The sequence below is a fragment of the Dermacentor variabilis genome, chromosome 8 (assembly GCF_050947875.1).
Source record: "Dermacentor variabilis isolate Ectoservices chromosome 8, ASM5094787v1, whole genome shotgun sequence".
NCBI lineage: Eukaryota > Metazoa > Arthropoda > Arachnida > Ixodida > Ixodidae > Dermacentor > Dermacentor variabilis.
This window is the reverse complement of record NC_134575.1, coordinates 32744110-32877041: the sequence shown is the minus strand read 5'-3', so window position 1 is coordinate 32877041 and position 132932 is coordinate 32744110. Positions and strand designations below refer to the sequence as shown.

At 48.0% G+C, this 132932-nt stretch overlaps 3 protein-coding genes across 6 annotated transcripts; 2 read left to right on the top strand and 1 right to left on the bottom strand.

Annotated features, from left to right (window-relative positions):
- Positions 1-6409: 6409 nt before the first annotated feature.
- LOC142589945 (uncharacterized) lies at positions 6410-15737 on the top strand. 3 transcript variants are annotated; one of them, XM_075701675.1, is made up of 2 exons: positions 6410-6697; positions 12433-15736. In XM_075701675.1, exon 2 carries the CDS (start codon positions 12493-12495, stop codon positions 14782-14784), a length of 2292 nt encoding a protein of 763 aa, XP_075557790.1. In that variant the 5' UTR covers positions 6410-6697; positions 12433-12492; the 3' UTR covers positions 14785-15736. The 3 variants fall into 3 exon arrangements, with proteins under 3 accessions (XP_075557790.1, XP_075557788.1, XP_075557787.1); XM_075701673.1 differs by lacking the exon at positions 6410-6697 and adding an exon at positions 10984-11080; XM_075701672.1 differs by lacking the exon at positions 6410-6697 and adding an exon at positions 12109-12248 and having other exon boundaries at positions 12433-15737.
- A 3946-nt stretch (positions 15738-19683) lies between these two features.
- On the bottom strand, positions 19684-60580 carry LOC142589944 (dehydrogenase/reductase SDR family member 4-like). Its single transcript, XM_075701671.1, has 9 exons — positions 60221-60580; positions 32615-32792; positions 28962-29039; positions 28000-28023; positions 26579-26649; positions 26433-26484; positions 25864-25998; positions 24193-24248; positions 19684-21532 (listed from the first exon to the last, which is right to left on the bottom strand). Exons 1-9 carry the CDS (start codon positions 60397-60399, stop codon positions 21418-21420), a joined length of 888 nt encoding a protein of 295 aa, XP_075557786.1. The 5' UTR covers positions 60400-60580; the 3' UTR covers positions 19684-21417.
- On the top strand, positions 57470-109850 carry LOC142589943 (salivary peroxidase/catechol oxidase-like). 2 transcript variants are annotated; one of them, XM_075701669.1, is made up of 13 exons: positions 57470-57656; positions 78924-79168; positions 83000-83120; positions 85573-85802; positions 88421-88777; positions 90311-90412; positions 91553-91666; positions 98133-98260; positions 98724-98973; positions 99691-100018; positions 105112-105281; positions 107742-107850; positions 109457-109850. In XM_075701669.1, the coding sequence occupies exons 1-13, from the start codon at positions 57511-57513 to the stop codon at positions 109515-109517; spliced, it is 2361 nt and encodes a 786-aa protein (XP_075557784.1). In that variant the 5' UTR covers positions 57470-57510; the 3' UTR covers positions 109518-109850. The 2 variants fall into 2 exon arrangements, with proteins under 2 accessions (XP_075557784.1, XP_075557785.1); XM_075701670.1 differs by lacking the exon at positions 57470-57656 and adding an exon at positions 75809-76015.
- Positions 109851-132932: the final 23082 nt, after the last annotated feature.

Below are 132932 nucleotides of genomic sequence, written 5' to 3'. Positions count from 1 at the left end.
CTTGTTACTGTCACAAGCACACTATACAACCCCTGATTTGCAGAAGGCATCGCTTGTCAAACGCTGTCGATCGCTGTTCGAGCCCCCATCCTCTCTCTTCGTCCTGACTTCTCTCACTTTCTCCTTCCACCGAAGGTTAGGCCTAACGCGCCAGCTCGCTTATTAAGCCTAACGCGCCAGCCCGCAGCTGCGCACATCGAATTAAATGATTCCATGCGCTGCCATGTGTTGCTGCAGTGACCGCTCCGAAGTGAAACGAGATAAGTTAAAGAAGAAGCAGCGGAAATGTGGTATTTAGAATTGCTAAGGTTGATCGAATCCCGGCCACGGCGGCCGCATTTCGATGGGGGCGAAATGCGAAAACACCCGTGTGCTTAGATCTAGGTGCACGTTAAAGAACCCCAGGTGGTCAAAATTTCCGGAGTCCTCCACTACGGCGTGCCTCATAATCAGAAGGTGGTTTTGGCACGTAAAAACCCAAATATTATTATTATTATTAGAATTGCTAAGGGTGTGCGCACGAGAATGCGATGAGGCCGGTTGGGAGAGGGCGGGATGTGAACTTTTCGAATTAGCGACGACACGATGGATCTCGCGCATATGTAAATAGGCGCGGGCTCGCTGTGAATCCTGACAAATATGCAGGGGACTGTTTTTCTTTTTTTTTTTTTACGGCGCTTTCTTATCAGGTACGTTGACCATCGGTGATTTGACTATAAGAATTTGTCGCGTGCGAACGTGTCGGATATCGCGGTTTCACTGCGGCTTTTTGGGGCACGGTGAAGGACGCGCCCAATTGGAATCTATAGCTGACACGAAGTCGACGTAAGCGTCGCTTCTATATATAGCTCGCATGCGTCGCTGCGCAGTCTTTCAATTTAGAAATGCAGCATATGAACGAGGCTCAATGATATACTATAATGTGTTCTTGTTTCACAAGCGAGAATAATAAGGGAATCTGAAGGGCTCGTTCTTTTTCTCTCTTTTTTTTTTAAGAGAATGCCTTACGCCGCTTTTGCGTCAGGGGTGCCGTCTGTTCCTAATTCTATAGGCTCTTTCGCGGGCCGCGGAGAAAGTGCAATCAAGAGACGTGGGCTGATCCCGACGGTGGTACAACTTAAATTCCGACGCTGTTCCGACATATATGCCTCTGGCGCAGGGGGGGTGGGGGGTAAAGGGGGTAATGACGCGGGAGAGTGCCGTGCGCAGTGGCTCTTCCAGCTCGAGGAGCAGAGCCACATCGAGTGTACCCAGTCGTTGTGGTGTGAACCTCTATTCTTGTTCTTTGCGTTTTGTGACTGTTTTTTTTTCCTTTAACTATGTACCAACTGGGCCCGGATTTCAACCCTTCTGCAAAGCCACATCGAGCTATAGCGCCAGCTGGAAATTTCGTTACTGTCAGGGGAGACGAGCATGGAATGTGATCGGCGCTCGCCTTCGCATTTTCCAGGCCGCGCTCAGAACAAACTGTTGACTTCGTATTACGTACATATCGCTGGGTAAGCAGCGACGCATAAGAAGGGCGCGGGCACGGAGTAAGATATTTAGGAGGTGAAACTCCCGTCAGCGCGAGCGAGCGCGGGCGACCAGATAAGGTCACAATTGTTGTATGCGCCGACGGGGCCGTATACAGTGGCGGCGCCATGCGGCGCGTCGTAGAAGCCGCAGCGAAGAAAAAAAAAATGCAGCGCCCGGGCAGGCGGCTCCGGTGCGCTGTCAACGGCGGTAATTTCTTTCCAGGCCGCCAGGCGCCGCCAGCACGATAACAGCTCCGCGGGCTTGTGACCTTTTCTGGTCGCCGCAAACAGCGGAGTTTCCACTATGTTTCTTGCTCCGTGGACACGGGCCAGCTTCCAACTTTAGGAAGCGACCGACGCCTTGTGTTGTCGTGCGTTCTTCTTGTGTCGGTGTTTATCATCCTGCGCTACACAATGCTGGCATCGTGTAGCAACAACGAGCCCGAATTTCCACCGCAATAACATTGTTGACCGAAGTGGACTTCGACGAGCGAATGAAGAAACACGCCGAGGGTACAAAACGTCCCTATGCGCACACTCAAAAAAATAAGAAAGAGGTCGGCGGTTCAACCTGTATATGCAGGGCGTCCCAAGTAAATCGTGTACGAGCATTTGAAAATATGCAAATGCCACGTGGCTTGAGAGAACCAAGGTAATGTTGTTGGCCGTCACTTGGAGATACTCAGGTTATTTTTTGCATTCTTCCCAATTAGATAGTTGGTCTTAATCAACTTCTCAAATATTATAATTAGATGAAAAGTCTGAATGAGAAAATTGTAGAACGACATGAAAAACTCTCGATACAGCTTTCTCTTGCTGAATAAGTGCTACATAAAAATATTTTTTCCGGGCGTGAAAGCCTGCGAATGCATGCAAAGTGCCTCGAGCGGCCTGTAGTGCGGCAATTTCCCCTGTATACGTGTACAGACCTACAAGTCAGACATGCGCTAGTCAAGCACAATTAAAGCTGAGATTAGGCTCGTTCTGCTGTCGTCTATTATAGTGTTGTGAATGGTTGCGTATATGTTTGACTGGATAATTGCTTTGTATAGCATACAGTTCGGCGCCCGACCTCACGGTAACGTTTTTCGTTTGAAAAATTCACCGACAATCACGATACTCCCTAATTCGAAATTTGAGCGCAGATCTACATGTGTGTTTTCGTTTCGCGATATATATTGCCTGGCGCAAACAATACGTCTCATGCGGCGCGTTGCAAACGAAGTGAAACGCTTTCCTCCTCACGCTCTCTTCGTTATAGCTACGTCTTTCACGCAAGTTCTACCGCAGCAGAGTTAGCAGGACTCCACCTTGCTGTGGACCTACTTGCAGAGGAGCTACCAGCGACCCCGGCAGCCATCTTCTGCGACTCCAAGGCGGCGATGTTTTGCCTGCAGAACCCTGACAGGGCTAGGCTTGGGGTAGCGCTGCTCTCTTCAAGACTGACGGCCCTTCAGGACGCAGGATGCTCAGTATCTCTGCATTGGCTACCGGCACACGTGGGGATCCCGGGCAATGAAGAGCCGGACACTCTGGCAAAAAGTGCCCACCACTCAAGCGTCCCCCTCAGCCCTGCTGTACCGGCCCCAGACTTCTCGAGACACAGGCTGCGCCGGCACATCGTCGCCTGCCACCCGGACAAACGGGTATCCCTGGGCCGGCCTCCACGGCCTCTTCCACAGCACGGCCTACTACGAAGGGATGCCTCCATGCTGCTCCGACTGCGAGTTGGCTGCTACTGGACGGCAGCCCGCCGGCATCGCCTTGGGAAAGCCACCTCGCCAGCCTGTGCCACCTGTGGTGAACCGGAGACTCTGGAGCACCTCCTGCTGGCCTGCCCTGCTCACCTGCAGCACCGCCGTCGACTTCTGCAAGAGTTCCACCGCCTGGGGCTCCCATGTTCACGACAGGAAGATATCCTCTTCCCCTGTCGTAATCAGCTACCAGCCTTCCTAAGTGTCGTCGAGTACCTCGACTCGTCGGGGCTCTCGGCGAGACTATAGGACATTTCTACAAAGACGGATGGCCTAACGGCCATCCCACCACCTCGGCCTTCCTGATCGGCCACTACTTCGCTTCCATCTCTACGACCTTCTACCTTTCTCCCTCCTACCCTCTCTCTCTTTTAATCCCATCCGCCCCAACCTGCTGGCGCTGAGCCGTGCTCCCGCATGGGTTGCAGAAAATAGCGCTAGCCTTTTCTCCTTCCCCACAAGAACCACTTCTCTCATTCGTCGCTGCAGGGCTCGTTCGCTCGGTTACACCGAGGGACGCCGCCGCTAAACGCAGGAACGGGCGCTTTTAAGAGCTGTGCCCTAAATTGTCTACCTTTGGTGGTATCATCGCGTAGCGAGCTGAATTTCCCAGAAGCATGCTTTGAACCGTTTGAGCTGTTTGTGACGCTTCTTTTCGTTTTCTGTTCAACACAAACACGGTGCAACACACAAAAACTCTAAACGGTGTCAGATTGTCAGAGGTGTGCCGACTGACCACCGCATACGTCTTGAGATCGTATCTAGCGCGGTGTTTTTTTTTTACATTATTTATTCTCGTTGCACAGCTTGGCTAACATTAGCATGAGACACCCTATCTATACCGCTTGGAACGAGGTTAACTTCATGCCTCGAAGTCTTCGTCATAAAGAGGGGTTCGCCTTTTCTTGGATGAAATTTTGAGTTCATGACGCCATCTTAGCAGGTGCTCGTCCGAACGCGGCTCCCTTATTTGAACTTGGGGTGTGGGAATAGTGGCTTTTGAGTCCGAATCGAATACGGTCGAATAATGCCGGAAGCGAATAAAATCTAATCGAATAACGAACGATTTTTTTTTTCGTATGGCTTTCGAATAATGAAGCAGCCGATGTCACAATTAATGTAAAGCGATGTTCGCACTCAAGTATTCTTAATGTCAGCAAGTTTGTGTCATTACACACTACGTTTATGACAGCGCTGTTTATTAAAAGCACAAATGGGGCGCCAGAAGCAAACAAGCCCTTTATTCGCACTCACTGGGCTCTTCCAAGAGTGCAAATGATAGCTGTACAGCCTGTAAAGTACGGCTACCTAAGTGACGTAGCCTGCTCCACTACGCAAGTTCTCCTGGTTTTTTTTTGTTTTGTTTTTTTTTTTTTTTTGTCTATACTGTGGCCACGAGGGTGAAGCATTACCGTGATTTTCCTCCAATTTTATGCCTATTTGAGCGCAGTCGTCGTTCTGAAATATTCGAAACGTACTCGAAAAACATTCGCATTTACGAGTGTATAGGACTATTCCATTCCAAGACCGAATGGAATTGGACACTATTCGACACGTTAGTCGAAGGTTTCGGATATTCGCACACCCTTATTTATCTCGCAGTGGATTCGCTGTCCTCTTTAATCGGGAAGCCATCAACCGAGAGTCAACCGCCAACTTGCCCTGCTTTCTTTTCTTTCTTTCAATTCTTCCGCCCATGCTAAAGATGGTCGCAATATACGCCAAAGTGAAAACTCGCCCATAACTTCAGCGATTATCCCGAGACGGCCGATACGATACCCCCGATAGCTCCAGCCACGTACATACTGATAATTTGTTCCTATATCCCGCAACCGCGGCGGTCGCATTTCAATGGGGAGGGGGGGGGTGAAGAAGCGTTTGTGTACCGTGCATTGGGAGTACTTTAAAGAACCCCAGGTGGTCAAAATTTAATCCGGAGTGCCCCCCCCCCCCTATACGACGTGCCTCGCAATCGTATCGTGTTTCTGGCACGTATAAGAAAGCCAAAATTTATTTAAGTTAAATATGTGTTCCTCCAAACATCTCGCCGTTCAATCTGCCCATCCTGTAAGGCGTGACTCTTTTTTTCTTTTTTAACTATTGTTAGACGTGACATGGCTGGACTGGTGCCACACGTCAACGGCACGCACACGTACAATTAGTAAAGTTATCGGGTTTTACGAGCAGAGTCCGCGTGATTACCAGGCACGCCTCTAGAAGGGGACCGCGGATTAATTTTGATCACCCGTGGTCCCTTAGAGGGCAGCCGCATCGAAGCATACACGAGCGTTTCCTTTTTTTTTTTTGCATTCCTCGCCCGAGCCAAGGAGGCAGCCCAAGCCAGAGGGTTCTTGGAATAAGGAATCCTCGATCCCACCTAGGATAACCGGATTCTGACTGGGATTACTGTCTCAGAAAATAAAATTTCAGTTTTCTTTCTTTCTCCTCGACCGAAATGCGGCCACCTGCGGTCGGGGTCAAACCAGCGACCTTAGCAGTTCAACGCCATAGCTACTCAGCTAGCGCTGCGGACGTACACGCAGAAGCAACAGGCTGGGCGCTTATCTCGCTGATAATTGTGTAGGAAATGACAGTGCCGCCCATTTCTGATAACCCACGTATAATGTAGCTCGGTTTCACTGCAGGCCCTAACAGACCAGCCTCCGAGGCATTTCAGCATTTATTCAGCGCCAAAAAGGAAAGTGATAACTGCTTCCGCTAGTATGTACGCATCGTGAAGATAGAGGTGGAGTGTCCTAGTCAGAGGATGAGCGGTGCGCATGCGCAGTAGCAATGCCGCTTGTTAAAAAGATTTCCTGCCTATATAGTGCAGACCTGCCCTTTCAGCGAGTCTCAGTTGTATTCTGCAGCATCTTGTCGCGTCTGTTTCTTTTGTGTCCCGCTTGATTGTACGCCAGTGACCAATCTTTCTTTCTCTCTCAGCATAGTGGAGCTAAGCGGGGGGGGGGGGGGTGGAAGGGGTGCAAAGTTAGTGGTGAGAGTGGGGTATCATCGCCATTTCTGGCTATAAGATATATAATTGGCGCGAGAAACACTGTGAGTCAGAAGAGCCTTGGAAAGAGCCCCGGTGGCGAAGTGGTGGAGGGCGAGGCAGGAGGAGAACAATCGACAGCCAATCGCGAGAAGGTTGGCCGCATCGATAACAAGCAGAACTGTTGCCCTTGTTTGCAGGCGCAGACCGTACCAACAGATACCAGTGCATGTACTCGCTTTTTTGGCGTTTGTTTGTGGCTGCGTTAAGGCTAATAGGGGGTGCTCGGCGTGAATTCGAATGTTCACGGGCAGGCAATGAAGGCTGCGATCCCCCACGACTGACTGACTGATCAGAAAGACTTTCAACCGTTCCTCGCGGTGACGGGCGCAGACGGCTTGCGTACACCTCGGGGACTTGCCCACCTATAACAAGTAAGTCTAGCAGCGTACCTTCCACCAAATGCTCGTGTGTCGGGTTTTGCTTCGATCGTGATGTCATTTCGTGTCGCCTTTCTGACAGACCGCGTTCGTGTACATAGGCTTTAGTCGGTGAGCGTGCATTTAGAGCATATATACATGGCGTATGCTCGAGAGATGACAACGAAAAGCATTTAGAGGGTGTCCCGGCTAACGATGGCCAATCTGTTCGACGAAAAAAAATATGATAAAATACACGGTGCAAGGCACAATTTTAATAAAAGTATGATGCTCGGCCATCATATCTCTGAAGACTGAACACCGTAGCTATCTGTATAGATCGTGTGTACACATGACAGGTGCGCCACAGAGATAAAAGGCAACGCGAGAAACCCGTTGGAACTTTGCCCCACGGATGGATGGATGGATGGATGGATGTTATGAGCGTCCCCTTTGGAACGGGGCGGGGGGTTGCGCCACCAAGGTCGTCCTATTATACTGCCTAATGTCCTACTTAGGTTAAACAATAATAAAAAGCACGATGGAACTCCCACAACCAAATTTTCTGATCCCCTATTGCGAACTGGGCTTTTGTGTGTCTCCGTTTTTTGTAGTTTCCCTACTTTTCTTCCACCAATCCTCTAATCGCCTCTTACTAATCCCTATTGCGGACATGTTTACTTTTCCACTGCTCTTGCTGAACCCAAGGGCTTCAAGAAGGCCAATGGTGCCTAAATCGACCTCTGGGTAGACGTCTTCACCTTCTAATAAGACATGCTCCATAGTTTCCCTAGCTTTACCGCAGAAGGCACCACGTCAAATGTGCACAATGCCCCCTGGAGCTCCCTGGGCGTCGCCACATTATCCTCTTGAAAGCCGTCATTACCCGTGACTCCCCGCAAAAGCATTACAGAAATTATAGCGCTTACCTTCCTACTAATGTAGGAAGGAAACTAATGTAATGTAGTTCCTACTAACTAATGTTCCTACTAATGTAATGTAGGAAAGGGAAGCTAGATAGAGTTGTAGAGATGACGGGGGAGAGGTGGCAGAGAATGGGTAGAACCGACGCAGTCGCCAGACGAGTGAATAACAGCCTTGCCACTCTTCACTTGCAGTCTCCACAGAGGGGGAGAGGGGGTGAAGGGGTGGAGAGAGAAAAGGCGAAGTGAGAAGGCAAGGAACAATGGTTGCGGGCCAACAGGATAAATCTAAATACACAATATGGTATGGTACGTTTCAGCTATTTCTGAAACATAAGGGACAAAGATTTAGGGACACGTTAAAGAACACCACGGTGTCATTCAAAACTATTCCGGAGTGCACCCCTGCGCCATGCCTCGTTATCGAAATGTGGTTTTGTCACGTGCGGCCCCGCAATTCAAATTAAAGTTTACTACTTCGGCCATGATGCGATGTGCCATGTGAAGCAATGAGTATGCTCATTCTTCTCGGAGGTTATGAAGTGTGGCGTATACAACAGTGCCTCAAGCGAACGCCTCCAATATGTATGTTCTGTGTACTACGCAGACAAACAGCAGTGATGCACGAAATGTAAGATGTTGGACTAAACGTTGAAGTTAGACATTCGCGGTCAATATCACCGCTAATTATCTTTGATCAAAGCAAATAGCACAAAGAGGTTCGCTTATATACATTCCCAGTATCAGTGCGTGGGATCCGCATACTTTTGAATCTTTTTTTTTTCTTTTAACAGCATGGCTAACGCTAGCTGGGGCACATGGTATACCTGTTGTGCTCGTCACCCTGGCAGCCTATGGCACATCATGCCAGCAGTGGAAGAGTGAGCAGGAAGAATACTGGTTAATATCGAGTCTATCGCTTTGTCGTTATGCAGGCTTGGTAGCTTGCGGCGAAATATCTGGTCAGGTTATACGAACGAGAAAAGGGACTGAAGGGCTTGACTTATTGTTAGTGCCAACGATTGTGATACTATACCACTGAAACAAAGGAAAGAGTGAATTAACTGCTTTTTTTTTTTTTTCAGGCGCTGCGTGCTCGGGAAAGGCGGCTTTCAAGCTGCGTTTGGAAGGTATACGCGCGAGGAAAGTGTGATGGCGCGGCTGATTCGTGATGCGTAATGAAACGGGCTTCTTTAGTCCCCCAATGAAGGTTAAAGAAATGCGTGAGCCTGTATTGGCTCGCGCCGCACATTCATGCCTGCGAGGTTTCGACATGGCGTCTTCGAGCGTCGGTTTCAGATTCAATTGTCAGATTGCTTTATAGCGGGCATAGTGGAGCATATATACATTGCTTTCGATCCATAGTGCGATAGAAATATGCACTGACAGGGCCTTTGACACAAAGATCATTTTACGAGTACAGGGAAGCGCGGTGACCGGCGGACTAGGCTGTGCGTTTAAAAAAGATCAGTGGCGTCGTGTGCAGGTTCAGGCTATGCACGTTTATGCTGCGTGAAGCGATCGCGAAGTGGCCCATTTTAGAAGGGAAATGCGACACTGTGAAACTTGTTTCCCAGCCACCAGATTGCGATTGTCAGTCCGATCCCGCGTTACTGTGCATGCGCGAGTTGGCAGGACGGACCATGTGGTCTGTTTGTAAGGATGCCGCATAATTCACGTAATAAGCTCGCTTGTTAAAGTCTGCCCAAATGTCCGGCGTTTTCGTGACAGAACACACGCACGCACAACAAAAATTACGCACATCCGACGCACTGTGGGAATCGATGTAAGCGAAGCTTTCCGCTTTGATTGACGATAATTAGCGGCGATGTTGACGGCTAAAGCTTAATTTCTTCAACGTTTGGTGTAACGAGAGAGCGGCGAGTTGACGTTAAACGTTACCTTACGGGCTCCACTCCTGCCTCTCGGCGTAGTACACAGAACGCAAAGGGAGAGGCGTTTGCTTGAGGCGTTGTTCAGCGCCATATTTCGTGACCTCTGAGCGGGTTGAGCATCGTCATCGCCTCACATGGCACATCCCAGAGTGGCAGATGTATTAAAGTTGAATTATGGGCCTCTACTTTCCAAAACCACACCCGGATTATGAGGCACGCCGTAGTGGCTGACTCCGGATTCATTTTGACACCGTGGCGTTCTTTAACGTGTCCCAAAATCTAAGTGCACGTGCGTTTTCTATTTCGCCCCCGTCGAAATGCGGCTGTCGCGGTCGGGATCAAATCCACGACCTCTAGCAATGCCATCGCCGCAAAGCTACCGCGGCGGTCACGGAACTGTTGATTTGGCGGTCGACCGCTTCCGTAGTGTCGCTTGGACCCTACGGCACGCTTTAATTAATGCGGCTATCCTTCTGCAGCGTAGTTTGCCCGCTTGATATATTTACCTAGTGTTTATTTTTCAGAAACAGCAGGACCGTACTGGTACCGCACCTTGGACTTAAGCTTATCCAGTTTCTCCGCAAATGCTGTCCTTGCCTTCCTTGCCTACTTCTCAGGGTTTGCTCGCCTCAGGGTTTTTATTTCTCGGAGTTTCCTTGCCTTCTCACATCCCTTGTATGGGAACCGCCTCTGGGGGGGTTTGCGCCAAGCGTGCTGGCTTCGCGTGCAGAACGACCCGCGGCAGAAACCAAGGACACGAAGTTGCAGCAGACTAACAAACTGACCCTGCTCAAGGCCTCAACCGAGCGCCAGTCTGCGGGCAAATGCTACGGGAATCAAGTACACGGAGAGCCGGGTGTCTGGGACATTACGGGGTGTCAATCTATGGGTGATCATTGTTGGGAACATGGCAGTCGCTGTAGCAGGCAACGAGTACACCGCGGGAGCGAAAAAGCACGTGGTACGACCCAATAGGGCTGAGTTCATTTTGGGAACGCCACAAACTGAACCAAGGGCATAACTACATATACCGAACGAACCTGCTCGTATGCCGCACGTGCGTGCACATGTATGGAGCGTCATCTCGACGTTTGCTAGACGTGCAGTATAGCGTTGGCTCGGCGTTATACGTCATTCCGCTCCGCTCAGAGTTGTGTGCCCCCGGGAACTCGCTCACAGCCACTCGGCGACAACGCCACTGCTATCGCAACACTTAATATATGCGGCGGCAACGGAACGCTGTTCTCGTTTGGCTCTTGCGAATCGGTTCGGCGGAGCCGGCCGCTGCGTTCGCTTTGGTTCCTTGAAGTTTTGTATACGGCCAAGATGACTGTGTGTCCCTCCTGCCTCTTGACGACGCACTGGTGTAGGTCTACCGAGGAACTTGGCTCCGTTACCGAGAAAGCGCCATAGTGCGCATGCGCAGAGCTATCGTATACCGGAAGCAGAACGCGCTTCGCTGCCGATCGGGCTGCAGCGGAACGGGGCGGTAAGTTCAGCTTTGTCTAACAGCTCGAGTCCTTGAACAAGGACAGGGCTTGCGGGAACTGCAGGCAAGCGACAAGCGGTCGACTTTGAAAGTGAGTCGCTTGTCCTGTCATTCTTTCTTTAGCTTGTCCTCGTTCGCGAGAAGCGCCGCTATCGTACTTGGAATCATGTGTAGAATCAACTGTAGCCCCAGTCCTTGACCTTATCAAGCTTTGTTGTTGCTGTTTTGCAGTTCAGTCAAGCGCGCACCGCTCGTCTAGCTGGGTCACGCGGGTTATCGACAATGCGATATCGACGCAGTTCTGCGCAGTGCGAGAGCACGTACAGGCGCCCAAATCTTTAACTGGCGTGCGCGAGCGGCGACTTTTCCGTGCGTCAGCGCCGTATGACGGGGCGCGGCTGGAAAGAGTCTGAGGCTAAGCGCATGCGGACAAAGCGCGCTCAGCTGGGCCCATCGTCTACTAGGCTGTTTCCAGCCTCGCCGCGTCATACGGCGCTGACGCCCGGAAAACGCCCGGAAAAGTCGCCGCTCCCGCACACCAGTTAAAGATTTGGGCGACTGTACAGTGGAGCGGAAAACGGTTATCCCATTAGTAAGTGGGAAACATTTATCGGCGAACATTTGGCGCCTTTGACAGCATCTGTCTAGCAGCCTACGTCTTGGTGCTCTCACGGTCGTTTCGTTAACTTCCATGAACCAAAATTCGCATAGCATGACAAGAGCGTATGACGAACATAAACGATAGGTGACGATGAAACGTGTCATGCATAGCTCAAGAAACAGCCGCCTACGTCTCGGTGCTCCCATGGTCGTTTCGTTAACTTGGTATACGCTCCCCGCACACTGCTTCACGTAACATCGGTTCCCACGGGGCGTGAGATCTGCTGGCTTTATTTTCTGGCATTTGCCTGCGCGGTACTTCACATTGGTGATTACATCTCTTCTAAGATTGCAGTAAAAGTGCCGGCCGTTCTGACGAAATCACGCGGTATTTGTCTTACGCCAAAATCGCAGCGTGGGCGCGAGATCTTGAGAAAAAAACGAAATGGCTGGCTGGCTGCCGCACGCGCACGCATGCGCTTGCACGTGCCGCACCTGGCCGATTGCGCGTGACGACAGCCCGGTGCCCCGTCAACCAATGGCTAGAAGCGATCCACGCCGCCAGTGATACCGCCCCTAGTCACATCCATGCAATTCTTTTTTAAACCCCTGGGCCACAACGCAACGCCAGCCCCTCGCGGTAAATGTTGTGCGCTAAGGTCAGTTTCTGTGTAACCTCGCGCGCCACTAAGCGGCTCAAAATTTTTCACTCGTGGTTGAAATGATCCCGGAAGCGTAAACTTGCCGGTCAACTTTATTTCTCGTACTGTGTTAATGTCATTTTTTTTTGGTAAGGCATCGAATTCAATCGGGCGTCCTCTCCCGTTCTCTCGTCTTGTGCAGGTTGTCGTCAACACGTCTTCTGCAGCGTGTCCTACGGTTGGAGACCGCGACTCCAGAGACATGGGAAAAGCGCTCAGCCGGCATTTTTCTTGCGCTAGGCGCGAGCGACCTTCTTCGGTAGAGTCGGCCGACGGCGACTTGGTAGGTCACTGCACGGGCATCGAACCAGACTGCCCCTGCGCCATCTTCAACAAGCTCGACCCGCTCAACAATCTTCTGCGGTCGGTGGGACTCGAACTCGTCGAGATCCTGCCCGGGCAACTGTCGCTCTCGTGGTACGAGTCACCGTGGGAATCCAGCAAGCTCGAGCCCGCCGCGACGTCCCAATACGATGCCCGCAAGACGGCGGCAGACGTACAGGACCCTTCCGCGGGGGGCGACGCCCCGGCCGCAACGAAGACAGAGTATGTAACCCGTGTCCTGACCCTCGTCCAAGAAATCCTCGCGACGCACCGCTGCGTCGTCGCGGTCGACGTCGCTGGCCGCACGTTCGGCGCTCACGAAGACCTCACCCGCGACGCCATCACGCGGGCCGGGTCGTCTCTGAGGGCGCTCAGGATCCGCTCCGTGTACCGCGTAAGTCAACCGCTCGTCGACAGCCTCGGCGACGCCGTGGGTTCCCTGAGCCGACTGCGAGAGCTTGCCTGGACGCACGACAAGCTGCAGAGACCTCTTTCCGGCAAGTTACTAGCCTTCCTGCGGACCACGTCGACGCTGACGTCGCTCGACCTGGTCGAGGTCCACATGCCTCTTCCACACGCCGAGGCGCTCTTTGGAGCCCTCAAGAAGAACACCAGCTTGAGGAGGCTTACGCTCAGCGCTTGCCTCGTGATCCGCGACCCCAACGAGACGAGCGCCCTGCTCCGAGACTACCTAAGCGACGGGCGCTGCGACCAGATCTTGTCTCTAACGGTGCGCAGGAGCTGCACCAGCCACCCGCCCTCGCTAAGCGCCATCGTGGACGGCGTCTGCCAAAACCGGTCGCTGCAGGACCTCAGCGTCGCGGGCTTCTTCCTGGGCAGGTGGAACTTCACCGTCGTCGCCAAGCTTCTCAACGAGAACCGGACGCTGCGGCGTCTCACGCTCATCGGGACCTCCTGGTTCGAGGCGTTCCAGGGGAGCTTTACGTCCCGCGAGCACTGGAAGAGGCGCGAGTCCGAGGCGCCCAACGGATTCCCTCGATGCCTCCTGGCCCTGGCCCGGCACCGGTCGTTGGAGCAGCTCACCGTCGACGTCTCCACGTTCACCGTAAACGAGTGCCTCTCGTTCTGCGAGGCCGTCCGCGCCAACAGGACGCTGAGAGTGGTCACGCTGGCGCGCATTCGCAACGAAGATGTTGGCGCCATCTGCGACATCGTCCGCAAGACCGGCACGATGGACCGCATCCGCCTGGACCACGCCTACGTACTCAAGGACGGGTGTTCCGAAAACGTGGTCGAGTATCCCGCCCTGATAAAGAACGTGGTCCTCGGCCCAGGAAACTTCCGGGACCCGCAGATGGTCGGCGAAGCGCTGCGCCTGCTGCCCCGATTCACCCAGATCGGCTCGCTCTCTCTGACAGTGGTCAACGGTCAGCTGTTCGACGACGACAACGCGCGCGCCGTGGTGGCCAACTTTCTGGAGACGACGACGACGCTCAGGAGGCTGGACCTCAGCCTGCACACTAGCGGACCTCTCGTCTACGGAGGCCGCGAAGGCCTGCTGCGCGCGCTCGCGCGGAACGCGAGTCTCCGGACGCTGCGCATCCACAAGATGCGCTTCACCGACGCCGAAATCCAACAGCTGGCCGCGACGATAGCGGACAGTGCGACCCTGTGCGAGTTCGGCTTCTTCGTCGAAGACAACGACCGCGCCGCGCTGAAGGCGTTCCTCCGCGGGCTGGAACCGCGATTCTCCGGCAACTACTCCATGCTAGAGCTCAGCCACAGTGCCATCGACGGGTGTCCGCAGTACCTAGCGGTCCAGCGAGTCGCGAGGCGCAACCGGGCTCTGGCCATGCGGGCATCGCATTACGTGATGGGCGTCAATCGCAGCAAGCGATGCGCCAGGGCACTGGAAGAGGTGTCCTGTGGTCAAGGCGTGGTCAGCACGGTCGCGGAGTTCGCCTCCATTGACGAGTATACAGCGGCCGGCGTTGTTCAGCAGGCGCTGGAAGAGCTCGCAGACATGGCCACTTTCATGAAGGCAGCGGGCGTCGTGCAAGAGAACGTGATCTGTCACCCGGTGCGCGAAGACAAGCGAGGTGGCCCGCGGTTGCAGCTGGACGGACTGGACGCGGACAGCTGGCGGCAGATTAGGCGGTACATCAGGTTGGCTGACATCGTGGACAGTGATTGTTATCCACGTTTGTAGCTCCTTATTGCACCGAGAGTATAGGCCGTGTTGTTCATCCGGGTATTCATTCTTGGCGGCAAAAGTCTACAACGACTGACAACAAAGATAGGCGGAGACAGAGTGATCTTTCCTCCTTGTTCAGTGTTCCCGTACCCTCTTGTGGCCTGGGATGACAGACTAAACCGGTTATTTATATCCCAAGACCATCCATTTGTACTAAGCTCAACGACATGCTGAAACTTCAGATAATTTGTTGAACGCGTGACCTTCCTTTGTTGCGCATGGGGGGAAGCCAACGTGCATGTCACCAGCATTCATTTTACTACGAAACAGACATGAAGTATTTTTTTTTCAGTGCAGAGCTTTAGCATAACTGACGTACTCGCATATATGTATGCCATACTGAAAGATGTATTTCAGTGGCAGTTTGAGCTAGCAGATACGTGGAACACTGTTACTCACTGCTAGAAATTTCCGGGTTTTCCTTAGACAAGCTGCCATCATAAGTCCACAAACAGCGCTCATTGCTTGTCTTCCAGTATTTTGGCATACATTTACTTAAACCTCTGCTATGCTGTAACGAAACCTTAAATGTGACTGCTGCACGCAAGTGGGAGCACCGGAGCCATAGCTCGAAGCCTCTCTCAAACGTTGCAGTATGTGTACTAACATATTTAGGTAATGCTAATTATATGGAAATGTATGTTGACCTCCCCAGAAATTGTGTACTTTTGCAGAGCATTTCCATAGTTAAGACATTATGATCAAGAATACATAATTTATATATGAAAATCTTCTCAATGATGGCTTATTATTTTTCCCATTTTCATATAAGGAATCCTGTCTATTCACAATGGAACGATTCCCACTGCATTCATGGTAAGCTTGCACGTCGTAAATAAATGCTTCCTTTGAAAACTGTGAAATTGTCTTGTAGAAGATACTGATGCGTATGACCCTTTTGAGCTCACCTTATGACCCTTTTGAGCTTTATACCTTTTGAGCTCACACATCACGACACAGAATGCTGCTTCTGTTGTCACTGCTGGGATAAGCAATGTTTCGCATAACTGTACTTCATTATTATTTGATAATTGCTATATTCTTCCCACGTATCATGCTATATAACCGATCCTGATGCCTTTAGCTTTGTGCGACTGCCTACCAAGATCATTTTAGTTACGGATCTAAAATGTAGCGCCTCCATCCCTGACACCATCCCGCTAACACGCTTTTCAAGCGGTTCGTACGTTCCCGGATAACACGCTATCTCGGAACTAACGTTCAGTGAATTACGAAACTGCGATCGTATGATACGTTTTTCGGTCGCTAGACCCCATATAAACTAGAGAAGGCTCGAGGAGCGCGCGATCAACAACAGTAGTCAACCGCCGCCCGCTCGCGGTTTCCTATTCCGGTACCAGCACATTTCCTCCCGGGTCTTCGCACGTCGCATTCGCAGCTATCGCCGCCAACTCTTATTTCGCTAAGTACTTTCACCTGTCTGACAGCGCGTGGGGCGTCGTGCCGAAGAAATAGCACTACTGCACGCTTCTATAACAGGCGATAAACCGAAACGGGCCGCCATTCCCTGCTGCAGGCGCCGCGAAGTGAGCTTTCGTTTTTTAAAAGCGAAAGCTTTACTACGCCAGCCAGTGAGCCATTTCGGCTCGTCGCGCCTTAAGGCCAGAATACATGGCGCGAACTTTCACGACGAAGTTCGGGCGGCAGAAAATCTGCCGCGGCGCGACGCCGTACGTTCGTCGGGCTGCGCTACATGGAGCGAAGACACGGCGGCCGCCGCCGACGAGTCGCTGCGTTGTTATCAGTGTGGCTAGACGGGGCAAATGCGCTGTAGTGAAACACATGACACAAAAAAAAAAAACGTTAACGACAACTATTACGGCTTTTGAATTGTGGAACACTCTAAAAACGCGTAAAATTTTGTTTAGGAATGATTTCTAGCGTTTTTTATGTGTTTGAGACATTCATGTGCCGATGTAGTTTAACGAAAGCGGCGATGCTATGCCTTGTGGCAACACTGGGCGGGTAAATAACTTTCGGCTCCTCCAACTCCGCGGCTCTGTTCTGTGGCTCAACGCACGCGCGGCACGCTTCTTAACAGCCGAAATTAACTTGTTAAATTCCAGCCGCGCCGCTTTGGAAGCCATGACTACGAAAAGCGGGAGACCGGCGTGAACGATAGAGCGGGATCGGGATACACGGACAAGCGGGGAAGCCTCGTCGGAAGTCGGGGCGGATAGTGAGACCTGATTGGCTCGCTTTGGGGCGCCGCTCGTTTGCCGCTTCCGGTATCGCCGACGCCCGACGAACTTTTCTGCGCCAGCTAGATCGGCGGCGAACGACGTTTTCTCCGCCGCCGCGCATCGCGCGTACGCCGCCGGGCGTCAAACGCCGACTATTCGTCGCATATTCGCTCCATGTATTCTGGCCTTTATGCAGGCAACCGTATGCCGTGGCCGACGAACGACGTTGAGCCGCCGTTGCCTAGCGATGCCCCAGCCCCGCTCCAACAGATGGCGCCGCCGTCGACGCCGCTCGCTCCACTGGGGCAGAGGGAGAGGAGGTGTCGCCTCGCGGGGGGTGTATACATATGCGCTTCGCTTCAGTGTAGTCGTTATAGAGAGCGCGAAAGAGACGCAACGACAGAACGAAGCGAGGAAGAGACAGCGTGCTCAAGAGATGCCAGAAGAACGCACCGCACGACTCGAGAAGCGTCGTAACGAAGATGCGGCTAGAGGTCGTGCCATGTCCCGGAGTGACTCTTCAACTGCGGAAGAGACCGCTTTTTCTCAAGAGCGTCTCAATGAGACCCTGCGTAGACGTTACCTAGTAATTACCTAGCCTAGTCTTTACCTGAACAGTGTGTCTTGTCGTGTCTATATAGAATACAGCTAAATCAAACACTTAACCACAAGCGTAGTCATGCAGCTCTTGTTTGCACAATTCAACTAGGGTTAACCAGAGCTAAACCACAGGCAATTTTTTTTTCAGGTTTGGCTCTTGCGGCACTGTATGTCGTTGTCACCCACCAGCTCGATTTCGTTTGCTTCCCGTCGCTGCCTCAAAACACTACGCAATGGGGAAGCAGCGCTGGAGTTTTCACGACGCCTGCAGCGCCACCCTGGCGGTCGGAACTTGCACAATGCAGCCGCTCCCGCGGACGAAAATTGCTACTGGTAGTGGCTTTGCGTGCGCTGAAAGCCGAGGGAAAACAAAAAGACGCATACAAGTGTCACAACTACGTCGGAATGAGGGAGGATCTATCCGTCTGCGTCTTTCCATCAAAACCATCATCATCCATCAAATCCAAGCAGTCAGGCGAGCGGAGTAAGTTCCCGTCTTCTCGCCCTGTCAAGCGGTGTCAGGCTGGTTTCTAAATCGAATTTGGCGTGTGTGCTTGTTTTATTCGATAGTGAAGACGGTCAGCCAGTACCAAACAGCAGAATCTGCAGTCGGCATTTCGTCAGAAACAAAATGAGCAATAAATAGCATGCACCATCCGGCATATGTATACAACCATTTTTCCTTTGCAATACCGCCTTTAAGCTCCTTTCAATGCCACCATACCAAGCGGACGATACGAAAGGGAAATAGTTTCCATGCATTGCCAAGAATTGTGGCAGGGAAGCTGCTTTGCAACACGAGTTGTCTGCGCATACTGCCGGCGCACGCGCGACTAAACAGCCTGTGTGTTTTTAAAGATGCGCATGCGGATGAGGACGCCGCTGAGATGCATCCGGTAAATTTGTAATTATTGCTAAATGTAGTCAGGGCTGTTACGGATCAAGCAGCGGAGCACTCAAACCTTTGCTTGCTTGAGTCAGCTGATGCGATAAAGCTTTCGTCTACACTGACTGCTGTGGCGAAGTAACATCAAAATTTCTTATGTCTAGCCAGAGAAGTATGGAATGTCTTCAGGCCAACTAATACTTCCGAAAGCATAGCGCAGCAAGATCGGCGCCGTAGCTGCTAGATTTGCGACGCAGGCTGCCGCACAAGCATGGGAACGGCACACGGCGCAACCATTAAACTCACGTGCTCGCCGCGACACACTGAACAACATGTAAAGCTTAAAAAGCTTCTTTCGTCATTTCTTCACTTGATGGCGCTAGCCTCTTTACGAAAAATGTCCACTTGAAGCGGCGCGAAAACAAACGTACTATGAAACGGCCGCGGACGTGTCGTCTGGTCGAGCGGCTGGAATATGCCGCGTTTCGTCGCCAGGGCGGCGTGCAACGCACTCTTTTCGACGCGCCGCCTATCCAGCGCTGGTTCCCCATAGGAAAACAACATGCGTCTCGGGCTCCATTAGCTCGACCCGCGTCGGCATCTGGGGCGACAAACGACTCGCGCTGGGTGGGCACCGTCACAACTTCCCGCCAAAATACCCCGCTCGAAGAAGCTGCTGACACAGGCTGAATTTTGAGCACAAACGTAAAGCTTGACGGACCCGCAAGGACAACACGCGCTTCGGACCCCGCAAGCAATGTCATCTACAGTTGTCAAATTTTATAGTTGCTTCGGATCGTACGTTTTTTCGTTTTTCTCTGAAACGTATGAAACAGGTTTTGCTGTAAGAAAGTTTTGCTTGTAATTCAATATCCTTGTTATGGTGGAGGTAATGTTCCGGCATGTAGATTGTAACCAGGTCATGAACTGGACATCGTCAAGCAGATAACAGGTATAAAGCATCAAGCTGCCATTTAATACTGCCAGTGGTTGGTCAGTACTGACCCTAGTGCTGTGAGGAGACTAAAGGCAGCAAAGTGGCCACTCATTGCAACACTCATGGCCATGGTTATCTGTTTCATGTATCATGAAATTAGGTCATTATACCACGAAAGCATACTAGTTTGTCCTCAGAAAATTGACCAGTAATTACAATCGCAAAACTCGAACAGCAACTGTTTTATTTTCACTCGGCTAACAGGAACATTCACAATGCATTGCTCAAACTTAAACAAGCAAAAAAGATCGTTGGATGGCACACCCTGAAACCATGAATTGTACAGATATATCCTGCTACTTGCCCGTAATGTTCACTGGAAGAACTGCAGCTCCTTTGAAACGGCCGCTGCCAAGAATACACGCAGGAACATTGAAAAAATGCTCGTTATGCCTCAATACGGCTGCCTCCATCCTACTATGTCTGATGCACACACTACGCCATGTGTTGCAAAGTACATGGTGCAAATGCTGAAATGCATGCCACTTGCACACTGTGACTGGATCAACCTTTGGCACCTTCACAGTCACTGGTACTGTAGGAGGTTAGAGCAATACACCTTCATTTCGATTGCAGCACAGGTCCCATAATGCATTTTCAAGCTTTAGCATCTCTAAATTTGTGCCCAGTTCAGATTGTCTGCCCATAGATGCCCTCCACCTGAGCCATAAGCTGCACTGTTAACATCTGCAGTAGGGACAGATCCTTGTAGTGGTGTTTAATACAAGGCTGGCTAAATTGCATTTTTAACTGGCACACATTCTCTCAAAAAAGAACACTTGATTCATGTGGAACAAACATTAACCCTACGTGTTCCCTATTCCCATACTCCTCTCTGCTTAAGTTGAACGACACAACACAGTCAACCACAAATTTGCAGGTCATGCAAGTGATTGCCAAATTCTGGCTCTGTGCCTTTTGCTGTCGACAGCAGTGCTTCAGAAGAAATTTGGCTTTTCATGTTTATAAACGCCATGCAATGTACGATCTGGTGACTGGTGCTACATGCTCCTTGGTGGCATGCCTCTATGCTGATGTTCTGAGCCAGGAACTCGTACTGGCTGCCAAAGTGCACCCGGTGTGACAATGAAGAAAAGGCAGTTAGCAAGAGTTGCTGCTTGACAGCAGCATTTGTACATTTACAAGGCACAGAGATGCAGCTTAACATGTGCTTGTGGTTTTCATTAAAGTTGAGCTGTTGAATGTAAGTAACGGTCTACTCATAAAAGCAAACTCCTAGATCGTAATCAAGTTGGCATAACTCAATACCTTCCCTTTGTCTGAAGAAATTAAATGGCCGACAAGATGCATTACTCTCTTTATGCATTAAGATAGTCTGTGTGCCGTAACCTGGTTCTCATTTGTAGTCAAATACTGAATGGGCACCCTCTTTAACAGAAGGCCATACTAGATGCAGTTGACAGGCTAGCTGGCTTAACACACTGTAACCGCTGGCTGAAAACCGCAAGGAAACATTCATGGCCAGTGGCATACAGACCTAGCTTGACCCATGCCATCTCTGTCAATTCAACTTTTACTCCATAACACTTCACAATATACTTGACCTGCAAGTCAACATAATAGTTGTAGCTCATTATAACGTAGTTGCATTCCATCGTCAAAACATATTTGTTGATAATGCTGATATTGGAGAGATATTTTGGATTTAGTTGGTAACATCGAGGTTTTACTCTATTGTACCACAGTAGACTTTGCCATTCTTTAGTGTTGCAACAGGAACCTAGATGAGTGCCTCAGGCACTGTGTTTGTAACATGTGCACATACTGGCTATATGTGTGGTTGGTAAACTTCTAATGGGAATGTCTTGCGGCATCTTCTGTGCAATGCTTTTGTGCAACTTTCAGAGAGAGGCTTCTCATGTAACCAGCAGACATCGTCCTCAGAGCTTGCAGAAGAAGCCGCCAGCCACGGGAACATTCTCCCCAGTCACATAGCGGGCATCGTCGGAGACTAGGAAGGACACGACGCCAGCACAGTCTTCCGGAGTTCCCAGCCTGCAGCAAATAAGTTGCGACTCTAACGTGAAGAACTATGCTGTGAGAAGCGACGACTGTCAGTAGTTTCCAAGTCGCATGAAAGTATACCATATTTACTCATGCAAGACCCACTTTTTTTTTTTCACTCAGTTGAGTGGGGCTAAAACGATACATCATGCTTGGTGCACAGACTAATGCGAACACTGTCTACACAGTACACATAAGTTTATTTAAAATTCAGCAATACTAATCAAGTTCTGCTGCATTACTCATCACTTCCGCACTCATCACTGAAGTTTGCTACCTCATCGCTACACTTTCAAAGATGGTCTCCTCAGTGCCGTCCATGCTGTTAGTATTCCAGCAACCTTTAGCAACAGTATGAGCGGATAAAAATGTCTGTTCAAAATAATTTTTTTTCTTCGATTTCTTGCCTTGAGTAGGAACGCAGGTCTTACATGAGTAAATACGGTAGCCAACCACAAATGCCAAAGAGTAGCTGCAGCAATGTAAACACACTACTAACTACTAACTAAACTAACTACTAACTAAACTACTTTTGCCCTGTCCATGCGGCTTTGGCACTCTGCAGTGCCAAGCACAGATGCCACCAAGTCTCTGGCGCTCCTCCCAGTTCCACATCACTGGCCTCTATTAGTGGACTTGCATATATTGCCAGTTCTATTGCCAGTTAGTTATTAAGTAATTGAGAAATTCGAGCCCTAACCTTTTTTGGAACCCATTGAATTGTAGGAATACTACTGGACCTCATGAGTTAAGTTGGAGAGCCGAATGTAGAAAATTTGTTGCAAACAAACCAGATGGCGTGTCTTTGGATTCATTCAAGTTTCTTTGTTACATTGAGTGTAGGGATTCCAGTTAAAACAGACGTTCTTGAACTTTGGTTGAATTTAGAAATAAGTGAGTAGTTTAACAGAGGATGGGGCATGTTTAGGCTTGTATTTGAGGAGGCGCAGTTTACAGAAGGCAGAGAAAGATATATCTTGCACACGAAGGTTCTAGGACAGGTTCCTGCAGAGGGTGTCACCTAAATATTTATAGTTCGCAACTATATATATTAAATAATTTTAAATATTTATATAGAATATAAGAAAGGCACAGGAGCCTAGCAAATAAATAAAAGAGAGGTGTTTTCTTGCGGGAAATGGGAAGAAAAACACTTTCTACAACATCCAAGGTTACCCCCATTGAGTGTACCAATGAAAAAATTTTACTGAGGCTATCATTCAAATGTACAACTTCACGATTACCAAGACCTCAACCTTTGCAATTTCATCACAGCTTATGGATTTTGATGTTCCCAAAGAAAGCGCACATGCTGTGGCAAACTTACTCTACTTCAGGAACTCGTCAATAAATTTGCTCAAAGCTGGTATGCCTCTACTGTCGTTTCGTCATCAGAAGACCAATGAACGATACTTTTCCACGAACGCAATGTATATTTTGTGACCCTTGACAGAACGTTTGCAAAATCATAGAACAAGCCCGAATTCGAGGCAAGCTGACGGCTATGCGTTTCCACTAAAAATCGCATACGTCTCACAGAGATGTTGCTGTTAAGTGCGTTCCTAAGTAAGCGTTGTAAGTGTGACGTATAGCACCATGCACAGAACACATTTCACAGTTTTGCTCGTAATGTCGCGCAAGAGTTGACGCAATATGTACAGTGCACTCCAGAGTTCAAAGGAACATGCCAGTGCAGAGCACATGCGAAGATTTCATCTGGCAAGCGTGTAATTGCTCAGCTGATTTATACAATACTGCAGACCCAAATGGGGGTCCAAGCAGCAGGAGGATATATCATAAGAAGCCAACAAAGACACCAAGGTCAACACAGGGGTAATTACTTGTACTTACTAATTGAAATAAAGTATATATATATATATATATATATATATATATATATATATATATATATATATATATATATACACACACACACACACACACACACATGAAAAACACGTTGCAGTTTATGCACTGATCAGAAAAAAATGAAAGCAACGACTAAATGAGATTAGTTGAAAATACAAATTGGAATGCACAGTAAACCTCGCACTGTTTTGAGTGATATCAGAGCACTTATTTGCAGATCCACATAAGCAATTTCCTTTTCAGAAGAAAAAAAGAACAGGCACCCTCTGAAACTGGGATGACAATACGCTGGAAGACAAAGAAGGCGCTGGTCATGGCACCAACCCAATAGAAAAGACGCAAAGCTTAGTGGGCATAAGCTAGTCACAGCAGCTCCCAGGCTGAAGCATTGCCAAGGTGGCCAAGAGGTAAAACCATTGACCGGAAATCTACGGCACCCAAGTTCAGATCAGCACAGGGCACCATTGATTTATTTCTTTATAAGCTTCTTGCAAACCAATTTTGGATTCCTGTGATGGTCATTGGTGGACATCAAAAGAATTAGAATTATGACAGAACTGCCCACACATGTATAGAAATGCGATCACTTAATACAGCAAACAGTGCAAAAAATGACTACAAACTGAGAAACAGCCAACCCAGGTGCCCATGTCATCCGAATATCTGATCCTTAGTCCCATTTCTGCATTCTTCACTCTATTAAGTCGCATAACCAATCAGCCTGGCTAACAGCAGGCTTCACATATTTCATGCAAAGATTGTTCTTTTCTAATGCTGCTCACCTTTTCTGCGGGACTTGTGTCAGGAGGGCGTCTTCTATGGACTGTTCTTTCCATAGCTGCAACATACAAGAAGCAAGAGATAAGCGAAAGAGTTGTAGCTCAGTTTAAAACTTCTATTGAATCAGCACAACATGCAAGTGCTTCATTGTAGCAACGCCACAACATGCTAACACTCCAAAAGAAACGGAATACACATGACACCTCATGGCCTTTAGGAACTCCTTGTCACTGCATGTTGCAAAATGCTTGATAAATCAAATGGTTGCTTCGAGCACATTTTAATGGTAGCCTTCCGAATAGCTCTTGAATGTGTGCCGACATATCCGAATCCTCACAGGGTCAAACTAATAGGGAATATGCGAAATTCCATAAACCGGCTTTCTCACTTGGCTCACTTGCGCTAAGATGGCCATGTTCTAGGTAGAAGCACTGTTAAACCTGAAACACTCGTTTTCAAAGCTTGGATGGTCCAAGGGAGTGAAGGCAGCAGGAATGGTGTCAGCAGCCTGCGTGTTGGCTCCTTAATTATGATTTTAACCCAAGGTCTGTCATCATGGTTAGGTCAAACTAGCAGCCTGCATGTTGGCATCTTAACAATGATTTTAACCCAAGGTCTGCCATCGTGGTTAGGTCAAACTATGTGTGCAGGAAAGCCTGCTTACCGAATTTCACAGATCCCCCATTTTTGTTCCGGTACCAAAGTTTGCATTTACAGGTTTCAAGGGGTTCTGAAATGTGTAAATTCTGCTTTGGGAAACAAGCCAGTTGGGTGGACAGAACTGGGATTCCTTGACTGCTTGCGATGCATAGCATAGCACCACCATCCTTCTACTGAAAAATAGCAAGCTAATAAACCTAAATTTTGTAGGCATGTGAATTCAGGTGTTAGTGCAGCGTGCACACCACCAAATCAGCGTCACCAAGTGGGAACATGTGAAAAACTAATGTTTCTTTGATTCCCAGTTTTAAGGGGCATCGATGCATGTTAAACCTAAAAAAAAGAAAGAAAGGAAGGGTGGAGTGCAACCAGAAAACGGAGATGTTTAGGTCAAGTTAGACAACTCATACGAACGGCGCTCAAATTTTAGGGGGCTTGATTTACAGGAAGCGTTGTTACCAAAACGTTGTCAGTTCCACCTGAAGGCGAAGCACTGAGAGCGACAGCATGGTTTCATGTTGCATTGAAGGAGTCTCAAAAAGCTGACTCGATGAGTGCTGCCAGCAGCATTGCACCTAGGTGGCATACGAGAGCATTGAAGGAAAACCGTGGGCATTTGCCAGCAGCCAAAAATGGATCGCACAGATTTAGCTTGACATTTGCTGTCCATTTCACACTCGGTGTATGCACCATGTTGAGTGGCATGCACACAGCCGGCTTAGCAGAAACACTGCTGTGCTGCGGGCACAATGCTTGTGCCAGCAGCAGAAGCCAGAATGCTACCTTCAAATGGCAGAGCCGACTGAGTGTAGTGTGACAATGTGACCACTTGGCTTTGTTGCTTTTGCAGCCAAATACACTGCATGTCTCTGAGGGCCTTCTAAATCATCACGTGTGGGTTGCTACATGCACCGTTGATAACAGGAAAGCACAACGGCATCGACGGCATGAATGCAGCTTGGTAGCGTTTGTATAAATGCTATCGCAATAAAACAGCAGCGACAGCAGCTCACCGCTTGGCTGAATTTGGTCTTGATGATGCCGGGAGCAATGCAGTTCACACGGATGTTGAGTGGGGCCACCTGCTCTGCCACCGCTCGTGTGAGGCCCAGCAATGCAGTCTTGGACACCGAGTACGCACCAAGGAGCTGCACGTACAGAAATGAAGCAGGGCAAAACAAGCAAATTCCAAACAATAACTGGTATGCAGGGAAAAAGCACTGCAACAATTCAGTTGTTCAATTCAGGCACTAATTAAGGCTTCCCTTGCACAAGCTTACAATGCACCGCACTACCGCCCTCCTCAGTTTTAGCGACTTTGCAGCAAAATGTAGCAAAAATTTAGCTGCTTTTTCGTCTCACTTTAGCGACAGACTTCAAAATTGATGGCAACACTTTGTCTCCTAAATGTTTCAACACCATAGGTTGATACAGGCAGAATGTACTGAGCATATGCTCTTCCCTTCAAGGATATCATTAAGCTGCCATACATACATCAAAATTTATGAATGGTGCAAGGAGACTACAGAAGGTGCCCCTCCTTTTTGTAAAGAAACAAGGTTGAAACATTGGGAAAACTCACGGGGAATGACTGGTAAGCAGCTATGGATGAGACATAGACTATAGAACCTCCCCTGCAAAGTAAAGGAAGTGTGACATGCATGAAGTGACATGACAGGCAACGCAATGCACACAAGCAAACAGAGCTAAAAAGAATGTTTTTCTCACCCTCTCTTCTCTAGGTGAGGCACAACTTCTTTTGTGAGCAGGAAGGCGCTCTTCACGTTGATGTCAAAAATCTTGGGAAGCAAAACATGAATAATACGTGTTACTCAAAGCACCACGTGAGCTACTGAAAGCCCTTCTTAGGATCACATTCAAATTGCACTGATACACTGTTTAAAAGACATGGGGAATGTGTTTGACTTGAAGGGAATCAACTTGTGAATCATCCCCAAAAAAAGCGTTTGAATGCACTGGGCATGAGCACAGCAATCACAAGACACCACTTGTATGCATTTACAAATTTCCATATCCTTATCATCGTTGACAGGACTCTTAAAGCTCCTACAGTGCTTGAGCAACATGGAGAAACAGGGAGAAACAGCATTGCTCCAGCCATCGTTATGCTGAGCTCTGGTATCAGCATGGCCTCTATGATCAGTCAGCTGCACCACCTAATCTCAGAGGCCATAGTATCAGAGCAGCAATAATGTTTTCTACCACCAGATGGTGCCACCACCAAATCCATCACAAGACTTTACTTTAGGAGAGGAGTACTTCGTTGCAACACCTAAATGAGCCTGATTATTAGCCATGATGCTTATCACATTATCAGTGCACTACGTCAAAGGCCAACTGCACTGGAGCATCATTTTGGATAAATTGGCCTTAACATGCTATTAAAATAATATTGGCAAAGCTGTACCACTGGTAATAGCCAAATTTTTTTTCATTAACAGCCTTCAAATAGCCACTTAGTAGATGATGTGGGCACCTGGTGGTCCACGGATATAATATGCAGGATTCAGAACACTGGCTTCGAGATATCCAGTGTGAAACAGGCACTGACTGATCTTAAAGGTTCACGTCAAGAAGCTGCACTGGTTTTCTATCCTGTATGTGTCTAAGTAATTTGAGGTGAACAGTCTTGGTGGCAATACTTTTTTTTGTATACAAATGCCTCTCCTTTGCTAGCTTTCCATGAAATATCCACTCGTACATCAAATGCAAATTTTGCAGTCTGCAGTGTTTAAAACAATGCCTTTTATGTGATCCAAAATTTTATTGCAGTTTGCCTTCAAGCATTCAGAATTGCAAGAGTTTCAAGGAAATGGGAAAAAGTTGTTTGCATAAAATTATAAGCTCCCTATGCATATACTATTGGAGTAGTTGGCCCAGGTACTAATGCAAGGACTAGGGAGGTTTATCTATGATGTTGAAAAACTTGGGGTAAAATGTCTGGCATGCTCGTATAAATGTTGAGAAAGTGTTGCAAGCTCCCTTCCCACTTCAAATACTGTGCTTCCTACACAAGTCTATGTCACATAGTTAATCTTGTAGCTATGATACAACGTGGGACACCACCAAGACTAACATGCAACTGGGCTTTTATCAACTAGACGCAAGAACCACGAAGCGAAACTCACTTTGTCCCAGGCAGCCTCTGGTGTCTGGCCCAAACGTAGGTGCCATGAAAAAGAAAAATGAACTGTGAACATCACAGGCAAAATGAGACAGTCAAAAACAAGGTATTTTCTTTTTCGATTGAAGTTTATGAGACAATTAGGTAATGGGGAGAAGACCGAGTTGCTAGTTGATTGAGTGATGTTCCAAAGCATCAGCTGGGCTGTGGGAAATACCGGAGTGGGCAGGAATTCTTGCACATAAATAAAAAATGCACACTTCTGCACCCCACACCTACCAGTGTGTGGCTTGAAATCAAACCCCCAGCTCCGCAAACGAACATAGCAGCCATTGAACAGCAAGTAAAAAAATGGGGCAAGTGAGGTGAACCTAGCTTTCATGAAGTATATACGAAAAGTAGTTCCAATAAGCCCGCTGGTTGCCATTCCCAAGAAAATTGCACAGACAGGTAGCAGGTGAGCAAACGCACGCAAGCAACTATCAATGGTAGTGCTTGCTGTTGGGCTAGTTGGTGCATGTCAGATAATACAGTAAATATTTTAGTGCCAAAAACACAATTGTACAAAAGGAAGGAAGTGCTTGTCCTGTCTTTGTCTTTCCTGTTGTGTGATCACATTTTTGGTGCTAAAATATTCACTGTACCCATCAATGCACAGAAGTGAATGCCCATTGACACCAGCAATATACTGGCATATGCAAGATATTGAACTCATAGGCGGGTCTGCCTTTTACACTAACTTTTTAACCATATTTTCTTACCGACGCTATATGTTTAACTTTGTTCACGTGACCATAATTTCCCTACCACAGTGTTTAATTACTAATAGACTTTCTCACTGCTTTTCAGTTCTAGTGGCAGTTAAATATTTTTTTTCCTGTACAGCCAGCTACTTCGTCTGTCATGCTCCCGTAACATATATAGTGTGAGTGGCCACAAAGAATTCATATTTCAATGTCTACTCACATCTAGGACAGGTGCCATGACAGGATTCATGCCAGCATTGGACACGAGAATGTCGATGCCTCCGAGCTTCTCGATGACCTGCACATGCACATGAACAGTGAACACAAAGTAAGATCAAACAACGAAATAATTTACTGTCTTGGTAATAGAAACACAGGGAATGCTACATAAAAGAAGATTATAAACTCATATGTATATATTATGAGGAAGCGTTTTATTCCAGCCAAGCTAGAGAAATTACAGTGGAGAAGACATGATGTGCAGTGATGATGATCTATACTGAGCAGAAAGATGAAAGTCACAGTCACATGTTGTGCTTCATATTATATATATATATATATATATATATATATATATATATATATATATATATATATATATATTGCTAAACTTTTCATGAAGCCCAAAAGTTTGTGGTCCAATACAGAAACTAAGATTGTCATGTTGCTTTTAAAGTGTGCTGCACAATGGCATAGTACATTGTTAATACAATATTACTGCACTACAGTGAACTGTTCATAGAATGCACAATTTTATATAACTGTTCCACGAAATTTTGCTGCAGCCAACTAGCTAAGCTATACAGAATTGTGTTCAATGCATTTGCATCATTAGAATCTGCAGCAACTGAAAAAACTTGGGTTGATTAAAATACACAAAAGCCTGTGTTGGGTGACAAATGTTCAGCACACTGCTTATTTAATTGGCAATATAATTTGCATTGTGTCAGTGCAATGCTAAATTCACGAAGCAGACACACAAGTACAGCATTACAACAAGCCGTTTAGTGACAAGATCCGTCAACCCAAATTTTTTCATTAGATGAACGACTAAAATCATTTGGTCTCCAATAAGTACATTACACCTTTGCCAAGTAGACGTTTCTATAAAATGAGTACATTACGAGGTCTTTTCACATTCGTATATTAGTACTTGTTTGCTTTACCATGTTGCTTGTTGGCGCTTTGTTCTGAAAAACATTGATCCTAACCCTTTAAGGAAGAGACAACAAAATACTCAGTTTTTTTTTTTTCACCGAGATGTGCAATACACACTGGCAATATGGATATCAATGAAAAAGGCTATTTTGCGGAAACTTTTTCAGCAGCAGCTGGGCAACACCAAGAAGAACAATGGAAGTGAGCTTCACCCCAAGCAACCTATGGCTTCATGTAGAACATGTACAGACTGCTCTCGTCAGATGTGAAACATAGGTGCATATGTACATTGCATTTGTTCTCATTACCTATGTGATACTACTGCAGCCGAGAATCTTGGATCAGTCCTTCTCTTCAGACTCTGCTTTCAAAAGAAAGCAAGTCACACGCTAAACTGCTTCTTCGTCGTCCTATGTTCCTGCTCAATTTCATCAATTGGCACTTGTAGCCTATGGTTCAGTGTGGGCCGAAAACATTTAGCAAAAGCTCCATACTCAAAAACTATTTTTCTAGCCTGTTGCCTGTAGTCGGCACTTGTCTATAGAGAGTTAGGTAACAGAGAGTGTTTTGTTGCTGCGCCAATGGGGTTGAGACTTCACGGAGATGCTGGCACTGTCCCACCCACATGTGAACTGTGGTGCATGTGTAAGAGTTAAGAAAGTTTGCTGATGTTGAGAACAACGTCAATTAGTTCGAGCAATGACAACTAGTGAATGATGACAAAACAAATCATTACGACAGCCTCAGAATTCCACATTAACTTGAGCAGCAACTGCGACACCTCTTTCCTCATAACCCTTGACCCACAAGCTGCTGCATGAACATAGTCAAACAAGCCAAACATCCTGTACTATAGTCTCCAATCACACAAAAACAATGCTAACAGGACACTTCGGGACAGCGTTTCAAAGTGACTAAAGGTAGCAAGGTGTTTACCTTTCGCAAGCCGGCTATCTGTTGCAAGAATCACAAAGATAAAACAACCACCAGCTGCACAAGAGGAAAAGGGTGCCTTGTCACTTTCCTTGACTATGCAAAGCCTACAGGAAAAAAGACAGCTAGAGCTGCTGCCTTCGTTACAAACAGCCTCAACTATCACCCATACTTTTGTGAGCAAGGTGTGCCACAGTTTGCCTTTCGGTGGTACTACATAGTATGTAACCTGAGAAACTACACTGTCTTTGTGAGCCCTACCCCAACAAATGCAAACTTGCACGAGAAGCAAATGTGTACAGTCGTTCCTGTTCATAAATGATGGAACTAAGCATGTGTGTTTTAATTCATACTAATTTATCATTATTGTCTATTCTGGTGCACACTATGCTTTGATAAGCCCTATGATAATGAGGCAGTCAAATTGATCCTTTAGGACTCTCATTGCATGTCTTAACACATGCACAAGCGTGCCTGCACTCTCACCCAGGATAAAGAGTAGAAACACGCTTGCATGAGAAATAACGAAAGTTTTTTTTTAATCAGTAACAATAAAAAGACTCGCACTAGTGACACATGTGCCCTGTTGCATAGCAGTGAGCAACCATTTATAAAAAAAAATCTGCAGTGCTTAGGTTGTGTTGCTAGATTGGAAAATGACTAGGAATGCATTTTCTGCTTACGCAGGAAGCATTCTGCACACTTTGTTCACATTTTATTCAGTATTTCCCTTGTCTGCTTTAAATAAACTTCAGTTGCGAGTAGCGCTTGTCATATTTTTTTGCCACTCTTCTATCCTTGTGCAAAGAGTGCACTTGTTTAAAGCTGCAAGTATGGATCAAATAGATCAGCAACACATTCTTTTAAGCTGCAGTACTGTCCGATCCCAGTGCCAAATGAAACTTGGCAAGCAAAGTAGGTTTAATTAGTGGCAGCTGAAATCTGGCAGCGACATCTTCTGGATAGTTTACACTGGGCATAGAAACACTGAAGCTACAGTTCTCTCATAAATTAGTAAAGTACGCCTCCTTACTCTTGACCACAACTTCCTTGGCAATAGCCAAATGCCCACTAATTATTCCCTGCCTAGTTTTACTTCTTCAGAAAACCTGATACACATATTTCGTCTAGTGCATAACCCAAGTGTGCAACGTGCGAACACATGACATGTGCTTTGATTTCAAGTCGCAGATCCTGGTCAATCTAAGGCTTATTTAAGTTTACTTAAAAAAACTGGGATTTTTCAACTAAATATGCAGCTTATGTGTACACATGCTGCAAATTCTTCAGTTACAGCAACACTACAATTGTCGGGAAATAATGTAATTTGCATCGACTCTGTACATCTGTACAGGGGCTCTGAGCAGAACCACATGTACAAATCCTGGCCTTCAAGCACTTCCTTACTGCCTCCTCACAACACTCCACAAATACAAGCTAAATAACAGACCGACATTTACGCCATGCACTAAGAGAACAAGGTTGCAATTTTTTTTTGTTTTGTGAATGCTCATAATTTTTTTTTTGTTTCTCAAGAGCTATGCATCCTTCCTCTGTCACTACCTCAGCTGCGAAATTTTTGCTCTCATATCTCTTTTCTTTACGACTATTGCCACAAGCATGCAAAATAACTGCTTCATGCTTGCTGCCTAGTTCACGGGAAGGTAGGGTCAGGCAAGCTGCTGTTGTGCAGCTTTCAACCCGACATCCCCGCCACTTTATACAACAGTATATTTGTGTGGTAAGTAAGCCTCTTATACCTTGTGTGTCATTGCTACTCACCAGTTTGATTAGGTTGGCCCGATCTTCGGCATTTCCAACATGACATGGCGCCCCAATTACGTCCAGACCCTGCGCAGTAAGCCGTGAGGTCGCCTGGTTGACCTTGTCCTCCTTGCGGCTGCTGACAACGACCTTGGCACCGTCTTGCGCCAGACGTTCGGCAATTGCGTAACCAATCCTGGGTAAGAAAGAAAAGGAAGCAAGCCTAGTGAGGACAAATGCCAGAAGTCATTGCCAGACTACTACCCATTGAACACCAACTGCAACAAAATTTCAACTTTGCCTAAATTGGTTATAAAATAACTTGTGTCACAATTAAGAAAAATAAAGGACACCAACCAAAAGGTGTTAGTAAGTAGTAGACGCATCGGCTTCCATGCAGAAGGCTCGTTCATAAACACTAATCGCTCAAAACAATGAGCTTAAGTACGTTTTAGTACCTGAACTTGACACCTTGTGTATGCAGAAGGTTGCCATCGTTGCAATGCAGTGTTTTTTTCTGTACTCTGAATGGCAAGCGATTCGTGATGCTGGTATGAAATCCAGTTTCTTTCGCTGGCGACAATGGAAACCTTGGAGGGCCTACTGTGACTATTTGTATAATGCTCGCGACCCCCAATGGAGAAATGCTAAAATTTCGAAAAAAGTAAGTTCCACTAGGAGTTGGGCATACCTGCCTGCTGGTTAATTTCAGCAAGCCACTACTAGATGTTACTAGTTGCATGCCGAAGACGGCATTATGATCATCACCATAACCTCACTGAGCACCAAACCTCAACTTCGGCCCTCTGAGAAGCGGCGGCACTGGTGAGGTCCAGCCGGTGAGTATAGGTGTGGTGGGCAGCAAGCCGTTGCGGAAAGTTCGCCCTCAAAGTGTTTGCATCAAGAGATCACATCGGCAATCGGGCGCAAGATCGCATGCACACGTGTTGTACCATCAGCAACGTCGTTGCCGACAGCACGGCACCCGTGCACAGTAGCGGTAATTACTGCAGCTGATCACCCGCGGACCGAAACTCCGCTTCTGAAGAGGAGTTTGGGTTCGTGAGCGATCAGCCTGCAACTAATGCGAACGCCTACGAAGCTCGTGGCTCGTGTGTGCACGTAATGGACACAGTGGCGCAAGCTCATATGTGGGCACGATTGCTGGGTTTTAATGGCGCAAGGGCATCTTTGGCCAAAGAGTGTGGGCACATAAAGCCAATAAAGCTCCAAACTGCATTTGCACAATAGTACAGCCTAAGAAATGGCCTGACGATGATGATGACCATGGCGTACAGTCGTCAGCAATATGAAAGGGAACACCAAAACGCCTGCTGGGGCTAAACACATATGCCCTTCATAGACAGGTTGAATGAAACAAAATGCTCAACAGGAAAACTATAATTGCTATATCTATCAATTCCAAATCTTGAACCCATGCCTCACGAGTTATAGCAGTCTTTAAAAAATTTGCTCTTCACTTTCATATTGCTCACAACTGTATGTTTGTCCATATCTAACCTGTTTCACGCTCACTTGGGTCACACGCGCCACTGGGTAAGTGCAGTTCTTCAACAAACCTCTTTCAAGCCAATTGGGGCCACCGGGTTGGCCGCTGGATTTGTATCGCTCTTCAACGAAACTATAACGCCAACTTGGGTCACTAGGTGTGTGCCACTGGGTAAGGGTCACTATCCAATGAACCTCTTTCATGCCAATTTGGGTCGTTGGGTATCTGTCACTGTGTGTGGGGGACGTATCTAATGTATGTGGGTGTGTGCGTGGCTGCGAGTGTGCTTACTTTGCAATCTCTTAGTTGCCCGAGATGTGGTACCAACTTAGGCCAACAGCAAGTTCTTTTGGGTCACTGGGTATGTGTCGCTCTTGCAATGACAAAAAAATATCATTAAAGTTTCCTCCGATGCTAGGCATGGAATCACCGAACCCCCATCATGTATGTGATCAGACAATCTTGTCTGAATATATATATATATCCACACAGGCGCTATGCACGGACTTCACAGAGGCACCGCTAGATGGCGTAGCATGCCCAGAAAGGGTGCCTGGTTTCTCCTCGCCCGACGAAGACACCAGAGAAACGCGCGGCGGTGGCGGTGACTGGTGAGCAGCGGCTGATGACGGAGTGCTGATCTCTAGTGCGGCGTGCGTAGACGTAATGCCTTTAGTTCCTCTGCCCTTTATTTACTTTCTTTTTACCGTTACTGATTTTTAAAGCGGTGAACATAGACATATGGGTTTTTGTTCCTTTAGCCATTACTCACTTTTTTTTTTACATTATTAATTTTCGCCTGGAGTTACATAACACCAGCCCAATGCAAAGGGTGTGGCCACATCAACATCATAGAAAGTTGCGGAGAGAAAACCGGTTCCATTTTCGCCTCATACATACCACGTCTCTGCAGTGGCCATACGGCGTGTCGCCACATACTGCTTAAAACTTAATGGCATTAATGTGGACATTCGTCATGGGATGGGTTCTGCCGGAATTTTTCTTGTTGTAGCACTGATCTTCAACCAAAAAAGAAAAAAGGTAATTTCATAATCTCAATGATTGAGACCCCGCTTCGTTCATTGAACTGTTATTAGATTTCAGCTTTTATTAACCGGTAATGTGATTTAGCATAGCAGAAATTCCCAAGCACAGCCAAGCCTCGATTTCTGAAGTGTGCCTATGATCTTAAGAAAATTATTAAATAACGCATAGTTTGCCTCCCTTTGATAATTTCAGACATGCATGGTCCCCAGACTACGGTCAAGAAATATGGTACATTACGCACAAAATCATGCAAAGATTCTACCCTGGCAACATCGTGCGAGTGATTCCTGCAAAGAACAGGCCAAAATACAGAAGCCATACAGTGAAATCTACAACGTCACCTGCACATCACACTGTTTAAGGCACCATCTCGTATTTGGGGTATTTCCCTTCTTATATTGAGCTTTTCCATAGCTTGGAATGCAATGTACACTCCTTTTTCCCCAACGAACAATTGGCTAAACCCAAGCGGATGCTGTCCAAATTTGTGACCTCGTTGCAAGCTGGTGCAAGTACTTTAGGGTCGCTTTGCCGGCCGTCTTTCTTTCTTGTGTATTTTCTGGCTAACCATAATGACTGTTTTTGCTATTGCAGGATCATAATTTACCCGCAAAGTGCAACTTAATATTCATCTTCAGTTTTTCTTTAAAAAGCCTGTTATTAGCAAGCTATTGTGGACAAACAACACTAGAGGTAAGTAATGTTGCTCTTCTCACAGGAGTCAATTACTGGTGAAGTAGTCTGCCCTCCACAAGGTAGTTTAGGAAAGTGTAGACAATCGCGGTCCTAGACGAGAGCAGCTACTTTACTCATGAAGGACTACCATTAGTGAGACATTGTCAGGAGCAGGAATAGACTCATGGGGATGCGGAAATATGGGACTGTACCTTTTTACAAGCAAGGCCACTCACATGTACTCTGTGTAAGGGACATCATACCAGGAAGCGAAGAACAATATTTGTCTGTTGTTATGCTGTTGTTATCTTGAGCACAGCTCTATTAATGCCTAGCATTAGGAGCGTTAAAGCGAAAAAAAAAAAGGCATGTGTGAGAAGCCGGTCACGTGGTGTTATATAGCGCGACTGGGGGTCCTCTGCCACGGACCACAATCAGTTGCACTTGGCTCCTCGAAGAGGAGGCAGGACATGTGTCGAGTGAGCTCCTGAAAAACACTTCGCGATGTGGTGAACGCGGTATAAATCATGGGTCCAAGACCACAATGAGGTGCGACATGATGCTAAGGCATTTCTCTCACATTCACCACAGAGTTGCCACTTAGTTTTCTTTGATGGCCTTGGAAAGCATAACCCCAATGTTTATTTCTGTAACTGTGGCCTACCATAACAGAAGGGCTGTTTTATTGTGTACAGAAATAATAACTGTAATGTCATCCCGCTTGCTTTCTCTCTTCCACAATACTAGTAACCGTGTGACAAGGCCAAGCAGTCAGATGACCAATCGTAGAACATGTATAACAAGGTGAAATACGCAATTAAGCGCTTAATAGACAAGGACAAAATAGGTGACCGCACACTAGTCCTTCTGTGCACCTCTTGTCTTTTCACCCTCTTTAGTTCCTTCCTTCATTGCATACTTACAAGCTAATTTCATTCTTTCCTTCCCTCCTCTCTCTCCCTGTGATCTTTGTTTTCCCCTTTCCCATTCCCCAGGCGTAGGGTAGCCAACCAGACGTTATTCTGGTTAACCTCCCTGCCTTCTGCTATTGTTTCCTTCCTTCCTACCTGCAAGCCAGTGCCCCCCTCCCAAAACTGCTCTTTTCAACTATATCCTACTGGGACTCTTTACACAAATACAGAAGGCTGCCTTCAGTTCTCCTCAAACGTAACTGTAAAGCAATTACGTAACACATTCACCAAGGATATGGTGTCAGATGCATGCAAAACTGCACGGAAGTAATCTAACCATATTCCTGCCACCAGCTTCCAAGAAAATTTAGACCGATTTGACACAGGCAGTTGTGCGGTCACAGAAGACAAAAGGCAACTATGAAGTGCATTTCAAACAGCGCTGAAATCGCAACAAAATCTAGCATGCAGTGTCAACGTGGCAACCCATCCCACGACGTTGCATTTACAATTTTCATGAATGTGAAAGCAAAATCAACCACAACCGAGATAAGGAAATGGTTACTTTGTCCACGTCTCTGGAGAACCTGTTCCTGGCATCTAACAACGGCATTACCAGAAAAAAAGAAAACGTCGGTTTCTCGTGTTCGTAACATACCATGGTTATTAATAAGAACCCACTTCAAAAGTGATTATATCCTCGAACTAGAGGTAAATGGCCGCAAGAAATTTGCCCTTACATGAAACGAAGTGAGGGGGATAGGTGCAAAGGATATGGCAGCTTGCCAGAAAGTGCTGATACGTAAGCAGCCGATGATGTAAGGCGTCACAAGATAGGGAAAGAGCTCCTGACACCGTGAGCTGAATTAGAAGTATTTAGCTCCCATGCGCTTTCATTCAAGGAAATGAAACGACAGCCCCATCCATCTGAGCCCTAAATCTCAATGACTTGTGTAATTTACAATCCTAGACAAACAAAAGGTCGTCGTCGTCGTCGTCATGATCATCATCATCATTATTACTGTTATTATTTGATGGATGGATGATGATTGAGCCGATCAGTCTAGAAGGTGACTGTGCGCCGAAACCGATGACGTCATTGTCACCAACCTGTCACAACCTTGGTTTAGTCTACCGCACAACCTATACAACTACTACACTTGAGGAGCCCAAATGCACATCAGTAGGTGGAGCTAGAAGCCCCCGGGGTAATACCGCTCATACTTTCAGATGCGTCGGGAAAAGTTGAGCTTTCCTGAACCATGGGAAAGGAAGCATTAGAACCGAGCGAAAATACCTGTTCCTATGTATGCAAGCCTATCGGTACGGACAAAAAGCAAGCCTGTCACAAATCCGAGTCTCGGGAAATGAAAATTCCTCCGAGTCTGGGGAAATGGAAATTCAAACACATGGGTGCTTCACATGACGATCTGAACGTCAATTTCTCCGCAACCACCACACTATAAAACTTACACCCTTAAACGTGAATAAGGGTGTGAACTGCAGACACATTTACACCTTTATTAACTTTTAAGGGCGTAAACTGTTTTACAGTGCACGCGGTCGTCGAGTTTAGACGTAAAGGTGTGTGGAGGGCGTCGAATGTGAAAAACAGGTACTTCGCGTGACGAGCCTAAGTGGTAGCGCCAGAAGGAGGCTACGCTATTAAGGATGCACACGTATTCTGAGCGCCACGATTTAGTTTTCTGAATAAGCCATCTTTCGTTTGTTGGCGGGTTTGTTCTTTTTTTCTTTCTTGCCAGCTCGCATCGGGGCAACAGACGTCCGAATGATGACACGCACGTGACTCCCGTGAATGACTCAGCCCGTGAAAGTAAAAAACAATAAAGAGCTTATGAGGCGAACGCTTGGACGGCTGCCCGAATGCTAAACGACAGGTGGCGCTGCAGCGACCAGTACAAGGAAACGCGACGGCGGCTGGCGCGCGCCCACCTCCGGTACAGCGCGGCGACTGTTCGCAAGAAATTGACGCAACAGGACGCCGGCCAAGCTAAGAAGTACTTATATAAAAAAAAGGTAGTCATTAAATGTAAATACAAAAAGAAAGTTGTCGATTGAATGCAAGGCCACGCGACCGGCATGCTCCCGGGCGTGTTCCCGGCGTGTCGTCTGCTCGGCGCTGTCAAGAATCCGATCGTCTGTCGCAATCTCGGCGACGAGGATCGGCTGCAACAACCAGAGGCGCGGTTGGAAAGTCCAGTGCGGTGCAGCTTTCAGAGAGTTGAAAAGCCGTCTGCTGTACTTTCAATCAGACCGAAAAATACCTTCTGCAACGACGGAGACAGGGCCAAAAATTAGGTTGAATTCTGGGGTTTTACGGGCCAATACCGCGATCTGATTATGAGACACGTCGTAGTGTTGAACTGCGCAATAATTTCGGCCGCCTGTGACCCTTTAAAGTGAACCTAAATTTAAGTATACGAGTGTGTTCCCATCGAAATGCGGCAGCCACAGCCGAGGATCGAACTCACAACCTGGAGGTCAGCTGAGCATCTCCATAGCCACGGCCTACCACCATACCACGGCTGGTCGAAGACGAAATGGCACAAGACACACGCACATACACAAGTGCAAAGTGAGAGAACTTGGCGTTTTGCTTCCACGCGGTGCAACTGCACAGGCAACGACAAAGACGCAAGAAAGGAAGAAATTAAGAGAGCCGTTACCCGTCAATTTTCGCATCAGCAGCTTGCAATATGCACTTTTTGTGCACTTTTTTCTTTTTATATAGTACACTGTCGACTTCAGCGAGAACCACTGCGTCTTTCAGATTCCCTGAAGATGGGTTCCCGCTTTATTCCGCTTGCTTAGTTGAAGTCTCCCTTTTGGCAGTGTTACGATAATTCAAACGAAAAGGAGTATTCTTTATTGATACACGGCGAGAATAACTCATTTTCGTTTTTACAGCATGAAGTAAGAGAACGTGCCCCTGTATCAGGATCAAAATTTCATCTGTAACGTTGGCGAAATCGAAAAGATTCTCAATCGCAATATACAGGGGAAGGAAATCGTCTGCAACGGATAACAATCAAGACGAAAAAACGACGAGCAGTCAAGGCAAGGCAAACGGGTGCCCGCGCGAAAGCTGATCAAGTTGCCACGTGGGACACGTCCTCCGATTATTCGGACGCCAGATAAAATTCGAAGTACGTACGCCAGCGAGCGTGAGGAGATTAGATAAGGCGAGGACCGCTTCGCAATACGGTCGTCTACTACGAGGCCCATTTTCCTTTTCGTTTGTTAAAAAAAAGCGACACAGCTAGCCTGCAGCTTGATTAAGGTCACCTTTTTATCAAATCTTTTTCGCGAAATGAGTGCGCATAATTGATATTCTACAGCCGACGCTACAAATCCAGCTGTTTTCGGAATGAAGCAGTTGATCGTAACATGGGTGGGCAAGAAAAAGAAAATTTACAGCTGCGTTGTAACGGGCTGCACATTCCAAAGTTCAGAGAGCTCATATTTTTTTCTAATTATTTTTCGAGGAATGCGCTCGCTGTTCGTCACACTAGCTGCTATTAAAAAAACGGACACGTTTGCTCCAACTTGGCAGAAACATCTAGCTGACAACAGGACAGACGCACAGTACAACCTTATTTTCACTCGTAATGCAAGAACCTGCCATGCACGGCATCTCCCGATTGGAACTGAGTCCACGAAGAGCAAAGCGTAGAATAACTATTTCATATCAAAACGGCGGAAACAAAAAAAAATATTTGTGGATGTGTCAGTGCTTACAGAGCTACAACAAAGCGAAAAGCCTCCCCGCTCTGTTTTACTTGCCAAACCTGTGGAACGCCGCACAAACTCTATCCTGTGCAATCACGTGCAAGGAGGGAGCTGGCAGCTTAATTGTATAGGCGCATAGAGTTGTTGCCTACGGCCGTGGCACTGGCCACAGAAGCGTTCGCTTTCTCAGCCAATCATTTTTCAACGTGGAGACACCCCAGACGACACATTTTTCTTTTTTTTTTCTGCGTCAAAACAGGAAAAGGTCCCTACGCCTACACGACGGAGTACGTAGGCGAACTGACGTGGCATAGTCAAGCCACGAAACGAAAATAGTCGGATGCAGCGAGAAGGCGTCGTCTGCTCGATTCGTCGCACCCTTGCACGTTGTTGTCAAAGTAGTGTACTTTACTTCTTATCGTCTGTTCTCGGTGCACAAACCAGAAACCTGTTTTCTTCGCGGGGCGGGGACGAGTTGGAGCAGACGACGAAGCGCGCACACCGCGCGCGGCAGCAGAACTGCCTGTCAGCCCTGGCGACTTTGATGTATTTTCGCATCGTGGCGAGGCGTACAACAATCATCGCATTACCCGGCGGACGGCTTCCCGGAGCTTGAAGGAACGATGCGACGAAAGGAAACAGCTATAAATGCCCAGATCTCGCATACATAATCACAGCAGACGCTCTTCCGGCAAGCCGCGGAAGTTACGCGGCTTATAGCAGGACGAAAGAAAGGCCCTACTGGCCCCGCCAGGGCGTGCAGACTTCCCGGAGGACGTAAAAAGACGTGTTGCGAAAAGGTTCTGCAGGCGAACAATAGGAGGTGATAAGGCAGAAATGCGTAATTGTAGTTCAAATCACTGTTTGTTTGTTCTTTACGTCACAAAACGATTCCAGGAAATCGACAGCACAAGCAGACGTGGTGCAGAAGGCATACAAATTCACTTCGGGCGGCGTGTAAGCAAGCGGACTTGTCAGTGCGAGCAGTCTAAACATATGTGTATAGACAAGTGCAAGAGGACATCGATGCGAGCAGACGGCATAAGGCGCCACACCGCGCATAATCACGAGATCGTCTGTCACTCATGAGTTTTGATGAATGCCACCTAGCATATTTCGGCACACGAGTTCATGCGGCCACGTGACAGACGTATAGGCGAAAAAGAAAAGAAAGAAACCAGGAAATGGCCGTTCAAGAGGTGTCATGAGCGCCGATAGATAACGACCGCGAAAGCCTTGCTTCCGGCAATCCCGCTATTCTCCGGCCTAGCAGACGAAAGCTCAACGCCACGTTACACGTGCGCACACTTCCGGTATATAGGCCAGGCCGTGATGCAGCGTGACCCTGCCGGTGGCTGCAGCGGAAGGTGAACCGGCAATTAAATGGCATGATCGACCCCACTGGTCAGGACAGTTGCGCTTTTCCTGGCTCCATTTACGACACCACAATTCGCTTCCTTTAGTGCAGACGTCTGCACCTGGGAAAGCAGACGTGTGCGGTGGCAGAGACGACGGGAGGCGATTTTTTGCACTACGTTCCAGAAGGGCGCGCTCTGAGCATGCTCCGCCCGGCCATTAACACAGACGATACGGAAACGTCTCGGAGAGGTCGCCAGCTTAAAATATGTCCAAAAATAACGTCGACAATGTAACAACAACATCGTTGAAAATATTTGAACGAATTTCTCAAGACACCCGAAGCGATGGCACCGTATGATCTATCTGCACAACTTAATCTGTTCCAGTAAGAATTCAACCAGTAACTTAGAAAGTAATAATAAAATATTCGGTGACGTCGTTAAATTTGTGATGCGAAACCTACCATCGCGAAACCTTCGTGCTTTGACAGCAAGTTACGCTGCTCAAACACGACGCTATATTATTGTAAATCTGTGGCAAGTTCATGCGATTATAGTACATCACTGCGGACGCAGCAGGTCATATGTTTCGTTGACAACGCTGATGAAGTTAACCGCCGTAACATAGCGACTGAAAAATTAACACACCGCGCATCCTTAAAAACCAGTCGGCCTTCTAAACAAACCTGACTGCTCGAATAAATGCAAATCAAAACTTAGGTGTTTTTTTTTTTTTTTTTATCAATGGGCTCCGCTCGTACGTAGCTCGCGCGTTAACATTCGCAACAACGGCTCCGCCTCCGCTTACACTAGGTAGAAGGTTCGACTCCCGGGACGCATTCGGTAGTCAAGCGATGAGTCAAGCCCTCCGAGGCTTTGACAGGCCTGCCTGCTACCTGTATTTTGTTTTGTAGAAGGATCGATATTTGGGCGAGTTGAAAGTTTTGAAGGGGCAGCGCAAGACGACGAAGACAGAAGGCAGGAACACACAGGACAGCGCTGAACTCCCAACTAACTTTATTCGAAGGCCCGTACGCAAACTTATGTACTACAACTCATAGCCGCGTGCCCTCCCATCGATGGCGTCGTTACCAGTGCGCAGGCAAAAACGCAAAATCCAGTAATCTAATGCTGCACTATGAGGCGGCTTAAAAATTCAAATTCACTGTCATACAAATTTAACTATGCCAAGCTTACACAACGCGATCCTTTTTTCCTGATCTATAGTAGACCTCAATAATCTCCCTCGTAGATTGATTTCTATGCGCGGAAGGTGTTGTGGTGTCTTCATAGATGGGAGATGGGGGGTATTTTGTTTCCCTTGATGCGCAATTAAGATTGTATTAGCATTGTTATTTGTATATGGGAAGAATGCGGAAACGTCCACGTTGCGGATGTTCCCAACCTAGCGTCCCTCAAAAGCCGCGTTGTGTACTGCCGCGGCCGGGACACTCAACACAATCAATATGCGACCTTTATTTTTTATGCGATTCAATTGAAGAGAAGAAAAAAAGAAACACCGAACGTAAGAACGATAACATGTAAGCATTGAAAAGACAAAAATTAATTAACCCCACACACGACTTCCTGGATCGATTAGATTCCTAGAGGCTGAACTACAAGTACGAGAATAGACTGGCAGAGGCGGAAAAATAAAACCAGTCCATCGAACCATTGATCAGTCAACCAATTTTCTTCGACCATCGAGTAGATGAAAAGAAAACACTAAATGTACCTTCGAGAATATATAGACCAGGAGATGAGCGCCAAGGGTACATTGAAAAACAGAGCAAGAAAAAAAAAACCGTATAATGGCTCGTGAGCCGCTCTGCAGTGCAGCCGACCTTGCAGACAACGAAAGCAACGACTTCAAGCACGCTATCCCATACGTAACATTTATCGCGACTTAAATGCGGCCGTTACACAAAAGTATCAGCGCCGCTCGAGGCTGGCAGATCAGCACAGCGATGAGAGAGATTACATCACTCCGAGTATAAGGTGGTTGAGAAAGTAAATCAAGGTCACTAATCGCGCATTCAACAGAAGCCCACACTACGCGCTCATATCTATGATCACGGGAAAGAAATGCAAAACGAAGATAATCAGCTCGATCAAGAACACGAGTTTGCGCAGGCGCTACGACGACTTCCAGAGGCAGAAGCATCGTGGCATGCATGCATTTGCGATACGCACAGAGTTTCTCATTAGAAGATCGCTCAAACGATTCGAATAAATGTTTGCTGCATTTAAATGAAGGAAGTTTTGCTGCATTCAGGAGAAAAAGTTAAATTCCACCGACTTAAAAAATAAATAAAAACTTAAGGGAGCCCAATGTTGGCTTGAGGCCCTGTCGTCGTGTTTAAAAATTTAAATTGTGGGGTTTTACGTGCACAAATCCACTATATGATCATGAGGCACGCCGTAGTGGGGGACTCCGGAAACGTTGACCATCTGGGGTTCTTTAAGTGCACCTAAATCTCAGTACACTGGTGTTTTCGCATTTCGACCCCATCGAAACGTGGCCGCCGTCGCCGGGATTCGATCCCACAACCTCGTGCTTAGCAGCCCAATACCATATATATCCACTATGCAACTACGGCGGGTGTCGTGTTTACCAAATTGCCTAACGTCGGTATGCTTTAAGAAGAAAACTTAACAGCACAAAGGTTACAAGTTCGCAACACTGCACCAAATACTGATTTAGCAATCCTAAAAATTACAGCTGTTGGGGCACGGGAAACGAAGAAGTTCGAGACATGCACTTACACGTTATACCTGAAATCGTTACAACATTTACGAGGGCTTTTTTAAAGAAAAAACAGAGTCCCACTCGGAAATTAGTGGCCTAGCTATTTATGAGCGGCGCAGAATGCATCAATTTCGAGATGCGTCTCGATAAGTGCAACTCACAAGATTGCCATGTTTTTTTTTTCTATTGCTTGCAAAGTTCCAGAATTGTAATTTTTTAGCGATTTACAGCGTTCCTTGCGAAATAAAAAAAAAGTCGCTCTAAATTAAAAATCTATTCTAAGGCGGTGACGCCAAACATTAACTTCTCTTAAGTGCAACCAACCTTAATAAATACTGTGCAGTGGACGCCGGGCAAAATTATTCCTCCGTTCGCGCGTACTTAGCAGCATAGAGTTTCCTAGTAAGAAACTCTATGCTTAGCAGCTCTTATCCCTCTAAACACAAACAGTGCAGCCACTACGTGCGCATAATATGCGGCAGTTCTCAAGCGCAGGAGAAGGTGGAAAAAAGAAAAGAGAATGCGATGAAGGCTTAACTCACGTAGTTAAAAACGAACGCCAACAAACGAACAAACGAAAAAGAAAAGATGCGTTTCCAACGTAGCACACACGCCCAGCTGGGGGAGCCAACCAGAAGACGAAACAAGTCAGACGAAACCGCACACTGCCTGGAAGAAACGAACGCCGAAACCGGTGTGCGACCTCCGCGAACAGAGATGCTCTTAGAGGGACACTAAAGGTTACCAGAAAGTCAAGTTAAAGTGGTAGAGCAATGTTCTAGAACGTCTAAGGAGTCAATCTAATCGCGAACAGGGCTTTAGTAACCGAGAAATTGAGGTAAATGCATGGCACGATTTGAGACCCCCCAGCGACATTCCGGTACTAGCCCGATGACGAAAGCACTCCTCATAATTTGTGTTACTAATACTCAACTACTCGTATTGAAAATATCATTTCATTCGATTATTTGACGGAAGAAAATGCTACTTGTCTACGTCTATTCGATTCTAAGAAAAAATAACATTTTGACGTTACCCTTCAGTAGTATGGGTGGTCGAAAGGTTTCGTTTTCGCTCGACTCTGCGCGCTCGACTCTGCGCCGCGCACGCTTTGGAGTTTCAGTAGTTTCGTTATCGCGTCGTGCTGTGCGGGTTCCGCTGGCTCGCGAAACTTTCATTTCGAACAAGCAGTGAGAATGCCACGTCCATGTGATGTCGTGGGAAGCCCTTGTTGCTTTCCCGCTCCGGAGAGCCGGTGTCGAGGCCGCCGTCGTAGTATGCAACGACGCCGGCAGCGCGAGCCCTCAGCAGCAGGTCGCGCTCGTCAGTGCTCAAATCGCTGAAGTTGAGCGCAGCATCGCGAGCCAATCTGTCGTTGTCAGGGTCCATTGCGACGAGCGTCGAAGTTTGCGTCATAAAGTACCAGCTTATGGTCGCGCGTTTCTCCTTCCGCTAGCCACCATACGCCCGCTTTCGCTCTGCTGTCGATTCTGTCTTGGCTCTGTTTCTGGCCGCGCGTTTGCGTTTTGCGCAGAAAAGCCGTAGCGCCGTCTGCGGACGCCGTTCTACTCACCGATGGCGCAACGTCACTATGAGACCATGATGTCAGTACTCCTCGATCGGAGGGCGGGCGATTTGAACTGCGCTAGAGGTACGCGGACGCTTCAGAACGCATTTTCTCTTAAAATAAGTCTCTCCTTGGCACGAAACAAGCGTTTCGAGGTTTCTGGGATGGTATTTCAACAGTCCACGTTCACTTAATAGTAACCTTTAGTGTCCCTTTAAACCGGCGGGCCGCTAACCTCCCACTGGCAACTTAAGGTCTATTCGATTCGGCCAAGTTTCTCTGCACCTATCAACGGTGCACTGCACCTATAGGCCTTCGATTTATTCGATTCAGCCAAGTTTCTTTGCACCTCCTGCACCTATTAACGGTGCACTGCACCTATAGGCCTCCGATTTATTCGATTCAGCCAAGTTTCTCTGCACCTCCTGCACGCATTAACGGTGCACTGCACCTATAGGCCTTCGATTTATTCGATTCAGCCACGTTTCTCTGCACCTCCTGCACCTATTAACGGTGCACTGCACCTATAGGCCTTCGATTTATTCGATTCAGCCAAGTTTCTCTGCACCTCCTGCACCTATTAACGGTGCACTGCACCTATAGGCCTTCGATTTTTTCGATTCAGCCAAGTTTCTCTGCACCTTCTGCACCTATTAACGGTGCACTGCACCTATAGGTCTTCGATTTATTCGATTCAGTCAAGTTTCTCTGCACCTCCTGCACCTATTAACGGTGCACTGCACCTATAGGTCTTCGATTTATTCGATTCAGCCAAGTTTCTTTGCACCTCCTGCACCTATTAACGGTGCAGTGCACCTATAGGCCTTCGATTTATTCAATTCAGCTAAGTTTCTCTGCACCTCCTGCACGTATTAACGGTGTAATGCACCTATAGGCCTTCGATTTATTCGATTCAGCCAAGTTTCTCTGCACCTCCTGCACCAATTAACGGTGCACTGCACCTATAGGCCTTCGATTTATTCGATTCAGCCAAATTTCTCTGCACCTCCTGCACCTATTAACGGTGCACTGCACCTATAGGTCTTCGATTTATTCGATTCAGCCAAGTTTCTTTGCACCTCCTGCACCTATTAACGGTGCAGTGCACCTATAGGCCTTCGATTTATTCGATTCAGCCAAGTTTCTCTGCACCTCCTGCACCTATTAACGGTGCAGTGCACCTATAGGCCTTCGATTTATTCGATTCAGCCAAGTTTCTCTGCACCTCCTGCACCTATTAACGGTGCAGTGCACCTATAGGCCTTCGATTTATTCGATTCAGCCAAGTTTCTTTGCACCCCCTGCACCTATTAACGGTGCACTGCACCTAGAGGCCTTCGATTTATTCGATTCAGCCAAGTTTCTCTGCACCTCCTGCACCTATTAACGGTGCAGTGCACCTATGGGCCTTCGATTTATTCGATTCAGCCATGTTTCTCTGCACCTTCTGCAACTATTAACGGTGCACTGCACCTATAGGCCTTCGATTCCCCGAGGTGCAGCGGTGCGCCCTGCACTCCAGTGCTCGATTGAACGGAGTGCAAGGCAAGGTGCCGCCGTGGTGCAGTTCACCCTTGAACCTTGCGGCGAGTGGGTGTAGCCCGGCACACCGTAACTGGCACCCCCTGCACCCTTTCGTTTGTGGTGCGGTGCACCTTTCTGTGAATCGAACAAACCTTTATTCCCGCTGCCGCGTGGCACCGAAATTAGAGCGCACGAAGGAGCAAATCCGGGGGTTTATTTTTTACCGTGTTAGGCAAACGCACGATTTGCATGATCCCCTGCGCCTCGCGCCTATAGGACAGTTCAGTACGCGTAAGAGCGCAGAATTTATATCGAATAAGCAAAAGAAACAAAGAAAGAAAAGAAGACGACAAACACTTTATGAAACCGAAACTTGACAGGGAAGCCCAGAGAGCTGCTTCTCCTGACGTCATTTTTGACTTGAGAACATGCGTGCATGTGAAACTATTTCAACCGGCATGAAATATATATATTATATATATATATTATATATATATATATTATATATATATATATATATATATATATATATATATATATATATATATATATATATATATATATATATTTTTTTTTTAAATGGAAGAAATAAAGATGAAGAAACACTATACATTCTTCATGAGGCAAGGAGGAAATGTCGGGCGATGAGCCTTTCCCCTCTCCTACAAGATTTCCTCCTCTCTTGCATTTCCAACCCGGCGCCGTGCTGCTTGAATGTGTTGCCGTCGGGTGCTGCGGAACGATTTGGAGATGCTTTTAGCTCGTTCTCCGTGACATTTACGCGGCGTCAGTTCACAAGGGGTGGTCTAACAACTGCCGTGCAGCCTTTAGGTGCAGCGGCACCGCTACGGTACGCGGCAATTTCTCTTGGCTGCGCGAAAAAAAATAAAATGCGACGCGCATCATCGGCCGCGGTGTGTCTGCCTGTAGTGAACTATCTCTTGGCTTGTATAGCTTTTTCACTCGGCGAAGAGACCGAGCGTCTGTGAACTGCCAGCGCGAATTGGAAAAAAATATTTCTCACTGTCTGATCGCTTCTCGTGAAAACGAAAACACAAGAGTACTCGTGTGCGGCCGATCCAATTCAACCCCCGAAACATCTGAGCGCCAGTCGCTAAACATTTGAGTCAGCCACCCGCAGTCGTTCTCGCGAATTTAAATTCTAGTAGACTTAAAATAGCTGTGGACGTGTCTCCATTAGCCTCCTGTACGAGGCCTACAGCATCGCTTAATTAACAGAGCGACCAATGAGGTTGGTAAAGCTGCGTGATACATAAGCTTCGTATTCCGGCGTTCCCTTTTTGCCCCGTAAAGCACGATTATCAAAAGGGGATCGCACAAAAAAGAATGAGACCGCTATTTGCGAGCAGACGATTTCCGTAAGGCGGATGAATGCGTTGTAAAGGACGGGACGAACAAGACTGAGAAAAAAATAAGTACTTTCGTTCTTTTGCAAAAAAAAAAGGAAAGAAAACACAGAAGACGGGATAATGCCGCATAAGACTTCGCATAGTCGTGCCACATGCTCGTACCATGCGACGTACAGAACAGATCTGTAACACAGCATGTACCACTACCTCGGACGATCACGCCACGTGCAGGTATATAGCTCGACCACTCGATTGGTTCATACTGTACGATATATGCTGTTATTACGAACCAAAACTATCGATTCATACTGTACGGTGTATGCGGTTATTACGAACCAAAACTATCGATTCATACTGTACGGTGTATGCTGTTATTACGAACCAAAACTATCGATTCATACTGTATGGTGTATGCTGTTATTACGAACCGAAACTATATTATTCGTGGGCAGAAACCTCGTCCAGCAAACAAGGCAGTCGCGCAAAAAAAAAAAAACAGGAAAGAAAGAAAAGACGCGTAGCACAATTTACAAGAGGAGGCACATACACGCACGATCACTGAATTTGCGACTGAATTTTTATTAGGAAATCAAGAACATAAATAGATACCAGAAGCGCGCATTCACGCGCAGGACAACGCCACTATTGCTAAAAGAAAAGTCGCCGAAAAATAAAAACCGTAACTTTCACGCAAAACTATGGAACGACTCGCCAGAATTGCGAATTCTGAACGTTCTTACGATTGCGCGGCTTTGTGTTTTTGTTCTTTCTACCGGAAATGCATAAAAGAGCGAGAGTGCGCTAGGAAAGTTACGTTCGATACTCTCACGCCCGAAAGATAACTTACATAGTCGCCACCTTTGAAAGCGCGTTTTTTTTTTTAAAATAAAATTCGCTTTTCTATTTTTTTTTACATTTCGGAAACGTCTATCTTTCGAAGATTATTCAGAAAAAATAACCATACCTTTATCGATTCAAAACCTGTCATATTTTCAAACCCGTTCCTTCATGTATTTGAAACCGAAAACCACGGGCATCAGATTCCAAAAAAGTGTAATTTCATCCAACATATTGCTACCAGTGGTAATTAAGGAAAGTATCGTATTGTACGTGTAAGGAGGTTTATAAAACGTACGCACTCTATATGACACGCTAACACTCTAGGCACGCTAAAACACTAGACACGCTAAAAACTCTAGAACCGAAGTGTAGTACCTATAGACGTGTACGTGTCGTGATTCGCTTGTCCCCGCACACCTCTCATCAACATTCTTCCCTAAACAAGAGGACATATTTAATATGACAAAATCAACGTACGCATAGCCTTAGTCCCCGTGACCCAGAAAGCTAACTATAGGAGCAGAAGCTTGATGTGGGCGAGTTGGTTGAGCATACTTAATGAAAAAAGAGAGCGCTACGAAGACAAGGACGAAAGAACAACATGTACGACAGACAAGGCGCTGTCTGTCGTACATGTTGTTCTTTCGTCCTTGTCTTCGTAGCGCTCTCTTTTTTCATTAAGCTAACTATAGGCGACGAGGGCGTGCGCGTCTATCCCCTGCTTTCCACTGCCACTTCCGCTACAACTCAAAACGAGCTTCGCGTCATTCAAGTTCCAGCACTGCGCCAGACCTGCGCTTCTCTCTATTTTCTTTTATTCCTTAGTACGCTTCCTACTCACGCGTTGGGCAACGTTCCGCAACCGATCTGGAACAACTACAATATACATTTATTCGCGAAACAAAATACAGCGAAGGAAAAGTGGTCTGCGTACACGCGATTTGCTTATTATAGTAAGCGCGTTACTGCTTACCGTTACTGATTACCGTAACTAAATAGTGTTACTGATTACCGTTACTCATTATCGTTATTGAATAAGGTTACTCATTATCATTATTGAATGCCCTTACTGATTACCGTTACTCATTATCGTTATTGAATACCATTACTGATTACCGTTACTCATTATCGTTATTGAATACCGTTATTGATCACCGTTACTGAGTATCGTTACTGAGTATCGTTACTGAGTATCGTTACTGAGTATCGTTACTGAGTATTGTTACTGACTACCGTTACTGACTACCGTTACTGACTACCGTTACTGCAAACCGCCTCGGAATGCTGTTGACAATTCAACGCGTACGCCTCGACGCCAGCCGCGTCCCCCGACCGCGCCGAGACAAGGTCGATCCTCGCGAGTGCCCGGCTCCTGTGTGCGTTCGACCCGCAAGGCCAGAGCTGCGAAGGACCCCGCTCTATCAGGCACGCCGCGTGCGTTACGCACACAGCGAGGCACTTCACGTGACGTGTATGCCATGCGCCACGTTGCGCGCGGGCCCACTTTGCGTCGCGAAGGGCGTTCCGACTATTTTCTCGTATTTTTGCTGTTCGCTGCTGCATGCGAAGACGACAGGCTGGAGCTTGCGTCGTCGACCGCTTAGGGATGCAGTATACTCGACGTGATTAGCATGCGCTCGAGATTGCGCGGCCGTGGTTCGTATATCGGGGATACCTGCGCTTAAAAGTGCTCGCGGCCGTCTTCTTCTCTTTCTCTCTCTCTCTCTCTCTCTCTCTCTCTCTCTCTCTCTCTCTCTCTCTCACTCCCTCCCTCCTTTTAGGGCAAGCCGAACGCGTTCAGATCGCCACATGGGGAGCGATAACGGCGACCTTCGTGGCGCATTGAAATTAAGATTTACCTGATTAGATTGCGACGCTTCTCGTGGCAATACCACGATCTGATTACGAGGCACGCCGTAGCAAGGGGCCCCGGATTGATTTTGACCCCCTGCGGTTCTTTAACGCCCCGCTTTTTTTTTTTTTTTAATGCCAACCTCCCTTTGCGGACCCTCCCAGCTAGACTTTGCCGACTTGCGAATAGGTCACATACAGAAATAACATTACGCAGATCCATCGGATCTGTTGCAAACAACGTTAAGCGAAGCTATATCGTAACACCTTGCGATAAAATATTACGCAAAGAGAGACACAAGAAGATGTGTACCCCTCGGAGGGCGGGGCACTCCTCAGGGCGCCGTCATCTGCCCCACACTGTTTAACATCTTTATAATTGGTCTTTCCGAGAGGTTGGCACGCGTCGAGGACGTCAAGCACACCATCTACGCCGACGACATCACCATATGGTTCTCCAGCGGCTGCGAGGGCAGAGTCGAAGCCATGCAGGAGGCGATCGACGTGATCGAGGAGTATCTCAGCCCCAAATGACTTCGGTGCTCCCCCGCTAAGTCAGAGCATCTGCTTTACAGAAAAGAGAAAGGAGCCAGACCCAAAGATTGGAAGCCCATCTCCGAAAGCAGCATCAGCCTTCGCACTTGTGACAGGGGGCTTGTGACAGGGTCGACGTTATTCGGGTGCTGGGCATGTTTGTCGAATTCAACGGCGGGAACGGAACGGCTCTCCGCAAGATCATCCCAAAGACGGACAACGCTTTCCGCCTCGTCCGCAGAATTGCAAACCGGCACCGAAGCATGAAGGAAAACAACCTCCTCAGGCTGATCAATGCCTTCGTACTATGCCACTTCACGTACACGATTTCTATGCACAACTGACTCAGAGCGGAACGAGACAAGCTTAACGCTCTCATCCGCAAAGTAGTCAAGAGGGCTCTTGGGCTACCCATCAGGACCCATACCGAGGATCTCTTGAGACTGGGGGGTACACAACACCGCCAAGGAGATTGCCGAAGCCCAAGAACGCGCGCAACTCATTCGCCTGACCACCACAGCGGCAGGTAAACGCATCCTCGAAGAGCTGGGTTACCACCCTGCGGAATTCCCGATGGTCAGTACCCCGATCCCTAGGTGCATTCGAGACAAGTTCGTAGTGGTCCCTGTGCCCCGAAACGTCCATCCCGTCCACAACGCGGGCAGACGCAAGGCAAGAGCTGCAGCCATTCTCAAACAGATCAAGCAACAAGACATTAGAGCAAGCTTCGTCGACGCCGCGGTGTACAGCGATGGGAAGACCTTACCGTCGTTGTGGTCGACTCCAGCGGCAAGATTTCCAATAGCGCCTCGATTCGCACTCCAGACCCCGGAGTCGCCGAGCAAGCCGCCATCGCCCTCGCCCTGCTAGACGGTCGTGGGTCCCAGATCTATAGCGATTCCAAAACGGCAGTAAGGGCTTTTCAGAAGGGTTGCACCGCCAAGCAAGCGGCTCGTCTTCTTAGTAGCTCGAGTCCATATGCTCTCACACATCATTCAATCCTCTGGTTTCCTGCTCACGTAAGGTCGGTCGAGGGTGCTCCCCGAAGCTCAACGGGTCTGCTCACGTGGCTAAGCGTGGCCTCACCGACCGCGCTTCCTCTGCAAGGAGCGCCGACTTCCCTCCTCCCTACGGCCACATGGACGCTCCCGCTACTCACAACGAGGTTATTAAATTCTTCTAGATGTCTACAAAGCCCCCCCCCCCCTCACCACATGTTGAATACGGCGCAAGCTATTTCGCTTAGACTCCAACAGACCAGCACATATCCCCGTCTGTCCTTTGTCCACGAGGAATTACCCCGACGTGTATCGCGACAACGCCTGCCCGTCCTGCGGCCAGACTTCCACTCTAGCGCACATGCTCTGGGAGTGCGGGTCGACATACCCGAAATTCATCAAGGAGGAGTGGGACTCGCTTCTGCGTAGCCTCACTCTAGAAAAGGAAGCTTATCGTGACGCATCCACTCGTGTTTCAAGCGTAAAGTTTTTGCGAGGAGCTGCTCGCAATACACCTGAGAACTAGGCTCTTGACGATGCGCCAATTTTTTTTTTGCACTTAGCTTTTCACGTCCCGGGAAAACTGGCGCCGTTGAACAGACGACAATCGGGAGGCCACGATACTCCACGTTGGCAGGCACGAAGTGTGGTGCAGTTTAATGCAAATCTCTTCTGAGCCTGATTTGCGTCGTCCTCCGTCACGCACGTCCTTAACGTTTCGTTCTCGGTGCTAAATTTAAGAGCGCGGGAAAATAGGCAAATGGCGTAGTCGGTGATTACAAGACAGAACCGCCGCGGTATAGCTTATAGTGGCTATAGGGCGTTGTGCGCTGTTATAAGCTCGAGGTCGCGAGTGCGAGCCCTGCCGAGGCGGCCATATATATATATTATATATATATATATATATATATATGTGTGTGTGTGTGTGTGTGTGTGTGTATATATATAAAGACCAGCTGAATTCAATGGCGATGTGAATGCGGGTGTTGATTACCTCCTCACGTGGCGCGATTTTGTAGCGATGCCTTTTCCGGTGCTATATATTTCTTCCTGCACTTAGTTAGTCGAAGCGGCGATCCACCCGCGCGTTATCAACGGGATCAATCGGTCGCTAACGATGGAAGGTAAGCGTGGTATGGAATCAAGCGAAAGGAACCAGCACAAAACACCGGTGCTGGGGTGGTCACACCACAGCTCTACAAGGCGACATACCGAGGGTAGATCTAAAAGGGAAGTACACTAAAGAGGTCCATTAAGTTGGCACATTATGGCGAATCACGCTAATGATCGATGGTCGCTATTTTCTGTAAGTATCCGTGTCCGGTGACAAAGGAGCGCAAGAGAAAGTGTTCGGAGGTGCCGGGATTCGTACAGACCAGCCCTCGGACTATGCGAACAGTTAATTACGGACGATAAGTTCGATCCAGGCGCAATTAATGCAGCTTATGGCTTATTCGCCAAAAGAAAGCCTGCACGCAATAATTTGAACATAGTACAATGAGTCTAAGCGGTCACACTCAGTGTGATAACACACCCGGCAAGCCAGAGAGAGACGCAAAAACGAAGGCCAAGTGGCGAAACCATCCCTATGTTACCACACAGGCCATGACGTCATCACTATCGACAAAGTAGGCCTAAGTCGGGTCTAGATAAGCGTTTATCGGTTAAAAAAAAGGGGTGGGGGGGGAGGGGTTGACTAGATTGCATGCCGGTATTCTGAAACGATTCTCGACTCTATAGGCTCTTTCTCAGAAAAATTGGTTGTTGGAGTTCATAGGTTTTTCTTTTTTTTTCTTTTTGAACCTAGGTAGGACATTATAGGCAGTACAATAGCGAGAGCTTGGTGGCGCAACCCACCGCCCCGTTCCAAACGGGACGCTCATAACATCCATCCATCCAGTCGAGGTGGAGTGCCGAGTGGAGGGGCCGGACGTTCTATCATCACTGTATATCTTGTAGTTACTGCGTGTGCTCCCGCAGGGAGCATATACAGTAACTCTACAAGACAGTAGACGGTAGCTCCATCCCTCGACAGAAGAAGTAACTGCGCTTCGTTCACACTCCATAGCATGTCTTGAAAAGCGTGTAGCGTTTTCTTCAGTCCATGGGTGGCACTGTGCTCAACTCGGTGAAGTGGAGGAATAACTTTTACTTGCGGATCGTTTGAGAATACGGGGATACGTCCACGTCAAACCGGCCGAAATACCAAGATTTACTTTGAAATCCGCGACGTCGCAGTGCAAGCGCTCAAACTTTCTTTCCGCACGAACGAGTGAAACAAGAAATGGTGAAACAATATGTTACCAGTCTAAATTGATTTAGCCTTTCTTCTGAGTGCACCTTAAATGTTGTTAGATCATCGACCCTGAAATCCAATTCAATTCTTTTATTCACATCAATTCTCGTACACCAAAATCAGGCCTACCAAAGCCTCACCAAGGGCTTGAGTGGCAGCGCCTGGCAGACAGCGAACATTAGCAAAAACAAGTGAAAATAGAAATGTCGTAACGAACTCGACAAAAAGAAAGGTGCTCCATGCTTGATTATTGGTGCATTCCGCTTTCCCTTTATTTTCAGATTATCTTGGTGGGTGCTTGACTAAGTCCTTCCTTTGTTTATGTAAAACACTTGCAAATGGCCAACGGCGGTGTTCCAGAAAAGAGCGCTTGTCGCTTTGAAGGACATCCCTGGAGAATGAATATCCTTGGCTATTAATTAAAATACCACAATACTACGGATCATATATGTGTCATGCAGGTTTAAATTTGTTAAACATGCAATAATGTGCGTAGTCAGGTTGGTCCGCTCGTCTGCAAAATTGTGTGCGCGGGTGGTCTCGGAGCCAACTTTACAGTACTTGAACTTCCTTGCGTAAATGTGCATGTTTCTAAGTGCTTGCGCATATCTGTTTTTCGCGTGTTGTATTGTCTTGCGTGTTTGCTTTTGTGCTGCCGCCTTTTTTTTTTTTGCGATGGTTTTATTCTTAACAAAACGGCTCACCTATAGCAGAAGCTAAACAGAAGGCAACAGTGACTCACGCACTCAGATACGAAACCATTGCACGCCCTATACACAACCCTTTTTACCACGCAAGGTCTTTCTCAGCTTGATCTCTATCACCACAACCGACCTCCCGACGTTTCCTTGACGATGGTTTAATAACACCCCAACAGCGACGCTAAGCAGAAAAAAAAGGAAGGAAAAAAAGCGGGAAACAGAAGTTACTGTGAAGGACAGGCAGAAGGCGTTCAAGGCAAGCTCAGTTTCGGTTACAATAACCTGAGGAGCTTCATAGGAAACTTCAAATTCAAGACAGCACACGTTTCGCACCGCACTTTCATTTAGCTGTATATAATTTCCGAAACATTTAATGAAGTTTGCATTGATTGAACGACTGACTGGTTGATTCAAACGTTCTGTTTGCGACCGGGCCGAAAAGCACCGAAATCTTGTCTGCGGCGTGCAACGCGTTCATCTATGCCCCACCGTCCATCACCACAGTGCTTTTTGGTCGTTCTATTTTATTCCTGCGTCGTTAGATAGTACAAACTACTGAACTTTGGCATACTTTTACCTCGCGAACTTTATCTTTTCGAACCCCCCCGACCCACACTTACGGCCCCACATTCTTGACCAAGATTCCGCACCTTTCCAAACACGGCAGTGAGAGGATACGGCGCTTTAGGGGCGTCTATTGAAGGTTACTAAACAAAAAGAATATGCATTCATCGTGCTTTCCACGTATAGCCGAAAGCAGACGAAATTTCCTAACGCGCAGAGGGGCGCCCACTTCTGCTCTTCGTCTGCTCTTCGTCTTGCTTTAGAGCGCCTTCTTTCTTTTATTTCTCCAAAAGCACCCTCATTGCACGCAAGTACATAGTCCGAGATTTCACGCCGTTCGAAGCCCCGCACGCAATGCACTATAGGCGAAGAGAAAAATTTCCGCTCCAGCGCTAAGCGAGAGGTACAGAAGAAAAGAAATGAAAAAATAAATAAATGAAGAAGTGTGAAGGTAAAACTGCTAGAACTATTCGTTCCGCGTCGTTGCGTCGCAAGGTCTCCCCCACCTCCGCGTCCATTTCAAGGACGAATTTCAAAGCGTTGCATAACAAAACAGGCGCGCGCGACTTGTTTTCTTATTACTCCTTCCCCCCGAAGCAATCGACGGCGATTTCCGAACGACGATCTTAATCACCCCGCAATTTGGATGCTTGCTTAAGGGCTCCTGCAATGTGCGCGAAATCCATGCGAGTGCTCAAGACCATAGGATCCCTGGACAGAGCCGGTCTGCGCGGGATGACGCAAGGCCGGCCCATGGGTCGGGTGTTTCTAATCGGATACGGGCGCAGAAATGAACAAGCGGAACCGAGGGACAGGTACGTTGCACCAAGGACTATACGCACGGTTACGAAAGCAACAAAGTGACGCGCGCGGTTGTCACACCCAGAAGTCACTCGAAAGAAGGGAAAAAAAGAAAAGGAGAACGTTCGGATCTTCAGTCAAGACGAGGAAACCCCGACACGTACGGCTCCCTAAATGCCTTTTGTCTTTCGTGTCGTACGTGCATATTTGTCGAGGACACGGGCAAGCAACACAGCTCTGCCTAATAGCGTATATACGCGCTATGCGTCTCCTGTTCGTAACTGTATGATGGTTTCTTACCGCCTTTCGTTAGACGGCTACATTGACAAAAGCAATATGGACAGATCGTGTCGGCGGGTAAACTGCGCTCTCTATAATTAAGTCGACATGCACTGTCATCTTGATGACTCTGGGCTGCTAAAAAGAATGTACAAGGCTCCAACGAAAGCTGCAGCGTTAGGTTAGAGAAAGAACTTAATTGGCTATACATTACCGCAGAGGTGCGTATAGGTCGTACAGACCATTTCAGTCCCAGTCGGAGGGGGATGGCATCTAGGAAAGACTGGGCTGCTAAGAGAAATGTGGAAGGAAAGCTGAAGCGTCAGGTTCATAGAAACGACTTATTGGCTATACGTCATCTGCTAGGCGTGTGCAGGCTACATAGACCCTTTCGTACTCAGCCGGAGGTCGATGACACCTTGGAGGCACTCGACCGATAACAGACATGTGAAATGCCGTAAAATCTGTGACGGAGACTCAAATTTCTGGATTTTGGAAAGAAGACGAGAAAATACTTCGACACAATGTTAACAACAGCGCCAATCTATTGCTTGTTCAAAGTACTATAGCTTGCATGCAAAGAGTAGTTCATACGCAATGCCGTTCTAGTGCGATCATCCGCGGATTTGACTCGAAACCAACACCAGACTGCTTTCACGCTTTACAAGCGCGTGATCAGCTCTTCAATGAGGCATCGTCTATATTGAGAAAACGGCTTATGCGCACTGTCTCCCAGCCGCATTACACCCCCCTCCCAATCCCCCTCAAGGTGTGCGATTGCAGACTTATGTCGTTTCCGATCTCAAACCGCCAGGCTGATATGATCGGTTGCATAACCATTAAGGTCAACTACGGCACAACTAGAAGAGCGCGAAAAGCTCTCCGTCTCCCCTTCCTAGTCCGGCGAGGTCGCTATCGGCTGCCTTCTGCTCGCTGCTGACACTGGGTAAAATTACGGAAAGATACAAAGCAGGCCAAGTTTATCGGTTGCCTTCTGCTCGCAGGTGACACTGGGTAAAATTACGGAAAGATACAAAGCAGGCCAAGTTTATCGGTTGCCTTCTGCTCGCAGCTGACACTGGGTAAAATTACGGAAAGATACAAAGCAGGCCAAGTTTATCGGTTGCCTTCTGCTCGCAGCTGACACTGGGAAAATTACAGAAAGATACAAAGCAGGCCAAGTTCACCTTTAAGCGAGGCGTAAATCTGGCGTCAGGGATTCGCATTGAGGCAAGAGAGAACTGACGTTCAAGACGGCGTCACTAACAATCAAGTTGGAACCGTTTCGCATCTCGTGCACAGACCAGACTTTCGCACAGTCTGCATTGCCCAAAGTGTTTTGCCGATCGGCGTCTAAAACGAAATCATTCGTCTATGATCTGTTCAAATCACTCCGGTGTTGAGCACGCTGTAGACGCCCGAAAATTTTAACTTTCACATCACAATGTACTGCCTCGGCTATGCTCCATACGATACATGCACCCGAGCTCTTACCTGCAGCCCTGATTATCTAATCGGCAACGTTCTGAAGTATTCCGCAAGTTCTATACCTAAAACGAGAAAAATAAAATATTAGGTGCAGAATCTACTGACGGCCCTCTCCGGAGTCCGCTACAGTCCACCTCAAAAGTTTACGCACCGCGTTATCTAACTGAATATTTTCGCCACCTGGGCAGTACGAAAGCGTGGACGCAACGTAGTTTTGTATGATTCTGATTACTACGGTCACAAACAGCTCGGAAATTCAAAATTTTCCCACATACGGCGGCCCGTAAACATTTAACGTCCACCGTTACAACAGTACGCTCGATAAGCAAACACCCGCCGGCGTCTCGAACGTTCCGCCAAGCACCGGGACCGAGAAGAACTTTCGGACCGCCGCAACAAAACCAAACTTTCTCAGCACGCGAACGAAGCGGCTACGTCAGTCAAGCGAGGGGACGCACTCGAACGGTCACGAACAAGAAAGAAAGCAAACTGCCGAATCGCACGGACCGCTGCATTCGACGATGCAAAAGAAACAGCCACTCCTCGTTTCTGAGGCGACGTGCCACAGACGTTTATTCAAAAAACTGCAAGCATCCTTCTATCGCAGGGTTCTTTCCCGCACTGTCGTCAGCTGCTCAAACAACATCCGCCGGCCGGCAACCAAGCCGGCGATAGAAGGTGTAACGGAAAAAGTTTAGCCAACTCGGCCACAAAATAAGAGTTTCGCTCGCTTCAGTTCGTGTGTCCTCTCCTACGCGTGTAAGCCAATAAAGAAAGTCGCGAACTGTCAAGGGCTCGAAAGTGCACTCACCCTTCCGTAGAAGCCGTCACGACGGCGACTTTCCCCGCAAGCTTCTTGGCGGTCGAAGCGGTCGACATCGACGCCCGTGTAATCGGCGTGGCGCTGGACGAAGAAATCCGAGTCAAGGTGGACAGCATGTGTACGGTGCCCATGTTGCGAGCTTCGTTGATCAAGTCACCGCGTAGCATTCAACGGTCGAACCGCGCACCGGTTGTGACGAACGGACTCCGCGACGCTGGCTCAGTTTTTGCCACCAGCGCAGCAGTCACGAGACGTTTTTGTCAAGTTCAGAGGGGAGACGGAACGAACAGCGCCACTCACCCATACAACTCGAGCGATCCGCTGGGCTCAACGTGCGCGGTGGAGAAGTGGAGGGTTCTTGACGTTCGCAGCGCCGCAAGAGTGTCGCGCGGGCAAACGAAGAACTATCGAGACGGGGAAAATATTCCGGTTCCCCCAGCAGAAGCGCGGGTTGTTTGAAAGAGGTGCTAAGTGGTTGCTTTATTTATCAATCAAATAGCATTTGATGGAGACTATGTACAGTTGTATACAATAGGACAAATAAAATATAGTCATAGGTCATGGCGAAAACTAAAAAAAAATGGTCGCTTGCGCTGGAGACTTCGACGACGTTATTGCAAGCACCACAACGCATTTGCGAAGTTCCTTATCGCGTACGAAAAGATGACACTGGAAAGAATATTTCACTCCGATACCACAGTTTGTTTTGAAGCTTCAGATTTGGCAGTTATCTAGATTTTGTGACGTCATGACCACGAGAAAAATGTGAAATCATGTATCAGTTAATAAGGCTAAGTACGACGACGTTGATCCTCAAAAAAAAAGAAATTTAAGCACATCGCAGGTGCTGTGGTAATCATGCTATGCGAAGCACTTTGCTGGTAAGTGGTTAGCCAGCATTGTTTGGGATTACGCAAAACGTTACCACTTTTCAAGCCATCGCTTTCCGTAGATTGACGGTTGGAGACGCCTTTAACGGAGTTGAAAGCACCGATATCAAAATATTTAATATTTTAATCCCGCTAACAAATGACTACATTGCTGCTGACCGCATCATCGCCCAGTGGCGCTCACCAGAAGCATCCCCGACGTCACCCCTTGCTCCTCCATGATTGGTTAAGAATAAAGTTGCAGATAACCACTTCGCTGCAACAAAAACGTGATAAAATAAGATTCTGTTTCATTTTTTGCTTGTTGTATTTCGTATATTAACGCAAACAGACACAGTCGCAAAAAAAATTTAAGTCGTTACAACCGCAAAACACAGTAGGGGCTCTGCCTGTTCTTTCGCCTTTGGTATGACGGCATACCTCTGTCCTCTGAGCCCAAGAAATGGTCTCAAATGCACGCTGTGAATGTGGTTGGACAGCCAAGCTGTAAACGACAATTAGAACGAGCGTCCATTGCGCCGTAGGTTGAGATTATTCGCTTGGCGACATTCAAATACGCTTTACCTAATTATTAGCCTAAGATGCCTGCGATTTGACTTGCGTCGCTACTTCGTGCACCTACAAAGTGTGGACCAGAGAGAAGAGACATTTCGCCGCGCCTCGTATGCACTCTGGTCTTCAGGAGTCCTCACTATATACGTGGCCTTCCCATAAAGCTGCCACAACACAATTCAGTTGATAGGCGGGTTCTTCTTTTACGTACGAAAGTGTAGTTACGCCACTCCCTGCTTAGTATGCTACAGTCAAGCTGCCGTCGCCGTGGCAGCTTATGCGGGGAGCGCTACGTGCTTCGATCGCAATGCATGCAGACGCAGGAGCGCCTTGTCATCAGTTATGTGGTTCGGATGCTTGTTTTGAGCTTGTTCTTTATTGAAACGTATGCTGTTCCGTATGTTGCATGCGTGATTCCAAAGAATTTATGCACCATTCATTTCCCTTTGCTGAGTGCTTGTAGCCTCTGCCTTAGGGGGTATGAAGAGAAGTAGGTTGGCAGAAGAAAAATAAAAATAAAATAAATGCAGGTCGTGCAACGTTATCAGTAGTAGGGTAACTGTCCGATGCGACACACGTAGACGGTAAATGGAAAATAAAATAAAATTACAGCCGTCACCTGAGGCCACCACAGCAAGAACTGCCGGACTATTCTTTAATAAAGTTTCTTCTTCTTCTTCTGTTGCTTTTTCCGGGGTATGTGCCATTCACAATGTATTATTCTGTCGACTTTGCACCAGGAAAAAATCCCGGGATCCTAGACATAGACAGCTTCAATGTAAAACATTTCGAGCACCGAGTCGTGTGCAATGAACAGACAACGCAGCACAATCTAGTGTATCGCTACAATGCGTAAATGTATTTTCCTCTGTTTTAACACAAAAATTAAAGAAATGTTCTTCTTGCGCATAAGTTCTGGGAGCTCTCTCTGTAGTGTCCGCACGGTATTTGCATCTCCATTAAGCAAACGCCTGCATTCTCGTAAGTGCCTCCGAAACAATCACGCGATTTAGTCGTTTTTGTTCGTCGCAACGAATGACATGTTCAATTCGAATGCTAGTGATAATACTTCCGTTATCGTAAACACACTATTTACTATGGATAAGAAAAGTGCCTGAACGTGCTAATTTCATTGCAACGTGGGAACAACTTCGTAACGACGGGCTCAGCGTTTTAGAAACTGCGTGAGCTATAGTAGCAATGCATGAATAAAAATGTTGGGACCCGGTTGAGGCTAGCGAAAATCAACATTCACAACTTGGTTGATCGACAGGCATCTAATTATTTACAACTAAAGACATTTGAGCCAATGCCTCGTATAACAGCGAATGTGGGTTTCCCATCATGCAGGTGTTCATATCAACGCAACAATACGGAAAAGACTACTTGCATAACATTAACAATGAATGCTGACCAGGCTCCCTCGAGGTATATCTAAGCTGCGGGAGCCGCTACTGAACGCGAAAAGTGACAGTGCCATAGATTTGACTGCTACAGTTCGTAAAAAAAAGAAAAAAGGAAAAAGAAGGGACATTTCCGCATAAACAATAGCACAAAGCACCCTTTGCTTCGTCTTGTGGCAGCACAATATCACGCCAGAGAAAAATGTGTATGTGTGGTATCTGCATGTTACAATGTTATGTGACTATCTTTCTGCAGTTCCCCGGTACTGTCACGTGACTAAGGGTCTATCACAGACGTTTTGCTGCTTCGAATTTGTGTTTCCAGCTTCATTTCGCGGTCGTCGTTATTACATTACGTACCACAAACCACTGAGTGGAGCCGCCTCCTGGACACCAACACGCGTTTATTCTTTTTTATTTTTTTGATGCCCATTTAAGCTCGCCTGACAACTTTCTCAGCATAAACAGTCCACAACCGGCGCTCGAAAAAAAAACTAAATTTGGAGGACGCTTAAGCTTCGCCTTTAAGAGTGAAACGCGGTAGGATTCAAAGATACCCGAGTGCTTCTCACGCTTCCCGACAATTGCAGCTTAAGTGACCGTAATGTTTACCGGGAAACGCTGTCCGCGAACGCTATGCGCGAAGGCAAGCGGGCGAGCTTTCTGGTAGAAACGCGGCCTCTTGCGTGGGCCGCGGATGCGCGGAGGCGAGCGCCATCTGGTTGGTGTTGTTGCAAGGAACCGAGAACAGTGCGCCGCTCTATGAATGGCAGAAACGCTGGAAAAGGGGGTTTGTGTTTGAGTTTCCGCGTAACAGAATTATGTTTCTTAGTATATTCAAATTACAATCCGACGCTATCATGTCTGCAGGTTGTGTTTAGGTTACACTTTACAATTCTTCTGACGCATCTTACTTTGAGGAATTCAATTATTTCAGTAACGCCTCTACGCCATGCGGAGCGCCTGCGTGGTTGTGTTCCGGAATGTTTTTCTTTTTTCGCTAAACGACGTCCGACGCAAGACGCCAACGCCGGATCTTATGTGACACGGGACCCTTAACACACTCGCGTTAAAAATACGGGCAAATGCCCGAAACGGAATGGCGGGACCCCTATAAGGGTGGAGCACCTAGAGTTACTGTTTAAAGCTCCTGCAGCTCCCTGCTGGAGCCATATAAAGTAACTCTAGGAGCGCCTAAACAGGAGCACCGACTCTCTCGCGCCACCCTGTCCCAGAGAGTGCGCAACATTTAGCGAGTCTTTTCTCTCACTTGCAGACCACTTCGCAAGCCTCTCGTATTCTTGATCGTGAGCCCGCTGATCTGCACTGATCAGGACCCAACGAAGACAGTTCTGTGTTGAGAAATTGGCTGCACATGATTACGAAGAAAGGAGTTGTGCTGTACGAAACTGGCACCACTATATATGAGGCAAGTGCGTCGCTATAGTACGATGCGCAGGCGATGGCGACCTGTCTGTCTGGAAGCAACCTGTGTGGAACCGCAGCTGCACAATTAGAAGCACCGCGAAAAAAAGGAAACAAAAAATTACCGACGATTACGTTACTTCCTAATGCGAAATTTGAGCGCAGCAAATAAGCTGTTTCACCTTTTGGATAGATTGAGGCAAAGAAATCGAGCAACACATGTATGCGCTATCACATAATTTTTTTTTTATTTTTCACACGTATTCCTTTAACAAAGACTCCACTAACAGTTCTTGACAGTCATGAAGGAAGCTTTGTGGTCGGAGAAATAGACTGATATATGTTCGACTTGGTACACCAATGCTTGATTCTCAAAGACGAGATCTATACAAGTGCCTCGCGAGGTTGTCACAGCCGTGGGGGAAGCAGAGGCTAAGCGCCGCCGCCGAGAAGACCCTGCCGTTCGCGCCGCCGAAGCGGAGGCTCATCGCCGCCGTCGAGAGCAACCAGCAGTAAGCGAGGCTGAAGCAGAAGCTCATCGCCGCCGCCGAGAAGACCCTGCAGTTCGCGCCGCCGAAGCGGAGGCTCATCGCCGCCGTCGAGAGCAACCAGCAGTAAGCGAGGCTGAAGCAGAAGCTCATCGCCGCCGCCGAGAAGACCCTGCAGTTCGCGCCGCCGAAGCGGAGGCTCATCGCCGCCGTCGAGAGCAACCAGCAGTAAGCGGAAGCGGAGGGGGGCGGCGTGTACACCCAGCGGCAAACGATGGGGGCAGAAGCGCGCGCAGCAAGCGGACAACACGATAAAGGGAGGAGGGAAGAGATAGCAGCGACTGACTGATGCCGCTGACGGCGATAGTGAGTCAATCCCAGCTATCCGCCACACAAGAACAGGGGGGGGGACCCTTTCCTCCTCTTTCTGCATGGCGGCGACGGTGTTCTATGCAGTCACGTTATCTTGACTCTCTAGCGGCGTCAGCGGCATCCAGCGGTATCAGTCGGTCGCTGCTAGCGCTGGGGGGATGAAAGGGGGGCGGAGCTGGTTACGAGGCCGACGACGACGCCGACGACGACGACGACGACGCGAAACCCAGGAACGGACGCCAAAGAGCTGCGCTCTAAAAAAAGAAGCGTGCATTGTGATAATCTCATGTCATACAGGATCGGTATCCAGGTAGTTCATTGCCGCGGATATTCAGTGCGTCCCTAAAGTAATGGTGTACTTCTGACCGCCCACAGGAAGGTGACAAGGCAAGATAGAAATGTGAAATCTTCACCAAATAAAAGCAAATCTCTCTAAGTTTCCGTAGTATGATGTTCTATGGCGTGAGCACACAGGTGATGACGCAGCACCACGAACTGCGCCACATACCTTGACATGTTGGAATTGTATGCAGTGCCACAATTTCCAGAAGGTGCTATTTTCCAACATGAGGACGCTCCTCCACACCACGCCAGCAAGCACTTTTCGCGAGTTTCTGGACAGAACATTCCCCCAGCAGTGGCTATAGCCACGGGTTCTGTCAAGCCATGGCCATTACGATCCCCGGAATTGACGCCAGCAAACTTTTATTTCTATAGGGTTCTGCGAAGCAACATATCTACAGTGAACGTATCGACAACATTAATCATTTAAAACAGAGAATCACAGACGTTACCCACTCTGTTCCACCAGACGTCCTCAACCGTGTGCGGGAAGAACTTGAATATCGTTTAGACCTGCGCAGGGCAACAAAAGGAGGCCACATCGAAGTACACTGAACAGGTAGGAAACTTGGAAAGCTTTCCTTTTATTCGGTGAATATTTCACACTTCTGTCTTGTTTCGTTGATATCCTGTGACCGGTCAAGGGAGCACCATCGACTTTACAGACCCACTGTATACATGCATTCGGAAGATATCGCTTGTAGATGTGTGGCGCCAGAGGCGTCAGCGTTTTTTATGGGTGAAAGCAGTCCTTGCACTCGGCGATCACAGCGTTCAACTTCACGGATATATACGCAGCCACCCTTGCAAAATTCCACCTGCAGCAAGAGACGCGTCGACGTCTCTTGCACACAAGTGACAGTGTTCTTTCCACTGTGCGAAAAAGGCGGGCCTGCATGGCCTGCGCGAGGAATTCTGCTGCCAGTACGGACGCTAAAGCGTTTCCAGCTCGCCACGTGAAATCGCGGGAAACGCGGTGTGCCGCACAGAAAGTCATCTGAGCTCGCCTCGCGCAGGCACGCACTCGTGCCACTTCTCGCGTGTTTGTCGTCGTCGTCTTCTTCCACAATTGGCGCCAATGCCACTCATCATGAAAAAAAAAACGGTAATAAAAAGTAATAATACAAGAAAATCAAGGCGAAGTTAAGAACGTTCAATGGGTTGATTGCTTGTTCTCTTATGTATATATATATATATATATATATATATATATATATATATATATATATATATATATATATATATCCAACCGTGGACGTGCGCAGCTCTGGGAGCAGCTGGTTTCTTTAGCGTTACATCGCCAGCGCAAAAAAACAGCGCCCTTACACTCTGGGAAGAAGGATGCCAAGCGAAGCTGTGTATATGGGCCCCTTAATGGCGAACTGCAGCTCCGCCGCAGTTAGGCCCGGTGTTACACCATCTTCGGGATCGGCCCACGTACGGTGCTTAACGCCTGCTTCACCTCCGCCGCGAGTCGGCCCGCCAGGGCACTCTCTTCGGGATCGGCCCAAGTATATGGGCAGTCCTATGCCTATTCACGGACACGATCCCGACCGAACTAACCCTGAAAGCTTCGCTGTAAGATTGCATGCGTGCGACTATCCAGTCGTTCAGAGCGTCCAGGAGGTTTTGGTAGAACGCGCGTTTAGCGTTTGTAGACCGACGCTATTGGCGCGAGGCCGAGCGTCGGTCGGTGCCGGGAGCCTCGGAGTGAAACGCAGTACTGCATCACCCACCGATAGTTGTGCTTCATTCGCTGTCCTGACGCAGTCATTTCCCTAGCGACGTTATCAGTTGCACTTTGGCCGCTCTGTGGGCAGGACGCGTATCGTTCGCTCAGAAGAAGGGCGTGCCCTCAAGGAGCGGCAACGAGAACAGAAATGGGAATGGGTCAACGGTTTGGGTTGTTCCCTCACAGACGAAGAACAGCGTGCCTCTGTGCTGGTCGTCGGCGGGCCAACAACGGGGATAAGTGCGACGACGGCGGGTCAAAATGACCGACGATGGGAGGGCCGTTAACGCCAAACGAATGCGGTGCCCCCGTCAGGACCCAAAGTACCATGAGGCCGGGAATGCCCGCCGCCGACGTGGCCACAGTCCCGCCGAACGTTTCCCGGGAGCCTCAATCATCCTCCGAGACCCAACATCGTGGAGTAGCGACTAGTGCCGCCTCGCCTTCCGTTTGTGTGCGTACGGCGTTCGACCCACGGCAATGGACAGTTCGCCATTAAGGGGCCCACATACACGCGGATTCGCTGATCATCCGCCTTCACAGCGTCGAATGGCACTGAATGTTTTATGTCAACTTTTGGAGAACAATATATCCGAGTTACCTTGTCACTATCGCAAAGACAGCAATTATGCACCGAGCAAGCTCACATGAAAATACTTTAAAATCAGCTAATGTGTGAATACGCGCCTAGCCCAACTGGAACCGCAACCGCCAGCAGGACGTCGGCACCATGGGGTTTCATACATGTAATTATTGTAGGAAAATCCATGACTGGTACTACTTGGCGCAGTAACACAAGAGCAGAGGCTCCACCCATGCGAACAGCTTTGAGTGCGCCGCCACCGAAAGTTGTCAATTGTACCTTCGTTTTTTGTTGATCTTTTCAACCAAAGCTTATTTTGGCTCACAAGTGGCCTCGTTGGGGTCATACAAAAACGCAGTTGGGCAGAGCAGAGCAGCTGCGGGAAAGGGCGGTTTGGGGAGTTGACAGCTGCGCCGGCGCGTGAGTCATTATCAAGGATTCCAGCTGCACAGGCGCGCGCTCACGCCGCGCTCGCAACCAATCAGAGCCGTTTCAGTTCAGTCTCGGAAAACGGATGGGACGGCCACGCCTTGTGTGTTCCCCCGAGGAATGGGCGGCGTTCGACGAGAACTCGCCCGTGAAAGGGCTCGCCGATCCGGCCGTTAGAGCAGTACGAGCCGAGGCAACCCGACAGCAACGAGAAGATCATGAGCTGAGGGAGCAGCGGGCCGAAGCAAACCGAGGCCTTTCACGGTGGGTTAGTTATACCTTGACGAGGGCCAGGTGCACTGAGGACAAGCTCCGCTTAGCCCCATTTTCCGGCAGGGGAAGGGTTAGACTTTTGTTTTTAATAACTGCGGTGGAAAGATACTTCTTTACAATTCTAAAGGCGAGGAAACCGCCATGCAACAAGGCACCTCACGGTTGATGTGGGCAGCTCATGTGTACGGAGCCAAAGTTGTAACAAGAATTTATTGCGCTTGTTACATTAAAGAACCATCGAGGACGCTCTGGCCATGACTGCGGCTTTCAAAAAAATATATATTTATTGAATATTCGCCAGATTCGAAAGCCCCAGACCATCACGAAGACCTTCATTTCCGACTTAATCCTTTTAAACAAACTTGCGAAATACAAAGTAGAGGCAAATTGAAAAGCTAGATACGTCAAAACACATTTACATGTCCAACGTAGCTTGGCAAAGGCGGCCGACTTCGCGCATGCGGGCGAGGCCGTAGATGCAAGTGGTATATATGTACAAATCCGCGGCCCAGCGATATGGTTGCCTCTGAAAGAACGAACGAGTAAACCTTTACTGCAACTGTGACTTGTCACTCGAGGTGCTGGGAGGGTCGTCCCTTATTCCAGAAGCCCTCTGGCCTGGACCGCCCGTCGGGCCCGGCAGACGAGTTGGCGTACGTCGTCCTAGGAGTTCGTATACCCTCCCACGTTTCAGTGAGGAAGTTTGGGCCTGCGTCTGCTGCTGCTGGTGGTGGTGGCGGTTGTGTCGCTGCGATCCTTGCTCGGGAGTGCTTACATTGCAGTAGAAGGCGTGCCAACCCTGTCGGGCACGTTGTAATGTGTACAGGTGTAGCTGTATAGCGTCGGTCGGATAGGATGCAATAATATGCCGTGCGTGTGAAGGATATTACTCTGGAGTCGCCTGTAGGCGTCGCCTTCGTCTTTCGTTAGTTTTTTGGACGTGGAGGAGGATGCAGCCGGCGTCCAAGCCGCTAGCGCTGCAGTAGTGGCTTGGCAAGTATGCGGTATGGTTTCTGTTTCCTCCGCTTGTGTGTGGGTGCACGGACGGGTCATAGGACCTCGCGCCGGGAGGTCCGGTTGACGATTGCGCGGGCAGCGGTGTGTGCCGCTTCGTTCCTAGAGGAACAGAATTGCATAATAAATACTGTATTTGAAAACGTCATCGCGGCTCAACTGAAGCACTACCTAAACGAAAACAAGCTTCTAACAGATTCCCAACATGGGTTTAGAGCCAATCGATCAACGTCATCAGCAGTGTTAGAACTAACCCAGAGTATATACACAGCTCTACACAAAAACGAGATTGCCGTAGGATTATTTTCAGATTTAAAGAAAGCATTTGACACGGCCTGTCATTCCATACTTCTAAAAAAATTACGAACTTATGGTTTTAGCGAAATTACCATGGACCTCTTTTCGAGCCACCTAAATGGTCGAAAAGAATATGTAAAATTTGGCTCCTTTGTTTCCCAGTATACTACCATAGTTACAGGAGTTCCGCAAGGATCAGTTTTAGGGCCCATACTGTTCTCGCTAAATGTAAATGACCTCCCAACAATACTAAAGTCATCAAAATGCATCATGTACGTTGACGATACCACGCTATTATTTTCGGGTAAATCTCCTGGCGTATTGCAGAACACTATAAACAGCGAGTTATCCAACATATCAAATTGGTTTGCATGTAATAAATTAACACTAAACAGAGATAAGACAAAATACATAGTATTCAACTCCCGCTATTCCAGGGGTGACACAATAGGCATGCAAATTCACCTTCCAGGTGGAACAATAGAACAGCTCGACCACATATAATATTTAGGGGTATTATGCAGGGAATATCTTGGCCTTAGCGTACTTAAAGTTGTTTACTTTTCCATATTTCACTGTCACATCACATACTGTTCTGATTCATGGTCTAGCACATATAAAACATACATAGATCCCGTCTTTCGGTTACAGAAAAGGGCCTTGCGCATTATGACATACACAAGCCCACACGATAATACTGACATGCTGTTCAGTCGTTTCGGTATATTACCATTATCTCTGGCATGCGAAATGAAAGTTGCCATATTGATTAACAATATTTTACGTGGGAATCCCTCATTATCACCAAGCCTGTTTATTACACCTAATCGCAATACAAGGGGTGCAACAAATATACATTTCAACCTATCAATCACTCGTAACACGTATGGCCAACGACTACTTGAGTTTCATGGTGCTAAAATTTGGAACACAGTACCTCTTGAGGTAAAAGTGGCCAACAATTTCGTGTCTGCTGTTAAAAAGCTATACCTATCAGAAAGCACGTGATTTTCCCTCGGTCTGGTTCTCCACTTGTTTCATACTGTGCAAGATTATTCCTCATGGATCTAATCAGAAAGCCTAAACACTTCAGCACAGGCCCTTGCAAATATATTACTTCTACGTATAATATGCTATCTCGGTCTTTTTGTGTGTGTGTGTGTGTGTGTGTGTATGTGCATGCATTCTCCTGACAGTTCTGTTTTATTACCAGCGATTGATATGCACTGTTTTTCTTTTTTAATGGTTTTAATTGTATGCATCCACCTAACTGTATTAGCTTGTATCATTAAAAACTAGATATGCGCATGACATTGTAGCTGCTACTACATATACGACTATGGGCCCACACTAGCCTTCTTTGGCTACAGGCCCAACAGTTCCTTTGTACAAATTATTATCAATGAAAAATAAACTGAATTGAATTGAATTGAACTGAATATCTAGAAGTCGGTGGCAACCTCACAATGAAAAAAAAAAAAAGATCAAGCTCGTCCCATGAAAAACTTTGTACCCGTGGTGCCGTTTCCCTCTGACAGAGAGCCAAGCCTGGTGGAGTCCGCTCACACGTTTGTGATGTTGCTATGTTAATGTAAATGCCAGACTAACTGGAAAATAAAAGCTAGTTGCCTCAAGGTAAAATGTTAGCTATGGTTGAGCTGTGGTATCGAGATCGCCCACAAAATTTGCCCCGGACGTTAAGGTTTCGTCCTGAAATCACTAATGCAAAGTGAAATCTGTGCGGAGAAAAACGGTTGTTTTTAAAATGCGCAAACACTTGACGTCAGGCAAATAAGCGAACCTGATTGGCTGGCGCGCACGTACGCAAATTGCGTTTTGTGTGTGTGACGGCGCACATATAACCTCGTAGCACTTAGGTTGTCACGGGTAGGCTATGCCTTTGTGGGCTGCAGGCGCATAAAGTGAACGCGGAGCCTGAAGCGCGTCATGGCTGTCATGTTTTAGACAGCACCTATATGAATACGGTATGAATGTGTGTTTTACTCGCGTGTATTTATGTTTCAAAATTTTGCCCAACGCCGTAAATGATTAAATACACAGGGTGATCGTTTCTATGTTTTACGGAATCTTTAAAATATTGCCTGTGGCAGATAGCATAATTTTTGTCGTCGAATTGGATTATTCGAGGAGGCGCATGCATTGCTAGCACGAGAAACCGAAGCATGCATATTCAACAAGTTATCAAAAAAAAAAAGAAGAGAGTCATTAACGTCTGACTTAATTCCCTTGCGGCACATTTGCAATTTACGAATTACGGCAAGTTATAGGCAATGCTAAACTCGTGGGGAGGGAGAAGAGCGCGCTTCTTTCGTTCACTGCACGCTATCGTTTTATCGAGCCCCTCCTAAGATGGAGGTGGTGCGGCTACACTTTTGGGGCGTCATTTCCAGATTTCCGCTCCAGCGATGTTTTAAAGCCTCCTTGACCGCTACCGCGCGCAAAGCGCCGAGGCGCTCGCTCATTGGTGCGATGATTGGACAAATAGGAGAGGAGGAAGGCAGCAGAGGGCTATGTCTACCCGGACGCCCACAGTCACCCTCCACAGCTGCTCCTGCTGTCGAACTGCAGACATGCCTCTAGCGAAGGAGGTTACATGGGTGCATTGTGTCACACTGCGTACCTATCATCGAGGCGACGGGCGCTACCCCTGTGTTCTTCTGAAGTGGCTGCCCTTGTGCTACGCTTCAGGCATCCACTGACTTTATGAGCTTGAGGTTCTGAACAGTAACTTTTCTCGTTTTCGGGGCGAGATAATATTAGCTAAAAGGAAACACTTGAACCGTTCGTGAGAAATACTGCAAGCAGTTTTATCGAAGAAAGCGACTCCGTGGACTAACGATCGCGCGATAGGGTCAGCCTTTGCGACGAAGTATCATGCCGGACACTTGCTGCACTGTAGACTGCACAAACCGCCTTGGAACGTTGAACGTTTTGTATTGGTGTGCCGCGATTCTTGCCGAGTGAGGCAAGCTGGCGTTCCGGCAAAATCACGGTGACAGCGCTGCCAACGTTCCAGTTGCACTTGTCGCCTCCCTACGACTGATTCGGAAGTCTCGGCGATGTTTTAGTCTATACTGGCATGCATATCGCGGGGATTTTACCATTGGCTGAAGAACGCGTCGGCGCATGCAGGCAGAACTAGCTGTACGGTTACGCCGGGTCAAACAGTAGTAAGAATGTCACCACACAGCCCATCGGAATGCATGAGTATACGAGACACAAAGCGACACAGTCGTAGTGCCGCATTCTGCACAAATCGCGAGTCTTGCTTTTTTTGCAGGCAAATTGAGTTTTACGCGCTGGACAAAACTACGCGTGTTGCGTCCACTTACTTTCTGTTTAAGTGACCAAGCGTTAATTTAGTGAGGAACAGTTGATGGCATTCGATTAGACGAGTAGAAGCGTTTACGTGAAAGGTGAATTCGTTTCTGGTAACTTTTATCTCCACAGGCACGGAATTTCAAGATATGTAGCCAAAGGACTCTAATAATCATTCATCGCTTCGGAGCGAATTCAGCGTTGTCATTCGCGACAGCGAAAGACTCAAAACCGCGACGGCGATAAAACTTGAAATCCGCTTTAGCGAAGTCTATTATCTCTCCGGGACCAAGTATTGGCGATGTTTTGTCGTCCATATCGGGATCAGCCGTACTTTCTGACGCTGTCAAACCTAAAAACAAGAACACGCCACTGTTGCTGCAAAAGTGCAAAAGTGATTGGTTACGTAATCATGGAGCGAATAAATGTCAAGTGATCATCAAAGGGACGAGTGATAATTTAATGAGCGAGTGGCACGGTGAGTGATTGGGCAAGGGTATGAGCTGTTGACTAAGCAATCGTGGAGTGAATAAATGTTGCGGGGTCATCAGAGGGGCGAATGGTTGTCGAGAGAGTGAGCAAGATAGCGAGTGGATGAATGAGTGATTAAGTGACTGGGCGTAGTGAGTGTGTTACCTTAGAGAGTATGAGCGATCCAGTGCATGATCATCGAATGAGCGATTGATAATCGAGTGAGTGAGTGAGTGAGTGAGTGAGTGAGCCAGCGGGTGATTGAGTGTTGATGATCACGATGGAAATGAGTGATCCTCTGGTGTCGAATGATCAGTGAGAGATCGCCTAAGTTACTGCATCGGAGATCGGAGCGTGGATTTTGTAATTTTGCTTGGAGATTTGAATGGTTCTTTCACGAAATATTCGTTCTAGCGGCATTTCACCAACATGGTAGCCGCGCTTGTAGCCGGCGTGTTAGTGCTCAAGCCCCGCACCAAGACTGCAATTTTTCTTTTGAAACTTTGGAAATAGAAAATAGAAGCGAACAGCGACCGTTAAAGTTCGGCGCCCACGTCTTGAATATATACGAAACCTCGGTATTCAACGCGTTCTGCCGTCGGCAACGAGACTCAAGTCGTCCCGTCAAATGGCCTGGCGTGGAAAAATTTCCTGCAAAGTTTAATGCCTTCTCCGCCACTTTCGGAGTTGTTCCTTGTATATTTCTCGGAATTCCCTACCATCTTGCGTAGGTCCTCTTTTTTGCTGGTATTCTGACTGAAACTTTTTTTTTCAACAAATCAAACCTTTTGTGCATGAAGCATCGCTCGCAAGCCGTAACCCCTTTTCTAACCCTCGACCTGTGCGGGCATTCTTCGAGACCTCTACTGCATTCGAGAACAAGCTAACAAGCGAATGCGATTCAAATTAATATATTCCTTACCTATTCCGTGCTATCCCATGGCAACGCGTTTGATCTTCGTCGGATGCACGCTATAAAAAAATTAATTAATTAAAGAAAGGAACGATGCCAAGTAGCAGACGAAAGAACCACTGCGGTTTTCATCTTCTGTTTCCTTACTTATGCTGTGCCTGTTTATTTATTTATTTATTTATTTATTTATTTATTTATTTATTTATTTATTTATTTATTTATTTCTTTATTTATTTATTCAAGGCTGGCAGACGGCAGAAGCATTACGTGCGCTTGCATGGAGGAAGAGTTACTTGTCGATGCAACTGTATCGAAGCCAGGTGAATGGAAAAACCGGATCCAGTAGCCCCGGGATAGCAGACGACACTTCCCGCAGCGCGCCGCGCTCGTCTGCTACAAACGCCACAGGCCGCGCCGAGTCCTTGTCACCCTCACTTCTCCGGCCGTTCTATAAAGGCGGCCAGGCATAAAAATCACACGCAAGAGAACAATAGAATGACTCCCTCCGTATAGTCAACCACCTCTTCCCGTCAGGCTCTCCAGGCTCGCCCTTGCGTCTGGGAAGTAAAGAACAAGAATGAAGGTAAGTTGATTGGACAAGGACCTCAGGCGGAACAAAAGCGCGAGCAGACGACCGCTATCACACGCACCGCGCTCTCGCACACATAACATGCACACGCGCAGCGTCAAACAAAACAGCACACTAAAATCCAGAAAGCCCGAGGAGAAGGTCCGACGCACCACAGTCACGTCACTACGTGAGTGGTGAAAATGTGATGCAAAGTGGCGAACACCAACGCGCCGCAAACTTTTACACACTAACAGACATTTGCGTCCTCTCTGTTTACAGTGTCAAGCAGGCAGTATTCTTACTTTAAATATTTTGAGTAAAATTAGTTTATCTTTTTGTCACTAGATGGCGCATTGTATGCGTACAATCAAATTTAGGCACTAAAAGTAATGCTTTGTTTGGAACGTGATTTCGCGTCAGCGAAACTGTCTGTCTACGTCTTTAAAGGTCGACGTTCGTCGGTGAAAGGGTGTCATATCAACGACAGAGAGAGAGAGAGAGAAGATGGCGGAGTGCGACGGACGGTCCACCCGACTTTCGGAAGAGCCCGGCCTGCACCGACGGGAAAGCTTCGCCCTTCGCGGTGGGTTGCTGAGGAAAGGCAAGATGTGAAGTTCGCGTCGACGAGCAGTGTGGTTGGCGCCCTTGGAGCAAAAAAACATGGGCCAAGGTAACGCTGCGGCGCTCAGGTGGGTTTGTGGCGCGCCACGCGCTTTTCACATTACCGGCGGTGTTGGTGGCAGACCTCGATGCTATTAACGAGACAACAATATATCGCGTCTACGGGAAAGTAGCGAGTATTTACGGTCCGTCTGAAGTGTGCGATGAGAGCAAATTCTTTCCTCCGCGGTCGTCGGTAGGTGACTGAACTGCGTGAGAACGCGCTGTTTATTGAAGGCGGAAAACAGAAAAGAAATGAACCGAAAGCTAACCGCCGCTCCTTCGCAAGGCGTGGGTCGAGACGAGATTGGAGGAAATGATCGACGTGAATGGCCTGCAGCGCCTGTGTTTGCTGGCGAACATGTTTCATGCGGGGTGAAATGGTCCTGAACAAAGCGCTTCCTTTCTTTGTTTACGGTCTGCGCAACAGTGACTCGTACAATACAGTGCGACGCACGCGGCTTTGGGCAGGTGGGAGTGGCGTGCTGTCTTGCTTAGCAGACGACACACGCACAAACAAATCGCGCGAAGATGGCGGCTCCGAAGCGACGTCGTCTGCTGGCGCTCCTTGCGTCAAAGCAGAAGCCCGAGCAGACGACGCGTCCGAAGTGCACAAAAACGATGCTTTGTAAGCTTTCTCGGTAGCTCCGTAGCAAGCGACACCAGCTGCGGTCAGCGAGGAACTATGGCGGTGTTCCGCAGTGAATGCATCCGTATGCTTCAGATGTTTATGTGGGGTGAGGCGATTCTGAAGAAAGCGCTCGTTTGTTTACGGTCTACGACGCGTGGCTTCGGGACCGTGGGAGTGGCGGCTGTGTTGCGTACCAGACGACGCACGCACAAACAGACGTGCGAAAGTGGTTGCTGTGCAGCTACGTCGTTTCTTCGCGCTGTTCAAAACACAAGCCCGAGCAGGTGACCTGTTCGAAGAGAAAAGAGAACGATGTTGCATAAACGATTCGCGGTAGTTTCATAAGTTCCAAGTGACGTCACCCTGGGGCTTGGCAGTGACGTATCAAGGTGGTGCCCATATATCCTGTTCAAGAAACGCTAAGAAGCTGTTTGCTCAAGAGAAAGAATTATTGTAAACGTAGAAATACAAGGTGCTACAACTGAAGCGAGTGTCGGATTGGTTCAAGTGTTCTTCGATCAAAACCTGTTTTCTTGAGCTGGTTTGCGGATGGAAACCTTTCTATACGGCATGTTGTCAGTCATTATTCCGAAGAAAAGAAAGACCAGCTGGTTTCCATGGTTCCATTCTGGATGCACCAGTGGGCTTGACGCAAAAAAGAAGGGGAGGGGGGAGGTCTCAAATTTCCTGGTTTATGTTATTGATTGCTTTTAGAACACCTTATGGATAAGAAATTAACCAGATCTCAGTAGCCACTGTCAAAATCCATGACGTCATAGCGAACTGGTGCGGGGATTAAGCGTACCACCTGTTTTACGCTTCAGCGTATTTTTCTATTTGCTTCCTTTCACGGTGAAAGTGACTACTTTTCTACTGCGGAAGCTTAATAAAACACTGCAGCCTAGAATAATTCTTTCCTCAGCATCAAATAAAGTTCACTTTCTGTCTGTGTCTGTCTGTCTGTCTGTGTCTGTCTGTCTGTCTGTGCCTGTCTGTCTGTGCCTGTCTGTCTGTGCCTGTCTGTGTCTGTCTGTCTGTGTCTGTCTGTCTGTGTCTGTCTGTCTGTCTGTCTGTCTGTCTGTCTGTCTGTCTGTCTGTGTCTGTCTGTGTCTGTCTGTGTGTGTGTCTGTCTGTCTGTCTGTCTGTCTGTCTGTCTGTCTGTCTGTCTGTCTGTCTGTCTGTCCTTTTAATGCAATCAGTATTCTTATGATACTTTCCGCACTAGCTCCCCGGTATACGTTTCTATGTTTCTGACTATTTTCGCGCCAACTTGGGTCGTTGGGTAGCCCATGGTCCAATGGGTAGGGCACCGGGCTGCTGTGCTGAGGGAAACGCGTATTAAACCAACCAGTGGACCCACTTGGGTCACTGAGTATGTGACACTTTGTATGTGCCGCTCTTCAATGAAAAAAAAAATCCTTTAAAACAATTCTGAGGACGCTTAGGCTTCGCTTTTGAAAGCGGGACGCGATAGTATTCAAAGATCCCTGACTGCTTCTTACGCTTCCCGTCAACCGCAGCTCATGCAACCGCACTGTTTAACGGGATACGCTGCCAGCGAACGCTATGGCGAGCTTTCTGGTAGAAACGCGCCCTCTTGCTTGTGCCGGTCCGGGAGCTAGTGAACAGCTGCGCCAAAGAAAAAAAAAACTTACATAATGTTCACGTTTCTGCTACTGTTTCGCACTTTTAATGTTCAAAAGTCTGAGTGGACTTAACATAAAAGGCATGCGCTGTCGGTGTTCTGTTTCGTGACATTTGTTTGTGGGCTGGCATTCTCGAAAATTCCGAGGAATAACTTTGTCGAGAATGTAAGACAAGGCATACCAGCAACTTCAGCGATAGAACGGTGTGGCAATATAACCCGCATATACCGCATGTCACGTAGTAAGGCGTGGCATATACATATATGCGCAAATATATGCGGAAATTTTCGCCCACGGACCACTCCGCCGACGCCTGATTTTTGTAACACGGGGCCCTTAACGCTCTCGCGTTAAAATTTTACCGTAATGGGCGGTATCGAACCCGCATCAATACATTCAGACACACGCCACGCGCAGATCTCGCGGCGGCGACTCCAGGTGGCGCAGTGTGTCCGTAAGGATGCGAGAGAGAGAGAGAGAGAGACGATATCGGCTGCAGTACGCGCCTCGTACATGACGCGTTTCGGCTGTGGCAATACGCGTTGTGTAGCTAAATAGCTTCAGTGCTAATCGCACAAACGTCGACGTTTAACCGGAGATGGGTTCTGTCGGAATTTTTTTTGTCTGCTTAACTCGATCTTGTCATCCTCTTCGCTCCAGGGAACTGTGGATCGTCTCGCTGTGTGCGCTGGCGATGTCCGCGTCCTCGGTTCTGTGGAACGTGGAGATACCGAGGCCTCCGCCGAGGAGTGACTTCGGCTCCTGCGAGGCCGTCGACGGCCGCCGGCCGAAGATGCACAGCGCCATCTCGCCGGCATCCGGCGATCTAGTCATCAACGTCACCCTGCTCCTGCCGGCGGTTCACCAGGGAGTGAGGGAGAGCGTCAAGTACCTGCAGAAGCACGGTGAGCGAAATGGCAGTGATTGTGAGTGAGTGAGTGAGTGAGTGAGTGAGTGAGTGAGTGAGTGAGTGAGTGAGTGAGTGAGTGAGTGAGTGAGTGAGTGAGTGAGTGAGTGAGCTCAATGAGTCACTGACGCAGTGTCATGACGCGCTGTCAACCCATTTTCGCATCGTACTCACTTTTCACGCCGCACTATACATCTGAGGGTTGTATAGTTGTCGTTTGTTAGAGGGCATAGTCTGGGCCGCTGTAGATACCCGACCCTTAACGAAAGCAATAACAAATAGATACCGTACGTGACCGCAAAGAACCCCTCGCCATTAACGCGTCGCATCCAACTTTCCTTGTATCCAGTCGCTGACACGCGACCCGAGTCTATTGTTCGTCGTATCGGTCGCCTTGACTCGCTTACGCAGCGCGCTGCATCATTATTTCCGGAGCAGCATTGTGCGCTGTATGAAGTTGTGCGTATGCCTGTCTTATGGCAGTCGAACATCGCATTTTCATTTTGCGGCGCGTTTATGATGGTTAGGACTATCGTTAGCTTCTTTCATAATACCTTACTTTCAGGAGAACACGTGGGCGTCCATGACATCGTCTAAGGCTGCCTCCACCGCCAGGTGCTATGCAGAAGAATAGAGTCTTAAGAGGAAGCATTAGCTCGGGCCCAACTCCGACGCGGCCTAATGAAGTACGTGCAAAACGCAAAAACGGCTTCTTGAGATCACCTCTGGACCGATTTTAATGAAATTTGTTGCATTTGAAAGAGACAGTTAAATTCTAGTGACTGTTGGAAGCGGAATGTTTATTTATGGCCTGAATTTTGTTAAAAAGATTTTCAAATATTCGACAGTCAGAAAATAATAGAAGAAGGAAGTGTACAAATTAATAGCTGTGCATCAAGAACATATATCGCGGTTCTGTAAACGGCATACATTATATCATTCAAAGCGGACAAATTTAATACGTCATTTTACATCTTACGTGAATTTGTTACGTTGTTTACAAAGGTTCTGCAAAAGCTAAATTTCCATATTATTAAATTGTTTTAGATTCATGTGTAACATACCAATTTTGTCCGCTTTAGATGTACTATTAGATGCAATTCCCAGAATTGTGATATAATTTTTTGTTGCTGAGTTAGAGTTGTAAACTTGGTAGTTTCGTTTTTCGAAAATTTTCGATTTTCGCAAATCTTTAATACAAAATTGACGACCTAACTCGAAAATTCAGAACCAACAGTCACTAGATTTTAAGTTTTTCTTTCAAAAGCAACAAGGCTCGTCAAATTTGGTGCCGCGGTTGCTGAGAAAAACGAATTCTCCTTTTACGTGTATTTAGATAGGAGCACCCGCGCTAAAGCTTCCTCTTAAGCCTATTCGTAAACGTACGACGATTTACGGAATACCCGTTTGTCTTGGACGTGCACGCATGGCAGTAGGAATGCTGGAAGCGACATATTGTGACAATTTTTTCCTACTGCAATGAGTTAAGAGGCGTTTCTTGTCTCACACGGGTCTTCTACGAAAAAAAAAGAACTACACGTAGGGAACCTACATGGAAGCGCTCTTTTAGGGTGGTGACAACCTTGCAAGGGTATACTTGCCGCCGCGCCAGCTAAATAGGCGGGTTAAGCTTTCCGGCAAGTTATTAGACGTGGGACACGAAATGGCGGAAGACCAGCCGACAGACCGTGTTTCCCGCAACCTCTGGTGAAGTGAAACTAATTAACTTTATTTTAATAAGCTTCGGCGCCCTCAGTAGCCAGAGACATATAGCGTACCGGAGTGCCGTCCTTATTACAGCACACTTTTAAAAAACACCCTTTACATATTACATGCAAGTGGAAGGCAACGACAATGCTTGATGCGGTCCACATTCTCGGCGTGAGCTAATACTGCCACAAGCACGCCACCGTACCATACAACTTATTGCTGCTTCATACGTGTCGCATAAAAACAAGTTTGATGTGTTAAAATGAAAGGGAAATGCAACTAGTATATATTAAAGATGCGTGCAGGTTTCATGTGCGCATCAGTATCAAACTAAATTAAAGAAATTGAATAAATCGCGTGCCAACGTGGGTATACATCAAAGCGTGACAAAAAAAAAAAGCAGGAACGCGCCGCGACTTCTAGCGAGATTGGGCACCAAAATGGCTACTCACCAAATTTGGTGATAAAATAGCGGTCAAAATGTTGGTGTTGTGTGTGTGTGTGTGTGTGTGTGTGTGTATATATATATATATATATATATATATATATATATATATATATATATATATATATATATATATATATATATATATATATATATATATATATATATATATATATATATATATATATATATATATATATATATATATATATTAGGGGGTTTTAGAATAGGGGCCCCAATATTTTGGGGCCCCAAAGAGCTTTGCGGGTGTTAGCGTTGGGGCGCGAAGGAGTGAAGAGCTTTAGAATAGGGCCTTACGGTTTGTGGATAGCGTCTTGCGCTGACAGCGCCACTACGGCGTCAAACAAAATCTATTAGAAATAATTAAATAAAATATACCATTTTATGATAGGAATAGTAATTTTGACTTGCGTGTATTCGCGTTTAATTACAATTTGGAGGTTATTCTGTAAGCAGCAAACAATTAGTTGCACTTAGTTTTGAGCAAACCAACATTACGTGCCTTCACCAGCCAAGCTTAGCCACAATCGAATTCACAATCGAATTCGGAATCAGCGGCGTCTAACGAATCAATCTTCATAACACACGCTAGTTGAGAGAAAGCGATAACCGCAGTCACTTTTCTTAGCTTGCGAACTTCACGCGTTACCACGAATCGAACCCATGTTTGGTGCTAGGTTAGAGCCGTAGCTTCGAAGGGTGCCGCCATGTTTGCTGACGCAAAGTTTTTGGGGACGCTATTTGGGCTCCCGCTAAATCGGTGAAATAGCGTTCCCCACGCAAAACCCAAACGCAGTTTGCGTCTCGCGCTTGCGCAGTGGCTTCGACGCTATTTCTTTGGGGCCCCAAAACGTTTGGGGCCCCTATTCTAAAACTCTCTACTATGTAAGTGCGACTTAGCTGCTGGCGTAAAGATATACCTTCAGCACCAAGTTCACTTATGTATAGTCATGCATAATATAACCGGCTCAAGTTAGCATACTGCCGATGTATAGCGTCTGCTATGATCGGACAGGATCCATAACGCAAGAAGAAACATCTTTTAACACATTGTAGTTGAACTATAGGCGCCACAGGGTGTCACTGCCAGCGCTGCTGGCTGCCATTTCGGTATCTCGTACTCTAGTATTTCTTGAACGGTTGCACGTTGTGTGGGCAGGCCGGATCGGCTGATAGATCGCTTTGTTGAGATAGCTTTAAAGCTTCCGCAAACGTGTAACACGGTTCACGGAGCGCGTGAATAAGACTGCGGTAGCGGGGCTGCTGGTGCCAACTTATGACGATTCCTTCAACCTCAACGTGTTATAAACCTTGCTACGACGTTGAGCCATCCTTCCCGCAGCCCGGGAAGAACTCACCGTAGCTGACGATTGTTCCTGTCGACGCCTTTGCACCTGCAGATATATACAGTGTAGGCTAGTTGAGGTCAGTTCGAAAAGACGGTAACGCTTCTGGTAAGGCCTGTGCTCCAGAGTTCCGGTGTATTCCGTGAACTTTAGTACACTTGCGGACCGGCTAAGGCTTAGTGATTTTGCTACCGGACAGACAATCCGCATAGAAGTTCGTAAAACACGCATCGTGACCACGTGAACTCGCTGTCTTCCAGCAACGCGACCCCTGCAACTGACTCTTCTCGCGTACTCATCCTCGCAGGCTTCCAGAAGTCCAAGTACGAAAACGTCACGTGGCCCAGGCTGAGGCGACGCCCCGGGGCCAGAGAGTACGAGACCGCGGCCTACGCTTCCCAGTTCGCCACCGAATACATCGCTCGCAGGTATATAATGCATAAGTTGTAACCTGCAATGCGCTCGACATCTTGCACAGTGCCAGTTGTGGGTTCATGCTTGAGGTTACGAGCGAGAACAACTCGGAAAAATTCGTTCGATGACTACGGTTGCTATAGTGTGTATATATGAGGGACGAGGTCTTGAGTAGGCTCAGTGAACAGAGACCGCATACACAAAGCTTCTAATGCGACTCCCATTCCTTGGGAACTCCACCAACTTTGAAGTATGATGTCCGTGTCCAACCTCTTTCACCCCACCCAGTGACCCTAGCTAGTTGTCTACTAGCTTGCAGTAAGGGCGTCGCGATTTTAGCGCCGCCTCTCGAGGCGCCCTACTCCTACTGCGGCTGCGTATTGCGTGGCTGAGCGCGGGCCCTACCTTGAAAGTGATGTCCAATGGCTACGGAACCGAGGCACGCCGAGGACTGATGGCTTCGTATGCGCTATGTTCTCGCCGCTTGGTTCGAGTTGAATCGAGAGACAGCACGAAGGTCAATTTGCTGGCTGCTGCTGCCGCTATTCCTCACGTTAGCGTTTTGACAGCAAACGCCCGCGTTCATGCATCGAGTGAGGTGTGTCAATGTTTGCTGTGTGCGCCTGACACCGTGCTGGTTAAATTAGTAAGCGAATGTTTACAAACTAATACGACCAATAAGACTACTATACTTACTTCGCATAGCCGTCTAATAATTTGCCATTGCAATCGACGCCTAGCCTTTCGGGCGAAACGGCAACTTTTTTTACAGCGAAACTGTATAGCTCTACCTCCCAATGGGTCTGTCGTGTCGGTAGGCAAACACTCGGGAGGCGCATGCCGCGTGCGCCGCTGGGTTCCTTGCATCACCAGCAGATGGCGCTCGCATCCGCGACAGCGGCGGCAGTGCGGAGGAACGAAAATAAAGGAACCGGAAAGCTCGCCTTCGCGCATAGCGTTCGCCGCAAGCGCTTCCCAGTAAGGATAATGGTTCCAAAGGGGCAGTTGCCGCGAAGCGGCAATTGTAGCATACGAAGCGGGGAGTGACGTAACTACACTTTCGTATGTACAAGGAGAACCCGCCTACCAATTGATTTATGTTGGGACAGTGCTATGGGAAGGCCAGGCATAGTGAGGACTCCTGAAGAGCAGCGTGCGTACGAGACGCGGAGAAAGTGTAGTTAAGTGCACTTCCCTTCTATCTGGTCCACTCTTTGTAGGTGCACGAAGCAGCGGCGCAAGCCAATTGCAGTTCTTTGAAACGTCTTAGGCTAAGAATTAGCTAAAGCGCATGTGAATGTCGCCATGTGAATAATTTAAAGCTATACGTCGCAATGGGTAATCGTTCTAGTTGTCGTTTGCTTCTTCGCTGTCCGACCACCTTCACTGCGTGAATTGGATACCTTCTTTTTAATGCGTTTGAATTTTAGGGTACTTCCCGCACTTTCCGGGATACCTATGTTTGTATCTGTGTATTTATGCGAACGTTTAAAAGTTTATACGGCCGATAAAGCTATTATCCTTACTTCAGATAGCTGTGTAATAATTTGCTATCCTAATCGACGCTGCCGCCTTCCCGACGGAACCGCGACTATTTTTTTTATGCGTCAGCATTCTTAGTACTTCATGCACTTTCTAGGGGCTGTCTATCTTGATGTATGTACGTTTGTATCTAACCGTTTTCCCGCCTACCTGGGTCACAGGTAGTCCGTGGTGGACTGGGGTAACGCATCGGGCTGCTTTGCTGAGGGAACAGGGTTCGAAACCAGCCCTCGGATGAACTCGGGTCACGGCGTATGTGGCAGTGTGTGAATGTGTGTGCCGCTCTTCAACGCACCTCTTTCACACCGACATGGGTCAGTGTAGAAGCGAGACTGGTTTCATTGTGTCGCTGCTCGAAGACACTCTGACTCCGACTTATGTGCCACTCGATCTGTGCTGGTCTTCAATGGTTAGGTTAGACGTCTTCGAGGCCTAACCTAACCGTTGGAGGAAGCGGCGATGCGATTTCTGCAGCGCCTGATTTTTGATTTCGTCGGCGGCAAAGCGCAAGGCACTGTGGGTCAATATAAGGCGCCGGGCTCCGCGCGGCTCTCACAGTGCAGGCAAGGCGAACATGCGAGTCACCAGCGACCCTCTGCGGCCGGCACTCCGACTTCCCATAGTGTGCACGCGTATTTCTGAAATGCTGCATTTCGACCAATAAGGAGGCTTCTTTGGAACCTCCTTGACTGCAACACGTAATCGCTCCGTAGTCGGTTTCTGCATAAGCATGGACTCGACTCAAGTGTACACGTTTTGGAGCTTGAATCAAGCGACTACTGCTACAAATGCAGGTGAAGCCGCAAACGGAGCGACGCGTTGGAGTGGTTTCGGAATTGTTCGCGTTCGAATGTGTGCCGATAGCGTATACGCATCGTTATATGTGCACGCATTTTCTCTATCACTTCTGCTACGCTTGTCCAGGTTGAAACTGCCGCCAGACGACGTGCACGGTGTGGTCGCGTGCGTAGACGTCCGTGACACTGCGCTGGGCCGCCTCTGTCCCAAGGACCTGATCGACGAGGACATCGTGTGCCCGCGCAAGACGCTACACTACCGCACTCCGGACGGCACCTGCAACAACTTCGACAGGCCGTCGTGGGGCGCCACTTTCTCGACGCTCGTGAGACTCCTGCCCGCCAGGTACGCCGACGGTACGTCCACCGCCTCGCCATTTGCCGCGGCACCCCAGTTCTTTGTCGAGATAGTAGAGAGGTTTAGCGTGTCCGGTATTCGGGCAAGCGCGGGCGGTTTTCCGGTTTAGCGGGGGCGTCAAGGTGAGCGGCCAGATTGGTGGCGCCAGCTGGTGGCGCAAAGCTCAACCACACAAACACAGAGCTAATTACTGTATTCTGCTTAGCTGCTGGCGTAAATTTTCGACAGTGGCGTAATCGTGTTCACAATTAAGCCGCTGCCAAAATTTTGCACGAGTGGCGAAGCAGGATATGGTGAGTTACTGCAGTTTTAGCTATGCGGTTGTCTGGTTGAGCTCTACAACACCAGGCGGCTTCACCGCTCATGTTTACGCCCCGACCATCCGGTAATCCGCCCAAACCGCTCCCGTTTACCGGAATAGCGTACAAGCTAAAAGTCTCTACAGTGTGTACCTCGTCACCGGGGCGTATTCGCGAGTAGAATCCTAGATGAAGGCGCATAACTCCTTCTGTGCAAGGGCGCTTTCTGCTGGATGATGAGAAGGTATCGAACATCCAGCGGAAACACTAAATCAGAGTTTGGTTCCCTTCTGCAACTAACTCTGGTGTTCAAGACTGCGTCCATAATGGCTCTGCGCATGCGCGGCGAATTTTCATGCGATGGCGTTATACAGGAACGTGGGCGGACCTCGGCAAGTTCTGACGACGATTAACAAAGTGCGTTGCTGAGCTAGTTGGTTCATTACTAAATGGAACAAAGGCAAGCGCAATCATCGAACGTGGACAGAAAAGAAAGGCAGAGGGACACAGGACAAGCGCTATCCTGTCCTGTCTCTCTGTCTTTCTTTCCGTCCCATTCGAAGTTCGCGCTTGTCTTTATTCCATTCTGACGACAGTGGTTGTGCAGTAGAAAAGGCGCCTAATTCTGCAATCCTTTTGGGGAAAATGCCTCCCTGAACCCCGGGAGAACGGGAAAAATGATCGAGCGCGCCACTGATTGGCGGAGAGGTGTGAGGGCGAGGAGGAAGGGAGAGAGAGAGAGAAAGAGAAAGAGAGAGAGAGAGAGAGAGAGAGAGAGAGAGAGAGAGAGAGAGAGAGAGAGATTCTTGTTGGTGGAAGGAAGCCGGGCGCCGGTGTGATTGGATCGCTGGCGAGCGGGTGAGGAGGCAATTTGATAGGGGTGCGCTCTCCGGCGCACGACCGGTCTGGAGTCAGAACTTCACTTTGGCCTAGTTGGTGTTTACCGCACATCATATTGACCACAAATAAAGACTGGGAAAGCGGAAGAGAATACAAAAACGACACGGGCGGTCACGATCATAGCGATCATCACTAGCCTATCTTTATGTCCACGGCAGGTTGAAGGTCTCTCTCAGCGATCGCAAATTACCCCTATCTTACGCTGTACCTATAGCTAAGTTGTGCTTGCAAATTTCCTAAATTTATTACACCTAATTCCCCGAATTCTACGACTGCGCTTTCCTTCCTTTGGTACCCACTGTGTAACCCTTATGAACCGCTTGTCTGCCCTACGCATGACATGACCTGCCCTTCTCAATTCGTTTTCTCGTAACCTCGGCTAGAATATAGGCTATACCTCCATTTGCTCTCTGCTAGATGGAAGCGTGGCGCGAAACTATCTGTCTAGGGACCTCGTGGGGAAGTAGTACTCTTACACTTCTGGGACGCTATGGGGGAAAAATAGACAGTGGAAACCAACCAGGTGCACAGAAACGGCGAGATTTCTTGGTACGAACCTGTCTACCAAGTGTAATGTATTATGCGAAGCATATTAACGTAGGTTTCGGGCCTTCGCGTGACGCCCGGCGGTGGCCACCATTGACCCTGAAGTGGGGTCACGTGACATGACGTCACGTGATGACGTCACACCGGCTGCAGATGGGGCCTCATATCGCGCCGTCGGACGTCGCCCGGCGGAGGCCTCCACGCTTCGGTTCGCGCCGTCGCGCGAGACGCGGCGGCGGCGCCACCATCGCTGCATCACGTGATATGTGACGTCACGCCAGGGATGAAGCGGCGCGCGCCCGCCGTCGCGTCAGTCTCTGTGCCCGCAACCGCGCCAGCGTCTTTGCGCCGGGCGTGTATGCGGTCAAGATGCCTCCAAACGCTAAGGATACGCTAAGGTTAAGCCCAGTGGATGCGAAGCATCCACTGGGCTTAACCTTGATAAGCCTCCAATTTTAATCTACCTTTGGAAGCACTGAGACGGAGGCTGCGCGTTAATGTATAACAGGATGGCATAACAATAAGGTTGGAGTGTATATAGGCTTATAATGTGGTACTGAGAAGAGATGCGACAACAAGAAAAAAATTACGGCAGAGCTCATCTCGCGATGGACTGCCGACGGTGTGTGCGATCAGCATTCGAGCAATTTCGGAAGTCACGTTCATTCAACATATCTAGTGGTCATTCTGAGACTTCCGTTGCTCGGGCTGTTCGACATAGCCCAATTTTCTGTTCTATCAAGTTTCTGGCTAAACCTCTCGTTCATTTCTTGTTAAAGTGTAACCGTAACAGTTCGAACAGTCGTGGAACTTCCCAGCTGCGAGTTTTCTTTTTCGAGTATTTCCATCCCATCGGCGACACGTCTTCGCAGGGATATCCAGACCACGCGTCGCCACGAGCGGTTCCCCCCTGCCCAGCGGGCGGCTGGTCAGCCAGACGCTGACCTCCCTGGACCGGCCGGGCGGCGGCTCGGACGACGCGCGGGTGACGCTCATGCTGATGCAGTGGGGCCAGCTGGTGGACCACGACGTGTCCCTGACCACGCTGTCCGTGTCGCGCTCGGGCTTCCCGCCCAAGTGCTGCCGGCCCCTGATGTCGCCGGAAGACGTGCACCCGGAGTGCATGGCCATCGCGGTGTCGTGGCGCGACAAGTTCTACCGCAAGTTCGCCGCCACCTGCATGGAGTTCAGCCGGTCGGCGCCCGCTGCCAAGCGAGGCTGCAGGTTGGGTACGACACGACGTCTCTGCGACAGAGGGGCGGGCGGGGGGGGGGAGGGAGGAGAGGGTAAGCGGGGGGAGGGGTAGGCGAAATTAAAGCCCCTTAAACTTCGTAAAGTAGTGCCACGCTTTGAAGAACGCCGCCTCCTCCTCGCGCGCTCTGGCCGAGGCCGCGTCGCTATTGGCCTAATAGCATCACGTGGGCCCTGGCGCCTTCCTTCAGCGCCATTTTTGCTCGAGAAGCGTCTACGGAGTGGCGAGGAGCGCATGTTGGCGCCGTTGCTACGCTCGAGCAGTGTAGGTGGCGCCACGGTCGAATAGGGAGCGTGAAAGAGGAGAAACGAGGAGCAGTGAAGGCGGAGGATGAGAGTGTCGTCACTTTACGAAGGTTAAGGTGCTTTAGGAGGGATAAAGTTGGCATTAAATATGCGACGCGCACGGTGCGCGTCGAAACGCAGTGTGACGCACCATGTGCCACGGCTGGTTACATACAAGCTTCTCGTAATAGTTCTGCGGAAGCCCGCCAGGTGGAGAGAGGTAATTACTAAAGGGAAAATGAGACATCCACCCAAACGTAGCGTACAAAGGAAACGCATACGGGTTACTAGAAAGAAAAGCCTCGCCGTTGAAGAAAAATTCGTCCTGGTCCGCGACAGCAGCATTTTGTAGCACTTCGCTACGTTTGGGTGGATGTCTAATTTTTCCTTTATTAAGCTTTTTGTGTATACGACCGGTCGTACTACGAATCGGGTGGTTTCTACGCCTCTGTCGGAAACTTGTTGGTAGCTTGTTGGACGTCTTGAGACGCGTACGACGAAATCGGGTTCTTTGTAAGCTCGTGCGAATCTTTCTTTTGTGGCAAACGCACGCAACGTCCGGACCGACCTGTCCGGTGAACGAAGCGCCCGAAAAGCACAGCTGCTCAGACTGTTGGAAAGTAGCTTGTTGCTGGCGCCGTTGAGGGCACCTTAATAGAGTACAGCCAGCACGATGGAATGCTGTGCGTTATCTTGATCAGCTTGTCTGCAGGGGCGCCGTGGAAACTGTGAATAGAACAAAAAGTACATGACTTCCTTGACGTCACGTGAACGCTCCCTGTACGATGAGTCGTGCGACGAATAGGACGGGACTGTGCATTACATAGTTCCGCTTTCTAATGACACCTTATTAGAAACCTATACGGTCCAACACGGTGATTAATTGGTGTTACCGGACATTGGTCACGGGTCTCTCAGTGGTGGTCAAGCTTTCTCTTCGCTCTCTGCTCTTGTAAGCCATTTTCTCCGCACCTTACGAACGCGCAAAGTGCCTCTATAGGTCATTGTTCGGTGTTCACGAGTAAGCTTGGGCGCAATGTTGAAAGTTTAGAGCTGGCCTAGTTGAAAGCTAGACATCTGTGACAGTGTTTGGGGGAAAAAGGAAATACTTGAAGTGAGAGAAAAACAACAATAAGGAAGGAAGGTGCTCTGGTGTGCGGTATGCTAAACGGCATGAAAAAACAAGATATATACATATACTCAAATCGCGCCCTTGGCTTTTACAGGTGCACGCGACCATACTAATCAGGTGACGGCGTTCATCGACGCTTCCACGGTGTACGGTTCCACGGCCGAGGAAACAAACCAGCTGAGGTCCTTCCGGAAAGGTTAGCGCACGCGTGCGCGTCGTCCGTGTTTGGAAGTGGAAGTTTTGAGCGTGACGCTGTATCATGCCATGAAAATTATTTTTGAAGCCTCTGCCACTCTCATTGAGACATTTCTAGCTGATCAAAGATTCTCCCACATGGTCGATATACACGTTAGCAAGCGATGAGCCTCTCCGATATCGCCTCTCCGCAAGGGCATGAGGTAGTTGTAGTTTTCTTTGCCCTATCGACGGAAACTATCACTCAGAAGACTTTTTTGCTAGGATGTTCACTTCATGAAAAAAAGAAAAAGAAACTGGCCTAACGATTTGTCGTGAAATAGTAAAGGCACGGAAATGACATTATGTGCTGATCCTCGCGTCTTAACAAAGACTCCGTGCGGCGAGCACACTGCACATTTGACATGCCGTTGGTCGGTGCATGAGAATATAGTGGTGAAGAAGCAACAGTCTGTAGCTGTTATGGCGTCGTCTGATGGACAAGCATGGGCTATGAGCGTGCTGAGATATCTGTCTGTTGACTCTGAATTCATTGTCCGTTCCCGTAATGTTGAGAGAAAACTGTATATTTGCCAGGGGTCTGTCTGTGCAGCGCGATTACGCTGTATTTGAAAATCAATCAATCAATCAATCAATCAATCAATCAATCAATAACTTTTCCAACGTACTCTGCAACAATCGTAAGATCCAAGTGCTGGCGCACAGATACGTAAAAAAAAAGAAATAACATAACTGCTACAGAAATTAATAAAAGAAAAGATGGCAAAGATAAACAAAACGTGCAGAACAAGTGGTCACAAACGAGATATTAAATATAAAGGAACAACACTGCAAAGGGCTATTTACGTAAAAGGCGCGTGGCATATTGAAAAACGTGGCGATATTGAAAAACGGCTCGCCTCCGCAATGACGTCACGGTAACGAGCGAACGTAACTGGTTAGCGCATCTGTACAAATTACCTGCGATTTGAACGGCGGTGTATTTTTGCTTCGTTGTACGACGAGGGTGTAGTCTACCGCAGTTAGTTCGTTGTTTTTTGGGATGCCGCGTTTCTCGATGTATTACACGCATCGATTATTATAAACCGAACATTTTGCATGCGGCACAATTGCCCGTCCGGCCGCGTTATACGATGCGCAGGCATGCTTCGCACGCTGGACACAAAGTGGTCCAAGCCGCTGCTGCCCCCGGGCTCCGAGGCCGAGATCCTCGAATGCCAGGAGAGGGGTCGGAACTCCAAGTGCTTCATGGCAGGTTTGTGCAACTCCTACACACCACTCTATATATTATAGGAAGTTGTAGTTGGGGGGCCAATCTCGATCTTTCTACTCAAATGCTCGCGAGAGGCAGAAATTTCCTTGGGCAACAGCTGGGGCTTTTTTTTTTCCTGGAACGTGACAAATATTCAGGAACCTTTTCTGCGCATATCTCATGAGCGGAATTTGTATGTGCGCGTGTACATGTATCTCATATTCTTAGATTGTAGCGCGAAGTGACACAGAGACTAGAAGCAGACCAGGACGAGCGCTAACTCTCAACTAAATTTTTATTGAAACTGTCAACAACTCTAACCAGCTGTATAACTAGCTCGCCCGACTTTCTATCCTTTTGCATGTACCTCAGTTGTCGGAATTTGTATGTGCGCGTGTACATGTATCTCATATTCTTGGATTAATAATAATATTTTTTGTTTTACGTGCCAAAACCACTTTCTGATTATAAGGCACGCCGTAGTGGAGGACTCCGGAAATTTCGTCCGCCTGGGGTTCTTTAACGTGCACCTAAATCTAAGCACACGGGTGTTTTCGCATTTCGCCCCCATCGAAATGCGGCCGCCGTGGCCGCATATTCTTGGATTGTAGCGCGAAGTGACACAGACAGAGAGAGACTAGAAGCAGACCAGGACGAGCGCCAACTCTCAACCAAATCTTCATTGAAACTATCAACAACTCTAATCAGCTGTATAACCAACTCGCCCGACTTTCTATCCTTTTGCATGTACCTCAGTTGTCGGAATTTGTATGTGCGCGTGTACGTGTATCTCATATTCTTGGATTGTAGCGCGAAGTGACACAGACAGAGAGAGACTAGAAGCAGACCAGGACGAGCGCCAACTCTCAACCAAATCTTCATTGAAACTATCAACAACTCTAACCAGCTGTATAACCAGCTCGCTCGACTTTCTATCCTTTTGCATGTACCTCAGTTGTCGGAATTTGTATGTGCGCGTGTACATGTATCTCATATTCTTGGATTGTAGCGCGAAGTGACACAGACAGAGAGAGAGACTAGAAGCAGACCAGGACGAGCGCCAACTCTCAACCAAATCTTCATTGAAACTATCAACAACTCTAACCAGCTGTATAACCAGCTCGCCCGACTTTCTATCCTTTTGCATGTACCTCAGTTGTCGGAATTTGTATGTGCGCGTGTACATGTATCTCATATTCTTGGATTGTAGCGCGAAGTGACACAGACAGAGAGAGACTAGAAGCAGACCAGGACGAGCGCCAACTCTCAACCAAATCTTCATTGAAACTATCAACAACTCTAACCAGCTGTGTAACCAACTCGCCCGACTTTCTATCCTTTTGCGTGTACCTCAGTTGTCGGAATTTGTATGTGCGCGTGTACATGTATCTCATATTCTTGGATTGTAGCGCGAAGTGACACAGACAGAGAGAGACTAGAAGCAGACCAGGACGAGCGCCAACTCTCAACCAAATCTTCATTGAAACTATCAACAACTCTAACCAGCTGTATAACCAGCTCGCCCGACTTTCTATCCTTTTGCATGTACCTCAGTTGTCGGAATTTGTATGTGCGCGTGTACATGTATCTCATATTCTTGGATTGTAGCGCGAAGTGACACAGACAGAGAGAGACTAGAAGCAGACCAGGACGAGCGCCAACTCTCAACCAAATCTTCATTGAAACTATCAACAACTCTAACCAGCTGTATAACCAGCTCGCCCGACTTTCTATCCTTTTGCATGTACCTCAGTTGTCGGAATTTGTATGTGCGCGTGTACATGTATCTCATATTCTTGGATTGTAGCGCGAAGTGACACAGACAGAGAGAGACTAGAAGCAGACCAGGACGAGCGCCAACTCTCAACCAAATCTTCATTGAAACTATCAACAACTCTAACCAGCTGTGTAACCAACTCGCCCGACTTTCTATCCTTTTGCGTGTACCTCAGTTGTCGGAATTTGTATGTGCGCGTGTACATGTATCTCATATTCTTGGATTGTAGCGCGAAGTGACACAGACAGAGAGAGACTAGAAGAAGACCAGGACGAGCGCCAACTCTCAACCAAATCTTCATTGAAACTATCAACAACTCTAACCAGCTGTATAACCAGCTCGCCCGACTTTCTATCCTTTTGCATGTACCTCAGTTGTCGGAATTTGTATGTGCGCGTGTACATGTATCTCATATTCTTGGATTGTAGCGCGAAGTGACACAGACAGAGAGAGACTAGAAGCAGACCAGGACGAGCGCCAACTCTCAACCAAATCTTCATTGAAACTATCAACAACTCTAACCAGCTGTATAACCAGCTCGCCCGACTTTCTATCCTTTTGCATGTACCTCAGTTGTCGGAATTTGTATGTGCGCGTGTACATGTATCTCATATTCTTGGATTGTAGCGCGAAGTGACACAGACAGAGAGAGACTAGAAGCAGACCAGGACGAGCGCCAACTCTCAACCAAATCTTCATTGAAACTATCAACAACTCTAACCAGCTGTATAACCAACTCGCCCGACTTTCTATCCTTTTGCGTGTACCTCAGTTGTCGGAATTTGTATGTGCGCGTGTACATGTACACTCTAAGAAAAATCCCGGGGAAAACGGGAGTAACTGCGCCGTTAGTCCTAAAAAGGGCGCTTTCGTCCCTCAAAGGACTAACTGCATGAATGTGCGGGCCGTGTGCAAATTTCGGAGAGTAAGTGTTTAGTCCCTGCTCGGAAAGAGAGCAATGGGAGGACGAACGGCAACAGTTACTCCCCAGGCACTTCGCTGTTTTCGTCCGTGTCATGGAGCGATGCGGCGAAAACGGTATTGTCTATAAATCGTGAATGGTTCGAAGTTCGTGCATTGTCTATTGAACTACATGCAAAGCGGCACCTTGCCTCTTCGTGAGAAAATTACGTGAAACTTAAAACTGGAATGTGAAGAGGCATGCCCTTCGTGCGCACCCCATAAGTGAGCGATACACATTAAACGCGCAAGTCACTGATAGACGGCTAGATTTTCTTGGTCTATAGTACCTAAGTTCCTTCCGTTCCAAGGAGGTTGCGAACTGAAGCGATGTGTAGCTCAAACGGCACGCGCTAAGCGACAGAGAAATTGCCCTTCTCTGTCGTCTTCGGTGCCCCGTTTGAGCTCGCTACACGTATACATGGCGTAGTGCCTCAGTTTAAATCACCCTAAAAATACTTGGGCTGATTTCTTTTCGCAGTCGCTTATGGTTGCAAGTACACTCAACGTTAGGCTCTGACTGCATAGCTTGCACAAAATACAGTCACTTTTATATTGCCGCACTTGCGTTCCCATGCTTAACCTTGTCGAAATAGCCCGTCTCGCCAAGGAAGCGGCGTGGTGGAGTGGTTAGAGTACCTGACTTGTGAGCGAGAGGACGTGAGTTCGAATCCTGCTGTCGGGCACGTTTCTTTTTTCAGCTCATTGATTTTTTTATTAGAGTATAAATGCCTATTTTAATTAATTACACCTTTGCGGAGCATCGGAACGAATTACAGTTACTCCCTTGAGGACCATCGGGCAGGGGCAACTGTTAGTCCCCGAAGGAGTAAGCGCATGGGGAGTAACAGTTCATCCCATGTCAGTTCGTCCCCAAAAGGACTAATGGTTGTGGCAAATCAGTTAGTCCCCAAAAGGACTAACCTCCCTACCCCTTTTAGTCCTTTTTTTCTTAGAGTGTATCTCATATTCTTGGATTGTAGCGCGAAGTGACACAGACAGAGAGAGACTAGAAGCAGACCAGGACGAGCGCCAACTCTCAACCAAATCTTCATTGAAACTATCAACAACTCTAACCAGCTGTATAACCAGCTCGCCCGACTTTCTATCCTTTTGCATGTACCTCAGTTGTCGGAATTTGTATGTGCGCGTGTACATGTATCTCATATTCTTGGATTGTAGCGCGAAGTGACACAGACAGAGAGAGACTAGAAGCAGACCAGGACGAGCGCCAACTCTCAACCAAATCTTCATTGAAACTATCAACAACTCTAACCAGCTGTATAACCAACTCGCCCGACTTTCTATCCTTTTGCATGTACCTCAGTTGTCGGAATTTGTATGTGCGCGTGTACATGTATCTCATATTCTTGGATTGTAGCGCGAAGTGACACAGACAGAGAGAGACTAGAAGCAGACCAGGACGAGCGCCAACTCTCAACCAAATCTTCATTGAAACTATCAACAACTCTAACCAGCTGTATAACCAGCTCGCCCGACTTTCTATCCTTTTGCATGTACCTCAGTTGTCGGAATTTGTATGTGCGCGTGTACATGTATCTCATATTCTTGGATTGTAGCGCGAAGTGACACAGACAGAGAGAGACTAGAAGCAGACCAGGACGAGCGCCAACTCTCAACCAAATCTTCATTGAAACTATCAACAACTCTAACCAGCTGTATAACCAACTCGCCCGACTTTCTATCCTTTTGCGTGTACCTCAGTTGTCGGAATTTGTATGTGCGCGTGTACATGTATCTCATATTCTTGGATTGTAGCGCGAAGTGACACAGACAGAGAGAGACTAGAAGCAGACCAGGACGAGCGCCAACTCTCAACCAAATCTTCATTGAAACTATCAACAACTCTAACCAGCTGTATAACCAGCTCGCCCGACTTTCTATCCTTTTGCATGTACCTCAGTTGTCGGAATTTGTATGTGCGCGTGTACATGTATCTCATATTCTTGGATTGTAGCGCGAAGTGACACAGACAGAGAGAGACTAGAAGCAGACCAGGACGAGCGCCAACTCTCAACCAAATCTTCATTGAAACTATCAACAACTCTAACCAGCTGTATAACCAGCTCGCCCGACTTTCTATCCTTTTGCATGTACCTCAGTTGTCGGAATTTGTATGTGCGCGTGTACGTGTGTCTCATATTCTTGGATTGTAGCGCGAAGTGACACAGACAGAGAAAGACTAGAAGCAGACCAGGACGAGCGCCAACTCTCAACCAAATCTTCATTGAAACTATCAACAACTCTAACCAGCTGTATAACCAGCTCGCCCGACTTTCTATCCTTTTGCGTGTACCTCAGTTGTCGGAATTTGTATGTGCGCGTGTACGTGTATCTCATATTCTTGGATTGTAGCGCGAAGTGACACAGAGAGAGAGAGACTAGAAGCAGACCAGGACGAGCGCCAACTCTCAACCAAATCTTCATTGAAACTATCAACAACTCTAACCAGCTGTATAACCAACTCGCCCAACTTTCTATCCTTTTGCATGTACCTCAGTTGTCGGAATTTGTATGTGCGCGTGTACATGTATCTCATATTCTTGGATTGTAGCGCGAAGTGACACAGAGAGAGAGAGACTAGAAGCAGACCAGGACGAGCGCCAACTCTCAACCAAATCTTCATTGAAACTATCAACAACTCTAACCAGCTGTATAACCAGCTCGCCCGACTTTCTATCCTTTTGCGTGTACCTCAGTTGTCTCAGTCAACTATCAGAGTGCCTCGAGCGACCAGTCGCGCGGCAATATTGCGTTTATTCGCGGGCCTCTTTTAGGCCCGGCGAAACACTTATGTAGCACGTATTGGGCAACAGTTAAAGCTGTATCGCGGAGTTTTTCGTGCTGCTCTACAACTTTCTCATTGACACTTTTGATCTAATTATAATATTTAAGAAGTTGATTAACTAATTATGACTAATTATGCATTTACGCGGAACGCAAAAACTAATCTGAGCATCTCGAAGCGACTGCAAACAGCATTACCTAGGTGCTCTCTAGCTACGGGGCATTTGCTTATTTTTTTAAATCATGGTGCGTCATAGTTGGGACACCATATATATATATATATATATACGATTTGTTTTAGCCGCACCAAATTTATTAAAATTGCCTGAGGCAGATACCACAATTCTAATCGTAGATGTAAATTACTCGATCAGGGGGTCATTGCTTCAACAATGAATCAAAATAATTCAATAATTACCATAATTACGCTAATTATTTTTTATTATTAGCTTTACGACCAATATTTTAATGTGCCTGTGGGCTCGCAAGGCGTATTCACTTGGAACGAATTCTCCGGACTGCACCAGTTTCGAAATACTAATTTTCAATATGTCCGACGATATGCACCGGCGTTCCAGTTCCTTACTTTTATTCAAGAAAAAGCTGTTTTATTCAGTGAAGCGCAAAAGTAACTGGAAAAACGAAGAGAAGGAAAGGTAGAGAGGCTAACCAAGGTCATGTCCGTTTGGCTATCCTACACTTGGGGAGGGGGAATTGAAAATCGATAAGATAAAATAGAGTGAGTTGCAAGTCATTGCGATTTCCCATTTGTAGCCGGCGAGGCGACGAGACATATCCGCTTACTACGTGCGAGAACTCTATAGACAGTGTGTACAAGCGTGGCCTCCGAGATCCACCGCGGCGCGCGGGGGTAAATCTCGGAGGCCATGGTACAAGCTATCGATCGCTCGCTTTCGCCAACAGGTGACTCTCGAGTCAACGAGCAGCCCGGTCTGACGGCGCTCCACACCGTCTGGATGCGCGAGCACAACCGAGTGGCACTCGAGCTGTCGACTCTCAATCCTGGCTGGGACGACGAGCGACTCTTTCAGGTAAGTACGTACTAACTACGAGAACGACTTTTACCAAGCCTTCGCGCAAGTTGCACCTCACCCGCCGTGGTTGCTCAGTGGCTATGGTGTTGAGCTGCTGAGCACGAGGTCGCGGGATCGAATCCAGGCCACGGCGGCCGCATTTAGATGGGGGCGAAATGCGAAAACACCCGCGTACTCAGATTTAGGTGCGCGTTAAGGAAGCCCGGGGGTCCAAATTTCCGGAGTCCCCCCACTACGGCGTGCCTCATAATGAGATCGTGGTTTTGTCACGTATAAAACGCAATGATTTCATTTACTTTAAGAGTGAGCCTCCTTTTGGCATTCTACTATGATAATTTACTAATCCAGCTGAACTCTTCGGTTTTATTTCGAGGGTGTCGCGAGACGCCATCGTCCGTGCACTGGAATTGACAATCCTGCCGACAGCCGTTGACGACGATCGCTCCGTCTCTGCTCGCAGGAGGCGCGGCGAGTGGTGGCCGCCGAGGTGCAGCACGTGACCCTGGCCGAGTTCCTGCCCGCCGTGCTGGGCGAGTCCGTGGCGCAGATCTTCGGCCTCAAGCCGGCGTCGGGCCACTGGCGCGGCTACGAGCCCTCGCAGAACCCCGGCGTGTCGAACGTGTTCGCCGCGGCCGCCTTCCGGTTCGGGCACAGCCTTGTGCCGCACGCTTTCCACCGCTACGACAAGCGGCACAGGCTACTGCTCAACGGTGAGCTTTTTTTTTTTTTCTGTGTGGCATTTGTACGCCGTTGTACGCCGTTGTAAGCGTTGGTACCACTTGAAGGAACATGAAATTTACAAGCCCCCCTCTCCCCCTAAAGAAGGATAAGAAGAGAAAACAAAGCCGCTCTTACGGTGAGTGGGTGGAGGGTCTCGACTTGGCAGACCGGAAAGAAAAGTAAGAACAACTGACTTTTTAAGGGTTCGAGAAGTCGGTTTATTCATAATACCTCAAAAAGAAGTCACAGAACGGAACATAGCCTGAACTGTGGGCTCATAGCGAAAACGGGGGGTCAGGTTAGGTGGCGTGATTTGAAAGATGGTTTTCAATGGCAGCTTTCAAACGAAACATGTTGGCGATCAGAGCGATGTCAGAGGGAAGGGTATTCCATGCTCTCGCTGAGTGCAAGAAGAAAAAAAGGAACGTTGATATATACAGCTTCGCCGTCTTTCATGTATCATTTGCCAGTATATGAGATAAATCGGTGAAGTATTTTTTTCTTTACCTTTACTACCAAGTGACCCGCATAAAGGAGAATTTTCGAGGTCCCGAGCTCTTCGGTACAAAAAGCGTTCGACTGTATAGCGATTCCCCCACCCCCTTCCCACCTGACGCGGAATTAAGTGAACATCCCTGAGCATATTTTGCCTTCGTCGTGACGTTTTATCCCGTTCTCGACGCACCCCTCCGCGGTCCTCTGTGCAGACACCCCTCTCCACTTGGAGTTCTTCAACCCGACCCACTTGTTCCGACCGGGCGCCGTGGACCGCCTCGTCCTGGGTCTGGTCAACCAGGCGGCGCCGGGTATGGACGAGCAGCTGAGTCCCGAGGTCACCAACCGGCTGTTCCAGCCGCAGGGCCAGGACTTCGGGCTCGACCTCATGGCGCTAAACGTGCAGAGGGGCCGCGACCACGGGCTGCCCCCGTACACCGCGTGGAGGCGCCACTGCGGGCTGCAGCGGGCGCGCGGATTTCAGGACCTCGAGCAGTTTGTGGGGCCCGCCGCGGCACAGGCTCTTTCGAAGCTCTACGCGTGAGTACGCAGCTTCGACGAATTATGGCCTCGTTGAAACTTTGGAAACATGCATGCGCGAGGTTTCACCCCATGTGGTACACTCGTATGAAGGGAGTTATTTCCTAAGGGAAGGGCAGGGCTTAAACATGTGGTATACCGCCTGTTGCCTCCCTTACTCGGTTCCTAGGCTATAGACTGAAAAATTTTCATTTTCATTTTAGATATTGTAGAATAAAATAAAGGGAGATGCCTAAGGGGAGGAGGGCGCCTAATGTCGGAAGTGATGAGCCATGCGTCACTTACGGCTACCGGTAGTTGCGCATTGCTCTTACTATTATTTTTTTATTAGAAATGGCTACTTTTGCGAGACTTTCATGACGCATTCACTTCTCATTTCAAACGTGAAATTTCGCAGGGCAACTGCTCTATATTAACGCCGGCATAATACGGCCTTCAAAATTTTGTTGCAATCCACCATTCATTCTAGGGCCAGTATTCTGGACATTCCGCCATTTTCTTTCGGTTGCGCCGCGGGGACGCGACGCGAATAAAATGCCTCAGATGGTCGCATTTTGCTTTCGTAACGTGAGGCCAACTTGACGTTTTGCCTAAGAAACTGAAATGAAGGCGCTGAACGTAAGGTTTTCGGTAAAGCAAAACATTTTTCCTCCGCAGTATAAGTAAAGCAGCTAGCTCAAAGCGCATGATTATTCCGTGGAAAACGCTTCTCGCTTCCGTCGTCTGCTGCATACAAGCCGTCGTCTGCTTCATTAGCTAGGATGCGTGTCCCCGGGAAATGAAATGAGTCATCGCATGTTGGCGCCAACGCGCTTGTTTTCTTGTTTGAGACAACATACGCGACCTACCAGCTGTGACGCGTGCACGTTCTAGGCCACGTTATCGCTATCTCGTGAAACGCAAGCGACTCAGCCCGACTCCGCTGGCTGTGAAACGGCCGAATGTCACCGATAGCGTTACACGCCCCAGAGATATCCACTATAGCGCTACGCAAGCGCCGGCGCTGCCATCTCTTGTTCACTTCTCTAGTTACTCGCGCCGCGGGAGGAAACTTCAAGGCACCGCCTTGCGTACATTTCTTTTTATAAATTAAAAAGACGCAGTTGTCGTAACTTTTCAATGTGCGAAAAGGCATTAATCTTGATTACAATACAAATGCAGCAGTGAAAAGTGGACAACAAAGCTGCACGTAGCCCGCTGCGGCTGCGTCCTTGATACAGCCTATACCATTTTTTTTTTTTTCACTGCCAGCGTGCATATAACAAAGTAGCGATACGCCGGTACAGTACACTTCAGCGCCGGTAAGAACCGACGAACTATATATCATAAGGTCTCTGCGAAAAAAAAAGTAGATAGTTTTATCTACGGACCTTACGACGAACACGTGCGAGACGCTCCCTCCACCCGCGCTAGCAGACGACGAACTCGTGGCGCGTGGTGCGAAGTAGAAACTACCGGGGGCCGTTCGGTCGAATCCATTATACGGGAGCAACCACCCAATTTCTCGATGCTTTATTTTCATAGGTTAATAAATAAATATCTCTGTGGAGATAAAAGACATGTGTTGCGTTATACTGGGACGGCGAAACAGTGTCTCGAAAAGTTATTTTTATGACTAAATGTGATATACTTTTAAATATAGAAGTTGCCGGCCTTGGTTCAATAGATGAGTTAAAAAGCTTGTGATCAACATCTGGCAAAACCAATATTCGAACCTTTATACCCTCACACATGCGAGAGGCCCTACATATGTTTTAACAGATTAAGGTATCCGACGAAAATGCCAGTTGAAATGAAGAAAAGAAAATACTTTGCTTAAATGTACCCCAACGTTCAGATTGCCTACCAATTCCCCATGAACTGTCACAGGAACCCTCTGTATCCCGATAGGTACGCATGAATGAACAATTGTATCATCCTCCCTTCTGCAGCTGGGCTGTATACCTCTATCGTCCAAGGAAATTTTCGTGTCGTTGTTGGCGTGGTAAGCAAAAAAAAAATGGCAGTGGCTTAGCTCGGCTACACCAGGATATACGTAGCGAAAGCTAAGGCACAGCATGATTAGCCTTGGTTAATCTTGATTGCAAGTACAGGTTAGTCTGGTTGTCTAGCTGAGTTGTCGCATTCAGGCGACACGTTGTTGTTTTAGACAAACACTTTATTGCATATTCACGGCGTTTAGCCAGTCGTTCGGCGCGCTGTTCGCCTGTTTCCTGGGCGGTTCGTTTCCTCTTCCATCTCGTTCCGATGTCGATTCCAGGCCTCCTCCTGCTTATCATAATTGCCGCCGTCCATACTGCCGCCTTAACTGTGGTTGCGGCGCACGCGAGCTCTCCTTTTCAATCCTCCGAAGTGCTATCGGCCATGCGACGCAGCTGGCGAAGCGAGCGGAGGCGAGCGCAACGACGAGGAACGCGGTGTGACGTCGTGTGCCTCCTCGGAGCACGGCCACGGCGAAAACGCAAAGTTCGCGGCCAGTAAAGCTTTCGCTCTAAAAAGATGTGGGCCGATCCCGAAGATAGTGCAATGCCGGGCTGACTCGCGGCGAAAGCGAAGTTCGCCATCAGGCGCCCAGATACACAGCTTCGCCAGCCATCCTTCTTCAGAGAGTGGAAGGGCTGATGAATTTTTTGTCTCTCTCTCTACACCCTACCCATCTCCCTGCACCCCAGAAGAGGTCACAGAGCCATCCCTTGTGAATGAAATTAATTCGTTCATTCCACGTTTGCGCGCTATACGACTTGACGTTGGCTCAAGCGACGAAATCAGAGCATTCGATATTTTATTTTGCCCCTGAAATCAGCTTTCGCCCCGGCTTCAGCGTCATGCATCAACTACATTCCGCAGTTGATGTAAACCGAAGGCCCGTGACTAATGCTGTTCGTTTTGATTGGTCGGGCATGAACAATACATTGTGAATGTTTATGCTATACAATGACGACATAAAAATAGAAACGTACGTGGTTAATGCTTTACGCGTTAAGCAAATTATTCTTCGTCGCTGTTCCTAGCAGTGTGAGATTTCTAAAACCATGGCTGATACGACGTCACACTCTCATTCCCGGCGGGTGCAGATGCGGGGATTGAGGAATGCACCGGCGAAATTGCGCGGGCATTCAGCTATTGTGCCGTCCCTACTCATCGCCCTCTTTCCACTCGCGACGGTTGTCGGCGGCGGCGCTCCACTCACCATGGTTTGCGAGAGGGGTCGCTCACGTCGCGATCTAGCTAAAACCCCTTAAACTTCGTAACGTAGCGACCCTCTCCTCCGCCTTCATTCCTCCTCTTTTGTCCTCTTTTTAATGCTCCCTCCTCGACCGTTGCGCCGCCTACAACGCTCGAGCGTAGCAATGGCGCCAACATGCACTCCTCGCCACTCCATAGACGCTTCTCGAGCGAAAATGGCGCTGAAGCACAGCGCGAGGGCCCACGTGATGCTATTAGGCCAATAGAGACGCGGTGTCGGCCTCGCGGCCACGGCGCGCGAGGAGCAGGTGGCATTTTTCAAAGCAGTGCCACTACTTTACGAACTTTAAAGGGGTTTTAGGGCTAGCCGCCATCGGCTCCTCCCGACGGGAGCGCGGGCCTTCACCACAGGGACAGCACCGGGTGTACGTACGTGCTTTCCTCTCCTTCGCCGATGCCTGTGTGTCCAGGAACTTGAGCTCGCGCACGGTGCGTTTGCACGTGCGGTGTGCGCGTACACCTCGTGTTGATCCCTTCCGGACGCTAATCCGAGGAGCGGTGCCTATAGTGCTCGCGCGAGGTCGTACCACGCCGAGTCGCACTTATCGGAGGCCCAAGCCGAAGGAGATTGCCCGAGCTCTCGCGAGTTGGCCCATTGGTTATCATATAGCAACAGCGAGTAGCACACCCGCCGGGTCTTTGCCCAGCGGCGTGTCCCAGTGGGAGCTTTTACACTCGAAGCGACGTTCTGTAGGTGCCCCTGTCTGTATTTCCGCGCTTGGCGCAGGAGCCCTTTGGTTCCCGCGATCTTACGGGTTTGTGCATTGTTGTGTGCCGCCGGAGACAAACGGTTTCCCCCATGTCACGGCATTACTGTGTTCTCTTGCGTGCATAGAGCTCGGTAGCCCCTTTGTCGCCTGAGCTCGTGCGTAGCGGCGCGCTAAAGGCGACGGCTGACGCGGCCTTGTGGCTCGCTAAGCTCGAAACCGCGGTGGTCGGTACTCTTGCCAGACCCTAGGACCCCCATACAACGTAGAGCAATATGACGTGCTCCGGTAAGGCCTTCGGGTTGCTTTCTATAAATCGCTTTGAGTGAGACGTGGTCGCCAAGATGGGCACAGACAAAGGAAAATTGGCATTTATTTTTTTCTTTCACAAACCAGCAGGAAACAGGGCCAAGCGCCACATTGACAGATACGAACTATAGAATGCTTTGCTCCGCAGTTTGATCAAGAACAACGTAACGGGGCAAGTTGGAAATTTCTTTTAAAAGGTCTTCAGATGTAGTCTGCAGGTCAGTGGTACTCCATAAAACCAAGTTGAGCCTACAGCTCGAGCAGTTACTCCTGCACAAGAAGAAGTTGCCGGAACACCATTTTGTCTTGACACGGTGGGTCATTCGACTGCACCGGTTCTCGTGTCGCCGTGGTGGCCAACATAGCAACAGTACCAGCAATAGGTAGTGTCAAAAGCCATGCCCCATAGATTGGCGCCCTCTGTATTTAAGATGCGCATCCTAAAGGTTGTGCTTCTGCCGATTGAATGCAGTGGAAACAATCTCGGGAGCCGTGAACAAGTCTCAAACGTCGAGTTTTGGGAATCAAGTTATTAAAAAAGGAACTAACACGTTTACTAAACCATAAATAAGTAAACAAATAAAAAAGTAACTAGTTTTTGTAAATGGATGGATGGATGGATGGATGGATGGATGGATGGATGGCTGGATGGATGGATGGATGTTATGAGCATCCCCGTTGGAACGGGGCGGTGGGTTGCACCACCAAGCTCTTGATATACTAGTAAATACTAATTAAAAAGCGACGCCTATGAGACTTTCCTTGAGGTGCATTTATTGGTTGATTCATTGGTGCATTCATTTATTCACTGATCGATTTTCGAGTGAGCAGGTCAATCGAGGACGTGGACCTGTTCCCGGCAGGGATCGCGGAAAAGCCCGTGCTAGGTGGCGTGGTGGGTCCCACGTTCGCGTGCCTCATCGCCGAGCAGTTCGTGCGCATGCGCAGGGGCGACCGCTTCTGGTACGAGAACGGGGGCCTGGCCTCGTCCTTCACCACAGGTATGTGTGCCGCACGTCTTTCGTTTATCCACCCTTAAGGCCCTTCTCAGGGCATTACATTTTTGGGGAAAGGAAAATATGGTATTGTAATAACTACATTTTTATAATATGCCACAATATAAATGATAGTCAGGAAAAAAAGTAAAACAAACAAATATCGCAGTTTTGTAAAGTGAACCTGTCATAGGCAGACAAAACCCATTTTTCGGCTCCCACGTAAATCGACATACCGTGTGACCCAGCCAACGTCGGCCAAGCTGTTCAACAACAAAGAAAAAGACATTTAAGAAACACGGTGCAAGGTGCAATTGTAAGGTGTACGGCGATCGGCCATAAGAATTCTGGCGACCGACGACCACAGGTCTCAAAGGGACAGACAACCACTGAGGACATGAATCGAGATAACCCCGCCCACGAGAGAAGCTTTCTATCGGTTAAAACCAGCCCTTTCTTTCCCATTAAATGTGGCTTGATAGTATTAACCCCTCATTAACAGTAGCGAAATATGACCCATTGGTATCCCACGCAGCAAAAACGAAGATGCACAAGTGACCTATCACGTGACATTCTACTAGTGTACGGGGTTACCGGTCTTTTTATCGGTATTAAAACGTGGTACACTTCTTTCGATTATAAGCTTTTTTCTAACTCACGATGTGCCGAAAGCCTTCGTCTGTAGCGAGTATAAAAGTGGCGCTGCCTTCGCCTTGGACGAGTTGGTTTGTCTCGTCTATGTATTTATTTACTTATTTATTTACAGGATACTGCCGGCCTTAGTCTTAAGGCCTTGGGCAGGAGTGGACAGTGCGATATACAGATGAACAAAACAAAAACTAACAGCAAAAATCATTACAAGAATTCAATACATTGCAATAGACATATTCCCTGATCCGCACAAGCCGTACAGAGCATTCCAACAAAAAAAAAAGCATTACAAAATTTCAATATATTTTAAAATACGGATATTCGCTGAACCGCAAAAGCTGTACAGAGCATAATGATAACAACGGGATATTGATAACAAGGAGTCGCATTCATACTGGTATGCTGAAAGACATCGCGCATGCTCGGTAGGTTGAGCAGCAAGAAATCTACAAATAGTAATGACAGCAAGCGAAAATAGCACAGAATAAGGACACCGTGGGCCAGCCAGCCATGACGCAGGCGTGTACGTAGGAGAAAATACGCCACAAGTATGACAGATGTCCGTACAACAATGCGAACTTATTGCACCAGCTTTTTATTTTCGAAAGTTTAAAAATTAAATTGTGGGGGTTTTGCGTGCCAAAGCCACTTTCTCATTATGAGGCACGCCGTAGTGGGGGGACTCCGGAAATTTCGACCACCTGGAGTTCTTTAACGTGCACCTAAACCTAAGTGCACGGGTGTTTTGCCATTCCGCCCCCATCGAAATGCGGCCGCCGTGATTCGATCCCGCGACCTCGTGCTCAACAGCCCAACACCAAGCCGCTGAGCAACCACGGCGGGTATCTTCAAAAGTGGTTGAAAAGGTCAAAATGGTATACGTGGTTAGCCACAGTTGCACGCACTGCCGTGAAAAAAAGAGCGATGGGCGGCTCTCGCAGTTTCCGAGGCGGCCTATAGGCGTCGCTCTCACTTCTCAGCATTGCTGGACGAGGGACTCTTGCTTTTTTTTTAGAAGCTGCTCAGATTGAAAATTTCTTACAAAATATCCACGCGCTTTTGGAATTGCTCCAGGTGCGAACACTACAGAGGGCGAGTTTTTCGTTGTGCCATGGAAAAAACTGGGTCCGTAGAAATCAGTCACCAGTCCCTTTGACATCATATCTTGCACCGTGTTTCTTTCGATCTTTTTTCGTTGAAGAGCTTGGCTAAGGGCAGCTGGGACACCTTATATAGGTACACGTTATATGGGCACGCTATATATATATAAGGTGTCCCAGCTAACGGTAGCCAAGTCCCAGCAAACGTCAGCCATGCTGTTCAGCGAAAAAAAATAACCCTTAAACGAATACAGTGCAAGATACGATCTTAAGACCTAGCTAAGAGTTCGATCTCCAGGACTCTGATGACCTGGCGCTGTTGCTTCTATAATTGTATATACCACCGTTTTGTTTTCTTCTTCCTTGAAGATGCTTGGCTAACATTTGCTGGAATACACGGTGTAGGTGCTTAGTAAAAAGAGGTGAGATAAATACCACGAGAAATCATTACAACGCCCGAGCACGTGCGACAAAGTGTTCACAATGCATTTAGACGCTGACGCAGTGTCCAGCGGCCGTTCCTTAGGAACAGCTTCAGTGCTTGCTCTTGTACCTTCAGGCATGGATGACGTGCCAGGCCACTGTCCCAGTGCCGTGGGAACTGTCGATTGTTCTGTGGCTTGCACGGAGGCAAAGTTTTCTTGCACGTCCAAGGCACTGGGGCATACTAATAACGCACGCGTTGCGTTGTCACGTACACGTCAATCACTTCCAGATCAGCTGCGCGAGCTGCGGAAGGTCACGTTGGCGCGTGTGCTTTGTGACAACGTGGACGACATCGATACGATCCAAGCCAGAGTCATGGAACAGGTCGACCAGAGACGGTGAGCACTATAACTAACAACCTTTCTTACTAGCGTGGGCTCACAAAAAAAAAAAGAAAACTTAGATCGCGGCGTTGGAATGGGGAAGAGCAAGATGTAGAACGCTTCATAAAGTCTTACATAGAGTACAAGAATTTGGGGGATGAACTAGAACCGTGTATCGTCGATTATAAAATGCGCGAACAGAAAGACGCGAACAGAAAGGAAGTGTTTTGTCATTGACGCTTTATTATCCATTGACGATCATGATGCATCGCATGCAAGAGGCTGTGCTGAATGCGTACAGGGTAATCTTTTTTTTAATGTTAACAGAATTTTTAATCTTTCTTTAACGTTAAGAGAATTTTTCTTTAATTCCTCGCGTCATACCGCACGAATTTAGATATGAGCTGCAGTACTCGAACAGGTGGGCATTACTTACAATGGAAATCGAAATGCGTTTTTGACTAATTAACAAAATTTCGCTAACCAACGTTTTCAAGCAATTCATTTCGCGCACATATTGTAATATGCAAATGAACCCAGTGATTTATGAAGGCGCGTTCTCTAGGAACGAATTTTGAAAGTAGCACTAGTGTTGTGCCGAGTTCCGTTAAACCTAAAAGCTAAATTATGGGGTTTTAAAACCACTTTCTGATTATGAGGCACGCCGCAGTGGAGGCCTCCGGATATTTAGAACACCTGGGGTTCTTTAACCTGCACCTAAATACACGGGTGTTTTCGCATTTCACCTCCATCGAAATGCGGCAGCCATGGCCGGGATTCGATCCCGCGACCTCGTGCTCAGCAGCCCAACAACACCATAGCCACTGAGCAACCACGGCGGGTCCGTTAAACTTTCGGCAAAAGTGCACTGTTGTTCCGCTTTATTTTTCATCAATTTTCTTTTTTACACATTGCAGTTGCAAGAATTACTGGAGCACAAGTGCATAATTTTTCCAAATTTTGGGAACGCATATCTCGAAACATACGCCGTCCTCAGAATTCGTTTCAATTCGTGGATATGGCTTTCGATGTCGCCGGCTAAAGTTCGTAAATTTCAACACGTGCCGTTAGTCGGGTAAACATTATTGGTCAATCATTTAAATTTTTTTGTGCAAAAAACTCACCGCCTCCGAGAGTAATCCAGCTCAAGAAGTCAGGGGCGAGTTTTAAAACTTTTGTTAACGTTGGAACAACGTCAGCGGCTATATAGCGGCAAATGCGAGAGAACTACGTCATCACTACGTCAGATCTCTTTGAGACACCGTATTCATCTTTAGACCGCATTCACCACATTGCAAAGTTGTTCGTCCGGAGCACACTGGATACGTGTACTGCCTTTTCGTGGACCGAAGGGCAATTGACGATACATATATATAGTACCTCTACCACGTGACAGGCTTCCCACAATTCAGACGCATATTTTTTTCCACTTTTACGCTACTAATGCTAACGCACTAAAAAAAAGAACACCTCGTATATTACGTGTTTGCAGGGAAGCCCGTAACGTTAGTCGGCGCTTGTTTTAATTACATTCTCCCTGCGAATATACTTCTGTTGTCGCGCTCTGTCGCACTTCGGGAGCCGTCGATCGTGACTGTTCTCTCTGTTCTTTCCACTGCAGGAACAGGAGGCGCCCCTGCACAAGAATCCCGGAGATGAACTTCTCCTTCTGGAAGTATTAATGCACTCGAATCAACTGTGAACACACCGAGGACTTTGAACGGCGCAAATTTCTTGAACCTGACGTATTGCGTAACGTCGACCGTGACCCTGGTCCCCCCGATCGTCGACCTCTCATCTTGATGCTGCTCATACCGCACGGGGTCGCGACTCTCGACTGCGGCGGTCGCATTCCGGCTGGAAGCGGCATGCGGAAACGCTCGTGAACAGCGCCAGTCGACCGCTCGTTAAAAGGACACTGAAGAGAAAAACTAATTCGGGCTGTATTGGGAAATGTATTAATCGAGCTGAATTTGTTGCCCTTCCAAAACAAATAAAGGTAACCTCTATCGCGAGGCGAGGCCTAGTATGCCGGGAAAGACGCAAGGAGAAAACAGATGCGGGTGGAGACGCCGTCGATCAACACCCCGATTGTCACGGATCTGATATAGTTGTATGTTTATCACTAAATGTCTACCTTATGTTCCACGGAAACCTTATAGTCAGCTTATAGCAAGTGTCGAGGACTTTTTAATGTGTTTACCATTCGTGTGACCGTTCTCCTGGGCAGGTCTCGAAGGTAGTGCAATCTAACAGAGCGGTATTAGCGCCTGTGTATCGCAGCGTCCATATAGGCATTCGCAGATGCTGTTACGAGCTGGTACTCGAAGCTGTGCACGAGATACCGGTTGCCTCCGGCATACGGGCAATACCGCGATGCCACACACACAGTTCTGATCGCGATCGGGCCCGTTCCGGATCGGATTTCTTGATCGCTATCAACAATGGTCGCTGCTACATTGTCCAACGATCCGCATCGAGTTATTGTCGTCTGGTGATCGTCTGCAACTCTCAGAGCTACATAATGCCTTGTCTGCAAATGCGTATTGGCAGACTGTGGTTAAATTTGGACAATAATGCAATGCTGCAGCTTACTATTGCTGATAAAATTGTTTTCAAAAGGTATTTCTATTGTTATTGAGCCGCAGCTTTATTCTTTTGAGCGTTTTCAGAATACGGCGCTTGAGGGCGTCAACGTCAGTCTGGGAACGCGCTCGTCGGGTCGCGATCACTATCTGACAGTGACTGTGTAGCAGCATACGGGTCTACATTGTGTTTAATCCAGATCGACCCTCGTTCGCAATCAGAAGTGCACGAGTGACACCGCTATCGCACAGTGCATGTGCATAATTAGCTGAGCGCGATCCATAACTAGGGTGGCTCAATACGCTCGGGAAACGCTCCGCGAGGCGCCTTACCGACGACACATTTGTTCTTTCTTACTTAGAGAACAACGACCAAACTCATTGAAAGCATTATCAAATGTGCTTGTTTGTCGCAAGATCAGAAATTAACCAGCCGAACTGCTTGGCGAGCTGTAGACTTCAGTCTTGTTTGTGTTTGGTGCATCTTTCAAAGCCCTCATTGTTGCTCTAGGTAACAACGTAGCTTTTCATTAAATAATCCTTTATTGCGTAGCAAAGACCCAAATTACTTAATGAGATAATACATAATATCTTCTTTGGAGTGGGCCCTTTATAAGAACGTTTTCACTAGAAACAATACATTTTATCACTTGCATTTAGAGTGTTTGCATCAAGGATAATGGACAATACACTTCACTACTCGCTCTCCGCTTGCAACGGGTTTCCACCGAGGAGATTTCGACGGACTCCGCCCCCATTTCACCCTGTGAAAGTGCATGCACAGCGAGGCTGGTCCGGAAGTTAGACAAGCGCCACCACCACAGGCGACGCACGCCCGCGCACGTGTGCAAAAGTGCAGCATAGATTCCCATTTTCGCAGGCCCTCCACCTGGTGCAGCAAAACTAAAGCGCAATTTGCGACACAAACTGGTGCAATCCTAAATACCAGCGAAAAGAAACGTTTGCAGGCATACATGTGCAAACGTGCACATGTACATGTGCACATACATGTGCATACATGTGCATGAATACATATGCATTGCGTGCACATGTATTCGCGGGCTTCTTTCAGGCTAGTAGAAACACTTACGAAGCACGTACTGAGCCACAGAAAGCTGTACCGGGATTCTTTCACGTTGCTCTTCGATTACTTCATTGACACTTTTCATCGAATCACAATATTCGAGAATTTGAATTTGGACTAATTATGTAGTTAGGCGGAATGGAAAAAATATAATCTGTGTATCTCAAGCGACGGCAAACATAACCTTGGTTGTGTCCAGTTACGTTACATTTGCATATATTTAAATGTTGGCGCACGATAGTTGGGGCACCCCATAGACGGCATTTGATGAATATACGAAATGTTGCCAGTGAGTTTGCAATGCGTATCCAATAGGAATGAATTCCCAGAATGACACCAGTGTGGACATATGCGCCATCAAACTCGCCGTAAGAATGCACTGTTCTCCACTTTTTAACGAAAATGCTCTTTTATGCATTGAAGCCTGAAAGTAACTGGAACGCCAATGTATTTCGTCCCACACTTTTAGAAATAATACCTCTAAACCAGTGTCATCCTAGAGATTCATTTCAAGTGGACACTCCTTGCAAACTCATCGCCTACAAGTCGCAAATTGCAATACATGCCGCACAGTAAATAATTATGAGCTTCATTAACGAATTTCGATATGTTTAATTGAAAATTTTTCGCTTTCTCGAGCTACAGGAATGTCCGCCTCCTCGAACACCCTAAGGACAACAATTATGCAATCGGCCCAAGGTGATTTCTAAAATTTTCCTAAAAGTTAAAAATGATCACGTCGTACATCTCGATGGAGCGAGCAAAGTAACAAGTACGGAAATCGTTAGTGTTTATATAAAGCATACCCACATCATATAGCAGTAAGGGTTGCGTGGCCGAGATAGCAACGATGAAAAACAAAATTTAGGACGGCTTTTCAAAGGCAAAAGCAAACAAAAATTTTGAGTTTTGAACCCAGTTTAAGGCCATGCACCATCGCATTTGCCGCAAGAAGCACTTTTGTTCCACCTATATTTAAAAAAAAAGAACGCTCTTTTTTTAAATCAAAGCACTAAAGTAACTGAACATCCCGCACATGGGGTAATATCTCGAAACCGGTGTCACTCTGGAGGTTCATTCAAGTGGATGCGTCTTACAAGCTCACCCGCTGGAATTCGTAAATTGTAATATGAGCCGTGTAGTTAATTAAGAAGTTAATTTGTGACTTTTTTATTTAGTTGATTACAACGCCTAGAGATCGCCTCCGTTCACGCTACATACCGCTCCGGCTAATTGTACAAGGCGGCAGCATTCAACAAACTCACTGCAGAAAGAAAAGGTAAAAGAAAGCTCTCGCACTGACGAGGAGACTTTGTAAGCTTGGTTAATCGCAATAAAATGCTGATTGTTGGCGCGCGACGGCATCCTGAAGTGTCCGCACTGACTGGCCATAAAGTCACGAATTTTCACACTGCATGCTCAGGAGACCAGCTGATTGACGGTCGGCGTAAGAGAGCATATACGCGCCATCCTAAAGCAAGAAAAGGCACAAGTTTACTCAGCCACGCGAGCCGCACCCAAAAGAAAATTCTGCAAAATCCATACAACAGTGACACGGACGCACGGGCGCCAAGGTCTCGACGGGGAAATTAAAAAAAAAACGGAAATCGATGCCTTCACTGTATCCACAAGTTTGTGGGGTTCTCGCACGTGCTCTTGGGGCAAAGGAAAGACAACGCAGTAGTGGAAGGGCATTTATTTTGCCTTTCATACACTAATGCTTGCCAGCCGAATTGCTATCCACAATATGTGCGGATGGGCGCGCGACAAATCACGGCAGTCCCGACTCACCGCGACCGGATCGCGGGCGAATATGTTTGCCCCATGCTGGACACCAACCGGCCCGGTCGCTCGCGTGTACGCTCACGCGAACGGTGTGGCGTTCGATGGACGATGTTCGTCCATTCCGGTGTCCTGTTCGTAGGCCTCGCGAGACGGTCTCGCAGAAGCCTGGATCGGCGCACGCGCGGAACGTCCGCGCCACTTGCCGAACCCGAGCCAGAGACATGGAATAAAGAACCAACTTTGCCAGAGAGGAAGAGCTATACTCCCTATCGCGCCTGACCAACCCCAGCTAACTACAGCTAACCCTAACTAACCCTAGCTAACCCTAGTTAACCCTAGTTAACCGCGGCTAACCCCAGCGCCACAATCGCGCCATCTCTCGTACTGCACTGCAACCCGACCGCACGCCGCCGGCACTAAGCTACGCGAAGACACCGGATTACAGAAGACGCGAGACATGCGGGGAAACAACATATCAGGCAAAGCGTGAGAATCGCGCATCCCCACAAGTTGTGAACCACTATTACGTCAGGCAATCGAACGATAACAATATTGGCCTCGAGCTCCACCACTGGAAAAGCTGGCGCCACCGTCGGCGTGACGTGCTAGGAGGGATCACGTGGACATAGCGGCCGCGTCGGCTGCTTCGGGAGCGCCGAAACGAGCTGAAAACGAGTTTGAATTCCCTCGTACGCTACGGTCCTCATTTAGTGGCGAACTTTTCCCGCTTCGAGTATCTCTTTTACAACGCTTGAAAGCACCACAATAGGTAGTGGCTGCTTTTGAAGGCGCGCAACATTGTAGGCTACTGCTCGGTGCCGCAGGGCCGGACGCACGTAACGGAGGCCGGTGTCAGCCTTATTCACACTTAGCCGCAGGACAAGAAGCTGCATGAAGCTTGGCTCGCGAAACATAAAACCGGCAAACAGTCATCGGCTAGAACTCGGGTGTGCAGCAAGCACAGACGCGAGGAAGATTTCTGCTACGGCGCCTGGTCTGCGATGTTCTGAAAACGCGCACTGAGACGCTCGCCCGAGTCCGCTGCCCGACTAATGTCATGACGGTTTGGTCTATGAACTTGTCGATGCTATAGATACTGGCAAGTTTAGTGGAGTGGAAAGGCAGCGGTAAGAAGCACATTTAAAAAAAGCATGGCATATGGTCATGTTTGTGTTATGAATTAATGCACTGGATTACAAAAAAGGAACAGCGGGAAATTGCACGCTGAGAACACCGATAAACATACAGTGCGACGCAACTCGAGAAATAATATTGAAAAGTCAAAGACTTTAGAAGAAAAAAAAATGATTGAATCGTCGCGACGGCACATCACAGTCCCCGTAGGCGTCGAAGTCTCTACAATGAAATTATTTTTGAACAGCTCTGTTAGCGCCCACGCAACAATGGTTGTTTGTATACTGTCAAATGCTCATATTCTGCGGCCTAAAGCTCATGGCACGGTGCGAAAACGCGCGCGCGCGGTGAAAGCGAAACAGTGCGCGGACAAGCATGCAGACGCGCAGTCGGTCGCTGCGAATCTGCGCGATCGCTATATTGAGGCTTCTTTCTATTACGCTCCATTTAGTTATACAAACACTATAAGAACGTATTTCACATAGTTTGCTCTCAGCGTTTACCTACCTTTCACGCAAGAAGCCGGTTCGGTAGACTCCATCGCGGCGACCGCGCGCAGTGGCGTTCACTGTACGTATTCGGTGAAGTGATAGCGTCTGTAAACGATTGTGTGCTTTCAGTTTGCCCAAGATTATTATTTAGACAGTAAAAAACGTCTCTCGTTTCGAAAGTACTTACAGAAATGTCCGGGAGAGCGCCCGCGTGGTGTTTTCAGTGAGCGTTGACAGCAAAACCTATGAGGAGCACGCCGCGTGATCCCTCATACTACGCCAGCGAGGCGCTTCCGATAGATGGCGACTCCGTAACTCCTCACCGCCAATTATAAAGGAGCGGTTGCACAGTTCAATACCATAGCATTCTATAGATCACGCACTAGATCAATCCGGCGTTGCTCCATATATATAGTGTTCTGTTATAACGGGCCAAGACAAAAAAAAAAAAGAGCTTTGAAGCACCAGACAGCGCCCCGACAACGAAAGTATTCTAATGCATTCCGACCGCCCGTTCGCCAATAAAAAGAAACGAACCAAATAATAAATATAGGAATTAGTCAATTGAAGAATCCTCTAACATTCAGAAAGGTAGCTACCGTTAACATTCCATCCCTTTAGGTTTTACAAAGTAGACATGACAATCACGACACACAAGTGCACGTCGAACTTTAAGTTTAAAGAAACATGGTGAATATAGCGAGAAAATGGGAGCACATAGAGGGAGAAGGATCTAGGGCTTCGAGAGGATCGATCTTTCGCTAAGCCCCAACAGACGAACAAGCAAACATGGTTAAATTATAATAATATTATCCTGCTTATTTTATCTGACGTCAGGGCCAATTTCATCGTGTGGTGTAACACCGCCGCACGTGCACGTTGCCTGTCACGTATGTAACACATCTCAATAGTCGCGGTTCTTGTTAATGGCCTAGACACGCCTAGACTTGCAGAATAAGCTGTGCAATATTGAAAACGACGACCTTTTTGAGTTTTGAACGAAGCTTTAGCGTTTGGTGGCAGCCGAGAACTTCACTGACCTAAGTGTTGAGGGAACCGAAAACCGGTATTGTCACCCATATTTAGTGAACCGTAAGCATAACAAGAGAGCGGCGGTCAATTCGTGGAGGAGAGGATGGCGGTCGTATTTCCTCACGCCAGGCACCCTCTCTACTGACAGTCAAGTGACGCGGTGGCCCCTGCGAAAGAGACCCCAAACGACGTTTATTGGGAAAGCTTGGAAAGCGTTTAGCCATGCTCTAAAGTAAGGAAATGTCACTGAAAAAAAATGGTTGTAGTAGATTTACGAATTCGGCGATTGCAGCTTACTAAATTCTTTCCTGTACATGACTGCACTAAGTTCAACTCGAACATTTTCATCACAGCTGCAGCAGAGAACAGCCCATTTGTCTATATTCAACGTACTAATTTTCCAAACATGTAAATTTGTGATGGCCGTTGGATATCCATAAACTTCACATTTGAAGGTAGGTATTCTAGACAGAGAGAGCGAGAGATAAACTTTATTGCTAGACGAGGCTTCTTGAGCCCAAAGGTGGGTGGCCACCTCATGCCAGGTAGCCATGGCTCGCTGCCTCCGCCCGAGCCAAAGAAAAAAAACTAAAGCAAACGGTAGACGGTACCATTACACAGGCAATCAGACAGAAGGCCAGCTGTACCAGCAAATTAATACACGTTTAGCATGAATGTGTCCCAGAAGTTTGGCACGTCGCATCACGTGGCTTTGCGACGAGTCTTCGGCTTAAAGCTACAAATGGCCTCAAGTGAGAAGCTTGAATTAACGTAACTACTCGTTGAGCAGTTTCTATAAGCAGGCGAGCCGTGCGAGGTGACGTTGATAAGTTGCCTGTAGCCAAGCAGCTCACCAGAATGTGCTTGCAATGAGCACACTTATGCTCGAGGAAACATAGAGGACAATGTTGTTTATTATCTGTGTCGCTATGTCATTCATAAAACTCAGAAAGGGCGCACCATGTGATCTATGCATAGCGGACATGAGCTCTGAAATCCCGGCCGTTGGCGGCGACAGTTACTTAATTGCGTACAGAAGTCTCAAGCAAGGTTCCCTAAAGCACCCGACGCCAAAGATGCTAGGCTTTATGGAAACTGCTAACACAAGTGTGTCAGCTTCCATGGATGAGACAGGCCTTTACGGAGAGATATTTTGGAAGGTTGTAGATTATCTATAAGTTGGACACAACTTTAGAAAAAAGGGGAGGCCCCGCCCAGATGCCTCACGAAATCGTACTTCTCAAACGCGAAATTCCCGGTATAAATGAAGACTTTTGTATTTTGATGACTGGTTTAGCAGAGCTCTCATGTGTTACTGCACATGCCGGATCGCGAGAGAAATACAACCCCGTGTCTTCCACAACGCTGGCCATCGTCTGCTCTTTAGCTTCATTGTGAAACTGACAAAAGTAGAAAGAGCAGATCTGCATGGCTTTTGCGCTTGTTTACATGCACACGGCACCTTTACTACTCCTTTTCCGAGCTTAAAATGAATTGAACAAGTACTTATATAAAACAATGCATTTATCGCAACCATTACAAACCTGGGGCCTGAATACGGTAGGCACGAAAGGAACAGAAATGCTTCATTCATCATTTTAAATAAATACTTTTGGTGTTAAGTAGCTTAAAATTAACATTTTTTTGTTTTTTCAAAAAATTTTCCCTTCTCACTTTTTTTTGCGAGCCTGCAATCCCGCCAGTTCGCGAAAGGCATTCCGTGCAAGTTTTCCGACATGGAACCCAGCGAGGTGACATCGGAATGTCGTGTCGCCTCGATGTCCACACCACCAAGGAACCTCGAGAACAAGAGTGGCCACATCCTGAATAGCGATTCACGCAACGTGATCCTCCACTGGTACACGCATTGGCGTAATTATCGGGGAGCCTGAACAGAGCGTGGAGGCCACGACCAAGTTTGTCGCCGTGATGCTCGGTGTCAGCGAAAGCACAGCACTCAAGGTAAGGAGGGAGCTCAAAGCGTCGCATATTTCGGGTGCCAAACTGCCGACGCCGTCGCGAAAGCGCCCACGAAATGCGGAGAAAAGAAGACGCAGCACGAAGTATGACAGCTTCACGTTGTTCGCGCTGAGGTCATGTGTGCACGATTTCTTTCGCCGCAACGAGATGCCGACAGTAGAGAAGATGAGTTCTCGAAGCGTATGGATCTCCCATCACTGAAGCGGTGTACTCAGTAGCGTAGCAACAGGGGGGGGGGGGGGGGGGGGGGGGCCGTGGGCCCCGGGTGCAAGGGGCCAGAGAGGGGAGGGGGGTTGTCATATGCGTCTGAAGACACCCCTCTTTCCGCCAGCTCCACCCGGGGATGGGGGTGACAGAAGACCCATGGGCCCCGGGTGCCAGACGACCTAGCTACGCCACTGGGTGAACTGTCCGTCGACTGCTTTTCGAGATCGGATTCAAGCACGAGAAGAGGAGCGACACAGTACGCGAACACACCCGTTGCTGACAGTAGGCACCAGACTTTGGCAGAATTTTCTCGTCGTAACTTCACTCGGGAGCGAAAAAAAAACATGGAACAAACACGAACGGTGTGTTTGTAGCGTTCGCCGCGGGTTCCTGCTGACAGGCGAAGCGTAGCGCAGCGTCAGCGATGCTCGCTGCAATGTTTCTGCGCTGGATCGCGGCTTAGAATAAACGCACTTGGCACAAATGCCGCATCGTGAGCTCGCAGTAAGATTTCCGGCATGATAGACCATCGCAAACAGTTTGGGAATTCACTGTGACGAGATGCTGACTCACACAGCTGACGCGACTTGGCCCAGAGTGCCCAGATCGAAGCGCGGGCGGCCATCTTCTCCGCCGTCGGGATCACCGGCGGTCCGGCTCATGACGTCAGTCCAGAGTGCGCGCCCATTGGTGGATGTTCGTGTGCATCCGCCCTAGCAGACGTCGGACCGGCGGATCGTGGTGCGTAGTAGAAACTACCGGGAGCCCGTTCGATGAATTTTTTTGTACGGCACCAACCACCCAATTTATCGAGGTGTTTTTCAATGTTTTAAATAAGGAAATAAATTTATGGGATAAAAGAAAGGTGTTGCGTCATATTTAAACGCCGAAACAATGTATTGAAAAGTTACTTTTAGGGAAAAATGTGATGCACTTTCAAGGATAGATCTTGCTGACCTTGTTAAAAAAGGTTGGTTAAAAAGCGTGTGGTCAACATGTAGCGATGGGTCGATCGAATCCTTCATATGTAAATGCTTTTGGTGCCTGGATTGCCCGTTGAAGTGTACAAAGAACTGAGCTTACGTAACAAGGAGCCCTGCCGTGTGCATAAATGCGATCGTATGGGTGTTCTCCCTCATAAATTGTATCTTCCATTTTACCGCCGCAGCTGTGTATCTCTACACTCCAAAGAAATTTTCGTGTCGTTAGCGTGGCATGCAAAAAAACTCCCATACGTGGGCCGATCCGGAAGATAGTGCTGTGCCGGGCTGACCCGCGGCGGGGGTGCAGTTCGCCATTCGGGGGCCCACATACACAGCTTCGCTGGTAATCCTTCACATATCGATGGGGGCGAAATGCGAAAACACCCGTTTACTTATATTTAGGTGCGCGTTAAAGAATCCCAGGTGGTCGAAATTTCCGGAGCCCTCCACTACGGCGTGCCTCATAATCAGAAAGTGGTTTTGTCACGTAAAACCCCATAATTTTTTTTCCTTCTTCATAGAGTAGAAGGGCGCTGAGATAATTCTTTTTATTGGCATGAGCATCGAGTGAGACTTGGTTTCTAGCGCAGCGCTTCCGGTTCGCCTTCCGATACGACCAGGGACGAAATTCGAAATAAATCAGAAAAAAAAAACTAGAAAAAATAGTGCGGTACAAAATTTATGGATTTCATTATACCAGTAGATATATCAGAGCATAAATTTAGCTACAAGTTGACTTATACTGAAGTGGCTGTAATGATTCGAATTAATTATAAATCACTCATTACCGCAAACCAAAGCACAGAATCGTAGGCTTTAGAGACTCGCCACGTGTGCACGACTTTGGCGAAATTCCTGGAAACCCGGAAGTAGAAAGCGGAAGTAATGACATCACACAACATAACGTGTCATATTTAACCGGTTAATTAATAGTAAACAATTGCCTCGGAGTTCGGTTCGTGCTTTGCGTTCGCCTAAAGTTCACCTAAAAAACACCAAAGCCGAGGTGCGAGTTCCACTAAAAGACAGATAAGTCTGAGATTAGGGTCCCCTACCATTTTTTTTTCAATAGTTCCCTATCACTTATAAAGCTGCCAATCACATACATTTACACTGTACTATAACGGTTAAATGACCTAACTTCGCACATTCGCACGGATAGATTTTGCTGGCGTACTCGCCAAGGAATGCTCACCCATTAATTAGAGCGAGAAGCTGCGGACATCAGTGTAAGCAAGCCTTAATGGCGACGTCTGTCTGCGGCAGATGCAGTGCGTTTTTTGCGGTCGGTGATTTGGATTCAATGGGGTGCAGTGCCGCAAATTAAGCGATTTGTACAGCGAAGCTGTATGTAACTACCCTCCGGCGGTGGTCGATCTGGTGGTTAAAGGACACCACATAAGTACCAGTACTTAGCCCCCGAGATCTTTCGCCGCGGAGCAGCCAAGGTGGGGGGGGGGGGGTGCCTATTCTCGGAAGTCATGGAGGGGAGTCGTGCGTTCCAAGTCATGCGTCACTTCCGGTAACTGGCAATTGCACATTGCTTTTGCTATTTTTTTTATCCGGAAAGGCTGCTTTTGCGAGACTTTCATGACGCATTCACTTCTCATTTCAAATGTGAAATTTCGCAGGGCAACTGCTCTACATTGACGCCGGTATATTACGCGGCACAAAATTTCGTTGCGATCCACTATTAATTCTAGGTTAACCACTTTTACTCGGAGTGGAGAGCAATTGAATGGAGCAAGTGAATGGAGTAACCATTCGTTAACTCTATCCAGTAATGTTTGACTCCTTTTGGGGAATCCTCGTGTACTGACACGGTTGAGTGCCCAACGAAAGGCGGAATAAAACACGCTTACAAATTTCCCTCGTGCAAGACAGCCCTTTGGGACGCTTGATACGTTTGCGGCATCGCATAGTAATATTTTACTTATGAAAATTACGGCAGAAACTTCACTGGAGTTGTCTAAGTACGCGTAAGCATTGCGCCAATTGCTCATCTCCACGCAGCCCGGTGCATTCACAAATCTTATCAAACTTGATCCGACCAGTATAATCCATTATCAACGCTTATCGGTAGTTACCAACCTTATCGGACTAGACAGACCCTTGTCAACTCTTATCGGCTGTTATCAAAGTTATCGGACTTGATCCGACACTTATCATCCTCACGGGTCCTTATCAACGTTATCGCAATCGACCCGATACTTATCAGCCCTTATCGATCCTCTTCAACCTTATCAGATATAATCCTTCTCTCATCAACTCTTATGGTCCTTATCAACCTAATACGACTTGAGCTAACCCTCATCAACCCTTACCGGTCCTTACCAAACTTATCGGAATCAATTTTATCCTTATCAAGCTTTATTCGCCCTTATCAACCCTATCGGACATGATCGGGCCTGTATTAACCCTTATCGATCCTTACCAAACTTATAGATGAGGGTTGAGATTATGTGACACAATCGCCAAAATTCGCTGTGCGTCTCTCGTTGCAGCGTGGCCATGTGGCACATTTCTAAAAAAAAAAGTGCAGCACGTCGTATCTTGTGACTCAACACGTTATTCATGGTGAATAAAACTTGCAGCGACTCTGCAAGTCAAACGACGGGGTTTGGCGGACCCGTTCGTCACTGAAATCTGCAACAGCGTCCAAGAGCACGTACCTCGTCGTGATGCGCCATATTGCTTTGCTGGTTCTCGAAAGCTTCGCGTCCGCCGATTCTCATTGCAAGTGAAATCAGCGTAATTTCTTACTCGAAACCTCCTTAATATCAGTTGGAGGGAGTGAATTTACTAAAACCGCATGTAACGAAAACATGTGACAGCATTGGCGTTTATATCTTAACAACCGTATTAACCTCACGCCTTGCTTTGGCGTCAATGTCTAGACAAAATAAACCATCGCTTGATCACGCACCACTCCCGTGCACGGAAGACGCGGTTGTCCAGCCACGCACTATACGAAATCGGAGTCAAATTTAGCCTCGCGCGATGTTCGGAGATGTGTAGCTCGGGGGCATATATATATATATGTGTGTGTTTGTCCAATCGAGCAAGAATGGTCGCGTTTCCGATAGCTCACATATGCCACAGTAGGTAAAAGCCGAAATCGAAAAGGCGTTCATCGGGAGTTGTGAGGCCTACAAACGTCCAATATGTTGAAAAAAAAAAATGAGAAAAGATCCGCGCTTGCTCGCGGCGATGCATCCCTTCTCTGCGTCCGACACGTATGCTATCGAGAAATGACACGAACGGGCTCGTGCAAGCAAGGCAGAGGGACGTCCAACCCATTTGAATATGGCCGGACGTGTCCGTCTCCGTATAAGGAGCGCAATACCACGGGAGACTGAGGCAAGCGCAGGCGTCCCAACCAATTCCCAGTGCGACCGGGGGCAGGGTGGTCTCGGGTGCCACCAGTGTAAAGTGGGAAGTCATTTTGGTCGCCCTGTACTTCCCAAACACCTTCGGCAAAACAAGCGAGCCAAGTTCGACAAGGGAGCGAGCACGATTGCAAAACTAGACCGCGAAACCTGCCACTATGTGTAGCGTAAGTTACGCAAATAGGCATTCTAATGCGTGACTAAATCTAACTCCTGTACACCGCCTGCAGCACGAACAGGTAGCTGCACGTAGCCTGCCTGCGGTTGCGTCCCTGATACAGCCTACCATATTTTTTTTCTGCCAGCGTACGTATACAAAAGTAGCCATATGCCGGTACAGTATACACTTTAGTGCCGGTAAGGAGCGACGAACTGTATATGGAAAGGTCCCTGGGAAAAAAAACGTAGTTTTATATAGGGACCTTACGGCGAACACGTATGGGACGCTCCTTCCACCCGCACTACTCGCCTCGAGCTCCACCACTGGAAAAGCTGGCGCCATCGCCAGTGTGACGTGGCATGAGGGATCACTGGGACACAGCGGCAGCGTCGGCTGCTTCGGAAGCGCCGATGCGAGCTGAAAACGAAAGTTCAAGTCACACCTGCGCCGCGGTTATGATTAAGTTGTCCGGCTTCACCACCTTGGGTATCTGCTTAACTTCTTAATAACTACTATAATAGGTTGTGGCTGCCTTTGGACGCGTGCAGCATGGTAGGCTACTGCTTGGTGCCGTAGTGCCGGACGTACGCAACAGATCCCGGTGTCAAGCCTTATTCACACGTAGCCGCAGTGCAAAGAGCTGCGTGAAGCTTGGCTGGTGCAATTTAGAACCGACAGACAGCCGTCGGCTAGAGCTCGCGTATGCAGCAAGCACACACGCGAGGAAGATTTCTGCTACGGCGCCGGGACTTCGCGATGTTCGGTGAGTATAGCAGAAACCGTGCACTGAGACGCTCGCCCGGCCCCGCTGTCCGGCTAATGTCAGGGCGGTTTGTTCTATGAACTTGTTGATGCTAGATACGGGCAAGTTCTCTGCAATGGAAAGGGAGCTGTAAGATGCATATTAACGAAAGGCATGGCATATGGTCATATTTGTGTTATGAATTAATGCACTGGATTACAAAAAGAAGAAGCAGAGGGAAATCGCACGCCGTCAAGACCGATAAACATACTGTGCAACGCAACTTGAGGAATAATATCGAAATGTGCAAGAATTTAGAAGACAAAAAAAAAATAAGATTGAATAGTCGCGGTACGGCACTTCACAGTCGCCGTAGGCGTCGAAGTTTCTACAACGAAATTATTTTTGGACAGTTCTGACAGCGTCCGCGCAACAATGGTTGCTAGTATTCTGGCAAATGCTCATATGCTGTGGCCTAAAGCTCACGGCACGGTACGAAAATGCGCTCACAGCGAAAGCAAAATATCGTGCGCGGACATGCGTGCAGATGCGCAGTCGGTCGCCGTGAACCCGTGCGATGGCTGCACGCATATTGAGGCTTAGTTCTGTTATGAGCCATTTGGTTGTACAGAACACCCACTATAAGAACATATTTCACATAGTTTGCGTTCGGCGATTGCCGGCCTTTCACGGAAGAAGCCGGTTCGGGAGACTCCATGGCGGCGACCGCGCGCAGTGGCGTTCACTGTACGTATTCGGTAAAGAGATGGCGTCTGTAAACGAGTCTGTGCTTTCAGTTTGCCTAAGATTATTACATCGACAGTCAAAAACTTCCCTCGTTTTGAGAGTACCTACATAAATGTCCAGGAGGGCTGCCGCGTGGTGTTTTTATTGAGCGCCGTGAGAGAAACACACGGAGAGCGCACCGCGTGATCCCTCATACTACGCAAGGGAGGCGCTTCCGACAGATGGCGACTCCGTAACTCCTCGCCGCCAATACTCACGGACAATTTGTCTTGGCTATGCATGGAGCGAAGGCTACGGAAACTAAGCGCGTCTCTTTCACCGCTCTTGGAAGTAGGCCTGCAGTTTTGCTCTCGGTTTCTTAGGTGGGAAATAGAAAACAATACTTTTGCTTTTTACAGCACCTGACTTGAATCTATACGTAACATTCAGCGGTCAGCTATTGGTATTTTACTGTATTTCTAGTTTGCTCTTCCGCGTTGTCGCACACGCGAGAGTGTCGCACGTTTTGCGCATTCGTCAAACGCAAAATGCCGCCCGTGTCTTCTGGTGAGTGTTTGTCGCCTGCTGTCCCGCTAATTAATCAACTCCCTTAGAGGCTGGTGGCCAACTTTAGCAAAAAGACTCTTGAAGCACACCGAATAAGTTTGTTCAGCGTTTGCACGGAAACCAAGCGAACCAATATGGGAATCGCCACCATCGGCATGTACAATGCTCATGACACGGAATGAAACGCGACAAGGAGCATTTGGTAGAGCCCTGCATATGCGCAAAGTAGGCGAGAACTCCATGTCATGTCGCAAGGAATTTGGTCACCAAAGGTGACGAGGACTCCGACGTAGGTGTACGCGCCAGAATTACGTCGACGTGACACGAACTGCAGCCGGTGGAAACGAAAGTGTGCGCATTCATTACTTAGCCCTAAATTGACGCGTTGCATTCCGTGAGCACTGTACAAAGAAAGGGCCGAGCGAGCTGCACTGCTGCGCCAGCTCTACCGACGCCAGCGTCGGTTGCGCGTCCAATTCCTAATCGACGCCATAGGCTGCTTCGGAGCTCCGACACGGGTTGCTATGCTCGCTGTTCAAAACTCGGTATGCGAATAAACACTGATTCACGCCGAGTTAATTGTATCTGCCTTGACTAAAGTAAAGCGGTTGTGCGAGGTTGGCGAAACCGAAACCGGTGCCCAGCGCGCCCGGACTGCATTGCGCACGAATACAGTCGCGTGCAGAAGCCCCGCCCCCGTAGCTTTCGCTTCACAGCCAAGAAAAGTTGTCCGCGAGCACAGCAGACGACGGAGCGACGGCGTGCGGTGCCTAGTAGAAACTACCGGGGCCGTTCAGTCAAAACCCACTATACGAAAGCAACCACCCAATTTTCTCAAAGCTTTCATTTTTCAAATAAAGAAATGTTTCTAGTGGATAAAAGAAATGTGTCGCTTCATATGAGGACGCCGAAATGGTGTCTCCAATAGTTATTTTTGCGACCAAAGGAGATACACTTTCTGCAAGACCGGTTGCCGACCGTGGTTTAACAGGCAGGTTAAAAAGCGTGTCGCCAACATCTGGTGTTTTAGACGTTGGGATCACTGCAACTTTCAGGAAAGAACTTATAAGGTCAGACTTGTGCCCTGCAAGACCGACATGGCTGTTTGTGTGTTGAGTGCAGTCCCTCAGTTGGGCTGCACCACAACAGCCCCCTTGTCCGGGAAGGACCGTTGGCCCGAACCAAGTCCCCCCACCCAGTCAGCCCGGGTTCTGGGGGAGTACCGGGGTCAATGTATCGAATGGTGCTGGGTTGATGAGTACATGAAAGCTCTGGGACGCGGCGCCTCTGGTTGCCAAGTCCTCTTCCCATCTGACAACGGTACATTAAAGTGCAGGTTGAGAAATCTAAGTTAGGAAGACTGCGTAAGTGTGCTCCGAAGTGGTGAGGCACCCCTTCCCCATGCCCCGTATATATATAGAGAAAGAAATTTGGACGAGATCGGATACTCCCATAGGGGCTAGCGGCTGAATTCACTGTAGCGCACGAAGCGGTTTCTATGAAGTCCTTCCGGTTTCGATTTTGGGCGCGCGCGTTTTGAACGGAAATAGGTGCTCGCCACGCCAGCTCCGCTGAACAGCGCGGCATTAATTTTTTTTTTCGCTTCTACTACTGAACCACGGCGGCCTAGGCGCGGAATTATATTATTTAGAAAAAAATATTCTTGCGAACGATCTTTACAAGGCCTCCACTGAATGTGTCACGTGCAATTTCATAAAGAAACGCTAGATGTCTTCTGAAATGACGAAATGTTTATTTTGCTATATATAAATGCTACTTCCGGGCTTCTTATGCATTCATCCAAAGTTGTGGAACCAGGTAAGCAACAGCTGTTGCCGTACGAAGCTACAGCGGATGCCAACAGCTGAAAAAAATTAAATTACAAGCATGTATAATTTCGGTATATTGGCCTAACAGGAACACTGCGTCTAGTGGCGAAACCTGCGTAAGTGGTGAATGAGCGGCATTACAGATAAATTCACTTTTACATACGTTTCGTAGGAAATAGACTCCTCCCAAACTATGTCATAAAATCTGAAGAAAACATCCGATTTTCAAGCATCCCTTTCTTCCCGGACATTATTTCTTGCACTTTAAGGGCACAAATACACGGGTGACTGCGCGTTTCCAAAACAATTTGGCTGCAGTCGAGGCGATGATACCCCAAGTACACAGAGGTGGCTACAACACGGGCTCTCAGGCAGACCATGTTACACGCTCGCAGAATGCCTTCTAGTCGCACTCAAGACAGATTCGTGGGTGCAAAGCCGGAGAAGCGACACACTCCCCTGTTATCACTCTCGGCAATCGCTCGTCACGGTTTCGACAAGCGTGAGTACCGAGATAAAGTACATGCTGTTACAGGGCCATAAATCGCGTCACAAACTTGTCCCACTAAAATTCGGTGCTCGCAAAACTAACTCACCACCGCCGGCTTGCTTTTTTGCTAACAGCTTCACAACCCCAGGCGCGGCAGCATGCCTCAAAATTATCCCCAAAAGTTACGAAATAAAGTAATATTTGGGGTCAGAGAATGTGTCATGAACTTGTTACAGCAAGGTTCAGTGCACGCAAAACTAACTGCGGCACACAGCCGAGCTGCTTTTCGCTAACTGCGCCACTACGCCGAGCGCGGCCACTGTGCTCGAACAGTACACAAAAAAAGTAGCGAAATTAGTTCCAATAATGTCTGGGGTCAGAGAACACGCCAGAACTTGTCCCGGTAAGAATCAGTACACGCGAAACTGCGCCACACGGCCGAGGTGCTTTTCGTCGCAAAGCCAGGTGCGGCGAGCGTGCCCAAAAACTACCGAGATAAGTTATAATAACGCTTGGGCTCATAGAAAGCGTCGCAAACATCTCCCAGTACGAGTAATTAACTCAAACTAACTAGGCCTGGAGGGCGGAGCTGTTTTTCGATAAATGCGTCACTGTATACAGGTTCAGTTTTGTGCAGTAAGCCTAAATGTGCTTGAAGTGCGTTGCAGAGTGCCAAACAAAATTCCTCACCTTGCTGTAGTCCAGTAGTGCAGCGGTGCCGTATCGAAATGCAGACGGAACACAAGAGAACGCCGGGAGCCCAAACAACGGGTTACATCCAAAACAGACAGGTCGCCGAGCACACGAGCTTCACAAGCGTAGCCACCCTCGCTCTCTGGCGCATGACGTATGCACGCGTGTCTGGCGTGCCGCTAGCTTGTTGCTAGGCAACGCAAGAAAAGTAAGTCGCAAGTTCGTTTAAATGCAAAACTTTTTTAGTTTTAGTGGGAAAGAACAAAAAAAAATAAAACGTTGTCTGTAAGTTCAATTCACATTCTTTTTTTCTGATACTCTCGTCAACTAACGGATGGAGTTTAAACTAGGCGTGACGTGTTTCCTGTTGCCAGTTTTTGCCGAGTGTCCCCTCTTGCTGAATTTCTTTCTGCACTCTTAGGCAAAGTTACACCCTTTGGCTTGCCCCTTCTGCCACACAACAATAATCGATATCTGCCTTGATGCGTTTCCTTTCTTTAACGCTGCGAGCCCGGTACTTTCCAGTAACGAACGGCACGCGCGTTATCAGCATAGAACAGTTTACACCCTTTGGAGTGCCCCTTCTGATAACGCGCATTCCGTTCGTTACTGGAAAGTTCCAGGCTCGCAGCGTTAAACAAAGGAAATGCATCAAGGCAGATAACGATTATTGTTGTGTGGCAGAAGGGGCAAGCCAAAGGGTGTAACTTCGCCTAAGAGTGTGTATGCATGTACTTTGAAAGGAAACCTGTGTATCCCGATAGCTATGCATAAATGCGATCGTATATGGCTACTCTCTCTGGTCAATTTCATCATCTTCCTTTTTACAGCCGCAGCTGTATACCTCTACCGTCCAAGGAAGTTTTCATGTCGTTGTTGGCATTGTGTGCAAAAAATTCACCATATACGCGGGCCAATCCCGAAGATAGTGCAATGCCGAACCGACCCGCGGCGGAGGCGCAGTTCGCCATTAAGGGGCCCACCTACACAGCTTCGCAGACCATCCTTCTTCACCATGTGGAAGGGCGCTGAGTTTATTTCTTTAGTGGCACGAACATCGAGCGACGCTCTTGTTTCTTGCGCAGCGCTTCCGGTTCGCCACCCGAGACGACAGGGGACTAAATTCAAGATAGATCGGAAAAGAATAGAAAAAACCGTACAGTACAAAATTTATGGATTTCATTATACCTGTAGATACGATATCAGAGCATAAGTATAGTCACAAGTTGATTGCTGAAGTGTTCGGAACAATTAAAATTAATTAAATATCACTGAGATGACCATGGACGAAATTCAAACTAAATCAGAAAATATAGAAAAAATAGTACACCAGAAAATGCATGGGCTTCATTATAGATATGATATGAGAGCATAAGTTTAGTTACAAGTTCCCTTACTGAAGTTTCGGGAATGATTAGAATTAATTAGAAATCATTGATTATACCGCACACCAAAACACAGAATCGTAGGCTTTAGAGACCCGCCACGTGAGGACAACTTTGCCGAAATTCCTGGAAACGCGGAACTAGGAAGCGGAAGAAATGACATCACACAAGATAACGTGTCATATTTAACCGGCTAATTAATGGAAAACAATTGCCTCGGGGTTCGGTTCGTGCTTTGCGTTCGCCTAAAGTTCACCTAAAGAGCACCAATGCCGAGGTGCGAGTGCCACTAAGAGACAGCTAAGACTGATATTGGGGTCACCTACCTCTTTTTTTTTTTCAATTGTTCCTTATCACTTATAAATCTGCCAATCATATAGATTTACACTGTACTATAACGGTTAAGTCACCTAACTTCGCACATTATGCGTTTTTGTGCCGATACAGGGCATTTCACTTCTCGGGTGACGGACAGATTTTGCTGGGGTACTCGCCAAAGAATTATGCTCAAGAATTAGTAAGAGCGAGAAGCTGCGGACGTCCCCGTAAGTAAGTCTTAATGGCGACGTCTGTCTGCGGTAGATGCAGTGCGTTTTTGCGATCGGTGCTTTGGATTAAACGTGCGCTGTGCCGCAAATTAAGCCATTTGTACAGCGAAGCTGTATATAGCTACCCTTCGGCGGTGGTCGATATGGTGGTTAGAGGACGCCACATAAGTCCCAGTACGTAGCCTCCGAGATCCTTCGCCGCGGAGCAGCCACGATGGGGGAAGGGGGAGAGCATAGAGTTTCCCACTATAACACCTGGAGGCAAATCTGGCTCCACCGTCTATGGGAGTTTTTTTAAGGAGGCGCCGTGCCTAAATCGGAATGACGGTATCTGCGAGGCTGGTGTTGGCTGGTGTTGTAAGAGGCTTCGTCTGAAGCGTTTATATTGCTAGAAAAATAAAGCGAACGTAACCTCTTCATAAAATGTTTCCATTCACGCATATTACATCTTTACTCACCTATAATGCATGACGAAGCGAAGAAAAGCAACAGACGATAAATTGTTTCAAAGTGAACGCGAATAGTGTCGTCTGTCCTCCAACTATATATATATATATATATATATATATATATGTGTGTGTGTGTGTGTGTGTGTGTGTGTGTGTGTGTGTGTGTGTGTGTGTGTGTGTGTGTGTGTGTGTGTGTGTGTGTGTGTGTGTGTACGTGTGTGTGTGTGTGTGTGTGTGTGTGTGTGTGTGTGTGTGTGTGTGTGAACGACAAGAACGGGGGTTAACCGAGGGACCTGATTTTTATTGGTCTTATAAGAAGCCACAAAGTGCTATATATATATTTGTCCAACCGATAGGGAATGGTCGCGTTTGCGAAAGTTCACATATGCCACATTAGGTAAATTAACAGAACTCAAACTGGCGTTCATGGGGAGTCGTGAGGCCTACAAACGTACAATATGTTGAAAAAAAGAAATGAAAAGAATCCGCGCTTGCTCGCGGCGATGCCTCTTTTTCTCTGCGTCCGACACGTACACTATCCACAAATGACACGAAAGGGCTCGTGCAAGCAAGACAGCGGGATGTCCAACCCATTTCACCATGGCGGAACGTGTCCCGTCTCTGCAATTGCGGAGGAGACTGAGACAAGAGCATGCGCCCCAACCCTTTACGAGTGCGACGGGAGCAGGGCGGTCTCGGCTGCCACCATTGAAAAGGGGGAAGTCTCATTTCTTCGCACTACATGCTTCCCAAACACCCTCCGCAAAAAAGCGAGCCAAGTTCGACAAGGGAGCGAGCACCATTGCAAAACTAGACCGCAAGACCCGCCGCTATCTGTAGCATAAGTTACGCGAGTAGGCATTCTAATGCGCGAATAAATAAGCTCCTGCAACCGGATGCACCATTTCTCTGCCCTTCAGCGCCAAAAGTCTATGGGCACTTTGCTGAGCTAAACTGCGACAGGTGAAATCCTACCTGTGTTGCTTTTTTTTTCACTCGGAATCACCTGTCAACTTTGATGGATCACCCATTGTTCACGTAAGGCCACTGTCAACTTTGATTCATCACCCATTGTTCACCTAGGGCCATCCATCAAGCGCTTTGACAGCTGTCACCGGCTGCGATTGATCACCGCTTTCTTGCGTCTACCGCGGACTGTGCACGGACACTCATGAGCCACTGAAGGCTTACGCCTTAGAAAACATCGCCTGCAGCACACACAAGTAGTTGCACGTAGCCCGCTGCGGCTGCGTCCCGGGTAAAGACTACCGTATTTGTTCTTTGCCAGCGTACACATAAAAAAGTAGCGCTACGCCGGTGCAGTACACTTTAGCGCCGGTAAGGATCGACGAGCTACATATCATAAGGTCCCTGTGAAAAAAAAAATTGGAGGCTTATCAAGGTTAAGCCCAGTGGATGCGAAGCATCCACTGGGCTTAACCTTAGCGTATCCTTAGCGTTTGGAGGCATCTTCACCGCATACACGCCCGGCGCAAAGACGCTGGCGCGGTTGCGGGCACAGAGACTGACGCGACGGCGGGCGCGCGCCGCTTCATCCCTGGCGTGACGTCACATATCACGTGATGCAGCGATGGTGGCGCCGCCGCCGCGTCGCGCGCGACGGCGCGAACCGAAGCGTGGAGGCCTCCGCCGGGCGACGTCCGACGGCGCGATATGAGGCCCCATCTGCAGCCGGTGTGACGTCATCACGTGACCTCATGTCACGTGACCCCACTTCAGGGTCAATGGTGGCCACCGCCGGGCGTCGCGCGAAGGCCCGAAACCTACGTTAATATGCTTCGCATGAAAAACACAGATAGTTTTATCGAGGGGCCTTAGGACGAACACGTGCGGGATGCTCCCTCCACCCGCGCTAGCACACGGCGGACCGGCGGCGCGGTGCCTATAGTAGAAACTACCGGGGGCCGTTCGGTCAAATCTATTACGCGGGAGCAACCACCCTATTTCTCGATGCTTCTGTTTTCATTCTTTTAATAAAGAAATGTGTCTATGGGATAAAAGACCTGTGTTGCGTAATACTGGAACGTCGAAGCAATGTTTCCAAATGTAATTTTTTTGACCAAAGGTGATACATTTTCAAAGATATATGCTGCCGACCTTGGTTTAATAGGCGTGTTTAAAATTATGCTGTCAACATCCGGTGAGGAAAACAACTGAACTCTTAAACGTCGAATTGTATGTGGCTTATTTGTACATATCTATAATAGCACATTGAGGTATTGAAGAAAAGCAAGACATGCGTAAGCGTACATCAGCGTTCAGAAGGTCTGCCGCTTCGGCATGCACTAGCGAAGGAGTCCTATGCATCCCGACAGGAATGCCTAAATGCGATCAATGCGTGTTTTCTCTGAACAGTCTTACAATCTTCCTATTTGCAGCGGAGTCAAGCCCGTGACATTCCCATAGGGCCAATGGGGTCGATTTTCGCAGGCGACGCTAGCGCCGTCTGGATTCTAACGGTAGTTGCACTGATACGAGAAAAATGTTTACCCACTAATAATAGATAATGTGTTTAATATTATTCACTTAAAATCTAAACTTGAAAATGACAGGCGACATCTGAATAGTTTCTACTTGCTTAGCAAGTTAAATGTGTATCGAGAGCGCAATGACGCTTGTGAGGAGTACCGCACAGCAGGCGACCGACGCCGGTGTCGTCTGGTTCTGCTATTGCTATTGCGCTGCCTGCTTGCTTTGGCCAGGCAAATCTCAATATATACGTGCATATATATTAGGGCTCAGAATTAGCTTCTACATTTGCCTATGAAGGCTGGCACTGCTGCATAGGCCGAACGAAATAACGACGCTAACCACATT

Bases quoted from the DNA above. Each gene is read 5' to 3' on its own strand.
- LOC142589943 (XM_075701669.1), top strand. From the start codon at position 57,511: ATGTGCGCGAAATCCATGCGAGTGCTCAAGACCATAGGATCCCTGGAC. The intron at 57,657-78,923 runs GTACGTTGCACC...TCTTCGCTCCAG, and splicing joins CAAGCGGAACCGAGGGACAG to GGAACTGTGGATCGTCTCGC. The intron at 98,974-99,690 runs GTGAGCTTTTTT...TCCTCTGTGCAG, and splicing joins GCACAGGCTACTGCTCAACG to ACACCCCTCTCCACTTGGAG.
- LOC142589944 (XM_075701671.1), bottom strand. From the start codon at position 60,399: ATGCTACGCGGTGACTTGATCAACGAAGCTCGCAACATGGGCACCGTA. The intron at 26,485-26,578 runs GTGAGAAAAACA...TTTACTTTGCAG, and splicing joins CCTCACCTAGAGAAGAGAGG to GGGAGGTTCTATAGTCTATG. The intron at 25,999-26,432 runs GTGAGTTTTCCC...CTGTACGTGCAG, and splicing joins CTGCTTACCAGTCATTCCCC to CTCCTTGGTGCGTACTCGGT.